Raw genomic sequence first — 142,469 nt, 5'->3', positions numbered from 1 at the left:
GATGGGGAAACAGTAGAAACAGTATCAGACTTTATTTTTTGGGCTCCAAAACCACTGCAGATAGTGATTGCAGCCATGTAATGAAAAGACGCTTACTCCTTGGAAGGAAAGTTATGACCAACCTAGACAGCATATTCAAAACAGAGACATTACTTTGCCATCAAAGGTCCGCCTAGTCAAGGCTATGGTTTTTCCAGTGGTCATGTATGGACGTGAGAGTTGGACTGTGAAGAAGGCTGAGCAACGAAGAATTGATGCTTTTGAACTGTGGTGTTGGAGAAGACTCTTGAGAGTCCCTTGGACTGCAAGGAGATCCAACCAGTCCACCCTAAAGGAGATCAGTCCTGGGTGTTCATTGGAAGGACTGATGCTAAAGCTGAAACTCCAATACTTTGGTCTCCTCATGAGAAGAGTTGACTCATTGGAAAAGACTCTGATGCTGGGAGGGATTGGGGGCAGGAGGAGAAGGGGACGACAGAGGATGAGATGGCTGGATGGCATCACCGACTCGATGGACATGAGTTTGAGTAAACTCTGGGAGTTGGTGATGGACAGGGAGGCCTGGAGTGCTGTGATTCATGGGGTCTCAAAGAGTCAGACACGACTGAGCGACTGAACTGACTGACTGACTGAAGTCTTTGTTGAAAGCAATTTATGTCAAAGGTGTACAGTTTTCTTTGGAAAATAAATATGGATATGTATCAGTGGTCTCTTTTCCTTTCATTGGCCTGTTATTTATATATTTGGAAAAACATAGAAGAGAAAGACCTCTTAATCTGGAGCTAAGGGAGTTACCATCGATAATTGTGAGTGAATTTTAGAGACTTAATGATTCTGTCTTAATAAAGTAACAACTCTAATTCTCTTATTTTATCCCTACAAACTTGTGGAGTTTTCTCCAACTATCAATTGTTCATATTGGATAGCCAGAACTGAAAAAATGTAGATTGATTTCAGGGTGTATTCACAATTATATAGTGAAGCTGAATGTGACACACACATTACCAAGTTTCTTATCAAATATGAAAGAGTCACTTTATCAAATATAAATCACTGTATCAAATATATTTTCAAATATAAAAGAATCATGCTTATTATTCATGCCTCTGTTCTGCAAGTATTTCCTATAAATACAGCGGCCAATACATTAAAAAGATTTCTCACTTTGGCCTTTTTTTATTAATAATTTTTTTTTTAGAAAGGCTAAAGTGAGAAAATTTTTTCTTTTATTTGTTGAATTTGCTCCAGGACTCCAGAAAAAAGGGTGTTACTGATAAACTTTAAAGTGACTCACCACTGACTACCCTTTCAGATTTCTTCTTGACTGAAGAGCTTAGTTGACGAGCTTGACTTAAAACCTACATCCATTTTACTTGGTCAGTACTTATCAATCTCTTAAAATGTGTTTCAAATGCTCTTCTCTTCATAAAAATGTCCTAATAAGATGGCCAAGATGCTCTTGTTCTTCTCTTCTAGTCATCCGTTAACACACAAAACATATCAGTGTTTCCCAAGCCAGCCGATTGCTTGAGATATTAGTAGGTGTTCCAGGTGAAATACATTTAATAAACACTGTATATTATATCCCTTACTTGGAGATGATTCATGTTATGAATAATTATGAATGAATATTAAAGTCTCTGAGAACATCTTCAGTAAAAGAAATCTGCTTAATTTTGTTTAGCCCATTGTACTCTGTAAATACTTTATGACTTGCAAGTTGTAATTCAAATGTTACTTTTCACATAAAGGCTTTCATGACTCCCACAGGCAGCAGCCAGTGTATCTACCACTGAATTCACATAGCTTGAAGTTATACTATAAAAGTGCTGTAAAAATTTAGTTTCTGTTAATACTATGATGTAATCTTTGGATTGTTAGCTTAAAGCTCATTCAAACTTAATTAAGGGAATTTACTAGTTATCAACCAATAAACCAAAGTTTGGTTCTCAGTGTTGAGGCTCAGTGATGTTACTAAAGACCTAGTTTTTTTCTATTTCTTCTTCTAAAATATTTGATTTTCCAAAGTTTCCTCTTTCATAATCTCAGTATGGATGTAGCAGTTTCTAAGAGGGCTGCATGTGCTTCCTTCATCTCTAGTGGGAAGAGGACATCTCTTACAGAAGCTCCTTCAGAATAACAAGGAAGCATCTTTCCCAGAAGTCCCAGCAAAGGTTTTTCATATCTCATTGGCCTGAATCGAGATCACTTGCCCATCACTGAACTGATCAATGTCCATGGAGATAGGATGTGCTATGCTTAAGCCAAATAGTGTCTATCCTGGTTTTGAGTGTGAAGCTTCCTTTAGTGATTATACATAAGAGAATATGGGCACTCTTTCTAAGGAGAAGGAGGAGTAAGTGCTGGGCAGTCAAAGCCAGTAAAAATCCATTAAATGATGCTTAACACATTCCATTACTTCTCTATTAAGTTATACCTAATTAGTATAATCATTCTGTATTAACTTTGTTCACACAAAAACTTGTACAGAAATGTTCATAGTATCAATATTCAAATAGCCAAAAAATAGAAAAAACCCAAGTGTCTGTTAGCTAATGAATGGATCAACAAATGTGGTATATCCATACAGTGGGATGATATTCAGAAATAAAAAAGAATGAAGTACCAGTACTTGCTATAACATGGATAAAACTTGAAAACATTATGCTAAGTTTAAGAAGCCAATCACAAAAGGCAACATAATGTATGGTTCCATTTATATGAAATGTCTAGAATTAGCAGAACCATAGGAACAGAAAGTAGATTAATGGCCACCAGAGACTAGAGGAAGGGGAAAAAGGGAAATGGTTGTTAATAGGTGCAAGATTTCCTTTGGGGATGATGACAATGTTCTGGAATTGGTGACTGCAGCCATGAAATTAAAAGACGCTGACTCCTTGAAAGGAAAGTTATGACCAACCTAGATAGCATATTCAAAAGCAGAGACATTACTTTGCCAACAAAGGTTTGTCTAGTCAAAGCTATGGTTTTTCCTATGGTCATGTATGGATGTGAGAGTTGGACTGTGAAGAAGGCTGAGTGCTGAAGAACTGATGCTTTTGAACTGTGGTGTTGGAGAAGACTCTTGAGAGTCCCTTGGACTGCAAGGAGATCCAACCAGTCCATTCTGAAGGAGATCAGCCCTGGGATTTCTTTGAAAGGAATGATGCTAAAGCTGAAACTCCAGTACTTTGGCCACCTCATGCGAATAGTTGACTCATTGGAAAAGACTCTGATGCTGGGAGGGATTGGGGGCAGGAAGGGAAGGGGACGACAGAGGATGAGATGGCTGAATGGCATCACTGACTCAATGGACGTGAGTCTGAGTGAACTCCGGGAGTTGGTGATGGACAGGGAGGCCTGGTGTGCTGCGATTCATGGGGTCGCAAAGAGTCGGACACGACTGGGCGACTGAACTGAACTGAACTGAATTGAATGCTTGAACAACTTTGTGAATATATTCAAAAGCACCAAATTACACAGTTTACATTTAAACTGTCAAGTTTTATGGTATGTGAATTATATACATTAAAAATATGTTTTCATATATACCTTAAATTTAGGAGCTCATTTTCCTATTTGTATTTTCAATGACCACCCACTACCAATCCCAGTGTCTTACACATAGCAGGTACTCAAAAAATATTTGAATCGTGATTCAATCGCTTAGTTGCTCTGACTCCTTGTGACCCCATAGACTGTAGCACACCAGATTTCCCTGTCCTTCACCATCTCCCGGAGCTTGTTCAAACTCGTGTCCATTGAATTGGTGATGTCATCCAACCATTTTATCCTCTGTCATCCCCTTCTCCTACCTTCAATCTTTCCCAGCATTAGGGTCATTTGCAATGAGTTGGCTCTTCGCATCAGGTGGCCACAGTATTGGAGGTTCAGCTTTAGCATCAGTTCTTCCAATGAATATTCAAGGTTGATTTCCTTTAGGGATTGGCTGGTTTGGTCTCTGGGGTCCAAGGGACCCTCAAGAGTCTTCTCCAACACCACAGTTTGAAAGCATCAATTCTTCGGTACTCAGCCTTCTTTATGGTCCAACTCTCACATCCATACATAACTACTAGAAAAACCATAGCTTTGACTATACAGACCTTTGTCAGCAAAGTGATGTCTCTGCTTTTTAATATGCTGTCTAGGTGTGTCATAGTTTTTCTTCCAAGGAGCAAGTGTCTTTTAATCACCATCCACAGTGATTTTGGAGCCCAAGAAAATAAAGTCGGTCACTGTTTCTGTTGTTTCCCCATCTATATGCCATGAAGTGATGGGACTGGATGCCATGATTCTAGTTTTTAGAATGTTGAGTTTTAAGCCAGCTTTTTCATTCTCCTCTTTCACCTTCATCAAGATGCTCTTTAGCTCCTCTTCACTTTCTGCCATAAGAGTGGTGTTATTTGCATATCTGAGATTATTGCTATTTCTCCTGGCAATCTAGATTCTGGCTTGTGATTCATCCAGCCTGGCATTTCATATGATGTACTCTGCATATAAGTTAAATAAGTGGGGTGACAATATACAGCCTTGACATTCTCCTTTCCCAATTTGGAACCAGTCAGTTGTTCCATGTCCGGTTCTAACTGTTGCTTCTTGACCTGCATACAGGTTTCTCAGGAGACAGGTAAGGTGGTCTGGTATTCCCATCTCTTTAAGAATTTTCCAGTTTGTTGTGATCCACACAGTAAAAGGCTTTAGGGTAGTCAATAAGGCAGAAGTAGATGTTTTTGTGGAATTTTTTGCTTTTCTATGATCCAGTGGATGTTGGTGATTTGATCTCTGGTTCCTCTGCCTTTTCTAAATTCAGCTTGTACATCTGGAAGTTCTCAGTTCATGTACTGTTGAAGCCTAGCTTGGAGGATTTTGAGCATTACCTTGCTAGCATGTGAAATGAGTGCAATTGTGCAGTAGGTTGAACATTCTTTGGCATTTCCCTTCTTTGGGATTGGAATGAAAACTGACCCTGAATGAGTGGAAAACTAAATTGAAATAACTGATTTTATTTTTGTCTTTAGGCTCCAGAAAGTTGCTTAGTTCTCTCCTTAAGTTAGCAATGCAGTTAGCATGAGTGCAGATCAATAACCTTACAATGAACAAGTATATTGTATTCAAAGATTTTTCTTCACTTTTGTTGCTTTACTTTGTGATTTGTCACCTTTAACAGATACTTTTTGGTTAAATACCATTACAGAATTGAGCTGCTTAGTCCATGTTCTCTTCACTTCCACAGTATTTATTTTCCTGATTTACTTGTAAAAATTGCTTTCATTAACTTTCAGCTTTGAGAGCAAAGAGTTTAACTGGGTCACTGAATTTGTTTTGTCTGAATATGGCTTATAATATTTATATTATTTTTAAAAATTATTGCCTTGAGTTTGTTTCCTCCTCAGAGAGCTTTACTCATATTAGCACCATTCAAGTTAATCGTCTTTGTACTTGACTCCATAAAGGTGGAATGTGGAGGAACCCATATGTACAGGTGGAATTATTTCTTCAGATCATGAATCTGAAGACAGGGAATATCACAAACAAATTTATTTCCAAGGTTCTTTCTGGTTTTACTTAAACTGGCTGCTCTACCTTTTCTGTCTCATCCCCGTTTATGTGATATATGGAGCCTGTTTATCTCTGCCATTTAGAAGCATTAGTTTTCATAGCTCTTTCATCTTGAGGGTTCAGTGGGGGATATCAGCCAGCAGATTTTGCTGGTTTTGAAGTAAGATTTCCAAGAAGCATTCTGAAATAACTGTCCTTCTACCCGTGAATACTGCTTTGCTTTTAAACACTGACAGACCCATGGCCAGTAAATGTCTTTTTTTTTTTTTTTTTTTCTTATTTAGCTAGAGAAGTACACTTTTATCATTTTCTCCAAATTTCTTTTTTTTTTTTTTTTACAAATTTCAATTCTATATAAAAATGGAAAAAATAGTACAACATCCATGCCATCATTTAAATTTATGAATTGATAACATTAATATTTTGTCTTATTTGCTAAGATGTGTATATATGTATATATCTTAAAAATATATACATCCATACCTTAAAAAATATGATTTTATGATCCTTTCAGAAGTAAGTTGCACACTGTAGACATCATGGCATTTTCTTAGTTTTATTTTATTTCTTAAGTTCATTTATTTGGCTGTGTCACATCCTAGCTGCGGCTCACAGCTCGCAGGCTCAGTAGCTGCGGCGCACGGGTTTAGTTGCCCCACAACATGTGGGATCTTAGTTTCTAGACTAAGGGGCACACCTGCAATCCCCTGCATCGGAAGGCAGATTTTTAACCACTGAACCACCAGGAAACTCGAGCATTTTTCGTTTCTTTAGTTCCCTTTATTCTAGAACAATTCCCCACCTTTTTTTTTTTTTTTTTTTTTACTTTATGACATTGCCATTTTTGGAGAGGTAAGGTCTCAATTGGATTAATCAGATTATTTCTTTATGATTAAAGTTAAACATTTTCGGCAAGAGTATTACATAAGTAGCCAGTGTTCTTTAAGAATCAGTGTGCTCAAGACGTGATCAGCACTTGCCCCAAGCCTGTTTTCCTTCCTAACTCTTCTTCCGTAGCCATTAGTTCATTCACAAGCATTTACTGAAACAGCCTGGTCTACTCTGTCTTTTCTTTAGTCCTTCCCCAACTTAATTTTTTTTTCCTTCTGTATACAGAAATAAAATTATTGGAGTGGAGAAGGTTAGATTCTTGAACATAATAGACTGAAAATTCCCATGCAGACCTTAGGAAATTATATTAAAGCCATCATTTCACTAATGATTCTGAGGCCTGGAAGCCACAACTATTGAAATGAAGGCTTTCAAAAGATCAAAGAAGTGGCTCAAGTTATCAGTACCTATGGAATACCAGAAGTTTCACACTGTTATTAAATAAGCATATTTTAGGGGAAAAAAAAACTAGTTAATCTACTTGATGATTCATTTTTTGGGTAAAATTTTATTATTTTTATTTTGTTTCATCTTTGGTCTTGGGCTACAGATACTTTTCTAAACACAGTAGATGTCTTCTCATTAGAGTTGAAGCAACTTTTAATGATATTTTTTTCTTTCCTCCTTCCTGCTTTGTATAATTGGTCATACTTCAACCTCTCTTTTTATTCCTCCTCAAAGAGCTACTATTAGTGTTCTGTGTGTTTTCTTCCTACTCTCTTCTTCTTGGGGAATATGGTTGAATGATGAAGATGGTTTCTTGATGAAGATGAAGGTGATTGGTGCTTGATAGCCTGTTTGGCCTCCCTGTCCTCCTTATCTTTCTTAAAAATATCTGCCAAAGATTGGTCCTTAGTTCTCAAAACATTTTGCCATTTCTCCCTTGGAGTGAAATTGGTTGCATTGATTGATACGGGAATCCCTGAGGAATGCTCTGAATTTGTAGTAATTGCTTAGATTCCTCATTCTTTAATTTTCATAGAAGACATAGAATCCAAAGACACATAAGTGAAAAAATAATTCCTACCTTGAAGGATAGAATAATTGCTCTGAAAAGGTTCTGCACGTTACAAAGAGCATACCGATGAAGGAATGTCTGTCTTTGCACTTTTGTTTATTTTTTTTTCTTGTTTTTGAGATGAGGCAACAATCTGTTGTTCAGTCACTAAGACTCTGCAATCCCATGAATTATAGCACACCAGGCTTCCTTGTCCTTCACTATCTCCCTCAGTTTTCTCAAACTCATGTCCTTTGAGTCCGTAATGCCATTTAACCATCTCATCCTCTGTTGCCCCCTTCTCCTCCTGCCCTCAATCTTTCCCAGCATCAGGGTCTTTTCCAATGAGTCAGTTCTTCGCATCAGGTGGCCAAAGTGTTGGAGCTTCAGTTTCAGCATATTCCAATGAATATTCATGGTTGATTTCCTTCAGGATTGACTGGTTGATCTCCTTGCTGTCCAAGGGACTGTTGAGATACTTGAAAAGAAATGGTAGTTTGTTTACTAGAATAGGAGGGGATGAAATCCTGACTAAGGGATAGCATATGAAAAAGCACAGGAATGTAACATAAGAGCAATATTTAGAGAACAGTAAATAATCCTCTTTGGAGGAAAATATCATCATTTTTTGGGGGGGTTGCTGCATAGCATGTGGAGTCTTAATTCCCCTGTGCTACACTGCTGTGCTTAGTTGATCAGTCATGTCCAACTCTTTGTGATTCCCATAGACTGTACCCCGCCAGGCTCTCCTGTCCATGGAGATTCTCCATGCAAGAGTACTGGAATGGGTTGCCATGCCCTCCTCCAGGGGATCTTCTCAACCCCAGGATTGAACTTAGGTATCCCAAATTGCAGGTGGATTCTCTACCATCTGAGCCGCCAGTTCAGTTCAGTTCAGTTCAGTCACCCAGTCATGTCCGACTCTTTGCGACCCCATGAATCGCAGTACGCCAGGCCTCTCTGTCCATCACCAACTCCTGGAGTTCACTCAGACTCACGTCCATCGAGTCAGTGATGCCATCCAACCATCTCATCCTCTGTTGTCCCCTTCTCCTCCTGCCCCCAATCCCTCCCAGCATGAGTCTTTTCCAATGAGTCAACTCTTCGCATGAGGTGGCCAAAGTACTGGAGTTTCAGCTTTAGCCTCATTCCTTCCAAAGAAATCCCAGGACTGATCTCCTTTAGGATGGACTGGTTGGATCTCCTTGCAGTCCAAGGGACTCTCAAGAGTCTTATCCAACACCACAGTTCAAAAGCATCAATTCTTGGGCGCTCAGCTTTCTTCACAGTCCAACTCTCACATCCATACATGACAACTGGAAAAACCATAGCCTCGACTAGACGGACCTTTGTTGGCAAAGTAATATCTCTGCTTTTGAATATGCTATCTAGGTTGGACATAACTTTTCTTCCAAGGAGTAAGCGTCTTTTAATTTCATGGCTGCAGTCACCATCTGCAGTGATTTTGGAGCCCCAAAAAATAAAGTCTGACACTGTTTCCACTGTTTCCCCATCTATTTCCCATGAAGTGATGGGACCAGATGCCATGATCTTCGTTTTCTGAATGTTGAGTTTTAAGCCAACTTTTTCACTCTCTTCTTTCACCTTCATCAAGAGGTTTTTTAGTTCCTCTTCACTTTCTGCCATAAGGGTGGTGTCATCTGCATATCTGAGGTTATTGATATTTCTCCCAGCAATCCTGATTCCAGCTTGTGCTTCTTCCAACCCAGCGTTTCTCATGATGTACTCTGCATAGAAGTTAAATAAGCAGGGTGACAGTATACAGCCTTGACGTACTCCTTTTCCTATTTGGAACCAGTCTGTTGTTCCATGTCCAGTTCTAACTGTTACTTCCTGACCTGCATACAAATTTCTCAAGAGGCAGGTCAGGTGGTGTGGTATTCCCATCTCTTTCATAATTTTCCACAGTTTATTGTGATCCACATAGTCAAAGGCTTTGGCATAGTCAATAAAGCAGAAATAGATGTTTTTCTGGAACTCTCTTGCTTTTTCCATGATCCAGCGGATGTTGGCAATTTGATCTCTGGTTCCTCTGCCTTTTCTAAAACCAGCTTGAACATCTGGAAGTTCATGGTTCACATATTGCTGAAGCCTGGCTTGGACAATTTTGAGCATTACTTTACTAGCATGTGCTGCTGCTGCTAAGTTGCTTCAGTCGTGTCCGACTCTGTGCGACCCCATAGACGGCAGCCCACTAGGCCCCGCCGTCCCTGGGATTCTCCAGGCAAGAACACTGGAGTGGGTTGCCATTTCCTTCTCCAATGCATGAAAGTGAAAAGTGAAAGTGAAGTTGCTCAGTCATGTCCGACTCTTAGCGACCCCATGGACTGCAGCCTACCAGGCTCTGCTGTCCGTGGGATTTTCCAGGCAAGAGTACTGGAGTGGGGTGTGAGATGAGTGCAATTGTGCGGTAGTTTGAGCATTCTTTGGCATTGCCTTTCTTTGGGATTGGAATGAAAACTGACCTTTTCCAGTCTTGTGGCCACTGCTGAGTTTTCCAAATTTGCTGGCATGTTGAGTGCAGCACTTTCACAGCATCATCGTTCAGGATTTGAAATAGCTCAACTGGAATTCCATCACCTCCACTAGCTTTGTTCAGGGAAGCCCCTTAATTCCCCTGAAGTGAAGTGAAAGTCACTCAGTCATGTCTGCCTCTTTGTGACCCTGTGGACTATACAGTCCATGGAATTCTCTAAGCCAGAATACTGGAGTGGGTTGCCATTTCCTTCTCCAGGGGATCTTCCCAACTGAGGGATCGAACCTAAGTCTCTCACATTGCAGGCAGATTCTTTACCAGCTGAGCCACAAGAGAAGCCCCTTAATTCCTCTATCAGGGATTAAATCTGTGCCCCTGGCCAATGCCCCCTACAGTAGAAGCATGGCATAGAGTCCTAACCATTGAATCACCAGGGAATTCCCAATTTTTTTTTTTTTTTTCAAATACAGTGGCCAGCACAAAGATAACCAGGCACATGAGGAGAATAGATACTATGAGGAAGGAGAGAAATGATAGATAATAGAAACAGACCCAAAGGAACTCTGATGTTACAATCAGTGGGCAGACACTATAAAACAACTCTGTTTACTATGTTCTAGGAGATAACAAGTTATACTTGAACAATTTGGCAGAGAACTAGAAACTATAAAAAGTGACATTAGCAGATTTGTAAATGAACAAAGTAGAAACTCTAGACTAAGACATGGTGAGCACTTAAATTTGTAGGATCAGAGAGATTCAAGTCTGGTGACCTTGATGGTCCTGTAAGTCCAAGAAGACATACAGAGAGAAAGAGAGAAGAGAAAGCATATGACCCCAGGGAAACAAAGATGCATGGAGAGAAAGCTACCTGACTATTTTCCAATTTGACCTCTTCCCACTACAACTGATGCCACAATAAGTATCTTTGTACACATAGGTACTGGCATTTTTATGTACTGGCATTTTTATTTCTATAAAAAAGATCCCATATACTGTGTTAAAAGGATATATTACATTTTAAAAGATCCTGCCACATTACTTTCCCAACTTGTTATTTCCCCCAGCAATGTATGAGAGTTCTCATCTCCCCATATTCTTTCCAGTACTGAATGCTATCAATGTTTTGATATATTACCAATCTGAAGAGTTAAAAATAGTATATTAAAAGTCTATTTTTTTTGTTTTTATAGTTGTTGTTTTTTTTTTGCTTCGCCATGCAGCATGTGAGATCTTAGTTTTATGGACTTCCAGGAAAGTCAATAAAAGTCTATTTTCCATAAAGAAAAACATGACCAATGGAATAGAATAGAGTCCAGAAATAAATCTTTGCATAGATGTTCAAACGGTTTTCAATAAGGATGTCAAGATCTTTCAATGGAGAAAATGGTCTTTTCAACAAAGAGTTTTGGGGAAACTGGATACCCTTGTGCAACAGACTCTTACCTAATAACATATACAAAAATTAACTTAAAATGGATCAAAGACCTAAATGAAAGAACTAAAACTATAAAACTCTCAGGAGAAAAAAGTAGAGGAAAAATTTCATGTCACTGGATTTGGCAACAATATTTTGGATATGACAAGAAAGGGGAGAAAAGGGAACTCTCTTACGCTGTTAATGGGAATGTAAATTGATACAGCCACTATGGAGAATGGTATGGAGATTTCTTTAAAAACTAAGAATAAAGCTGCTATATGACCCAGCAATCCCACTACTGGGCATATACCCTGAGAAAACCACAATTCTAGAAGACACATGTACCACAATGTTCATTGTAGCACTATTTACAAGAGCCAGAACATGGAAGCAACCTAGATGTCCATAGACAGATGAATGGATAAAGAAGTTGTGGTACATATATACAGTGGAATATTGCTCAGCCATTAAAAGGAATGAATTTGAGTCTGTTCAAGTGAGGTGGATGAACCTAGACCCTGTTATACAGAGTGAATTAAGTCATAAAGAGAGAAACAAATATTGTATATTAATACACATATATATGACTATGCCAAAGCCTTTGACTGTGTGGATCACAATAAACTGTGGAAAATTCTGAAAGAGATGGGAATACCAGACCACCTGACTGGCCTCTTGAGAAACCTATATGCAGGTCAGGAAGCAACAGTTAAAACTGGACATGGAACAACAGACTGGTTCCAAATAGGAAAAGGAGTAAGTACATCAAGGCTGTATATTGTCACCCTGCTTATTCAACTTACATGCAGAGTACATCATGAGAAACGACGGGCTGGAAGAAGCACAAGCTGGAATCAAGATTGCCGGGAGAAATATCAATAACCTCAGATATGCAGATGACACCACCCTTATGGCAGAAAGTGAAGAGGAACTAAAAAGTCTCTTGATGAAAGTGAAAGAGGAGAGTGAAAAAGTTGGCTTAAAGCTCAACATTCAGAAAACGAAGATCATGGTGTCTGGTCCCATCACTTCATGGGAAATAGATAGGGAAACAGTGGAAACAGTGTCAGACTTTATTTTTTGGGGCTCCAAAATCACTGCAGATGGTGATTGCAGCCATGAAATGAAAAGACGCTTACTCCTTGAAAGGAAAGTTATGACCAACCTAGATAGCATATTTAAAACAGAGACATTACTTTGCCAACAAAGGTCCGTCTAGTCAAGGCTATGGTTTTTCCAGTGGTCATGTATGGATGTGAGAGTTGGACTGTGAAGAAAGCTGAGCGCCCAAGAATTGATGCTTTTGAACTGTGGTGTTGGAGAAGACTCTTGAGAGTCCCTTGGACTGCAAGGAGATCGAACTAGTCCATCCTAAAGGAGATCAGTCCTGGGTGTTCATTGGAAGGACTGATGCTGAAGCTGAAATTCCAATACATTGGCCACCTGATGCAAAGAGTTGACTCATTGGAAAAGACTCTGATGCTGGGAGGGATTGGGGGCAGGAGGAGAAGGGGACGACAGAGGATGAGATGGCTGGATGGCATCACCGACTCAATGGACATGAGTTTGAACTCCAGGAGTTGGTGATGGACAGGGAGGCCTGGCGTGCTGTGATTCATGGGGTTGCAAAGAGTCGGACATGGCTGAGCGACTAAACTGAACTGACATATATATATGGAATCTAGAAAGAGTACTGATGAGCCTATTTTTAGGGCAGCAGTAGAGTCATAGACAGATAGAACAGACTTGACACAGCAGGGGAGGGAAAGGACAGGACAAATTGAGAAAGCACATGACCAAATATAAAATAGATAGCCAGTGGGAATTTGCTGTATGACACAGGGAGCTGCTCAGTGTGGTCAAAATAATAATCATAATACTTTTAAAAAATAAATCTATTTTGTTTTTCTCTGACTATAAGTTGACCATCTTCTGTTTTTTGTTGCTTTGTTTTTTTAACATTTGCATTTTATCTTTAATAAACCGCCTGTTCTTATTTTTTGCCCCGTTTTTTCCTGTTTATCACTTTGTTATTAATTCATAGGAGTTATTTTTACATTAATAATATTAACCTTCTGTCCAAGGGGATTTTCCTTACATTTTATTTAGTTTGTGGTGTCTTTGGTATTCAAAAATCTCACAAAATGGTACTGTGGCCCCACTACCATCATACGGTGAATTTAGTATGGTGGGGCTTCCCTCATAGCTCAGTTGGTAAAGAATCTGCCTGCAATGCAAGAGACCCAGGTTTGATTCCTAGGTCGGGAAGATCCCCTGGAGAAGGAAATGGCAACCCACTCCAGTATTCTTGCCTAGAGAATCCCCATAGACAGAGGAGCCTGGCGAGCTACAGTCCATGGGATCGCAAGAGTCAGACACGACTTAGCAACTAACCCACCACCACCACAGTGTGGTGGGAGGTGGGGAAAGCAGTTCACAGAAAATGTAATGCTGGCTGGAAAACTTAATGGGTGTCTACTGTATGAAACGTTATAAAGATATGGCCTTTCTAGCAAACAACTGCAAGGAAATGACAGAAGGCACTGGATATGGGTGCTGTTATTTACCTCAGTCATGGTTTACTTGTTACCATTCACCATAATTTCCCCTAATTGTTTATTTATTCAACAAACGTTTATTAAACAGCTATAATGTACCAAGCTCTGTATTTTATAACAGAATACAAAAATAACTAAGATGTGGGTCCTACTTTTGAGAGGCTCATGCTGTATTTGGGGAGGTAGAAATGTTAAATTATCAGTAGTTGCAAAAAAATGTTAAATTACCATGAGCATCACACTAGAAAGATGATCATGCCTCAGGCTAAGAAGCTGTAGACAGAAGAAGTGAATGGGAGACTTCGCTGGTGGTCCAGTGGTTAAGAATCTGCCTTGTAATGCAGGCACCGTGGGTTCAGTCCCTGGTCTGGGAAGATCCCACATGCTGTGGGGTAAAGCCTGTGCACCTCAGCTAGACAGTTCACGTGGCCAACAAAAGATCCCACGTGACTCAAAGGAGATTCCTTGTGACGAAAAGTGAGCGAGTGGATCTGTGTTACATTTTCAAGGTAAAACTGAAAGAACTTACTGATCATTGGATATAGGTGTCAGGAAAAGAGGGATCAGAGATGATCCTAGGTTTTGGGCCTGAATAATTGTGAATAATATCCAGAAGAGTCTTCATATGTGTGTGTGTGTGTATATATATATATATTTATTATGTTTGGCTGCGCTGGGGTCTTTGTTGCTGTGTGCAGGCTTTCTCCACTTGTCGAGAGTGGGGGCCGCTCTCTAGTTGGGGTGCTTGGACTTTTGTTGCAGTGGCTTCTTTTGTTTTGGAGCATAGGCTGTATGGCACATGGGCTTAGTTGCCCCATGGCATGTGGAAGCATCCCAGACCTGGGATCGAACCAGTGTCCCCTGCATTGCAAGGCAGATTCTTAACCACTGGGCCACCAGGGAAGCCCCAAGAAGAGTCTTTTACTGAGTTGGAGGAGACTGAAGTAGATAGAGGTTTTAGGGAGAAGTCAAGAGTTCTTTTTTTTGGCCACGCCAGGAACTTGAAGATGGAACCTGGCCCAGCAGTGAAAGCACCAACTCTGACCACTGGACCAGCAGGGAAGTCCCAAGAGTTCTATTTTAGATATGTTAAATCTGAGATGTCTGCTAGACATCCAGTGAATTTTCAAGTGTATATTTACTATATGAACTGGAAGGTTGGGGAGACAGGCAAGACTGGATTATAAATCAAGTGGTGAATGGTAGTATTTTAAGCTATCAGACTGATAGCTATCAGACTGATAGGGCAGAGTGTGGGTAGAGTAGAAAAGAGCCAAAGAGAGAGCCAATCTTTAGAAATTACACGGAGGATCCAACCAAGATGATTGAGGCGTGGCCATGGAGGCAAGAAGAAAACTAGGAGAATGAAGTGTCCTAGAAGTCAACAAAAGAAATTACTTCAAGCAGGGAGTAATCAACAGTGTTGAACAGTGTTGAGAGGCTAAGATGAAGGTAGAGAATGCAGGTTATAATGACCTGAACAAGGCAGCTTCAGTAGAATGGTGGGGATAAAACCTAGGTTTGAATGGATTGGAGAGAAAATAAAGATGAGAAAGTAAAGATAGCAAATAGACAAACCCTTTGAGTGGTTCTGTAAAGAATTAGGATAGCTGGGAGGGGAGGTAGGTCAGGGAAAACTTTGGAAAAAACTTAAAAAAAAAAAAGAAACAACTTTTGAATAGGTTGCACTAGGTACAAAATTATAAAGACACAAAAGGGTGAACAGTGAAAAGTCTCACTCCCACACCTTGTCCCCAGCACAGCCTTTCCCTTCCTCATTCCAATGTTTCCATTCTCTTTGGAATCCTTCTGGAGATATTCTGTGTTTGTACAAGCAAATATACATATCTTCTTCCACTTTCCCTCCTTTTAAACAAGTTCACAAATGGTAGCTCATTCTACACACAGTTTCTGTCTCTTGCTTTTCTATTTCTCAGCATATCTTGGAGATCGTTCCATTTAGGTGTACAAAAAGGTCTTCCACTTACTTTGCTTGTGGTTGCATTGTGTTGTTATACCATAATTTATTTATTCAACCCCCTAGTGATTCCTGTTGATGAATATTTAGATTACTTTTAATCTTTTGCTATTACAAAACTGCAATGAATAATTTTATATATAAGTCTTTTCACATGTGTGGCAATATATCTAAAATTATTTAGAGGAATTGTTGAGTCAAAGGATAAGTACATTTGTGAGTTTGATAGATATGGTTCCAAAAGACTTCAATATAATTTGTATCAGTATCTCTACCACCAGCAATGATAAGAGTATTTGTTTCCCTATATCATGTTATTAATTTTTTTTATGTTTGCCAATCTAGTTAATGAAACATGGTTTCTTAGTGTATTTTAAATTTTCATTTATTTCTTTTAAGTGAGGTTGAATATATTCTCAAAAATTTTAAAGCTATTTGTATTTCTTTTTCCTTGAATTGTCTCTTCTTATCCTTTTTATCTTTTTTTAATCCTTCTAAAGGATTACTGGTCTTATTAATTTGTTGGAGCTCTGAATATATTAGGCACATTAGCCTTCTCTTTGTGATATGAACTGCAAATATGTCTTTTCAATTTATGTTGATTTTTCTCTGAAGAAATTTTTTTTACACAGCTGAATTTTTCTGAGTTTTGTGTCATACTTTGAAAACCATCCCCACCCCCAGAGTTTTTGTTTGTTTTGTTTTAATTTCCCAGGAGAGTTTTTTAAGTATGGGGAAGGAAATTCTAGAGCGTGTTCACATGATTTCAATAGAAAGGTAGAAATTGATAATGCAGGAGAGATTAAGGAAAATTTCAGGAGCAAAGTCTATAACTAGGCTAAAGGAAATGTGAAACAAAGCCTAAATGGGACAGTTGGTCTTTAATAAGAACAGGACGCTCCTGAGAATATGGGTGCTAACGCAGATATAGGTTGGTGGATTTGGTGGTGAGAGGATGAGAAAGTTCTTATCTGGTTGCCATATTTTCCCAGTGGCATAAAGGCAAATTTATTAGGTAGGCGCAGAGCAGAAAAGGATGTTAGGGCTTGAGGGCAGTTGAATATTTAGAAGGTTCAGAGGCCTTACTGGATTAGATGTTCTAGTTCATGTTCATTTTCCCCACCTTGGAACAAAAAGATAATTTATTTAAAAATTTTGTTGGTATAATGATTCAATCTGATGGAATGACTTTGTTTCTCTTTGTAACCTTTACATTTGGAGAATGCTTCATATAATTACATTAGTATAATTAACTTGGCACCAATGTGTTACACGTGGGTTCCTAGCGGTGTGGGCTTGTCTTCAAGAGGTGTTTGGGCTCATTCTTTGGACAACAACTGAAAACTCTTCACAAATAATTCATTTTCTATACTTACCACACAGCTGCTAAAAGCTTAACAACTTGGGCTTGAGTTATTCACCTTGTTTTGTTCACTTGGCATATGTCCCTAAAGAGATCATTTGATTGGGTTGATTTGCCATTACTCAGTACTGAGTTGTGCGTTTTTGTTTTTTGTTTTTAGTTCTACCTCTGTTTATTGGAGAAGGAAATGGCAACACACTCCAGTATTCTTGCCTGGAGAATCCCAGGGTTGGAGGAGCCTGGTGGGCTGCCATCTATGGGGTCGCACAGAGTTGGACACGACTGAAGTGACTTAGCAGCAGCAGCAGCACCTCTATTTATTGCTATCAACCCATCTCCCTCCTCCCAGCTCACACTTGCATGCTCAGTCGTGTGACCCCATAGACTGCAGCCCACTAGGCTCTTCTGTCCATGGGATTTCCCAAGCAAGAATACTGGAGAGGGTTGCCGCTCCCTTCTCCAGTGAATTCTGCTTTTGAACGCTAAGCTACTGCTACTGCCTCAGTGGCAGTTGACTAGCCTGTATATAGCTGCCTTGGACTTGTGTCTTGGCCTCTGGTTAATCAGTTGTGATAGCAGAGTATATTTCATTCAAAACAGATTGTATGAGTCATATCATTTGAGCAGGAAAGAACAGTTTGGATCATTTTGCTTAGAAAGGGTCCAAGGACCTGGCAAGCCCAAATGGCTGCATGGACTCCTTCAGCCCTCCCAATAAATTGTTCAGATCCTTTGTTTCAGTAATTAATTCTACAAGGAATCTAACTTAAGAAAATAATCCTTAGCAGGCAGTATAGCAAAATGGTTAAGAGTCAGATAAACTTAGAATTGGATCCCGAACAGTGATGAGTAAGTATCTCCTAGAGTTTTATTTCTGTGGCTCTCATCACCACTGTGCAATTAAAAAACGAAAGAACCTGGGACTTCCCTGGTAGCCCAGTGAGTAAGAGTCTGCCTGCCAATGCAGAGGACATGGGTTCGGTCCCTGGACTGGGAAGATTCCACATCTCGCAGAAGGACTAAGCCCATGTGCTACCACTATTGAACCCGAGCTCTAGAGTCAGCAAATCACCACTGCTGAAACTATGCTCCGCAGCTACTGAAGCCTACACGCTCTAGGGCCTGTGCTCCACGACGAGAGAAGCCACCACAATGAGAAGCCTGAGCACTGCAGCTAGAGAGTCGTCTCTGCACCCTGCAACTAGAGGAAAGCCTGTGCGCAGCAACGAAGACCTAGCACAGTCAAAAACAAATAAATAAGTAATTTAAAAAACAAACAGAAAACCCAAAAAACCCTACCACATCTCCATGGGGATGTAATTCACATACCGTAAAATTCACTCATTTAAAGTGTAAAATTTAATGATTTTAAGATATTCACAGACTTGAGCAACAAGAAGCACTTTCTCATCTTCCACAAAACAACCCCTAGTCCATTAATCACTCCCATCCAATAAAACCCTATACAATCACTAATCTTTTTGTCTTTATGGACTTGTCTATTCTGGACGTTTCATATAGAGGAATTATGCTACGTGATCTTTTTTGACTGGATTCTCTCATTTAACACAATGTTTTGAAGTTCATCCAGGTTGTAGCATACACCAGTACTTGAGTCCTTTGAATTGTTCAATTATAATTCCATTGCTTGAATATACCACTTTCATTGATCCACTTATCAGTTGATGAACATTTTCAAATTGTTTCCACTTTTTGGCTATTATGAATAATCCTGCTGTGAACATCCATGTACATCTCTTATGATATAAGTATTTGTGTGGATATATACTTTTGTTTCTCTTGGATATATCTTTGGAAGTGAAATTGCTAAGCCATAGGGTAATCCTATGTTTGGCTTTTTGAAGAATTGCCAAACTGTTTTCCAAAATTCTGAACCATTTTGTATTCCCGCCCGCAATATATGAGGGTTCCAATTTCTTAAACCCTCACTAACACTTGTAAATATTTGTCTTTTATATTATAGGCATGTTAGTGGGTGCGAAGTGGTATCTCATTGTGGTTTTGATTTGCATTTCTCTAATGGCTAACGATTCTTGAGTACCTTTTTATGTTTTTTTAAAGAAATTTTATATATTTTTAAAATTAATTTATTTTTTAATCGAAGGATAATTGCTTTACAGAATTTTTCTGTTTTCTGTCAAACCTCAACATGAATCAGCCATAGGTAATTTTATTTTGTTTTATTTTATACATTTACTTATTTACTGGCTGCATGGCACAGCATGTAGGATCCCCAACCAGGGATCAAACCAACGTCCCCTGCATTGAAAGTGCAGAGCTTTAACCACTGAGCCATCAGAGAAGTCCCACCTTTTTACATTCTTACTGACCATTTACATATCTTCCTGGGAGAAATGACTATTCAAGTCCTTTGTCCATTTGGAAAAAATGGGCTTTTTTTTTTTTACTATTGAGTTATAAAGCTTTTAAAAATAGATATTCTGGATACAAGTCTCTTATCAGATTTATAAAAAATTTTCTCCCATATGGTAGGTTGTCTTTTTGTTTTCTTGATGGTATCATTTGCAGCTAAAGGTTTTTAATTGTGATACAGTCCAATTTATCTGTTTTTTTTTTTTTTTTTGCTGTTTGTCTTCTCAATATTTTGAATCCTCTCCTCTCAGTCTCTCTTGCTGCTGCTGCTGCTAAGTCGCTTCAGTCGTGTCCGACTCTGTGCAACCCCATAGACGGCAGCCCACCAGGCTCCCCTGTCCCTGGGATTCTCCAGGCAAGAACACTGGAGTGGGTTGCCATCTCTTTCTCCATGCATGAAAGTGAAAAGTGAAAGGGAAGTCGCTCAGTTGTGTTTGACTCTTAGTGACCCATGGACTGCAGCCCACCAGGCTCCTCCATCCATGGGATTCTCCAGGCAAGAGTACTGGAGTGGGGTGCCATTGCCTTCTCCGCAGTCTCTCTTGAACCTACTCCAAAACCAGGCTTTTGCCCTTACCACTCCACCAAAATTGCTCTTGGTCAGGCCACCTGTGACCTCCATGTTGTTAATCCAACAGTCAAAACTCAGCCTTCATTCTTGATGACAAAGCTCTTGCCTCCTCCTTCTTGAAATATCTATGTTTTATCCACTAGACTTCCAGGTCACTACACTGTCTTGGTTTTCTCCTACCGCACTCACTGACTGCTCCTTTCAGTCTAGGATTCAGACCTTGGCTTCTGTATTTTTAGTCTATTGGTGATTTCATCCAGGCTGATGGCTTCAAATATCATCTATATGCTGACAACTCCTTGACTGGTATCTTTGTCCCAAACTCTCTGCCTAAAACATTCTTCCCCCAGGGGGCTCAGTTCGGTGCTCTGTGATGATCTAGAGGGGTCATCTGATGGGGGAGAAGGTGGCAGGGAGGCTCAAGAGGGAAGGGATACATGTACGCATATAGATGATTCACTCTGGTGCACAGCAGAAATTAACACAACATTGTGAAGCAATTATGTGCTATGCTGTGCTTAGTCGCTTCAGTCCGGCTCTTTGCAATCCTACAAACTGTAGCCCACCAGGCTCCTCTGTCCATGGAATTCTCCAGGCAAGAATACTGGAGTGGGTTGCCATGCCCTCCTTCAGGAGATCTTCCCAACCCAGGGATCGAACTCAGTCTCCCCCATTGCAGGCAGATTCTTTACTGTCTGAGCCACCAGGGAGGTCCAAGAATACTCAAGTGGGTAGCTATCCCTTCTCCAGGAGATTTTGCTGACCCAGGAATTGAACCTGCATTGCAGGTGGACTCTTTACCAGCTGAGCTACCAGGGAAGCCCGAAGCAATTATACTCCTATTTAAAAACAAAACATCCTTCCCCCAGATATACACATTACTGATAACCTGCAATGGACTGAATTGTGTTGTCCCCCCGACCCGTATTTATATGTTGAAGCCCCAGCCCCCAGTATACTATTTGGAGATAGGGCCTTAATGAAGGTAATTAAGGTTGAATGAGGTCATAAAGGTGGACCCCGATATAACAGTTAATGTCCACATGAGAAGAGATACCTGAGCACAGCCTCCCTCCCTCTCTCTCTCCTCCCCTCTCTGTCTCCGTGTGCACACAGAACAAGAAGGCTACCTTCCACAGGCCAGGAAGAGCTCTCCTCAGAACTGAACCATGCTAACTCCCTGATCTCTGATTTCCAGCCTCCAGAACTCGAAAAAAATGAATGTCTATTGTTTAAGCCACCCAACCTATGGTGTTTTTTTATGGCAGCCTGAATTGATTAACACACACCACTTTCTCCAGGTTTTTGCTCAGATGTTGCTTTCTCAGTGAGGCGTTTCCTCACCATTCTGTTTAAAGTTACAATCCCATCTAACCCCAGCTATCTTTCCCTCTTTCCTGCTTTATTTTTCTCCAATGAATCATTTGGCATATTATACCTATACTTTAATTATTTTTTATTGTCTAGCTCCCATCACTAAAATGTCAGTTTTTAACAGTAGAGACTTTTGTCCATTTTGTTCACACCTATTTCCTTAATACTGAAACTAGGGCTAGGCAAATCATAGGCTTTTAAAAAATAAATGAATGTTAAAAAAAGATACAAGTCAAGACACTTAAAAAAATGAAATAAAATCTTTTCTATCACCAAAATTAATGTGTAGTAAAATAAATACCTGATGAATGACCAAAGAGGGGAAATATGGATGAATGATTGCCATCATAGTTTGAGAATATATAATGAAATTCAGTATATTAAATAGGGATAACATCAAATTGGCTACTTCTGTGAAAATTAGCATTCAGGCCTTCATGGTTATGTCTTCGGAACTGTTAATTAACAGCTTCATCAGTTAACAAAAGTCCTTCCCTCATGACCCTTGCAAGCCAGAGTTGGAGCTGAGATGGTGTTTACACCAACACTGTATAAACATAGCCGTCTCCTAGAACATTGCACTTTTATATTTCATTAAACACCAAGTGTACATTGGTGGCTTTGTTGGGAGATCCTCTTCAAAGCTGTGTGATCCATTGCTGGCATTACTGTGCCCTCCTGTTTTTTTTACTAAATATCCAAATGAAAGTGTTTGAATATGGGAGTACCAGCTTAAATGTTATCTTTGTTTTGTTTTGTTTTGTTTTCCTTTAGTGTTTCATGTCGGTCATTATACTTTGGCAATATAAGATAGATTTGTTTTTGCTATTGCTTTATGGCAATTCTTTGTATATGGGATGAGAAGGTCATCAACAGTTAGAAAGATCACCAGTGAAAGACATGACCTCATTTTGATGATGGAACTCTGCATGGATGCCTTAGTATGAATACATTATACTAGTAGTCATTGCAGTAGGAACTGTAAGTAACAGAAAAAAAGTAACTGATTCAACTCTCAGTCATTCCTAAATCAATGGATACCCTGGCTAACTTCATTAGAGTGTATACTTATTACATAATTTGTACAAGCAGCTTTGGTTGCAGTCAGATAGATCGTGTTTGATACCTTCTAGTATAACATGGTACTTTATTTACATTTTTAAATTAACTTTTATTGGAACTCAGTTGTTTTACAATGTTGCATTAGTTTCTGTTGTACAGCAAAGTGAATCAGCAATAGGTATCTCCTTCTTTTGGATTATATAACATATATCTCCTCTTTTTTGGATTTCCTTCCCATTTAGGTCATTATAGAGCATCAGTTAGAGTTCCCTGTGCTATACAGTAAATTCTCATTAGTTATCTATTTTATACATAATAGTGTACACATGTCAACTCCATTCTCCCAAATCATGGTGGCCCCTCCCCCACTCTATATCTTTACGTTCATTCTCTACATCTGTGTCTCTACTTCTGCTTTGCAAAAAAGTTAATCTATATCATTTTTCTAGATTCCACATATAAGTGACATTATACAGTATTTAACATGATACTTTAGATGTATTGTTTTCACTGAGAATGACTTTAACAGTTCTATTATAAATTTCCACAGTGCTGCTACTGCTAAGTTGCTTCAGTCGTGTCCGACTCTGTGTGACCCCATAGACGGCAGCCCACCAGGCTCCCCTGTTCCTGGGATTCTCCAGGCAAGGACACTGGAATGGGTTGCCTTTTCCTTCTCCAATGCATGAAAGTGAAAATTCAAAGTGAAGTCGTTCAGTCGTGTCTGACTCCTAGCAACCCCATGGACAGGAGCCCACCAGGCTCCTCCATCCATGGGATTTTCCAGGCAAGAATACTGGAGTGGGTTGCCATTGCCTTCTCTGAAATTTCCACAGTAAGATAAAATAAAAATTTGTTCAAAAAGAATCTGCTGACTTGTTGACATCATAATAATGGTATTTGTACCCATAGCCCTCTGAGTATTAAATAAATACTATACAGTTTCAGGTATTTTGCTCTGGGTTTTACTATTCTATGTATCATGTATCACCCAACTCCTCTGTTATCACTTGGACTTTCTAATGTTTTGAATGACAGTCTCTCTCAAGGGGGCCCTTAAGTATTTATTTACTTATGGCTGCACTGGGTCTCGTTGCTGTGCACGGGTTTTCTCTAGTTGCAGTGAGTGAGGGCTACTCTTTGTTGTGTCGTGTGGGCCTGTCATTGCAGTGGCTTCTCCTGTTGCAGAGCACAAACTTTAGAGCTCCCAGGCTTTGGTAGTTGTAAATGGAGTCTTCCCGGACCAGGGACCGAACTGGTGTCCTCTGCTTTGGCAGGTGGATTCTGAACCACTGGACCACCAGGCAAGACCCAAGGGAGCCCTTCTAATTATAGAATCTGTGCCTTGCATTCTTGGGTTTGCTGGTTCAGTATGAACATGAAGTGACTAGTCTATGGATCTACTTGTCTCATGGAATGTATATTTCCTGTGTTCTCCATCTGCCAAATTGGACCAGAAGATGCTACTATCCTTCCTCTTGTTTATTGTCTTTCTGAGTAGAACCTCTTGTTTAAATTTGGTTTGATCAATGGGCATTATTAGAAGGGTTTTTTTAGAAGGGTTTTTTTTTTAATTCAGTATAACTGATGATTCCATAGCAAAGAAAAGAATCCTCCAAACTGCAGAGAATGAGATAGCATACCTTCAAGTCTTGAATAATAAGTATCATGAGAAGTCCATCTTTAGTCATTCCGCAGATTGATTACTTCTCTTAATCTGTCACTCACTAGCATTTACTGATGCCACCCCACTCCAGTACTCTTGCCTGGAAAATCCCATGGACGGAGGAGCCTGGTAGGCTGCAGTCCATGGGGTCGCTAAGAGTCAGACACGACTGAGCAACTTCACTTTCATGCATTGGAGAAGGAAATGGCAACCCACTCCAGTGTTCTTGCCTGGAGAATCCCAGGGACGGGGGAGCCTGGTGGGCTTCTGTTTATGGGGTCCCACAGAGTCAGACACGACTGAAGCGACTTAGCAGCAGCAGCAGCAGCATTTACTGAACACCTTTGTGGTGGCTACTTGCAAATGCTGGAATGCCGAGTCAATAAGCTAAGATCCTTGCCCTCATGGAGCTCACAGAGTGCCAACTATTACTGTGTGTGATAATGCTATAATAGAGGCACACATATGTTTTAATATTATGTGAAAAATGATTTAGGGAATGACATCACTATAATATTTTTAGAGATATAAAATGTTGGGAAGAAATCATTCTTGGGTTTAGGATTCTTCATTTTGTTTGTTATTAGATATTTACTAAAACAGAGGAGCCTGGTAGGCTGCAGTCCATGGGGTCGCTAGGAATCAGACACGACTGAGTGACTTCACTTTCACTTTTCACTTTCATGCATTGGAGAAGGAAATGGCAACCCACTCCAGTGTTCTCGCCTGGAGAATCCCAGGGACAGGGGAGCCTGGTGGGCTGCCGTCTATGGGGTCGCACAGAGTCGGACACGACTGAAGCGACTTAGCAGCAGCAGCAGCAAAACATATTTTAATGCCTTTTTAATGCTAGGAGTTGTCCTTGAAGAAAAATTAGATGTGGTTTCTGCCTCCACTGAAGGAGATAGACAGACATTAAACAAATAGAGAATTCAAAACTAAGAAGAGAAGTTCAAGGTGTCTTGCAAAACTATAGGGAATTTAGATAGAAGGAAAGCCACTGAGTCTATTGTATGTTATCTATTGCTATATAACAAATAATTTCCAAAATTAGAAACTTCAGACAAAAATTAACATTTATTATTCCATAGAATTTATATGGATGAGGAGTTCAGGAGTGTCTGAGTAGTGTGGCTCTGAGACTGTCATGAGTTTATAGGCAACATGTCAGAACTGCAGTCATCTGAGACTTAACTGAGGCAAAAAGAGCCAATTCTAAGATGGCTCGTTCAGCTGGTTGTTGGCAGGAGGCCTCAGTTCTTTGCCTCATGGATTACTTTATAGAGTTGCTCGTCTCCAAGACATAGCCATTAGTATTTTTTTCTGGGAAGAGTGATCCAAGAGAGAGTAACGCAGAAGCCACAAGTCTCTTCTGACTTGCCTCAGAAATCCTGTACCTTTATTTCCACACTATCCTACTGGTTCCAGAGGTCATCTCTGTCAGCATGGGAGGGGGCATGGCTATCAGGAGGTAAGACTATTAAAGAGCATCATGGAGGCTGACTGCCACCTGTATGAATCTCCAAATGCAAGCTTGCTGAAATCAGACTTTCAGAAGAACCCCATGCAACCATTTCATAAACAGCCTCTGTTTGTTTTACTCGAGTAAGGTCTTATTCAACTGCATATCAGTAGAGGACTCGCATGACCCTGCTCCCTACCTTCCCTGGTGGGTAAAGATTCTGCCTGCAATGCGGGAGACCCGGGTTTGATCCCTGAGTGAGGAAGATCCCCTGGAGAAGGAAATGGCAACCCACTCCAGTATTCTTGCCTAGGAAATCCCATGGACAGAGGACCCTGGTGGGCTACAGTCCATGGGTTCGCAAAGAGTTGAACACGACTAAGCAACTAACACACACCTCTTCCTGCCTTTCTGCCCCACTATCTTCCAGAAATGTTTATAGAGTACCTACAATCACTAGAAGCTGTTTTGCACAGTTCAGAAAGATGTAAAGACAGAATATTTACTCTCAAGATACTCATGTTCTAGTGGAAATAAACTCACAGTACAAATGTGATAATGGAAGCATGAACAATTAGGTTGAAAAATAAATATCTGAGTCAGGACTTCCCTAGTGGTCCAGTGGTTAGGACACCATGCTCTCCCAGTGCAGGGGACCCGGGTTCAATCCCTGGTCAAGAAACTATATCCATCATGTCACAACTAAGACCTGATGCAGCCAAATAAAAAATAAATGTTAAAAGAAAATGTATCTGAGTAGAATAGAGGTCAACAAACCATGGGCTTAATTTAGTCTATTGGCTTTTTCTGTAAGTAAAATTTTGTTGCAATACAACCCTTCCCATTTGTCTATTGTTTATGGTTGCTTTTGCACTGCAATAGTAGGATTGTTTCATTGGGACAGAGACCTTATATAGCTCTCTCTTTTCCCTTGGCCTGTAAAACCTAAAATATTTACTATCTGATTCTTTATAGAAAATATTTGCCAACCCTAAGTTAGAGAAATTAGAGGCTGCTTTCTAAGGAGGTGATATTTGAGATGAGGCTTGGAGCCACAGGAGTCCTTCTGCTGAAGGGAGCAGCATGAAATAAGTTATGAAAGGATATTTCCTAATACATTGGAGAGGAGTCTTTATTAGAGCAAGACCACACTAGCTTAACCCCCGTCTCAATCACTGCAGCTTCCGACCATAGGAACGGAAGGAACGAGACACTGACAGGGAAACACGAGGCCCAGCACCAAGGTGGCACCATAGCTCACAGCCTCACATGTCCTTCGTCCTCCTCATGTACAGGTGTGAAGCAAAGCTTCTAACAGTGAATCGTAGGCCTCTCTTTACTTTCAGTTAAACTGAGTTTTGATCACACTGAGTTTTGGCCCCAACTTAGATGGAATAGAGGGGTCTGAAGAAAGGAGAACTCCTAGAATCCAAATCCTGTTGACCACAATGAAGATGAGATGTTTCACATCTCCTAGGTAGAAAGACAGTAGGTATACAGAAGGCAAAGAAGTGAAGAAGTGAAGTTGCTCAGTCGTGTCCGACTCTTTTCGACCCCATGGACTGTAGCCTACCGGGCTCCTCTGTCCATGGGATTTTCCAGGCAAGAATACTGGAGTGGGTTGCCATTTCCTTCTCCAGGGGATCTTCCTGAACCAGGGATCAAATCCGGGTCTCCCGCATTGTAGTCAGAAGCTTTACTGTCTGAGCCACAAAGGAAGCCTCTGTAGAAGGCAAAGTAACAGACAAAACTATACATCTGAAAATCTTAAGGCAAAAAAAAAAGTCATGGGACTTCCCTGGTGGTCCCATAGTTAAGAATCCTCCTGCCAGTGAGGAAACATGAGTTTGATCCCTGGTCAGTTTGATCCCTAAGATCCCACATGGCACAGGGCAACTAAGCCCATGAGCTACAATTAGGCCTCTGCACGCCCTAGAGTCTGTGCTCTGCCAAAGAGAGTCACCACCGTGAGAAACCCTCACACCGCAACTAGAGTATCCCCGATTGCCACAACTAGAGAAAACGTGACATAGATATAAATATATCTAGATATAAATATATAGACAACTAATTAAAGCAGAAACAGAAAGTGGAAGAAAGACCAAGAATTGAGACACACTAGAATTGGTGTTTATCACAATTAGAGGGAAAAAAGGAAGAAAAGATAAAGAATTAAACACTTTAAAAGTTGCTGTAAATATTAAATAAGAACTCAGAAAACACAGTTCTCACCGTCATTCATTCATTAGAGGGCTACGCCACTGTCTGAACAAAGCTTGTAAGTGGCACTTATGATTCAAATCATCCCAGGCCATCGCAGAAGACCTTGTCTCTTTTAAGGAAGGGTAACCCCTCTGTATATCTTTCAATAACAGGTGTTTTAGAAAATTGCCTAAGATTTCCTCTTACTGAACTATGCCTGTGCTCGTTCGCACCAGTCTCAATGCTATACTATCTTAATTCAACTTTGCCTTTGCACTCTGGATGGGGTGTTCACACCCCTTGTTGCTGCTCAGTTGCTCAGTCATGTCCGACTCCTTGAGACCCCATGGACTGCAGCATGCTAGGCTTCCCTGTCCTTCTCCATCTCCCAGAGTTTGCTCAAATTCATGTCCACTGAGTCAGGATGTTCATATCCCTGATTGCCTAGTGTTTGGCCATTTAGCTTTCATCAGATGGCTTTAGATTTGCTCTTCTGGAACCCAATCCTAGCCTTTAAGCCAGTTGGCCTTTGGCCCTAGCTGGGCTAAGTCCAAGGCACTCCTGACCCCTCCCTCAGAGGGAGAGTCTAGCAACTGGGAAGAACCACTTCTACTTTATCTTCTAATGATAACTGCCAATTACAAACACAGGTTTGTTACATTTATTACCAATAGGTCCATGGGCAAGTTGGTCTCAATTATACTGCTGAAAACATGCTGAACATTCTTTTATTACCTCTCAGCAATAGTAGAAGGAAGACAACTTGACTTAATAGAAAGCATGCAGACTTTGAGAGTAGCTTTCTAGGTCTGGGTACCAGAGACAGGGAGATGGGCAACCCCAGTATTTAAGACTCCTCATTTATCCAGGGGCACCCAGACTCCCTCACCCTCTTCTCCCTCAACATACAGGACTTGAAGGGTCCCTTACCCATTCCAGTCTGACCTCCACCATTCCAGAGCAAGCTGGACCAGATGTGCCTGTGAGTGAGTTCTGACCAGGCAACTGAGGTGATATCCTTAAGAGAGGGCAAAGCAACAATAGGAAAGGAACCCATCTCTGACTGACCAGGGACAGCAAAGCTGCCTGCTGTTCAGCATCTTCCAGACTGCTATTTGAGAAATAAACTCTGTTTTCTGTTTTTTAAAAAGAAAAAAGAATGTAGACTCTTGATTTAGGGTGGAATTTGAATATTAGCTCTTACATTTAATACTCCTGTGAACTGATTAAATCCCTTTAATGTCTATTAGCTTCATAAGTGTAAAGTAAGATTGTTATATACTTCACAGCACTGTTCCAAGTAAAGAAACTAGGTATACCTGGCATATAGTGGACAATCAGTTTTAAATAATAGCCATTACATTTCTAAAATTGAATACATTGGTTTTAAATTAAAATTACAACTTGGGTCTTTTTCCTGTCTCTCTCTCTCTCTCTCACACACACACATACAAATCCAAAACCAAAACTGTGTTTAGAGCATTCCCTGTGATCTATAAGAAGATCAGGTTTCTAAGTTACTGAGGTTTTCTGTATGCCCATATTGGAGGGACTAACAGTTTGAAATCAGAAGAACTGAAAAGAAACGAAATAAAGAAGAACTTTTGATGGGAAAAAGCATATCTGGCTGAATTGTGTTAACAGAAAAGTACTAAGGTAATTCAGTTTTCAACGAAGGTAATTTATCCAACAATTTAGGGCATCTGTAGGGAAACTGAGGATACAGGAGCTAGTGAAAAGGAACATTGAACTGCCTTTAAAAAGCCAATACAACTCACTTCCAGGAAAAACTCTCAGATTAACCTATTTGCTCCTACTTTACACACAATGCTAATAAACATAGTTATCTGGTTTCCTAGGACACAGATTAGGAAAAGGACTGCCAAAGCCAGGCGCCTAGGAAGTAGCAAGAGGTACTATCTAACAATTTAACAAAGGAAGGCGGAGAAGCCAGAAAGAAAATTATTAGAAGTACATCAAAGAACACAAAGACACACCAGCCTTGGGTCACTTGGGGTAGAGCAAAGAGCCTGGCGTTTTTTAATATTTCCCAAGACGGCTCAGTGGTAAAGAATCCACCTGCCAATACAGAAGAAGCAAGAGATGCGGGTTTGATCAGTGGGGGAGGAGGAAATGGCAACCCTCTCCAGTATTCTTGCCTGGAGAATTCCACCCAGAGGAGCCTGGTGGGCTGCTTTCCATGGGGCTACAAAGAGTCGGACCCAACTGAGCACAGTAGCACAAGATGCTTTACTTCGAACTCTACTTCTTAATGCTAATGTTGACCATGAGAAGAGCTTGGAGTGTATTTGCTGTGTGTTTCAAGAAGGCAAGCATCTATTTTATTTAAAATAATGTTTTATTAAAGGCAGATTTTTTAACATCTTGTACTGAAAAGGATTCATTTAGTTAATTAAGTTATTTAGAAAACTAATTCAGAATTTTCACATTCTCTAAAGGTGTTAGATAAATGAAGCTTTTCTAAATTGTAACAGCAGGGCTCCCTATTGGCTTGGTGGTAAAGAATCTGCCTGCCAATGCAGGAGACACAGCTTTGATCCCTCATCTGGAAAGATTCCACATGCCTTGGAGTGACTAAGTCCATACACCACAACTACTGAACCTGTTCTCTTTGGAGCCCGAGAGCCACAACTACGGAGCCCACGAGCCGCAACTACTGAAGCCCGTGCGCCCTAGAGCCCATGCTCTGCAACAAGAGACGCCACCACGATGAGAAGCCCACTCATCACACTAGACAGTGGTGCCCACCACAGCTAGAGAAAAGCCTGCACAGCAATGAAGACCCAGCCAAATATAAATAAATTAAAAAAAAATTTTAACTGTTAAAAAAAATACATTGTAATAGCAAAGTCAGAGTAAATACACATCTGTTTACATTGACAGGTCTTCTAAATGTGTCTTTAGATCTGGTTGGTTGCTTTGACCTCCCCCCCACCCGCCACCCCAAGCACGAGAGAATAAATAATGCATTCCTTTACAAGCTGACTAACAGTAAAAGTGTAACAAGTTCCCATTGGTATGCCCAGCCCTGTAGAAGAGAAAAAGAGTAGAAAATAGGAAAGTTATGAGACACCAAGTTCTGAGTTCCCGAGGATTAAAGGATGATCATACAAACAAACCCACAATGTAAATTATTTGTACTGCTAAATAACATGAATCTATACAAATTAGCAAAGATTATATACAAGAACAATTTCTGAGCCTAATGTGGTTTAGTTGCTAATTTGTGTCCGACTCTTGCGACCCCAGGGACTGTAGCCCACCAGACTCTTTTGTTCATGGGATTTTCCAGACAAGAATACTGGAGTGGAATACTGGAATGGTTGCCATTTCCTCCAGAGGATCTTCCCAATCCAGGGATCAAACCTGAGTGTCCTGCATTGCAGGCAATTTCTTTACCAACTGAGCCACCAGGGAAGCCCTCTAAACCTAATAAGCTATTGCTTAAGAACGCAGTAATATTATGAAGTCCATTACTGCTCTTGTTCTCACCCTCTGAGATACCTCTGTGGCTCTTAGGGTTGTTATTCAAGGCTCAAAAGGAGGTTGAAAGCAGAAGGTTCTGCAAGGCTACCAGCCAGGAACTCATGAATATATCTGCTTTTCTTCCTTGCTGTCCAAGACCTCAGGGTCTTTCTTTCCTGCTTCACTCAGGAAGAGCAGGACTCTTCAAGACACAGTGAGGGAATCACCCAAGCACATGGCAGGTGGGTCAGGGCTGCAGTCTGTTACCTGTCCTCCCTTCCCACCCACTCCAGGGCAAAACCCAATGAGAGCTGGTACCTTGTGTGCCTTGCGTACAGCACTGGGCTGGCATGTAGTACTATCCAAGCATTTCCTGAATGAACATGATAGAGTGGCAAAGAGACCTTGAGGTACCTGAAGCCTTCTTTTGGAAAGCTTTTCCCAGGAATAAGGGCATGACCTGGGGATGTATAGGCTATTCAGGGAGTACTAAGCAATATACAACAATCTGTAATGGAACTGTACACCCCCAAATGAACTCAGACAAGTTTCCAAACCCAGGAAAAGGCAGCTAGGGAAAATGCTTTTGTTATCATGCTAGTTTTTCTTTGGGACTGATCATTTACGTTTCATAACAAAAATTTGGCTTTGGGCAGCTTCATTCATTAAAGAAGAACATCTTGATTTTGGAGAACAGAAAACCGTTTCCTTGTTTTGCTGTTCAGTAGGGCAGAATGTTTAGACTGGCTGTCTTTTTTATAGAAGTAACTTAGCATACCCAAATGTCTATGTACACAACTGTTATGCTGCTGGAAGTGACAAGAGAAAACAATCCAGGTAGAAATGAACAGGAAAAGATGTTTAGGTTCCCTATTCTGTGGAGAGTAACGTAGGGAAATGAAAGTGAATTGAGGAGAGGAAGAGAAATGGGAGCTGAAGAAACAGCCAAGAATCAGGAAGAGAGATTGCAAAACATGCCCCCTTTAGCCTGAAGTGCATCTGCATTTGCTTCTTTCTCTGGCTTTTGGCTGTTTGGAGGTGCCAGGCATGCATGGCCACACAGCACACCCTCGACCTCTCCTGGTCACACTCTGTCATGAGTCACACCCTTGAGTGCTGAGCAAAAAGCAAAGAGCTGGGCTCTCGGGGAGGAAGACAGTGCCTGCCCCAGTGTCCACTACTTCAAGGAATGGGCATAAGGTGGCAGCACTGGTAGTGCCTGCAGGTGCTGTGGAGAGAAACTTGGCCTAGGGCCAGCTGTACTTGAGCTGCTTAGTCCCAGCGAAAAGATGGAAAAGGAGAACTCTGCAAAAGGCCTCCTTAGTAGGGTAGTTAGCGATGGAAGGAAAAAGCCTTCTTTTAGAGGAGCGGTGGCACCCAGGAACTCCCCTGGAAGGAATGGGGGAGAAGGTCACATTGCTTGACACCCACACATCTGTTAAAAGAACAACTGCCACTTCAGAGGAAGGAGCAAGACGGATTGATGAACAACATGGACGGACCTTGCAAACATGGGAAGAGAAACAAGCCAATCACGAAAGACCTATATTGTACAATTTCACCTATATGAAATGTCCAACATAGACAAATCTACAGAGACAGAAGGTAGATTAGTGGTTACCTAGGACCTGAGGCTGGGGGCAAAGAGAATGGTGCTGGTGATTTAGTCACTAAGTTGTGTCTGACTCTTGTGACCCCATGGACTATAGCCTGCCAGGCTCCTCTGTTTCAGGCAAGAATACTGGAGTAGGTTGTCGTTTCCTTCTCCAGGGGATCTTTCCAACCCAGGGGTCTACCCTGGGTCTCCTGCATTGCAGGTGGTCTCTGGTATTGCAGGCGGACAAAGAGGGGGTGACCGCTAAAGGGTATGGGATTTCTTAGGGTGATGAAATGTTCTAAAGTTGATTGTGGTGATGGTTGTGCAACTTTGAATAAGCTAAAAGCCATTGAATCGTGCGCTTCAATGGATGAACTGTAATGAAACCTCAATAACGCTGTTACTAAAAAAAAAAAGAAGAAGACTATTTAGTTAAAAACCAGAGAGGAAATCTGAGTGCATTTTTAACCATTCTCTCCCTCCCTGGTCTTTGAATACAGAAGACTTCAGTAGGGATGAGAGAAATTCCTTTACCTGGAATACCCCATCTCTAAGCCAGTGCCTCTTTAATTTGCATACAAATCACGTGGGGATCTTGTCAAATTGCAGATTCTGTTTCAGAAGGTCTGAAGTGGAGCCCAAGACTGTGTATTTCTAAGAAGCTCCTAGGTATCCAAAAGCTGCTGACTTGGAATTATACTTTAAATTCTTGTTGTTGTTTAGTCACTAAGTCCTTCATAAGTCACCATTTCCTTTTCCAGGGCATCTTCCCAATCCAGGGATCAACCCCCATCTCCTGCTGGCAGGTGGATTCTTTACCACTGAGCCACCAGGGAAGCCCCACACTTTGAATAGAGAGACTCTAAGAGACTTAATGAAATTATATTTACTCTTTGATTGGGATCAGTGGTATGTCTGCTCTGTATGAAGTTAAAATGCCAGGTAAATTTTTTATTTTGACCTTATTTTTACTTGTTAGAGGCAAAATATATATATGATGCTTCTAACAACAGTTAATACAGGTATGTTGAATAAAGTACATTACCAACATTATGGGGTTTATTATCTTTTTCTTTATGGGCTTCCCTGGTGGCTCAGTGGTAAAGAACCCACTTGCCAATGCAGGAGACACAGGGGAGACCCAGGTTTGATCCCTGGATCAGGAAGATCCCCTGGAGAAGGAAATGGCAACCCACTCCAATATTCTTGCCTGGGAAATCCCATGGACAAAGGATCCTGGCGGGCTACAGTCCATGAGTTGCAAAGAGTTGGACACAACTTAGCAAGTGACCACAAGCATGATCTGTTTTTCATTGATAAGTTCAGGATTTGGAATTTGTAAGAGAGCTGGGTTTGAATCCTGGCTCTATCATTTACCAATGTCATGGCCTTGGACTATCTGTGTTTCAGTTTCTTTGTTTATAGAATGGAAATACTAATACCTATCTCAGCGGATTTTTGTGAGTCACTCTTGAGATAACCATTATTATTGTCATCAAAGCTGTGTGAGGCGAGATCTACCCCACTTTCCTTTTCACATCTGCATACTCTGTATTTTCTTTTAAATCTCCTAAATCTTGAAATTTTAGTTGTGTGGGAGATGCTTATCTAGGATTATTTTTCTTTATCTGCTTGAAGAAGGTGTTGTTTAGAACTCTAGTAAAATCCATATGGAAAATAATTTTTAATACATAGATGTGTGCTTTCTTTTTTGTATGGGGGAGATTATTGGTTCTGATATTAAGAGATTCAAAGTAAAAGTTCAGGATATTTAATTTAATAAGGAATTTTGGTCTCCCCATTTCTCAAGTGCAAAGCTGAAATAATTCAACCACAATGGCTTTTGTTTTTGGTGAAAGGAATTTTCAAGCTGTTACTCAATTTCACTTTAGGGGTTCTATTGTTTTCCTTTTCCTTTACAGGTACAGCAGGCAAGTTCTTCTAATGTCTGGTCCTCAGGGAAGCCTATAGAGAGAGGCAATTCGGAAAACCCTGTTTTAGAGCAGAGCTGCTCCTTAGTAGCTCCCTATGGAAGAGGGATTCCTGCAAATGACATGACATCACAACTTGGGCTAGAATGAGGACTGCTTCTCCCTCTTGCAGTACTCTGATCTGGGAGGTCCATGGACTACACTATTAGGTGAGCGCCCGGGTGCCTTGTTCTCCCACGTTATACTTGGGCTACTATCTGAATGTTGGTAGTAGGAGGCTGCCTAGTGAATTTGCTTCCTTTTGTTTTTATATTCTTTTGACTTTTAGGCTGACTTTATCTCCTTGATTTTCCTGGTTTTTGGAAGAATATGTAGCAGATACTAATTGTCACTGGGAAGTTCCTGGTATGCAGCATTAGTGAATTCATTTCTTAGTGATAAATCATTCTTTTTTTTTTTTTTTTGGTAAATTTAGCCTCTTGCCGACACCTACTATCACTGTGTACTCAGCATTACCTATATGAAGACCTAAGCAGTATGGAGACTTAAAAATATGTTTCCTTCTCTGTTTTTTCAATTATAGAAGACTCTAATGGTGTCAGCTGGTAAATGTTTAGAGTTTAAGATAAACAGCACTCTAACTTTTGTAAATACTGTAATATAAAACTGGTTTTGGAGATGTCAAAAACAAATTAAAAATTTTGTTTTATGGAGAATTATGTTGAAAACATAGTTTCAAATTTGGAGAAGGAAACAAGGGGTTCTGCCTCTTCAGTGCAGCTTTGAATATTTAGGATTTCTTCTGTTAACTGTTCTGCTTTATGTCACTGTTGCATGAGGGGCTCAGAAAGGCTGAACTAGAAACACCAGCCCCCTGGAAGGGACAGTCACGTGTTCATGGAGTGAGGAAGTGCTAGCTGCTGGCTGGGGATTTCCCAGGTCACTAATTTTGAAAAACCCCCTAAACATTGATCTTAATGACCAAATTCTTCTCTTCAATAGCAAGGATCAAAAGGTTGGAAGTCTGCATCCTGTTTCCTCATCTAGCACCAGGGTTCTGGTGAAGAGTTACCCTGGGGTGGACTCTAAGTCGACCTGTTCTTTCCTTTCTCATCTGGCCAATTAAGGACATTATTTGGTTTGGTGCGTCTTAGCCATTCATTTTGGTGGACAGTTGTTTCTCTTGTTAAAGGCCAAAGACCAGTCTAAACCCAGAGTCAGCCAAATTGGTAAAACAAAAATATCTCATAAGTCCACATACCTGCCTTAGGAGGACTGGACTCCAATCTATACAGGAATCACAGGCATAAGTGCTGTGACGTCCAGGAGCCTGAGCGCTGAGTGTAGCCAGTATGGCATAGACTGCGCCTTGTGGACATTTCTGTGCCATTTAGTCCAAGTACAATTACCCATTGTGAGAGCCTATGCGACACTGAAACAAAATGACAGGAGAGGAGGCGCAGGAGAGAAATTATCTCAATTCTCTTCTCCTCTGGGAGAAAAATGACTAAAATATAACCTGAGTGTAAGAGCATTAGTAATATTAATATCTTTGATAATTAGGCCAGTGATCTCAAAGTACTTTTAAAATCCACTATTTTCTTTGTATTCATCAAAGTCTCTTTAAGGTCCCACAGAATGGGAATTGCCATGTCTTAAGTTTTTCCCTGTTTGTCTTGATTCATCAACGTTCTTGCAAAATGAGGGATTTTGCTCTGAGTGTTAGAAACTCATAAATTTTGAAGGAAAAAGGTATATACTGTTTTGGAGGTATATAGTATCTTTCCTGTTAGAGATCATCCTACACTGTATTTATGGGATGTACAAAAGTAGTGTATATTACAGTGTTGTATATCACAGCAGGGTAACTGTCAGAGAACCTTCCACTTACTGTAAACTGAATGAGAGGATTGGCATCCAAAATCAAAAAGTGGAAACTTCCAGACTGGTTTCAAAGCATCACAGTGAAAAGACAGTCATTTGACTCATGGAAAACCTGTGCTCTGATGCTTCAGAGTGTACATAGTCCACATGATTAGATTTTGTGAGTCTGAAATCTTGATCATTGCTGTCTATAAATGGATACAGCCTTTTGGAAATCTGACTTAGAATGAAAGTCTGGACCTTTATCTCCAATGATGAGATACTTTCAAACTGTAGGTAGGCTCTTTGCCTTGAATATTAGGTGGTTTGTTCTCCTTTAACTTCTTGTCTTCCCTTTCCACCCTCAATCACTCCTAAGAACTACACTTCTAAGAGAGTTTTTGTTGTCTTTGTAGTACCTCATTCCTGTAAATTCCTTCTTATCCATGTTTTTGTTCTATTTCAAGAAGTTTGGGAAATGGCAGTGTAGAATGTGTTTGATATAACTCTAGTCCTGATCAGAATTTGTGTATATATATGTTTATACAGGGAAAGACTAGGTTAGATAGTACAGTGTATACAATAGTGAAGCATTTACTAAATTAATATCCAATTAGCAGATCACTCACAGGCCATTAAAAAGTGATGTCAGTGAACAGTTATGGCTCAACATGATTGCTTCTGTTTGCTATTGCATTTAGTCCTGGCACCATTGCTACGGCAGGGCTCTCCTCTGAATTTTATTGTCGGACTTTAGAAATGTCTACTGCCAACAATAGCATAAGTAAGTATTCTAGGAGACAGTTAAAGCAAGGAACAAGTTACTTAGTGTGGTTTTATATTGATATTATTAGCAATAATAATAGTCATAATTTCTAGTTGAAAAAATAAAATGCTTACAGGAATTTGGAGCCTAAATAGAAGACCCATTTGGGTGGAAATTGGGTCAGAACAGCACATGCAACTCAAGGATTGCTGAAGAAGGGCAAGCACGTAGAGTGAAGTTGCTTCATCATGAAAGGTGAATATTCATTGCATAGACTGTGTGTCCTTGGTGAAGTTTATACAATGGTTTCTACCTAAACTCTCTGTAATAGTTACCACTTGTGCTCATAATGGATTACTAAAAATTTCAGTAGCCAATTAGGTTGTGACCTCCTTAGCTCTAAGCTTCTTCCTAGAAAATATCTTTCTTTAAAAAATAATTGTATTTATTTACTTATTTATTTTTGGTTGCGCTGGGTCTTCATTGCTGCCCATGGACTTTCTCTAGTTGTGACAAGCAGGGGCTACCCTTTGTTGCGGTGCGCGAGCTTCTCATCTCGGTGGCTTTTCTTGTGGCCGAGCACAGGCTCCAGGCCCAGAGGCTTTAGTGGTTGCAGAACATGGGCTCAGTCATTGCGGTACATGGGCTTAGTCGCTCTGCGGCTTGTGGAATATTCACGGACTTGCATTGGCAGGTGGATTCTTATCCACTGTACCACTAGGGAAGTCCTAGAGAATATCTTAGGAAGGTTATGTAGTATCTCAGTTCTCCTATGTTTTTATCTTGAAAACACTGGCTGCTAGTCGTAAAAAACCAGAGTACATGCGAGTTGACTAGAATCCTTTTCTAAGAAGTTACGTTGGGCTTCCAACTTTAGCTGGGCTAAAGCAGAACAACATCAGTCATGAACTCCCAAGTTTTGTAGAACGGACTGCCATATTTTCAGGTAACTGTGATCGCCTGGGGAAAAAAATACTTAAATGAGCTCTTGGACTTTGTTCTGAGGTCAAAAGTGACCTCACATTAAAAAATGGGTATTTTATACCATGATCTTGGTGTTTGGAGCAAAAATCGTACCTAATGTTGTGTGATATAATGTATTCTTTTGCTTGAACATAGTTTGTGGATGGATTCTATTAAACAAAATACATTGTGGTGGATAGGAACGTGCGTGAGTGTGTGACGTGCTTGAGTGTGTGTGTGTGTGTATGTCTGTGTTTCAGTTTTTAAATGGCCTTTTGGGTAGGCTTGATGCAGTGTGTTAGGTTGTTTTACTTTTGTCTCCTGTTCTGTCTACAGCAAGACTGGAAGAACAACACACTTATACCCCAGCCAATTGGAACCAACCTACTCGTCTCCACCCCCAGCCCCTCTGTAGATTCCTTTCAATGTTGTTAAATTTCAGGGCAGAAAGTGATAATTTGGAAAAGTGCCAAAACTGACTGTAATTTTTCCTGGCAGCTTTCCCCTGGTGTCACTGGTAAGTTCTGCATTTCACTGGAGTACCACACCACTGCTACTACAATATCCCACAGCAGACTTTCTCAATTGGTCCACATTCATCTTCAGAAGAAGCCATTTTTTCAGTAGGGATAGATGGATTTACACTCTCTTAAAGCTAGTCGGAATGCTTTCCCTTAAGGCCCATTCACTTCCTGCCTTTTGCCTTGTAAGTTTCTTTGGCTTTTCCTTGATGCTTACATAAAAAGCCTGGGATGATCATGCTGGAGTATTCTCTTGAGGTGGCTGAGTTGCACACTTGCTGCTTTAGCCTCCCTTCATGTTTCAAAGGACTGTATGCCATGCCTCCTTCCATTTTGTCCGTGCTCATTGGGGTTTTCCTTTACTTTCCACCTCTCTTCTACAGATTTGTGTTGGAGCAAAAGACTCCATTCCAGATCCATTCCAGAGTTGCTATGAAAAACTTCCCCACTGACTTTTTTTTCTCCTATCTCAGTAAAATGGCAGTGTAAGAAAGCTCTGTGCAATCAGGGTTGAAATAAATACCCACCTAGAATATTTGATTTTCTTTCTGATATTCTTCTCCATTCTCAACTTTCAAAAATGTCCCTTACAATCATTTTACATGTGTGAAATGTTCTAGACTGGTTTTTAAACAATAAAGCAGAACAAAAGCAGCCTGTATTGGTTTAATATGGGAAGTCAAAGAAAACAGACTTTTCCTGTTCCTGAGCAATACCTTCAGTATTAAAACTGGTGACCTTATCTTTCTTTGGTAGTGTTGTGAGTGTGTTGTTAGTGTTTAGTTCTCCAAATCTAAAAACAGCTTTGTGTAATAAGTGCTAAATACAAAATTGTCCTGTGTCTTCTGATGAACTATAATGTGGCTTTCAAACTTCTTTGTAAGTAGATTTTTCATATATGCACTGTTTCTGTGTCATTTGGTGAATACAAACCTTCAAGGAGGCTCAGTAGAAATTCCCAAATTCTTGATATGCTCAGTGGTTTTATAAAACTCCAGTCTGCAATGGTTTGTCTTAAAATAGTATTAATACTTTTATACTATCTTCTGCAAAAGAATCATCAGCAAGCTCACCAATGAGACAGGTAGATAAGGAGAATGCATATATTAGTGTGGGATAATTGATGCCTTTCTCCTCTTGTTAGATTGACTCTGAGTCCTTGCTTTGTTTGAAATCTACCACAATCCAGATCAGCCTGGAACTTTATCTTATTTTACATTTCAGTTTTGGGGTAGGTGATGGTGAGGCTAATTCTTTTTTATAGTGGTACAAAAAAAGTAAGTTGACTTATACCTAAGGTTTTTTTTTTGTTTTTGTTTTTTTTGCAGGGCTCCTGGTGAAAAAAAAACTCATTCAGAAATTAACATTTCTCCAAATGTGTTCTTTCTCTTTGTGAAAGATAAATTCCTTCAAGTTGTTTATTTTAAAACTTTACAATGAATGGCAAAAGGATCGAGACAAGCAGTTGTTGAGCCACCACCATGCTTGATACCTCTGGACTTGCTCCTTTGGAATTCTAGGTGCTGGGCAAGCGCAATTTTACCAGGGTCTGTTGAGAGCGCCACTCGGACTCCGTTCCATTTTTCTTGGTGGCGATCCAGTTCGTATCTTACAGCTCCCGCCTGGAAGCCGGCAATATAATGAATTGCCTTGACTCTTGCTTCAATCCACTTTCCTCGCTTAATATGCAGCCCAAAGTTTTGCAGCTCGCTGTCAGATGGTAGTGCTAGACTTTCACACTGCTCCCAAAGCCTCCGCTGGGGCTGTTTCAGAACACGGAGTTACAAACTTTAAGAAACAGACAGCTCCAGACGGAAATCCACGCCAGGCTTTGAGCTCTGCTTCTGGCTTCCGTCAACTGACATAGTTGCCCTTTTGCTCAAACTCGCAGCTCCAGTTCTCACTCAGGAGAGCTCTGTTGGGTGTCTGCTTGCTTCGCCGCGGCGGAGACGCGTGCAGGGCCACCACCCGGCGCTCCATCCGATTTCCCCGCGTCTTAGTTCAGAACCTAGACAAACCCTCACTTGGGTCCCTGGACTTAAACGTTTTCCTTCAAAAAAAAAAAAAAAAGTGTAGAAAAGAGGGAGCCGGGCCCGATCTTTTGTTTATTGAATTTTGTATTTCGGACACTTAGGGGAAGCAAATAGCCAGAAAGAAAAGGCGGTCCACCTTGCAAACGCTTCCATCTCTTAGCAAACCCTCCAGGCCTGGGTTCCACATTTTGCAGTTGACTGCGTGGATTTTAATAGGTTGCTCCCTTACTCTCAGGCCCAATCCATGCACACCGTGCAGCCAGATTAAATGAGAGCACATCCTCTGCCATTTTCAGTCGGTTTGTCCTGGCAGCCCTGCCCCCCTTCCTTGGCTGCAGCAGCCGCGGGAGTTAATGCTGCGCGCAGAAAACTCCGCCTGATTCTCCGGGCGGGAGATCCAGTCCATGTTTGCCAAGTGCCGTGCGGTCGGGGACGGCGATAAGAACTCTCTCGTGAGGGAGCCAGCGAGACTTTAGTCCGGTTTCCATGTCAACGATTCAGTCCATATTTGCCATCAGGCTGTTGGTGGCACTGGAGCTTTCGTGCGGGGAGCGCTGTCCTAGTCCTAGTTCTCCAGTCTGCGCCGGGATTCCTGAGCTGCCAGGGTGTGGGGTTAAAAGGCAGGGACCGTGGGGGAGAAAACTTCACCAACGGGAGGACCCGCAGTCCCAAACCCGGGTCTTGGAGCTCGGGCCAGCCACGTGCCCAGCTCCTCCCCTCCCCCCCTTTCCCGCTGCCATTGCCCCTAGGGAAAGCTAATGGGCCAGTTTCTAAGAAAGTTCCCGTCCACTCGGCTGTCCCTGGGACAGTGATGTGGGCTCTAGAGGTAGCCGTGGAAGAGGATCCTAAAGGATTTGAAATTAAAAAAAAAAAAAAAAAGGTGGGAAAGGAGAAATCCTACATTACCTCCTTCAACCCAAGTGGATAGATTTTTGTGCACTTTATTGCTAGATAAAGATGGTGGCTGTTTTCAAAACAGCATGCCCACGTGTCAGAAAGGGATTTTGGCATTTTCCAAATTTCACAACCATTGAAGAAGGGGGATGAGGGCTTTCTCTGGAGACAAATTCATTCTGGCTTCCAGATTTTCACTGGGCTCCAGGTTTCTCCTTACACTCCAGCTCTGAGGGAAATGGCAGGGTAATTGCATGTAAAAAATTCTTCATTTGTGTGCAGGACTCAGGACTGTTTGCCAGCTCAGAGGCAGTTGATTAAATAGCCAAGCTCCATTTCTGAGGCAGCCTATAATTTGGTTTCTAGGACCTGATGCACCAGGAGAGTTGTTGCCCCTGAGGACTGTGAATGAAAGGAGGGCACTGGTCCATTCCAGTCAGTCAGATCCTGGTAGGCTGGTTTGGTTCTTGGCTTGAGGGGAAGAAAACACCACTCTTAATAGTCATAAGAAGTTTGTGCCTTTTTAGTGTAAGATATTAGGTTTTCTGGGGGGTTAAGAATGAGTTCAGGTTTGGGGAATTATTCAGTGACCAGTGAGTGGTACAGCCAAAAAACTCCAGGGGCCTGCAGAATCTGGAAATTCTAAGGTAATAGTTCTGTGGCCTGAAGTGTCTATTTACAGCATTTAAGGGGGGATGAAGCCTTGGTGTCTAATGCCTAGCTGACCTAGCATCTCTCAAGGCAGCCCTGGGCTTGGTGAGGAGCTGGTATCCCCTCTGGCCTGTGTAGCCTGTCATGTCAGAGCATTCTAAGTCAGTCAGAGGACAAGGCTGCTGCTGAGATGTGGTGGAGCCTGTGAATCTAGAATTTTCTGTGTATACCTCCAGTTCACTCAGCATCTCTTAGAATGTAACAGTAAACTTTAATGATTCTTTACAATGAAGGACAGAAAAACAAATTTAGGTTGCATCTGTTTTCTGAGTGAGGTGTTAGACTGCACCTTTTCTCTCTTTTTAAGGAGAAAATGGTTCCCTCTATTTGGTCATCCCTCTTAGGCAGTGGTTCCTTTGAACACTCAGGTTCCACCAGTCCCTGGAGTCTCTTCTGTGGTCTGTTACAGTCTTACAGGTACTGTCTTTGGAGACTGGGACCCTTGGTCATTGTGGGCAAAGGTGGGGCTTGTGTCTTCCTGCGAGAAGGCTGTCATATGTCCCCAAAATATCTTCAGGGGTGACCATTTTATATCAGTTGAGATGACCAGCTTTGATCTCAAACCCATTCTGATGTTCTGATCCCACTGTTGTATGTAGCACCACTTTTCTTTTTATTACTATTATTTCTAATGCCAAGTAGGTAGACAGGGGCAGCACTGGGGACTCTACTACTTTTTAAAGTCACCCTCCACTGCCCTCGTCTTTGTGATAGGCTAAGCGATAGGACAGTACCCTACGCTGTCTTATAACTGTAAAATGGGGATAATGGACTTCATACTCCTTATAAATAATAGGCCGGTCCCCTACGCTGTCTTATGACTCTGTAAAATGGGGATCAGGGACTTCATGCCCCCCAGGGCCTGTGAGGACCAGCTAATGAGGGCAGAGAGTGGGAAAACGGAAAGTCTGAAACAATGATCTGTCATTCCATGCAGCTTGCAAAGAGGATACAACGTAAAGCTCAGCTGGGTCTTTGGAGCAGGTCTGCAAAAAGCTTTGAAGAAGGAAAAGTGCCGCGGAGATGCTAAGTAGCGGCCAAGAGACCAGGCCCGCTGCCAGGGGGGGTCAGGCCTGGGCCGAGGCGGCCGCGGTCTCGGGCTCAGGCCAATTTTGCAGCCGCGAGTAAAGTTCACGCTGCCCGCGGCGCGGAGGGGACCGACCTGGATAGGGAGGCCAGGAGGGAGGCGGCGCGCAGGCTCCGGAGAGGCGCGAGCTCCGGGCCGGGTTTTCCCCGAAGCCTTCGGCGGCGGCGCTGCCGAGCGAGAGCGGCAGAGCGCCTGCCGCCGCCGCCGCCGCCGCCGCGGCTGGTTCTCTCCCCTCCTCCTTTGTGAGGGGAAGGGAGCGAGTCCATTCCACGGCCTGCGCCCCGCTCCGCGCTCCGTTCCGGGTTTGCCAGGCGGCCGCGACGGCTCTGGGTAAAATGGCAGTGCTGAGCCTCGTGTCGGAGTGAGGGGGACTCGGAGGAGAGTGGGGCGCTCTAGCCGCTCAGTCCGGCCGCCCGCCCGCTCGCCCGCCCGCCGCCGCGCAGTAGCCTCGGCCCGGCGCCGCGGCCGGGGAGGGGAGGCAGGGCGCCCGGCCCGGCCCACGCTCCGACTCTGCCTGCCGGCGCCCGGGCTGCTGCCGCGCGCCCTCCAGCCCGCCCGTCCCGGGTCCCCCTCCCCCCGCTCCCTCCCTCCCCGCCCCCTCCCCCTCGCCTCCCTCCCTCCCCTCCCTCCCTCCCTCCCTCCTTTCTCCGGCAGCAGAAAGCGGAGAGTCACAGCGGGGCCAGGCCCTGGGGAGCGGAGCCTCCACCGCCCCCCTCATTCCCAGGCAAGGGCTTGGGGGGGAATGAGCCGGGAGAGCCGGGTCCCGAGCTTACAGAGCCGGGAGCAGCTGAGCCGCCGGCGCCTCGGCCGCCGCCGCCGCCTCCTCCTCCTCCGCCGCCGCCGCCAGCCCGGAGCCTGAGCCGGCGGGGCGGGGGGGAGAGGAGCGAGCGAGCGAGCGAGCGCAGCGCAAAAGCCGCGGAGCCCCGCGAGGCCCGCCCGGGCGGGTGGGGAGGGAAGCCCGAGGGGACTCGGCCCCGGGGCGGGGTGGGGTGGGAGGGGGGTGAGAGAAGACGAAGACAGGGCCGGGTCTCTCCGCGGACGAGACAGCGGGGATCATGGCCGCGCAGGTCGCCCCCGCCGCCGCCAGCAGCCTGGGCAACCCGCCGCCGCCGCCGCCCTCGGAGCTGAAGAAAGCGGAGCAGCAGCAGCAGCAGCAGCGGGAGGAGGCGGGGGGCGAGGCGGCGGCGGCGGTCGCGGCGGAGCGCGGGGAAATGAAGGCAGCCGCCGGGCAGGAAAGCGAGGGCCCCGCCGTGGGGCCGCCGCAGCCACTGGGAAAGGAGCTGCAGGACGGGGCCGAGAGCAATGGGGGTGGCGGCGGCGGCGGAGCCGGCGGGCCCGGCGCGGAGCCGGACCTGAAGAACTCGAACGGGAACGCGGGCCCTAGGCCCGCCCTGAACAATAACCTCACGGAGCCGCCCGGCGGCGGTGGCGGCGGCAGCAGCGACGGGGTGGGGGCGCCTCCTCACTCAGCCGCGGCCGCCTTGCCGCCCCCAGCCTACGGCTTCGGGCAACCCTACGGCCGGAGCCCGTCTGCCGTCGCCGCCGCCGCGGCCGCCGTCTTCCACCAACAACATGGCGGACAACAAAGCCCTGGCCTGGCAGCGCTGCAGAGCGGCGGCGGCGGCGGGGGCCTGGAGCCCTACGCGGGGCCCCAGCAGAACTCGCACGACCACGGCTTCCCCAACCACCAGTACAACTCCTACTACCCCAACCGCAGCGCCTACCCCCCGCCCCCCCAGGCCTACGCGCTGAGCTCCCCGAGAGGTGGCACTCCGGGCTCCGGCGCGGCGGCGGCGGCCGCCGGCTCCAAGCCGCCTCCCTCTTCCAGCGCCTCCGCCTCCTCGTCGTCTTCGTCCTTCGCTCAGCAGCGCTTCGGGGCCATGGGGGGAGGCGGCCCCTCAGCGGCCGCAGGGGGAACCCCCCAGCCCACCGCCACCCCCACCCTCAACCAACTGCTCACGTCGCCCAGCTCGGCCCGTGGCTACCAGGGCTACCCCGGGGGCGACTACGGCGGCGGGCCCCAGGACGGGGGCGCCGGCAAGGGCCCGGCGGACATGGCCTCGCAGTGCTGGGGGGCTGCTGCTGCTGCGGCGGCGGCGGCCGCGGCCGCCTCGGGAGGGGCCCAACAAAGGAGCCACCACGCGCCCATGAGCCCTGGGAGCAGCGGCGGCGGGGGGCAGCCGCTCGTCCGGACCCCGCAGGTAACACGGCTGAGTGGGGTGGGGGGCCTGTGGCGACTGGGGTGGGGGGTCCTGGGAGTGGGTGGTGGCGGCGGCGGGGAGCGGGCCACGGCCGTGGGCTACCCCCAGTCTGGGGCCCCCACTGCTGGGGAGCTGCCATTGTCTCGCTCTTTCTCTCTTAAAATGGCTGCCCGTCTGCCTTCCTCTCTTTCCCTCCTTCAGCCTTTGTGTGGGGCTTTCCTTGAGGTGTCTGCTCCCCTCCTCCTCCCCCCCGGGTCCCTTCCAGCTCCGGGGGGTCTTCAGAGGGGTGCGGAGCCGGGTGTGCGGGAAAAGGGCCCGGCCCGGGGTGAGGGGGTGTTGGGGGCTCAGGTTAGGGGTGTAGGCAGCCCTCGGAGGTCGGGAGTTGAGTGAACAGTTCTCTGCTCACCTGCCGCTCCTCTCTGCCCTCCCTACCTTCCTCTAGGCCGGTCCCCATCTGTGCTTTCAAGGAGGGGGCCCCTCGGGCTCGGGGGGACCTCGAGGGAGGGCAGGGGCCTGCTTGGGAGCAGCTAGAGGCCGGCTTCGGTTCACCCTGGGCAGCCCGGGTCGTCTCCTGTCTTAGTCTCCGTCGGCCCAGTGGCCTGGGCTTCTCCCTGGAAGTGCTGGTAAACAGCTGAGTGATTGGAGTAGTAAGTGCAGATTGCTTTGGTTTGGGATTTGAATTATGGAGGTAAAATCCTTCTGTCAAAGCCAGGAGACAGTTGGTCTTAGGTTGACATCCTATCTGTGATCTGATTGGCTCCCCATCTCCTGCTCTTGGCCATTTATAATTGCCTCTGATGTAATGGTACAACAATCCTGATGAGCTCATAAACTTTTACACTCTGCTTTTCTGCCAGTGATAACCCAAACCATCGCTGCCACTATCTGCCTTTTATTCCAGAGCTGAAATTGGCTGTGACCTTGAGGAGGGAGGTTTAAGCAGCAATACTGTATCAGCAGGAACAGAGCCCCAGACAGGCTGCCCTTGTTACATTGTGCCCGGAACAAAAGAGGAGGCAGTGGCATTTTGCTTGTACCTTGGATTTATTTTGCTTGTTATGTTTTATGCAGCCTGAAATAGATTCTGTGTTGTCCGAACAGTAGCTGAGTTTTTCTCTACAATGGGTTTGCTGTTTGTTTTGGTTTTGTGACTTTCCTGATGGTATAAATGACTTCTTTGATGGCTCTGAAGATGCGTTTGTCTTGAGTAATTTTGACCCTGTTCGCTTTGCAGAATTGAAATTATTTTACTGAGCTTTTTATTGAGTGGCAAATGTGGGATCTTTATCAGAGGGGGTAAGAGAAAACTGAGAACTGGAGGCTTTCTGAGAGAGAATTTCACATTTAAGTGTTCTAAGGAAGGCTGGCGTCATTCTTTGTTTACATGTTGAATCTTGTTAACACTTTTCTTTTGTTAATTAAACTTTGGGAGAGCAACTCAATTTAAAGGGAAGGACATCTTTCATGATCTTGAGAGGTACCGTTTCTTAAAGGCTTGGTTTGGTGAAATTTATCATTTGTTCCTGGAATATAAAAAAACCAAGTTTTCTATTTTGTCATCGTTTTACAGCTTTGAAATACAGGTCAGTTTTTTTCTCTGCATTTTAAGTTCCATTTATTTCTGTCTTCCAAGATAATAAAAATATGACCTACAATGATACTTAAGATTTGCTTAGAAATTACAACTTTTAGGTATGTTTCTGTGCATTCTGCTTTGTTTTGCTCTTCCTTCTTCATCGTGTTCTGTCTTCAATGCTTTGGTCAGGAATATTGGGTGTTCTATGGAGTCATCTTTTCAAAGCAGGGGAAAAGGCTTGATCCTTTTTCATGTCTGTCCCTCTCTCAGCAGTACCCAGTTGCACCTTTGTCCTGTGAGATTTTATTCACATTTTGTTCACTTAGGTGGCCTAATTATATATATATACCTTCCCCATTCTAGAGCTGCTTTTCCACTGTTACTTGGAGCTGGGATTTTTTTAAAGTAGTTGTGTCAGATAGCAGGTTTAGAGGTCTGTGCCTTGACTCCATGTTTTCCATGATGTCCTATATCTGGGCAAGAAATAGGGAAATTTTAAATTGGATTCCTAGTGTCTGGAGGATAAATTTTGTTTAGAACATCCTCTTGTCTCTGGGTAATTCTATAGTTTATATCTCTTTCCTCTCATTTCCCCCTTTATTTGTGGAGGAGGGGGAAAGAGGGCTGAGAAATTTACCTTAAATCATTGGAGAAAAAATTTGGGGTAAGTCAAGGCTCATTTAAAAACAAAAATTAATTTGAATTTTTTAAGTTTGGGGATATTCAGGCAAATTTTTTTTTTTTTTAAATAACGTTTACCGTATAGCATTTTCTGCTTTAAATATTAAATATTTGAGCATTCTGTATGTACTTGGTATTATGTTCTATGCGGGGTAAAAGGTGGGAAAATAGATACAATCCTTGTCTGTGCTGCCTTTGGGCAACTTTTCTGACTCCCTTTTAACATTACCAGGCTTAGCACCTCACACAACATAGATTCCTGTTGGATTTCAGTTCATTTGCCTATTCTCCTGAGACCCACAGCCATGGGCTGGAGAGCATTCACTCTTAGGAGAGACAGTGCAACTTCCAGTTTTGTAGGTTGCTTCAGATATGTCATCTAGATGAAGGTTGTAGGTGGATAGATTTCATACTGAATTCCTTTTTGCTACTTAAGGATAAATTTCTTGTCAGACCATGATGGCCTATTCTTAACATTCTTAAATAATAAGATATTGCTCTGTTCTTTTCTTTTCCTCAGTCTTGAATTAACAGTTTTTTGTAGATACTTGATTAACACATCTAAGATAGTAATGCTCTCCTTTGACTCTGCCTTTTTGAAAGAAAGATTAGATAAGTGTGTGTATTGTGGCTATGTCTTTTCACAGGAGCTGGAAAGATCCCAGCAAACAGACATTTCCTTTAAGCCTTTCCATAAGTAAAATTGTATCTCAAAGAGTTGTATCCTGCTAGTAATGAAATACTTTTCAGTCACCAATGTGACTGAACCTCACTTAAAGCTTTTTACTTGGGATGCTTTTAGCTATAGTACCTTGAGAGTAGTACCAGCTCATCAAAGTAAAAAAAATCCAATAGAATATGTAGTCCAGGATCAAAGTGAATTTGATTGTAGAAGCTTGGTTGTTAGTTCCTGCTATGGAAATATCAAACGGTACTTCCGACTCCTGGGAAACAAACACAGGAATCCTAGGCTTATTATGGGAATGCCTACTGGCAGAAACTCTGGGCTGGCTGAAACACAGGACTCTTTGGAGTTCTCTCAAGTAGGAGGGATCAGGGTAACCACATTGAGACAGCACTTAGTTGTAAGGGCTTCATGTGTCTCTGCTCTCCACGAGAGAACTGGGGGTAATGGAGTGGGGTTGATGGTGAGAGAAGAGAGAAAGCCGTCAGGACCAAAGCTGGCTTCTTTGTAATGGGCCCTGTGGGGACTTTTTAAGGTTCCTTCCTTTGTGTGTGACACAGAGTTACCATGACAAGTGGCACCTGCTGTAACAAGATGTCCTGGATTGCATTAAACATTCATATGTTAGATTGACTCCTGTAGTGTGTGACGTCTCTAGCAAGCCTTTTACAAAGTTAGTGAACCTTTTTTGAAATGTGGAAATCAGCTAACAAAGTAGTGGTCAGGGGCTTTTCCCATCCCCGTCCCTCAAAAGGTGGTATTGATTGGCTACAAATCCCAAAATTCTAGAAGGATCTGAAGCATGCAAATATGGTATTCAGAATAAATTGGCACTGAACAGTTCTTTTCTGCCTGTGAGCTGGAGTGATACCTTGATCTCTGATATGGATTCCTAGATTCCGTTTGCTTTTTTCTTGAGTTTTTTCCTGGTTAGATTGGTCATTATCGTTACTGTTGTGCATTGAGTTGCGTGTGGTGCAGTAGTGAGGGGTGACGAGCACAGGACTTGGGAAGAGAAGCTTTGGCTCCATATGTAGCCCTGGATTAAGCTGTGTGACTTTGGACAGGGCATTTGCCTTCTCTGGTTCATTTTCTCTTCATCGGACTGCATGACCTTCTTCTCTGATGCTGTGTATCTGTCTGTGCTTCCATACCTGGCTTGTTAGGAGGGCAGCCTCTTCCTGTACCTTTTTCGATAGGGATCCAGAGACCATCTTTCTTCCCCTGGGCTCATGGAACTCGAGGCTGTTTTCTCTTGAGGATTTACAGAATCAGGCTCTAAATAGTTGGGTACCACTGTGTCTGTGGCCCTTCGCAGAACCCTACCAGACTCCTTTGCTTTGAGACTGTTAATCTGTTTGTCATTAGTCATTCCACCTGGCTTGTGGTATTAAAACACTAAGTAGTAATTGAAAAAATTAGGCAGACTTCATTAAAGCAAGACTTGAAAAATAGTTCCTTCAAAATCTCCACAAGACGATTTTGGAGGTAGATTAGGAATGGAGTGAGGAGTGGATGTTCATAAATTGAATGTTAACACCGTATCTTTTCTGGGGCAGGATAGGAAGGTGGGGAGAGGCAGCATTAAGCTCTCCAGCTTCTTTAGGTGTTTGGGCAGGTCTAGGTCTGGTTTGGGCAGTTGGTTGTAATCTGAGTGCCTGAACTTGCCCTGTAAGTTTTGCTGAGAGAGGAGTAAAAGTTCCTGAGACTGGAACAGGAACAGGAAAAGCTTAAGTGTTTCAGGGTCAGCTTTGTAGGTGTACTGCTTTCTCATAGCCCTGGTTTTGCTGTTGTCGTTGTTGTTTTTAAACCAGGTGGTGTGGTTTGCAATTGGTCCTGGAAATGCTGTTCTCTCAGGTGTTCTCCAGTGCCCCTGAATTTCCGGTCTTTCTCCTCTTGGTTTAGCAGTTAAAAAGTGTAATTTAGGCATCTTAGAGGGGTGCTAGAAGGAAGCTTCCCTTTATGAATGAGGGAAAGGTGTTTGATAATTCTCTGCTTGACACAGCAGCTTCTTCTCTCGGAAGGAACCAAATGTTTCAGAGCTTTGTGTAAATACTTGCTGAGCTGTCAATATGTACCCAGGAGGTTTCTGTAGTAAGATGTAAACGGCTCTATAGAATGTTTGACAGGCAAATTAATAAACAGTTTTCAAGCAAAGATAATGCTAGTTTCTTTTCACGTGGTGGAATAAAATAACATTGAAGAAAAAGACCTGGGGATAGAGAAGAGAGAGTGATGTGGGGCGTGGGGGTGGAGGTGAGGGCAGGGAGCATGGAGATAAGAGATGATCTAAAAGAGTTTGAAGTGAAAAGATGATGCCATGGAAGAGAAGCCTCCTGGCTCCGTGCTAAGTTCAGGACACGTGGAGCCCTGTTTAAAATCGATTGCAGTTCAGAGTGAAAATAAACAGAAGTTTGGAAAGAAGGACCTAAGTTTCAGTCAGTGAATTAAGTGTGCTTCTTAAACTTTGTTTATGAGACTGTGAGTTTTAAATTTAAAGCCTTGTTCTTTCAGAAAGGTTTTGTAGTTTGGTGAGATGTTTTTAGGGCTGGGGTTTGCATTTTTAGAATACTATAAAGAGAAAAAAAGATAGTACAACTGGGGTGTTGTCTGTCCCAAGCCTCTGTTGTGCTTTGGCTCTCAGGATTATAAGCCCACTCCAAGGGCTGTGTTTATTTATGTAGTTTTTACTGGACTCCTATGCATCACTTATTTATATATGAAAATTAATGCCCCAGGTTTCAGTACAGTGTTTGGGGACTCAACAAATCTTGCCTGAAGGGTTATGTGGGTAGATTCAATTTTTGTTTTTAAAATTGCCATTTTAGGATTAAACACATTTCTGGGTTGTTTTAGTGAAACATCCTTTTTATGGAGGAGGAAGTATTTTAGAATTGTTTGAACTGTCTTCTGATCGTAATCTCCCTTGGTGGTCTTGTGAGATGACTGGATTTACTTTCTCAAAGTCCCTTTTCAAACGTAATCCACTAGCTCTGACACCAGTTTTCTTCTCAAGAAGTGTTTTTTAGACCAGATTCCTGGAAGTGCCTTTTTGACCCAACATAGTATCGATAGTAGGGAGTATGAATGTAATTATGGCTCTGACCATAATTTTTAGTTAGGTTCAGCTCACTTACCAAAGACTATCAGCTTGTTTTAAAACAAGATACAAAAACTTGGGTTGACACTCACATTGGTTATCCAGGCCTTTCCCAGTATGGTGGTAGGGAGGGTCTTAGAACTTCAGGTTTGTTGCTAAGAGCCTGATTTCTAGCTCAGGGAGGTCTGGAGTTTCAGATGAGAGTGGGAAGTAGCTCTGTCTGAACATATCTACTAGATACTAGGGAGGGACCTGAGAGATAGAGGCAATATCTGCTTCAGAGGAATTTAGTTTTCTTGGGAAGCATGCTTATGTGCACACATTTGGAAAACTTGCAGAGCAAGGTTTTATAAATGGATATAGACCAAACTAAGTGTATGGCCTGAAGGAATCTGGGAATAAGGAGCAATGAGATTTGGGCAGGGTAAACCTGGGACAGCTTTTCAGAGGCAGTGATTTATGAAGTTAAATGTCCAAAAAAGGGAAAGTTAAATTACTAATTTGCTTTTTCATAGTGCTACTCTGAGTTTCACGGGCTTTACAGAATCCAAATTACACATCCATCCCCAGACCTGTAGTTGTCTCATTCTGGTGACTTTGGGGATTTGGACTGTAACCAATTCCATGAAAGAGAGTGGTTTCAGGGTCTTAGTGGTTCCTGTGGTTACATGGGGCCTTTAGTACAGCCTGCCAAGTTCTTGGCCAGTTCAGGGCCTCTTTTGTAGTAATTTTGGGTTTGGAAGGTTGTGTCACCTTCAGAGTTGTGTGCCCTGGATGCTTCAGTGTCCGTGGTTCAACTTTGGTTAGAGAACCTGAGTTTTTTCTTTTTTGGCAGAGGTAATTGACCTTTCTTAAAACAGGAGCCATGAGGTACCTGTCCAGATCTTAGACTGCTGCTGTTTTTGAAGATTTGGGAGCCATGCTCAAGCTGAGTTGCTTGGATCAGACCTTATATTGAGGGTTGTTGGACGGGTAAACCTGCATATACGCAGTTTGCCCATCTGTTCACAGAAATGGCCTTCAATATTGTTTTTGACTAGGTTGGCTGTGGCCAAGAAGCTCCTAAATGCTGCAAACACATGCTTATTCCTTATAGGAGCCTCTTTAATGTAGTAATTTTGGTTTCTCTTTACCTGCTGGTCCATGTGTGATTGGATCACAAGCAATTTTTGGCACTTCTCAAAGGGCTCTAAGTAGATGCTTAACAGCTAAAGGTGCATGGAGGATCCAGTGCCAGGTTACTACAGGGCTTCCACCTGGAGGAGGAGGGTGGGTTATGCTGTTCCCATGTAAAGTTGTATGGAGTCTTGAATACAGATTCTAGTTTGGAAATATCTCTTTCACCACCTTTTCCTGGCCCTTCTGGCATTTTGCAAAAATGAGTTTCCAGCAACTTGGAAATGGGCACAGTGGTTCAGCAGCAAGTTTGTAGGTGCTGAGATGAACTTCTCAGTCAATCTAGGTTTTAGAAGAATCCAAGTTAGGGTGAATATTGGCTTAACTGTCCTGAGTATTCTTCCTTGAACTCACTCTTCCCCCTGTTTAAATGGATGGCATTAGTGAATTTGAAGGGACATCTGAGTGAACTTTTGTTTATTTTTGTTAGTCATTTGTGCATACTAGAAGATGGTCTTGGGACAGGTTGAATCTTTATTTCCCAGTGGCGTCTGCATTTTCTAAGGGTGGACTGCAGTGGGAGGAAGTCTGATGCCAAGAATGCATTCCAACATGCAGCCAACTAGGAAATTTGATCCCTGAAATGTTGACTTAGTGTTGGTTATGGTACATATTAGAAATCACTCAGTAATCCAGGACAGATTTTTGTCGCCCTCCAGGAAGTTAATGTTGATATGAAACACTAAGGGGCTTTTGGGCACTGGGCTATGTGCTCTTCAGGCCCAGAGTTGCTGCTTGAATATGAAGAGGAAATGTGCCATGTGCTTCCCCCTCGCCTTTTTTGCATTTGGGCTTCCTTATGGCTTCATTGCTTCTGGGTTCCCAAGTCTGCAGTGTTAGATATTAGACTTCCTCTTCCCTTGGCACTGGCGCATTCATGATTTTTTTGTGGCTCTTCACCAGCAGCCAAGAATTTTGTATGCGTTTCCCTCTTAAACTTGTTAGCTTTCAGCTTGCTTGTTTATAGACATCTCTGTTAAAAGGAACTCCCCCTTCAAGATCTAGCAGCAGCATGACAGCAGCAGGGGAGATGAGGGACTGGTGTGATGTCAGTCGTTTGAAAACCCATTTGCTGTGTGCTTAGTGTTTTTTATTTTGCCTCCTGTTTTCCTTGAGGTCACAACTTGCATGAGTGCATCTGGATCCAGCTGTTTATTCTCAACTGACTGGTGCCTGGTGTACTTTGACTTTAAGAAGAGTGTGAGTTCAGCCACGTGGTAGAGGATTAAAGGCTACCTCGTGCTGGGTGCTTCCTTTTAGAGGAAACAGATATGTCTTTGGGCTCTTCTTGCCCAGTGATTTCCCCTGTCTCTTGGGTAGACCTTATTACTGCTTTCTGCTGTTCTTAAAGAAGTCACCTGAGCAGAAATGCTGGAAATAGGTTACTGTTTGTTACTGCATCTTCTCTGGTGAATACAGATGGCATTCTCTCTTGCATTTTGGACAGGATTCTGTTCTGGCCACAAAGTGATGGAGTTTCGTGAGCATTAGCCTGCCTTTTGTTTCTAGACTTCTAACTTTTTTACTTGTTTAGGAGTCTGGGCTGCCAAAGTTATAAAAGATTTGGGGATCACTTCAGTAGTTAATGTGTCCACAATTTTGTCCTGGGCCAGGGATAGACCAGGGACCTCACTGAGTTCCGTGTTTTCTACTGATGGCATGTCAGAGGTGACTATTACTGACAACTGCCATGTCTTTGAGTACTTACTGTGTGCCAAGCACTATGCTTGTGTGTCTCCATGAATTTCTTCATTTAATCTTCAAAACCCTGAAAGGCGGGTTCTACTGTTACTCCTCCCACTTTACAGACGAGAAAGTAGAGTAAGAATGAGAAATTTGCCCTAGGGCAAAAAAAACTAGTAAAAGGTAGAGTTCAGATTTGAATCTAGGTTTGTCTGATTCTCCAGAACTATGTAACATTATAAAATACTAAGTTTGCTTATCCAAAATAAATTATTCAAGCACTGGAGCTTTTTGGGACATTATTTTTGCAATAGTCTAGAACTCTTACATGGGGTGAAAGACTGAAAAGCCTTTAGTTACAGTTGACATTATGCCAAGATTTCTGTCCCATCCATCTCTTCCATTTAGATTTTTATTTAGGTTTCTGATGAATGGCTGTATGATACCAGTGGTAAGAATTGGCAGCATTTGGTCCTGAGGCCCTGTTCTCTTTGACAGTGGGGGTGGAGGTAGGATTCAGACTCAAAGATAGAAACCTTCACTTTGATCTAAGTGAATATAACTTGCATTATGAAAATGTTTGCCGAGTGATTTTACTTTCTAGAACTTGGGGCACTCACTGGAGAGATGAGGATTTTTGTCTTAATTTTCCACTTCAAGAGAGTGAACACATAAAGGTTAAGTGCCTCGCGGTTTCATGTTAGAGTCAGTTCTGAAATTGAGGTTTAAAGTTCCCTTAGGCTGTGTGACTTTATGCAGGTCACTTAACTTCTCTGAATCTGTATCCTCAACTGTGTAAGGAGGAAAACTACCTGCCTTGCAACTGTAGTCAATGTTAAATAACATATATGAAAGTATTATTTTTTTTTTTTGAAAGTATTATTTTTTATCAACTGAAATTTGAACACAACTCCTAGTTGGTAGAGGCCTCTGCTTGAGAAGGGGATAGAATTGAGTGCTTAAACACAGCATTGGTCTTTGCTAAATTAAAAGCTGCCCTGTAGTATTTAGCTACATCTGAGTTGTATTAATGCTAAAACAACAAAACCCCAACAAGTTTTGTTAAGCATCTGTTCTAGTTTGATAGGTACATTAGTACAGTGGTTCTCAGTGTCATCCCTAACCGTCCGTCATCACCCAGCACTACCTGGGTCCTGTTTCGAAGTGCAAAGACTCATCCAGACCTGCTGAATCTGAAGCTGTGACAGTGTGTTTCAGTGAGACCTCCAGGCCACTGTAGTGCATACTCAAGCTTGAGAACTGGATTTATGCTCATCTAGGCTACAGAGTATATCTGAATTACCTGAGGGGCTTCTTCCAAATTGTACCAAAGGCTAAAATGTTTCAGATGTATCTGCCCCTCACATTGTGTTCAAAGTGTGTTATTAGTTAGAGAAAAGTTTAAAAGTGCTTGGAGTTGGGGGAGAAAAAAGGAAATACTTTTTTTTTTTTTTTTAAGAAAATACTTTTGATATACATAGTATATTTTCTACTATGCAGTAACGACAAACTCTGTTTATAGGACCTAGGGACTCCCTGCCTTCCATTTCTTTCTCTTCTAGCTCTTTGGTGGCATAGCATGAGGATAATCTGAACCTGTGGTCTGGTTGGTTGATGAAGGTGGAAAAGCTCATTTTAGGATGGTGACCTATGGTGGTCTCCAAGTATGACCAGTTAAGAAAACTGATTCTTGAAAACGCTGCTCAGAGGCTAGTATGGGAGCCTTAATTAAATGCTACGATAACCTTTCAGCTTGTTGATGGCCAGCCGATCTGAGAATCTGGTGGTCCCTGAGTAGATCATTCTTAATAACTTCCCTCTATCTCTCATTCCGGCCCCTTGTCCCAGTGGCCATCTTGAGTTTTGTTGTTTTTTCCTTTCCTTGTGTCACTTGTTGTCAAGTCCTAGTAAATAAACCCTCTAAGAAGACTCCTGACAAGTTACCAAGTGGATGAGGTCTCTTTGAGTAATGGACATTTGAGCCACGACCTGTCCCTCGTTGTATGTCTTAAGGATTGTGCTTGGCACAGAAATGGTCAGATAATAAACATTAATAATGGAAAGACCAAGGGGAGAACCAGTGTTTAGTTCATGTGGGCTTTCTGAAAACCCTATGTGGTTTCTGAATCCTTCCCATTAAAAATAAGTTTCCTGTACCAGACCACTTTTCCCTCCTGCCTGAGTAGGGAAACTGTGATCGCTGTGACCCGGCTGCGATGAAGGCAGAGGCTTCCAGGAGGCAGTATGTTGACAGTTTGATCTGTGAGTTGGTATTTGTATGTACAGATGAATACTCTGGCAGGGAGTCATGTGCTCCGTGTGTGTTTCTGTGTTCTAGACTCACTGTATCATCCCTCTGCCATTTAGCTTTATTTTCTCTCTGTTCTTGCTTTCTTGCTTTTTCATTCTCTCCTTTGGTGTCTAACTCTGTTAGTAGAATGCAGAGCACATTGGGAGACATCAGTAACTTTAACACATCAGAGCTGGTAAAACGTCTTACAAGAACTGGAGAGGCAATTTGTACCACTTTCAGGTCAACATTGTTTCAGTGAAGATTCCTGGTGTCTGCTCACCTCTGTTGGAATGGCCTGGCTAACTGGAGGCAGGACGTGCCTTTGTCTAATTAACTAATAAACCAGAGTTCCCTAGGTGATCTCTGCCTGTTCTCCTTTCCCACTTTATTTCCTTTGGTCTAGGGATTGTTTCTCAGCCCTCAGTCTGTTTTGGGGGTTCTGTTGGTCTAGGACAGATTTGTAACATTCTTGTTTTTCTTTCTAGTCTGTGATTTCCATCTTCTGCTTTCCCAGTGCAGCTTTGAATTGGCTTCTTTAAAACCCCTACATAAAACCTCAAGTGACCAATATGTGGTCTCATTATGGTATTTTGGGTTAAAATAAAATGAGATTGAGATAGCTGTGTTCACCCACCCAGACATATTTACCAAAGGGAAATTCTGTGTGCCTTGAATAAGACAGTCTCAAAAGAGTCTGTGAGCCAAAACAGACTTGGGGGTGGGGGTATGGATAAATATTAGCTAGATTTCCATAGCTTAGCATGCCAAGTAGCCATCCCAATTTGATTATACTGGCCAGAGATAGCAAGAAAGACAGCTGGTATCTTTGGTCTGTTCTCATGTATTTCTGGTATAAATGATGAAGCTAGGCTCTTTACACATTTGTGTGGACAGTGGTATAGAGGAGGTTGGTACCCAGGTACTTTGGGAGCTCTGAAGAGAGAATTGGAGAATCTATAGGAAGGACTCTGGTTTTTCATTTGGGGAACTAATGACCTTTAAAAAGCCTGATTTGGAAGCATCTCAGAGTATTCTTGCCTGGCGAATCCCAGGGACGGGGGAGCCTCGTGGGCTGCAGTCCAAGGGGTCGGTGAGAGTCGGACATGACCAAGTGACTTCCTACTTTCACTTTCCACTTTTCATGCATTGGAGAAGGAAATGGCAACCCACTCCAGCGTTCTTGCCTGGAGAATCCCAGGGACGGGGGAGCCTGGTGGGCTGCCGTCTATGGGGTCGCACAGAGTCGGACACGACTGAAGCGACTTAGCAGCAGCAGCAGCAGCAGGGAATGAAATGGCTGGATGGCATCACCGATGTAATGGACATGAACTTGGGCAAACTTCGGGAGATGGTGAGGGACAGGGAGGCCTGGCGTGCTGCAGTCCATGGGGTCGCAAAGAATCAGACACGACTGGGTGACTGAACAACAGCATAATCTTAGTAAGGTTGGCTGTTCCCTCAGCCAGTCTTTAATTTATTTTATTGTACCTGTTATAGTCCCAGTGGACGTAGGGGGACCAAGGGAAAGGCTGGCATTTTTGGAGAGTGGTCCAAGGCAGCCCTAGGAATTAATGAAATAGTGATATGGCTGCCTTTTCTCAGTATCTTTATCAAAAACATAGTACTTGGTTGGATTGATGACAAAGCATGATGACATACAGAATCCCCTGCTGCATGTAAGTCATGTTCCTACAGCTAAGTGATGTATCACAGATATCTTTTTTAGTAAAGAAGAAAAAACTGGCAGAATGTAGAACTGTGTACTCAGAGAAGTTTAGGATCTTTTTATATAACCCATGCCAGATCAGTCCAACTTTGGAGATAAAAGGAATAGAGGGTAGGGAGGGGGCAAGAGAGCTTTTTAAAAGAGAAGCAAGAAGGCCTTAATGTTTTTTGGTTAAGAACAGTTTTTGCCTTTTTTTCTTTGTTTCTGAGTAGTTACCCGCAGAGCAATTTAATACATGGAAGAAAGAGTAGTATTTTAGAAACCAGGTCAAAAGAACTAGGTGTGATTTAGAAGTGTTGTCCTTACTGAAAAGTTGATAGGTACTCTCCTGGGTAAAGCTCCGTTTGTAAGGTTATGTGACCCTTGTCTCTCCAGGTATCCCTTAAGTGTACCGTATCAATTCATGATGAATGACAAATAGGTAGGGAAGAAAATGTCTTAAAAAACTGCCCCTCTTGTTTGGGCTTGTGGTCCATCCACACTAAGGTCCTTTCCTGAGTAGAAGTACCAAATGATGGCTTGCAGGAGGAAATATATTTTTTCTGATGTCAACTCATAACACTTAGTGTGGGTAGCAAAATCTGTACATTAAGTTTTTAATTATTAAGCATGTACTGGGGATACAGTATACCACTCTGTCTTCCTTGTATATCATCAAGATTTCTTAGGCTTTGATCATGCTTCATTTCTCAAGAATTTTCAGGATAAGAACTTTTTTTTTAGCTGATTTAATTGTCCAGTCCTGTTACTGAAATTGTCTCATTTAAAGCATACAATAGTTGGGACTTGCCAGTGTAAGAAGTCTTGTGGCAAAACTTTTTTTGAAAAACCTGTATCTACCTGCCATTCAGCACTTGCTTACAGTAATGCAGCAAATATTTAATGAGCTTCTACAGTGCATCAGGCACCAGGATTCTAATGCCATGGAGTACTTTCTAGTAGGGAAAGATGTATATATATAAATAACCACAAATAACTGTATAATTGTGATTAACACACTGGGAAAGTACTACCTTCAATAAATTATCTTCCAACTATTTTATAAAGTAAATATTTAATTTATGATTATCTTGGCTAGTGGGTGACTTTGTACTTGGGATGAGTACCAGTCAGTTCTGATTCCCTTTCCCTCCATTGCTCCCGAGTCAAGCGTTACAGGAAATTCTCCGTCTCAGGTTCGGCTTGTAATGGGCCGGAGTCCATTGTTTCTGAGGCTCTTCTTTGTGTGGCAGTGCATTGCAGGACAGTTGGCATCTTGCTCCCCAGGTAACAAACGCCAGTAATGCCACAGAACTGCTGTGATAACCAAAGAGGCACTTTCATACATTTGTTTCCAAACGCTGCTCAGGGGCTCGTGTTGTCCTGGTTGAAAACTGTTGGACTTTACTGTCAGGATTCTTGGAAGGAGCTATTGAGAAATTCCTTTGGAAGAACACACTGAAAGTAGGTGGAGCTTGAGAATTGGACTGGTCAACGCTTTTGGTGTCTGGCTTGTGTGCTTTTGTTTTTTAAGTAGGTATTTTGAAACCACTTTCAGCTCCATTCTGCTTTTTCTCCTGTTGAGGGTGTAGAGAAGGAAGTAATTTGTTAACTTCTAGTTGACCACTTTGGGTTTCTGGTCTTGAGTGTGTGGGACTGGACCTTAACTATTCTGGTTTCTAAGCTTTATTGCTAGAAATTTGGGATTTGTGTAGATGATAATAGCTAAAGTTAAGTTTTGGAGGATACAGCTATCATTTAAACACAGATACATGCTTTATATTCTAGCCTTGTAGCTTATATATTCTAGTCTAGGGTATAGACATTAAACAAGATAAATAAGTAAACTTTAGCATATAGTATGCTTAGTGATATGTGCTCAGAAGCAAAGTTAATCAGGGGTCAGCTGCGAGAAGTGTGCTGGATTGAAATTTTAAATAGGTGCACCAGGGGAGGTCAGTTTGAAGTGATATTTTACGTGAGTGAGCTGTGCTAATACCTGGAAGGAGAAAGAGTATTCCAAGTGGAGAGACGAGTGAGTACAAAGACTCTGAGGCTGGAGCATGTCCAGCTGGTTTAAAGAACAGTGTCTTGTGTTGTTTTGTTTTAATAACTTATTTCATTCAACCCTGAGGGTGCTATTACTGTCATCTCTATTCTGTTGATATAGAAACTGAAGGACAGAGACGTTGGAGGCAGAGCTCTTAGGATTGACCTAATGTTTAGCCAAAGCATTTCCTCTCAACATGAATGCTGGTAGGAATTGCCAGACCTACAGAATCCCACTTTCTCTTTCACAGTCTCCTTTCTTTTCCTCTTAAAGTGGGTAAGTGTGTTTTACATACAGGTGTCTTATGTTCCTTCCCAGAGCTTATGTTCTACTCTAGGGTATAGACCGTGAACAAGATAAATAAGTAAAGCTTGTAGTAATTGTTAGTAATAGGTGCTTAGGTGGACAAGACAGTCAGGGATTGAGTATTAACAATTTGGGAAAATCTTAGCTTTGAGAGTGCTGCTTACTTGGGAATCTGAGTTCCATTCCTGGTTTTGCTCGATTGGCCGGGCACTGCCCTCTTCAGACCATTGTTTGGCTAAGGAAAACCGAACGTGCATCTGAGTTCTCGAGGTGCTCTGTGCTGGAGATGGAGGCAATTTGGAAGGAGGCCATGGAGCCCAAATGCTTCCAGACTGGACCTGAGAATCGCCTGAAGAGATTCCTGGCCCCATCCCAGAGCTGCTGATTCAGAATCTGGAGGGCAGGATTCTAGTATGCAGCTGAGGAGGTTAAGGTGCGACCTGGCTAGCACCTGCCCCTCTCTCCCCAGCTGGTCAGAGAGCTGGGATGGAAACCCAGTCGTTCTCTCAGTCTGGTGTACTCTTTTCACCACGTTGTACTGCTGCCTCACTCTTCAGATTAAAAAGTTGTAAAGAAGGGGATGTTTAATTTTATCAAATGGCATTTCATTCTTGTTTAGTTACTGTCTTGGGGCCTTGTGTGCCTACATGCTCAGTCGTGTCTGACTCTTTGTGACTCTATGGATTGTAGCCCACCAGGCTGTTCTCTCCATGGGATTTTCCAGGCGACGACACTGGAGGGGGTTGCTATTCCTCCCGGGGATCTTCCCAACCCAACCCAGGGATCAGACGTGTAACTCCTGTGTCTCTTGCATTGGAGGTGGATTCTTTACCACTGAGCCGTCAGGGAAGTCTTGTCTTGGGGCCTCACTGTTTTATATATTTTATCCCTGTTTTAATAGTACCTTTCTCAAGAGGGTGTGTGTCTTTCTTAGAGGTTTTTGTAATTCATTGGAAATTGGGAGAATTTGGTTTGCTAAGTTTGGTGTTTCAAAAAAGTGATCATTTTTGGAAGACCACTTTACTTTCTCTGTGAAAGGTGGCTAATGAAAGTGCTCTGAATGAGAAGAACTTTGTCATTTGTTGGGGAATTTATTACTTTGATGCTCTAGCTGCTTTATTTGAAGACCCTTTCAGGAACCAACGAAGAAATAAAGATTTATCAGCCACCTGGTTGTGGTTTTTCTGTCATATGCCTCTTTTGGATGGACAGCTGTGAGGTGGTTATTACAGTTGGCTCTCATGATCTGAAGATTCAATGACTTTCCCGCTCTGGTCTCTCTTTTCTGCCTTGAGTGAGGTTGTTTCTTTTAATCCCCTGATCTTCTGGTTTGGAAGGATGGAGCACAACAGCCTAAATACCTCTGAGCCTGGACAAGCCAAGCCTCGTGTCACTTTCGAGACAGTGTGGGTTGGAAGGTCTCTGAGTCTGTCGTCTGGTTGCAGCCCCTCCTAGGGGTTCCGTGAGGTTGATGCTTCAGGTGATGTCTTTGAAATGCGCTCTTACTTAAGGCTGCAAAGAGGAATGTGCCCTCATCTTCAGGAATCACTTCCGGTAAACAGAATGGGGGTAGGTATAACTTTTCATTGACTTTGGATTTTTTATTTATATTGTGAACATGTACAGAACTTTGAAAGAATTTTTTTTTTTAAACTGTCTCTTTGGAGTGGTAGTTGTAAACTAGTGGTTGGTAATTCCTCTCACACCACAGGCGTATGACCAGTTTGTTGAGCACTTGAATGAACTAGAACTAAACTGAAAGAATTTTCACTCTCTTGTGAAGTAGAAAAATGGGGTGTGATTCTCAGGTTATGAATGATAAGACATATAGGCTAAGTGGGTTGATTTCCTGGGTTAGGTATGGGTAGATTTGATGAGAGATTTTTATTATCAATTTAGATTCAGGAAATCATCAGTGAATGCTGCTGGTGAGACCAGATAGGAAGTAAAGAATCTCTTACTGCCCTGGGTCACATTATCGGTGGGGAAATGACTACTTAACTGCAAGACAAAACGAAAAGGAAGGAATCTCATTGTTGGAGGCAGGATCTGGGATAGAACTAAATAAGCAGGTTTCTGGGCAGTTTCTCCGTGATTGGGGTTGGGCTCCTAGACCAGTCTTCAAAGCCTTGAAGTGTGCTGGAGGAGTGAGAAAAGACTGAATGTGAGGATACAGATGTCTGTATGGCTGGGGAGGGGAGCACAACGAGAATGATTTATGCTGGTCAACACGTGTATCTCGGGGTGCAAAGGGTGGTTCTGTTTATGGAAGTCTGCTCAGTCCTTCCTAAGATCTGAGTGGGGCCATGTGGAGCTTGTGGGGAAGCTGAGAGACCTTAACTTTTTCTACTTGTCCCTGCCTGGAATGCTGCTCAGTAGGGGAGGGTCCCACCCGGGAACTGGATCAACAGCTGCGGCCCGTCCCTATAATCACAGGAAGCTGAGGCCGGGTGCCTTTGTATGGGAGCTCCGCAGCCAGACAATAGTTTGTGCTGGCGGGGCCATGTGGCGCGTCACGTGACCTGGGGCTGTTTTCTGCCGGGGTCCTTACCCATCTGTTCTCTCGGCTCTTTCTGGGTTATCAGGCGCCAGTCCAAGTCCTCCCAGGCAGCCAGCTTCATGGCCAGAGATTACGAGCACTAACCTTCCTGGCAGGGGCGGTATGGCTTCGCGTTTATGCAGATTAGCCATGTGTTTCTCACTTCAAGGCGTTCCACAGGAAAAGCCTTTTCCTGTGTTTGGCTCTCAGTGGGCGGTTCCCAGCTTACTGTACTGGGACTCAGCAAGCAGCAGGCGTGCACGAGAGGGATCACAGTACACTGGCCCCCTCCCATTCCACCTCCAGTGCTACGTCACCACAACACAACCACTCGCGCTCTCATACTGTTGGTGTCATTCATTCGGTGCCAAGATTGCTTTAAAAAATTCCCTTGGCCCCAGTTCAAACAGGAGTACAGCTGGGATGTGTTAGATTTTAGGCAGTCTGCCCTCAATTTGAGATGAGTTATAAATAGCAGTGCCGACTTCCTTAACTACCGCTCTCTGAGGTAAAATGCAGGTTAATTACTGTGGGAATCAATTAGGGGGTTCTTTCGGTTAAAGAGCCAGGGATGCTTTTTTTTATTGTTATTATTAAAAGTCATACAACAGATCTGGCCAGGAATAAATTTGAAAGCACAAGGAGTAAGAAATGATATTCTAGGTTTCTGCTGGCCCCAACTAGTTGGCATTTAGGGTGACAGGTCGAGTGGCAGTCAAGACTTCTGCTTGCTGATGGACGCATTTTGTGGCAGCCCCCGGCCCATCCCTCTCTGATCACGTTCTTGCTGGTCCTTGGGTACTAAATCTGGCTCCTTTGGTTTGCTGCCTGGTCACTTCCTTTCTGCATCTTCGGATTGGGACTGAAACCTGGAGCTTTTCTGAGTGGAGCTTTTATTTCAAGAAAATTAAGAAGTTTCTCTTTCCTTTTGCCCCTGCCATGTGGTACGGTGTGTTTTGATGAATTGTATATCGCTTGGTAGTTGGGTCCTTGGTCATGCCCTCTCTACTCCCTTCTGAATCAGACGTGATCACAAGAGAATTGGGAAGTCAAGTGTGTTATATCTCAGCAACCCCTTAGGTTGTTATGGCTTCCCTTGGTGCAATAAGAAGTTGTAAGGTATTCCGTTAGCCCTCTGATCTGGTGGGGCTTTTAATTCCATTTGCTTAGAGCAGGGGGACTCTATGCAAGTGGTGAGTCTGTAAGTGGTTTGTTCTGAATATATTCAAAGGGTCTAGCCTGCCAGGCATGCCTTTCCTTTTGATGCCCCTAAACAGCATCTTTTGATGCACTTCATTTGGCAGGCAGTTTGTAACACGTCCAGTGATCTGGAAAGAGATAAATGGTGAATGGAGATGGGGGTTTTCTTATGGCTCTTTTCCTCTGTTTTATTTTTATTTTTATGAATGCAGGAGAGTATATAGCAGGGGGCCCCGACTTCCCTGATCAAGGGGGCAGTATTTTCCTCTCAATTATGTGTCTTTGTGGCAGAGCCTTTGCTTTTGAAGTGTAATCACAGTAATCTACCCCCGTGGTTTCCCATTGAAAGGATTTCCTCTCCGTCTCTCCCAGAGTGGAACCTCTGGCTCTTTGGTATTTCCCATCCTCTGCCTCTTCCTGGGTGCCTGCAGACTGCTGATACTGGTTTTTCTGTCTTGCATGTAGTAGGGATTTTTTCTGGTCTGCAATTGCTACTTTCCAATAAAACTGATTAGTGAAGATTTAAGGCCCCCTTCTCTGTTACAAAAGATTGGAAGATGACATTTCATCTATAACTGCAAGTCACAAATCTTTAACAATGGTTTTAAATGTCAGAGGTGTGAGTTCAGTCTCTGCCCACCTCCCCTCCTCATGTGAGCAGATATTTAACTTTCACATGAGACCAGAGTAATCTGATTGAACTGAATACATTTTAGTTTGCTAAGCTGCATATTCTGTTGAAGGGAGGGGGTCAGAAATCTCATGTCCAGGAAAGGGAAATGTCTTCATTTCATTTTTTTTTAAGAGTAAGAATTTCTTTAACTTGCATTTATTTTTAGTCTGCAAGGAATTTCTTAATGGAAGAATCCTTGAACCCTTTATTAACTAGCCCCTACATTAGTAGCTGTCCTTAATTGGGAGCGCAGTCCCCCTGATGTGAGAGAGAGAGGAAAAAGTAAGTTGCCTTTAGCCTTTTTGTTTGTGGACGCCTGTGTAGTTTGATGGCCTCTCTGGTTATAGGGTGGCACCCAAGATTTCCCTCAGAAATGTGCTCATTCTCTTTGACTGCTTGTTCTCCCCCCCCCCTGCTTTTTCAGTGCCATCCCCATTTTCTTCTGCCCTCAGAGTTGTAACCTGGTTTAGGGTTCAGCAGTGCCCCTGGTCCTTTGACTCGATGGTTAAATCTAGGCGTTCCACCCATGGCATCCTCTACCACTTCCTAAAGACAGCCTGGCACATCGAAGTTCCTGAACCCTAGTTCTGCAGATGGGGTCTTGGGGGGACTTTGAAGATAAAATACCTGGTCTCTGACTTCCAAGAACTTAGTCTTGAGAGGTGCCGCCGGTTAGCTGGACAACTAAGTGCTGCAGCCTGTGCTTCTGACTGATTTTACAGCAGAACCTTTAGAAATGTGAAAGAGCAGGAGGTGCTAAAGAATTGGGAAGTGGCTTCATGTTTAAGGGTTGAGTTTCTGCTGGTGGAAGCCATTGTGGGCAGGAGGGCGGGGCAGGGTACAGTTTCGTGGAGCTGAACAGTGGAAAGTTTGGCATGAGGAGCCTGAAAAATGCAAAGAAGTGGAGCACACTGTGGCGGACTTTAGAGCCAGGCAGAAGCACTATTTATCATTACTGATAATAGCTACTATTCATCAGGTGTTTTAAGTACCAGGCACTGTGTGAAGTGTGTTATGTGCGTTTTAGATAAAGAACTGATGTATTCAGGGTCAGACAGTGATAGAGTTAGGATTTGAACGTAAGTCTATCGATTTACTATGTTCTTTGCTCTTTCCATTTGATACTGTACATGATGTAGTAGGTAGGAAGATTGGAGCTGTTGTTGAGCAGGGAGAGGTGCAAATGATTTGTGAGTGTTGTTCTAGAACTGTGCAGTCCGATATGATAGCCACCAGCTACATGTGGTTATTTGAATTTAATTAAAAGTAAATAAAAATAATTCAGTTCCTCAGTCACTCTAGGCATATTTGAAGTACTTAATAGTTATATAACACAGAAAATTTTATTGGGCATGCTTCTCTAGATCACTGGTTCTCAGCTAGTAATATACATTAGAACTGGGGAATTTCCTGACGGTCCAGTGATGAGGACTTGGCACTTTCACTGCTGTGGCCTGGGTCCAATCCCTGGCTAAGGAACTAAAACTAAGGTCACTCGAGCTGTGCATCTCAGCGTGCGTGTGCAGTCCAGTGTGCACACACTGGAATCATCCAGGGATCTTGGGGTTTGAGGGGAGGGAGCCCAAGGCTTTCTGGACCCACTAAGTTGAAATCTTTAGGGAGAGGCCCAGGCATTTGTGAAGCTTCCCGGAAAACTCCAATCTGTAGCCCTGGTTAATAGCTGCTGCTCTAGAAGCTCCATAGTAACCATGGTAGTGACTGCCCCTTGTGTGCTGGGGAGACCTAGACTGACAGAGCTGCCCAGAGTGGGCTGGTCTCTGTTCAGCACATGTAGTCTCTTCACCTGGGGGCCGCATGGAAAGCAGCTGCAGTCTAGGATAAATGAGAATCTCCTTGTCATCTGCAGCGTGTTGTGGCTATTAAGCCCCTGAGCTCCTTGTAAGAGAGAACGGTGATATTTTGGCTCCATTGCCAGGTGTGTCTGGGGAAGATCACATGATATTTATTACTCACTGGTGCAGTTGTTGAATTTGAACTTCCCAAAAGAATTCATGGAGCTCCAAAATTATGATCGGAAATGTTGTTGGAGCTTCTGATACCAAGGCTGGACTGGGCAAAATTGTTCAGTTATGGTTGTTGGAAAGAGCATTTTAATAATACTGATAATGTAATAGTGATTTGGGGCATGGTTTACTATGATTCTTATAATAGTTTAGAAACTTGGAGAGTATTCTCATGATCCGTGTTACCTTTAAGGCTGAGATTTGAGAGAGCTTTGCTTCCACTTTTTCTGTTGATATTTAGAGGAATAGTCTCTGTGGCTTTTTAATCTTAGCCATTTTCTTCAAGACAGCTCAACTTCCTCTAACATAAAACACTTAGATGTAGTATGCCACCAAAAAAAAAAGGGATATGTACAGAGAACCAATTACTTGAGTGCCCCCCTCCCCTTATTTTGGAGGGTTTTTGTTTTTGTTTTTAAGGCTAAAGTAATATATGAATTAGAGAGTAATAGAACCAGAAGGGACCCTTGGTGTAATCTCGGTCAGTGGTTCTAAAGTGTGGTAGTCCCTGGACCAGCAACATCAGCGTCACCTGAGCGCTCTCATAAATGCATATCCTAGGCCCAGCCCCAAACTCCAAATCAGACTCAGGGAGTAGGTTCCAGCAGCGTGCGTTTTAACCAGTCCTCCAGGTGATTCTGAAGTATTCTAAAGTTTGAGAGCCTCTGAATTCCTTAATTTGAAGTTACTGATATTCAGGTCATGGTATTAATATCTGCTCCCCACCCCCAATTTAAGATTCAGCTTTCAAGTTTTATGTCACGTCCAGGCCTGCTCTGCAGCCAGGGTGTACCTAGTTAAGTGCTTGGAGACACTCCCTCCTCACTTTCTCACCACCAGTAGATATGGGTGAGTGTCTTGGGGAGGGGAAAATGTGCCGGGGCTCTGTTCTATGCAGCTCCAGTAAGATAAAAGTTAGGTCAGAAAATGAATGAGTTGATTGATCATATTGTACCGTAAAGAGCTGAAAGTTATGTCTGTAGCCAAATACCTATGAATTGGACTCTCGTTATCGGTACCTCTGTGTCTTGCTCTTTAAAGAGACGTAAGTTTTACCCACCTTGCCACTCTCAAGGAGGTGAACTTTTCAGTTGAGTTGTACAAGGCTCTTAAGTAAATTCATGGTCACAATTCCCTCAACAACGGTAACTTAGCTGTGTTACCCATTTGGAAGAAAGCATAAATTTAAGTGCTTGTGCCATAGTACAAATGGGCTACTGATATGCAAGGAAATAAGATTTCACTATTTAAAGAATAAAAATATCTAGATGCTTGTATATTTAAATTCCCAACCACAGTGTTGAAGCATCAGTTTTGGTATTACTGAACAAGATCATGGGAGAGTATAGTGACACCAACCCCTCCCAACTACAGGGCCTATGTTCTTGTTTTCTGTACCATAGAGTCCGTGTGTTCATTGCTCCACACCTGGCCTGTTCCTTGGGTCTCAAGTAGTACCACAGTTATAAAGTAGAATATAGCTTATAAGATGCTTTCATAAACTGGTGGTGTTTCTCTTTTACATATGACAAAATCCAGTTCTGAAGAAGGTTAAATGACTTGTCCAAGGGTTACTGGGTATATACCATTACTTTTTCATAGTAACTGTTTTCCTCTGTGGCACACAGACTTGTATGCCTAGGTTGTGTTCATACTGGCAAGAGGCCATCAAAGCTTCAGGTTAATGAAATGCTCTTTATTTTGTAGCCATCCAGTCCAATGGATCAGATGGGCAAGATGAGACCTCAGCCATATGGCGGGACTAACCCATACTCGCAACAACAGGGACCTCCATCAGGACCGCAGCAAGGACATGGGTACCCAGGGCAGCCATATGGGTCCCAGACCCCACAGCGGTACCCGATGACCATGCAGGGCCGAGCGCAGAGTACCATGGGCGGCCTCTCTTATGCACAGCAGGTAGATGGTGACTCCAATGACCTTAATCCTTCTTGTTGTCCAAGATCTGGTCTTGAGCTGTAGGATCAGAAGGTGTCTTTGGCTTCTAAACCCCTTGAAAGGAGCATAGGCCAGCCGACTCAATTTCAGTGTGCTTACGTACAAGGCCGAGGTTGCGGTCATCATAGCATGTATACTTGAAGGAAAACTGCTCCCTGGCCACTGGCTATACATAACTGTCTTCTTTGACCTGGCTGGCCTGCTTGTATCCACTGAGTGGTTATCTCTGAAGGAGGTTTAAAGAAAGAAAAAGGCAGTAGCTGAACACCAATCCACTGCTACCAAGGAAAACCACTCATACCATGTGTCCTGGGGAGGGAAGTGTTAGTTGCTCAGTTGTGTCCAACTCTTTGCAACCCCATGGACTGTGGCCCACCAGGCTCCTCTGTCCATGGAATTCTCCACGCGAGAATACAGAGTGGGTTGCTGTTTCCTCTCCAGGGGCTCTTCCTGACCCAGGGAGCTCAGGTCTCCGGCATTGCAGGCAGATTCTTTACCATCTGAGCCATCAGGGAAGCCCGAGGAGAGAAGAGGCCTTTTGTATTTCTCAAGGCCTTCAACATATATAGCTGTCTGGTTTACAGTGAATACGTAGAAGGGACTGGGAGTAGCGGGCAAAGGGAAGATTGAACAGTAAAGGTGCCAATGGTGCCATTACAGACGCTAAGATTTTACTCGTCTCCTTTTGTCTGAGCATCCGCACCATCATCTTTTTATCGCCATTCTCTTTTGTTTGTTTTGATAGCATTTTCTATCATTTATATATGAGTGATACTCATATTGAAAATGGTGTGAGGAATAGAATATTGAACCTAACTTTACTTCTAAGACTGTGAAGCAAAGTATGCCCTTAAATATAATTGCCTTTCCTCCCCAACCCGCACTGAGAAAATAGAGGATATTTGGGGTGAATTTTATTGGTCTTTTTTCTTTCCTAGTTGGCCAAATGTATCCCTTGTGCCTAGAATAGTGCCTGGTACAAGTAAACAAGTAGGCTCTCAGATACTTTATGAATAAAGACAAAGTGAAAAAAGAACCAGAGTAGTTTAGTCATTGGCATACCATCTAGACTACGAAACCCTAGGTTTTCAGTTGACTGAGCCAGTGACTTTTCATTGTGGCTAGGATATAGATTCCTAGCGCTTATAAAAAGTCTAGGCCATGATAAAAAAGAGTAGTCTCATTGGTGAAGACAGCTGTTCTTGAACTCTTGTAAGTTGCCCAAATTTTTATTAAACAGTGTAAATTTTCCATGGATGAATGTCGTCCATCTGTAAACAAACCAACCTAGTAACCCAGCTTGGCTGACCCTCCTGGCTCAGTTTAACAGGGTTGGTAGAAAAACCCTGGGCCTTCCAAGTGTGAGGCTTGGCTTGCCTGCTTTCAGTACCCATTTTCAGGGCATAGCTTCTAACAGAATACCTCACGTTTCTTCATTCAGAAGTGTCAGTGCTAAAAGTGTCCTTTCCTTTTACAGATTCCTCCTTATGGACAGCAAGGCCCCAGCGGGTATGGTCAGCAGGGCCAGACTCCATATTACAACCAGCAAAGTCCTCACCCCCAGCAACAGCAGCCACCCTACTCCCAGCAGCCACCATCCCAGACCCCCCATGCCCAACCTTCGTATCAGCAGCAGCCTCAGTCTCAGCCACCGCAGCTCCAGTCCTCTCAACCTCCGTACTCCCAGCAGCCGTCCCAGCCTCCCCATCAGCCGTCCCCGACTCCATACCCCTCCCAACAGTCCAGCACCCAGCAGCACCCCCAGAGCCAGCCCCCCTACTCACAGCCGCAGGCACAGTCTCCTTACCAGCAGCAGCAACCTCAGCAGCCAGCATCCTCGACGCTTTCCCAGCAGGCTGCGTACCCTCAGCCCCAGTCTCAGCAGTCACAGCAAACTGCCTACTCCCAGCAGCGCTTCCCTCCACCGCAGGTAAGATGCGCCCTCCCTCCACGTGACCGCAGACTTTGGGGGTTGGTGTCATGAGAACTTTGCCACATGAATTGGTTCTCTAACTGAACTAGCTGCATAAAAATTTGTAGCTCTCTTTATTAATAGGGCAGTGGAAAGTTGCATAGACAGACAAGAAAAAAAGATAATGGACTAGTTTTTATTTTTTTTTTAAACTGAGCATTGAGAACTTGAGCATCCAAGTGAGTTTGGTCTTTTTTAAAACAGTCACTTTGGGAGACTGTACTGTACTGCCATGCAATTGCCATTCTGTTCTGCTATTGCTCAAAATATTTTGGACCCCTTCATTTGAAATTGCTATCAGGGCTGATATAACATTCTTTAGAATATTCTTAGTGGTGAAAGTGAAGGTAAGCTCAGTAATGTCCAAGTCTTTGCTATCCCATGGACTGTAGCCTGCCAGGCTCCTCTGTCCATGGAATTCTCCAGGCAAGAAAACTGGAGTGGGTAGCCATTCCCTTCTCCAGGAGATCTTCCCAACCCAGGGATTGAATCTAGGTCTCCTGGCACATTGCAGGCAGATTCTTTACCAGGGAAGCCCGTTTTCAGTTGTAGCAAATACTTTTATTTGAGAGTGGATTTTGGGAAATAGCTAAAATTCATTTGTAGCCATGTCTCTGAACAAGTTAGGTGATAAAGTCTGAAAATAACAATTTGGGCTTTATTCTCTAAAGAACAAAAAGAGGAGAAATGCCTGAATGATGACAAGTCCACTAGAGATTTTGTGCATTGGAGGCATTGTTGGAGTCTCATCCCAGGCCAGTGCCTTTAAAGGAAGCAGTACTCATTTTAATACAGAGGTTCTATTATGAGTTTTTTGTTGGTGTTTTGAAATCGGTTGGTCTCTTTCCTTGATAGATAAAATTTGTAGTTAGCTAGATTTGAACCTTTGTTCCAAAGAACAGTTTTCTTCTGTTGGTGATGATAAATGGTCAGCAGTGCCATCTGAGAGTCTTATGTCCACTGTTGACATTCTTAAGAGCCACAGTTTGTATTTTTCTGCCTTTGAATAGTATTGTGTGCGAGTGGTCAGTCTCTCAAACGCAGTTTCCCCCTGTGTGATAGAGTCCCATAGCCCTTTTCACCATGAAGCACGGTGGCCTGGTTTATCAATAACCAGGCTCTCACAGCTTTTGTTTCTCTTGTTTTAGGAGTTATCTCAAGATTCATTTGGGTCTCAGGCATCCTCAGCCCCCTCAATGACCTCCAGTAAGGGAGGGCAAGAAGATATGAACCTGAGTCTTCAGTCAAGACCTTCAAGCTTGCCTGTGAGTATTTCTGCCACCCTCTAAAAGCTGATGGGGGCAGAGAGAAAAGCAAGGAAGACCAGTTTCTGATTGGATGTTTTGGTAGTATTGAGCTAAATGAATGATGAACTATTCCTTAAATTCAAGCTCAGAATTCTGAATAGGCATTTGTGGACTGACTTTATAGAATGTCCTTTTTGGTTGCCTGCCCAGGGAAGAATATATTTGTGATCTCTGTTCAGAGATCTAAACATTGTTTAAATGGGTTTTTTTGTTGTTGTTGTTTGTTTTAAATCTTGGGCTCTTAGGCATAGACGCAACTGAGGGACAGAGAAGATGGAAATGATAGAAGCACTGTCTGCTTTCCATCAAAGCTGAGAAAAAGTTCAGTGTTTTTTGCTTTTTTCTATATCTTACTTTTGAAAGCTAAATTTTTAGGTATTTGTCTTAACTTTTAGCTAGGAGGTAGAATCTGGAGTGCGTTCAGCATGGATTGTCACGTTTGAGCATGGAGGAGTAAAAGCAGATTTTCTAGTTGTTTTATGTGAATAGATGCTTTTGTCTAGTAGAGTTTTTGGTGCCAGATGCTTGATGCAGTGTTTATAGAATGGACAGACAGTATCCTGAAAAAGACAGTATGGTCTGCTGATGAAGAGCTTGGGCTCTAGAGCCCTGGATCTGCATTTTGACTCTGCCACTAACTGTAACCTTGAGCAAGTCACTTAATCTGTCCATGCCTTAGCTTTTGCATCTGTAAAATGAAACTAAAAGTACCCACTTCATAGAGGTTAATATTAGTATAAAGAGAGCATTGGTGCTTGTTAGGCCTTCATAAACATTGGCTGTAATGACCATCATCTTCAAGGAACTATACTCAATACTCAAAGGCAGGTAACACCAACTATTTAATAGTAGGCTGGTCCTGGGAGCATTTTCCCTTGGTCTTAGCTCTGTTACTACATGTCGGCAAGTCCCTCAGGCTGGGCACAGGAATAAAATGGACTGTCCTGAGAAGACTGTAGGTAGCAAACCTTTCCTTAACAAATCTGGCTTCAGTTAGGAGATGGAAATTCAGCCGCAGGTAAGAATAAGATTCTTGTGAAATTTTTATTCTACTTGGATTTGAAGCTTGTCTCTTCCATTATTCTGACTTGTAAGAAAATGGTTTTCTGGATCTTTAAGGTAGGAGATGGGAACTCACTTTATCATGAAGGCCCCATGGCTTCCCCTGAAGATCTCTAAGCCGTAACCTTAGTAGGACAAGGTCTGTGGAGTCCCTCAGCACCTGTAATTCCGGCATTCCAGGCCAGGATGAATCGCTATTGTCAGCTAGGCCTTCGGAGACTGTTGACTATTTCAGCTGAGGGGTTGAGGGAGGAAGTGTCTGAATAAGGCAATCACTCTTGTTCCCTTCTCATTAACGTCTGTTGCAATCCTGTTTTGCATCCTAAACTTCACTGGAATGTGCTTTTTAACCTGATTCAGTCAGAACTGTGTAACCACTCCCTCATCACCTATCCGGGTGAGGTACTACTGTAGCAAGAACCCAAATCGGTAGATTTCTGCCCATGCTGTAAGTTGTGCCTCATCAGAAAGTTTCTGCTTGTTTCTGGTGACATTTTGGTTGAACTGCATTTGGTAGTTTTAGTCCTGAGAAACCTAGCATACAAACACATTGTCTGTTAAAGCTTGAGAGCCTTATGCTGTTGAATACAAGAGCTTGATATGACCTACTGAAGTGAAGACACCAGTAGCCTGTAGCCTCTTGGACCCAGGAGAGAGCTGTTCCTGGGTAGCCCATCCCAAGGAGCGTTCCCAGGTTCAGGCTTCTGCCCTGGGTTCATCCAAACAGGTCATTTGTTCTGTAGTAGTAGAAGCTCCATGTGGGAGGCAAACTGGCCGGGTTATTGGCATCTTGTTTGTTGAATTGCTTTTTATCCCTCTGCTACTTAGACAAAGAAACAAACGGTGGTTTATTCTTCGAAATTTTTTCTGGTTTGATGCCAGATTTGCCTAGCCAGGCTGGGGAAATAGTCACATCTGAAGAAAGGAGAAGGCAGGATTCCCTGCAAGGAGCCCGCTCCTTTCTTAAGCAGCTGTGTTAAGGGGGCCCTAGGTTCACCAGTGTATCCCTCCACTCAGCACGTGTTTGTGTTTGGCTACAGAGCAGATGCTCTGCTGACTGGAGGGCAGCCCCTTCAGTTTTTCATATCCCTCTTCCCACTCAGGCACCCTTTCAGCTTAGCCCTAAAGGCATTATGATTGTGACCCTTGATTTAAAGACTCAGTATGGTTTCTGATCCTGATTATTACAAAAATTAGATTTTGAGGGGTTTTTGCTGAGCTATTAACGCCAGACCATTTAGTTACTGTTATCCTGATTATGTTATTCCTCTATTTAAAACCTCTCAATTATTTTTGATTAAGAATAAAATCCAAAATCCACCCCGCCTCCCCACCTCTTTCTGATTTAGTAAGTCTGGAGTGAGACCTGAGAATTTGCATTTCTAACAAATTTTTGATGCTGCTAGACCAAGAATGGCACTCTCAGAACCTTTGTGTGTGTACTTAGTCACTCAGTGGTGTCTGACACTTTGCAACCCCCGTGGACTGTAGCCCACCAGGCTCCTCTGTCTATGGGGGTTCTCCAAGCAAGAATACTGGAGTGGGTTGCCTTGCCCTCCTCCAAGGGATCTTCCCAACCCAGGGATCGAACCCAGGTCTCCTGCATTGCAGGTGGATTCTTTACTGTCTGAGCCATGAGGGAAGCCCCTGAGAACCTCTGCTTCATCCTTTTTTTTGCTTTCTGCCTTCTCTCAGTTTCTGTGGGGCCCCATGCCTTTTCCACTTCCAGCTCTTGCGTACAGTCTTCCCTTTGCCTAAGGTACTTTTCCTTCTGACTTTTTCTGTTTATATTTCAGACTACATCTTCAGAATCATTTCCTCAGAAAACCCCTTAAGCTTCAAAATTCAGCTTAAATAATTTCCATGTTGCCTTCACTGACTAAAGGCATTTTTTATTTTTACTTTTTTAAAAGCCTGCAATATTTAAGATGTATGAAAAGGTATAAAGAATAATTAGGTGCCTGAGCCAAACCTTGCTGCCACAGGTAAAAGCACCTTATATAATCCATTGTGATCACTTCCCCATCCTGTGCCCAGAGAAGCATCATGCTGGATCTGAGGGTTTTTTGCTCCGTGTTGCTAGAGCATTTTGCTAATACCTCTGGGTTGTTGGGTCTTTCCCACTAGATAGAAAGCCCCTGGAGGGCAGGCATTGTCTTAGTGACCTCTGTACCCCAAACCGTGTCTCACCATACCCAAGACCAGTAGTTCTCTACCTTGCCTGCATGTTAGAATTACCTGGGGGAACAAATGATTTTTAAAACCCATGGCCAGGGTTCACAGAATTCTGGTTTGTTTGGCGCGGGGTACGGCTTGGGCGTTGGCCTGCGAGAAGCTGTGCGGGTGCTTCTGGTTGGTAGCCCTGGTAGACATCTTCTCAAGTCCACACTGTGTCGGGTTCCTCGACTACAGCAGACCGGCTCAGCACCATGCTTCTCGTCAGTGCTCATCTCAAGGGTAATTTCTGTTACTTAGTTCAAGCTCACTGAGGGTCAGACTTGCTCTGTCTTGCTCATTGCTGTTATAGAGCTTGTCATATAATAGTTCCAACTCATCGAATAGGTACACCTGAGCAGATTCATTGCTCATCCAAAAAGTGTATGACTGACAGGGTACAACTTGACCATATTACCAAATTGTTGTTTTCCCTGCTAGTGCAAGACAGTCATCACAAACTGTTATGGGACCACCCAAACTTCATTTTAGAGGATGAATTAATTTATTTGTGCTTCCTGACAGTGGCCTTAGGAAGAAGTGGGGTTAGAATTTGTCATTATGTTGTGAAATAGTCTCACTTCACCCCATGTTAAGAAGGTTCCTGGGACTTCCCTGCTGTAGTCCAGGGTCTAGAATCCACACTTCCATTGCAGGGGGCACAGGTTCAGTCGCTGGTCAGGAAAACATAAGATCCCACATGCCACACAGTGCGGCTCCCGGCCCGCCCAAAAAAAAAAATGTTCTTGTAAGGGGTAGGTGAGCAAATCTCATGGTGTTTCATTAAGTCTTTAGTTTTCTTTATTTAGGGGTGAAATCTGTAAGGGACTCATCTGAAAATTGGTTTCTGACTTTTGATTATAGTCATTTCTGAGAATGACTTGGAATAGTTGCGTCTTGAAAAGCTTCTGTTTAAGTGATTCATTCAAGTGTATGTGGTTTCCTTAAGAGTAATGATGGCTTCCCGAGTTTTTCTTACTGAGGCACATTTGTAAATTTACATGTTAGTCTTGCAAGTGTACCTGGAATAGAGTTTCCATTTAGTGGTGCAAAATGGATATAGGATTAAAAGCTTTGATCTGGGGAAGTTAGCTATATCACTGCTTCTCAAACTTAGGCATGCATTAGGAATCATCTGGAGATTAATTAAAACACAGATTACTGACATCCAGCCAGAGATTCTGATTCAGTAGTTGTGGGGTAGAACCCAAGAATTTGCGTTTCTAGCAAACTCTCAAGTGGTGCTGTAGATCTTAAGACCATACTTGAATGAATAGCAGTGAGCTTTGGTGGTCCTTTAAAAAGGGAAGAAAAAACTACTGGGCTGGGAAGCCACAATGGCAACGTGAGTAATAGTGGTGACTTACGCTGTAGTTTGACTCTTGATCTGGAGGGAAGACTGGGTTGAAAATGGGTGAAGGAAGAGAGACCTGGGAGAGACCCGACTGACCCGACTGCCTGCAGCTGGGACCCCTGCAGTTTATTCCTGTGTTAGGGCACCTCTTGTGTTGCCAGCTCCACCCTGGGGACTCTTTGCTCTCTGGCACTCATCACTGGATCCCTTGTCCTTCCTCATTGCCTTTCTGTTGGGCTCCCATTATCTCTTACCTGGCGTTTGTTTGTTGCAGAGTCCTGAGCTGTTTCTTTTCTTTCCAAGTCCATCTTCAACATAATCACCAGGGTGGTCATCTTAAAAAAATCAAACTTCACAAGTTACACTACCTCTGACTACTTGATTCCTATAGGTCTAAGCCCAAGTGTGACATACAGATTCCTTTGTGATCTGGAGGATTGAGGATATTTCAGAAAGAAAAGTAGGTAAGCTGCCTGTCTCTGGAGTAAATTCTGGTGCCCCATTTGCTCTGGTGGTTGTATAGAAGGCCTAGACGCATCAGGGAAGGGTTGAACTCCTATGACTTACGAGGTAACCTGAACTCTTAAGTGGGTGATTCTGACTACGATATGGTTGTAACCCTCAGGGATCCTCCTCTGTTTCATTGGTAAAATAGAAGACTGTGTGCCTGAATGTTACAGTGAGTGCTATCAGGGTTTGGTGAAATCAGTGATCCATTTATGTCTAAAGAGTAGAGTGGGAGGGAGATTTACGAGGGAGGGAACGTGTGTACACCTGCGGTTAATTCATGCTGATGTATGAAAGAAACCAATATTGTAAAGTAATCATCAATCAATTAAAAATAAGCATAAAATAAAGTTGTAGAGGGGACATCACGGCAGAAATTCAATTAGAATGAACTAGATACGGGTGTCTTGGGTGGGGTGGAAAGGAAAAGTGCTGGGCTGAGGCTCGGTGGGGGTGGGGTGCAGTGTGGATGACTTCTGGGGGGCTGGTCAGGATCAGGCTTCCTGAGGTGGGCAGGAACAGGAAGGAAAGCGAGATCACAGGGGCTGGAGCCCTGGTACGATAAGTAAGCCACTTGGATCTGATCTCATAGGCCTGCAGATACGTAATTAGGGCAATAACATGATGAAGCTAATGTTTTAACAAAAATGATCCACTGGTGTGTAGTATGGTTTGGAAAAGTGGTAGTCTGCAAGCAAGGGGATGAGTTAAACTATTGAAATAATTCTAGCGTTCAGTGGAGTTCTGCTCTTCAGCCTCATTTACGTAGCTACCTAGTCTTAGTTGTGAGGCGCTCAGGAAAGAATCTATAGAACTGGGAACAAGTGGATTCTACTGGCTGGAAAATATAACAATCTTGATATACCAGGTTTGGGGAGGGTGGGGCTCTCATTGACAAAAATAGAAGGTTAATGGGGAAACTCACCTTTGAGGAGAAGTTAAGTTCCATACAATGAGATGTCTAAAAATGGATGCTTCATTACTAGTTGGAATTTAGGAGGCTGAAACTCGGGTAAGAGCTGAGTCTGGATAGAGTTTGAGAGTTGTCTGCATAGTGGTTAATAGTTAACCTCCCCGGCCATGCAGCATGGAGCGAGGAGTCAGATGGCGTGCTGGACTGTGCTTGGGTCACTGAGTAGAAGTGCCCAGCACATAACTGGAAAGGTTGGAGGGGGCCCAGGGTTGTGTCATGTTTCTGGAAGCCAAGGAAAGGGACAAAGATGGTCTGCATCTAATGTATTATCAAGGAATGTAAAGTTGAATTTGTCATGAAGCAGTTTATTGGGATCCTTCTAAGTTAGGGAGAGGCCCTGATTTCTGAAGCTGGAGGGAAGGAAATGAGTAAGGGAAGGGTGTAAAGGTGAAGAGGACTCTTGAAAGGCATGTTAGGAGGAGTCAGCTGAATCGGCCCAAATTCCTCAGCTTCATCTCAAGATTCTTATGTGTATAAAGCAGATAGGGTACAAAATAGTGTGCAGTTCAGTCACTCAGTCATGTCTGACTCTGCGACCCCATGGACTGCAGCACGCCAGGCTTCCCTGTCCATCACCGACTCCTGGAGCTTGCTCAAACTCATATCCATCGGGTCGGTGATGCCATCCAACCGTCTCATCCTCTGTCATCCCCTTCTCCTCTTGCCTTTAGTATTTCCCAGTATCAGGGTCTTTTCCAGTGAGTCATTTCTTCGCATCAGGTGGCCAAAGGATTGGAGCTTCAGCTACAGCATCTGTCTTTCCAATGAATATTCAGGACTGATTTCCTTTAGGATTGACTAGTTTGATCTCCTCGCAGTCCAGGGGACTCTCAAGAGTCTTCTCCGACACCACATCAAGAGCCTCTTGATGAAAGTGAAAGAGAGTGAAATTGCTGGCTTAAAACTCAACATTCAGAAAACGAAGATCATGCCATCCGGTCCCATCACTTCATGGCAAATAGATGGGGAAACAATGGAAACAGTGAGAGATTTTATTTCTTGGGCTCCAAAACCACTGCAGATGGTGACTGCAGCCATGAAATTAAAAGACACTTGCTCCTTGGAAGAAAAGCTATGACAAACTTAGCATAATAAAAAGCAGAGATACTACTTTATTGACAAAGGTCCATATAGTCAAAGCTATGGTTTTTCCAGTAGTCATGTGTGGATATGAGAGTTGGACCATAAAGAAAGCTGAGTGCTGAAGAATTGATGCTTTTGAGCTGTGGTGTTAGAGAAGATTCTTGAGAGTCCCTTGGACAGCCAGAGTGTTAGGAAGATATAAACAGGCACATCCTCCAGGAATTAACAAGAGAAGGGAATCAAGGGCACTGGGTTAGCTTAAAAGGGACACTATATCCTTGACTGAAAAAGTCTTAGAGGCTGCTATTGAAGATCTAGACCATACTTGCTTGCACTGGTTGGACAGGAGTGAAAGTTGTTGATACCAGGAGTGAAGTAAGTAGAAATAGGATTTTTAATGTCTGTTAAATTATCGAAAGGTGTTCTTTTATAGCTTGAGTTTCCAAGCCCTCCTTTATATTTCTACTTAACAACAGGGTACCTATTCACACTCAAGCTTTACTACTGTGATGTTCTCGTATCATGAGAGCTTGGGTTATAGTGATCTGGAATGAGAAAATGGAAAGGAACTCTTATAGAATCTGAATCTTAAAGGACAGGTGTGAGGCCAGGAAAGGATCTTCAGCCATAGTGAATCCTCCTGGAAGAGCAGGAATTGAAATGTACTAAGTTTAATAATCACTTCTATTTTACATAGGAAACTAAGGGTTGGAGTTAGAATTTGAATTCAGTTTTCTCTGATAATTCAGATGAAATATTTCCTTTAGCATCCAGCCCAGCAAAGGAAAGGCATGGACAATCTATTCTCTTTTAATATTTAGCCAAAAGTCTCAACCCTTTGTCATTTATCATTTACTAGATTTTTTTTTTTCCATTTACTAGATTTGTCGTAAAAGGAGGAGTGTAAATGGACATCCATTTCCCTTTCTTCCCCCAAACCCTCCCTGTGATGGAAGCATAGATGAGTTGTGAACTGAAGGGGCAGGGAGGAAGTGGAAGAGGGAAGGTGGTTAAATCTATAGGTCAGGCCTGCTGAGGGAGTTCACCAAGCAGGGCATCAGCTCCAACAATGAAAAGTTGACAAGAATGGTTCTTTGGTTCCCTAGTATTGTATGGGAGCAAGCTCTGTTCTGTGCCTTTTTTCTTAAACAGTGTTCTGATTAATGGTGAAACTTTAATCAGTCAGATCCTTGTCGCTGAGGAAAATGTGGTCCATTATCAAGCAGCACAGACATTACCTGGGGGCTTGTGAGAAATGCAGATTCTTGGGCCCTACACCAGCTTTATTGGTTCATGTGTCTTATGGTTCTGGAGCAAGGAAGAGTTAGACCCTGAAAGCTGAGTAAAATTTGCAAGTGAAATACCTTGCCAGAAGCTGTGTGTGTGTGTGTGTGTGTGCGCGCGCATGCCCCCACATGCGTGTGCACACATGCAAGCATGCTCAATCTTGTCCAGCTTTTTGTGACCCCATGGACTGTAGCCCACCGGTCTCCTCTAATAAATGTTACCACGTCTAGTAAACTAGTTGTTTTGTGTGTGCTCTGGGAGCCCTGGCTCCCTGTACCTACAGCCCAGAACCTATTATGGGGCCATCCGCCACTCCCAGCATGCCTCACAGCCTCATCTCTGGCCACTCGGGGGCGCCTTGAAGCTCCTCACAGCTCCCGGTCCTCACAGAGCTGTTGTCCTTTGGCTTAAGGTGTGTGTCATCTCTATTACTCTTCCCCCACCCCCCCTTTTTTTTTTTTTTTTTTAATGTCCAACAAAGTTCTACTTTGGCTTCAAAACCTAGCTGTGAAATACCTTCTCTGGGACTTCTTCCCATTTTCTTCATGTTGGTGTAGCATTATGCTGGTGCTTCTGCTTGAGCATTCAGACCTGTGTCTAATACCTGTGTTAGGCAAATCTTAGTAAACCTTTGTTGACCTGCCTGAGCTTGGGGACCTGCTTTTCATTGTCTAGGTTTATTGGTGAGGGGTAGGAGAGGTGACAGAAATTCTCTAAAAGCTTAATAAACTGGAATGTTTGAAGGATTTAAGTTTTACACTATGTTCCCTTTTGTTACATTTCATGGTAAGAGGAGGCAGGACCAACAGTCTTTGCCTAGGTTTTTGATGGCTTATTTTTTTTAAGGGATAACTGAAATGTCACTAGCAATTTTGGTACCCAGAGAAGCTGAGCCATTCTGAGGTCAGTGACCTGTTTTCTTTATATCTGACTGTGTATCTGTGCTCGGTCCCCTTGAATTGTAACCCAGGTGCTCTTACAAAGTCTCAAAAAGGAAATCCCCACCCGCTCTGTCACATCTGCCCAGAGTGCTCAGAGCAGCATGTACCCTGTGCAGGTAGCCATCCCTTCTCTAGAGTGCCTGTGCTCTGGCAGACCAGCCAATCTGCTTCTCCATCTTAGTCACGCTGCTCCGACCCTGACACTGCCTGGTGCCTGCCGGAGCCGGTGCTGCTTGCAGCAGATTACTGTATGCTTGTTCCTGGGCCCGTTTCCTGTTTCTATTCTAGTTGCTGGTGGCTCAGCTCTGCTTCCTGCCTGTGTGTCTCACACAGATTCCTCTTGCTGGAACCTTTTGTTTTCTTCAGAAAACTTCATTCTGAAAACTAACCGAGCCTCACCTCTAGTGTGATGGCTCCTGGGCTTAGTTAACATTGCTGACGACTGGTGGGAAATACCCCGTCCCACCAAGCGTGCCACTTGAATTTGACCTTGTTTTTTCAGTTTGTCCCCACTCCTGCTACAGGAAGCTGGTGGTTTGTTACTTCAACCAGAAATTGGTATAAGAAGATAAACTAGGATCTTGTATGGGCCAAACATGTCTTGGGTCATTAGCTGTGCAGGGCTGTGCCCTGGTTCTTTACCCCCTGGATTATGTAAACATATTTCCTGCTTCTGAGGAAGACAGTTGGTGCCCTCTCTAGCCCAAGCCCAGAGAATACTTATTTGGGGTTGGGCAGGTAATGCTACCCTCAGCAGAGTAAAAGCTTGCAGAGAATATAGGGATGGAAAGGAAAGCATGTGCTGACTCAGCCTTCCATCTTCTGTGAGCCATTCAGCTCCCCCCCCCAGAGCTTAGAGTGGGAGGGAGAAAGTATAGGAAGATGGTAAAAAGGGAAGAAGTGAAGGAAGTTGTCCTGGACAAATGTATTTTAAAGTTCTAGGCTTCCCCATCTTGCCCATTTGTCCTCAGAAGATTCTGACTTAGGGAATATGCTTTGTGAATAATTTCTTTCACCTTCACAACTACTCTTCGTGTCGTCTGACAAAATTATGTCAGAGACGGTGGTTTCTACACTGAACCTAGGCCATACTAAACCCTAGGTAGTTTAATAGAGAAGGGTTTAATATAGCAAATAGGGCTTGAAGATTGGTCGAAGGATTGAGGGAGCGTGCCTCTGGGCTTGTCCTCTGGGAATCGGGATCTAGACCTAGATTTGACCCACCAAGGGAACTTCCTCTTGGGAGCCACTATCAGCTTGCGTGCTCTTCGTCTGCTATCTAGGGATTGGTAAGCTGGAATCAAGCAGCAGCAGCTGCAGCCACCAGAACTAGCGCCCAGTTAACTGGAAGATGAAACCAAAATGCTCCTGTAGAAACAAGGAAAGGAGACAGAAGTATGGCCACTGCCATACTTTGATCTAATCTTGAGTCTGATTCTAATTAGCAGAACCTAAATTGTAGCCAAAAGCATCTGCAGGGGGATTCTGGGAAATGTAGTTTTTAGCTTTTTAACCTCTGCAGTTAGGAAAAGAGCAGAGTGGAGGCAGCATGAGCTACTCCACAGAATATTCACCACACTAACACAAACACCATCATCCCCTTTCACCCCACACTTTACATATACGAGAACCTAAGGCCCAGAAAGGGTATAGGAGTTGCCCAAGGTCATTCAGTAACTGAGAACATGGGGTTCCCTGACTTCTAGCCCATTGCTTTTACTATTAGGACCAACTCCTATAAAGGATCTGCAAAAAGCTCCTTTAAGAGAAGGAAGAATGCCATATTAAAAAGACAGACTTTGTCTTCCATATATTCTTCTCTTTGGAGAAAGGAAAGGAGGTGGGATGGAGAGGTGTGAGATTGAAACTTCTAGGCAAAGGTAATGATACTATAGCTTCTGGGTTTGGGTCTGCTCCCCAGGAAGATGTAGGAAGCATTTATTCTGGAAGGAAGAAACCTCAAAAGCTCGAATTTCTTGAATTTCCCGAGTCAACATATGGATGAACTCAGTTGCCTTGGTGATAGTGGCTTTCCTCCATCTTTATCTCCTCTTCCCCTTCTCTCCTGTTGGTGCTTTTACAACCTTCTGCAAAGCCGTTTGGGAGACGACCTCAGTGAGGTACCTACCCTGGTTCTGCCATTGTCCTCCTTCAAGAAGACCAACCAAAATCCAAAAGCTAGCCCCTAGGTGTGGGACTGCCAAGCTGTGTCTTGTCTTTCTGGGGAAGAGGGTGAGAAGCAGCAGAGGGTGAGGGGTATCTTGGGGTTTTTGAACAAAGTTTGCCTAGCAATGCTGTCTTTACAGAAACCAGTAGGGCCCCCTGCAGCAGAGTGAGAATCTGGGCCCAGAGGGGAGGGCCCATAGGTGTGGAGCTATGTTAACATACCTGATAAATCAAGCACAGAATCAGCTCTGTTGTCTTTTTCTCATATTTCTAAGATATTTGGTGTTCTACCTGAAAGCTGTGATGAAACTGGTATGTGATCTAGGGCTGTCCCTCTGGGGGCCACTGCTTGATCTCTTGTTCTGTCTACCTCGGTAGCCAGAACCTATTCCTCCTCCACACCTGCTGTCAGCATGGAATTGTCTGGTATTGTGATGTAATCTCTGATTGCCCTGAGGTGGAGCTCACCTCCACGCTGTTAGCTTGCTTCCCATTTGACTTTTCCCAAGGGGGCTAAGAAACCTCGCCTTGTTGCAGGTGGGAACTGGGCATTGGAGGCGTAAGCTGACAGCTTATCTGTCCCTTCCTGAAGGCCAGCTTTGATGTGGGAAGAACACTGAATGTTGTTTACCGAGATGCGAGAAGGTGATCTGATGGTTGGGGGAAAGGTAGGAGAGAAGTGGAGTTCCAGTAGTCCGAGGACCTGTGCGCAGAGGCACTGCTGTCACGAGTGCGCGTCGTTCCTCTTCCCCCTGCTTCGTCTTCTACCTTTAGGAATTGACCGTGTCTTTCCCTATATATAGAGTTGGTGTTTTTGGTTTTAAAGGCCTTCAGGGTTGATGGCTGTCTTTTCTGGTTTAAGAGTCTATCCATTTCCCACTCAGATTTGTTTGTTCCACTTCTTCCTTCTAAATTTTTGGATTTTATCTAGACCTGTAGGTCATGGTAAGGAAGACCACTGGAGATACACATTTAGAGCTTTAAATATCAAACCAAGGAGGCCATCCAGCCCCCCAGACCTCGGTCTGCACTGTGTTCAGCGCAGTGCCAAGCTCACCTTCCCCGCCGGTGCACATCGCATCCTCCTTGTTTTCTGGTTGCTATATTTCTGAGGAGCAGCCAAAGGAGGTGGAAGCTTAAGGCAGTACCCCTCCCCCTTACACTTCTCAGACCCAGAATTCTACTGTGTTTTCTGTGTTATTTTCCTGCCCCCCTTTTCCTAGTCTGCTTGCTCAAGTTCAAGGATCCAAGCTGATGACCATGAAGGAACATGGTCTGTGTGGTTGGCCTTCCTGATGGAATGCAGGACTTGGAGAAAGTAGGGAGTTCTTCACTTCTTTGCCTTCTCTAGCTTTACAGTGCTCTTTTCCTGCTGGGATTAGAATAGCCCTTTTCCATAAATATGCACCGGTCTTGACTGCTCTAACTCAGACCCAGCTCTGCCCTAGTTTCTTTTTTTTTTTTTTTTTTTCAAATTTGAGTCTTAGCTAGTGACCCTTAGAACACGCTGTACATTTTTGGCCAGGAGGTGGTTTTTGACTAGAGAAGACATTCTCTGTCTTGGCCTAAGTGAGAAACCCTGGTAGGGGGAGGGGTGTGTGTCAGAAGACTGCTCAGGTAGTAACATGGGTATCATACGGACCTGGTGGGGTCTGTGACAAACCAGAAAGCAGGGTTTCAATCCATCAGCGCTCTCTGGGAGTTCTAGCATCTGTTGTTTTCACAAGTTGGGAACCTGGATTTTTTTCTGTAGAACGTCTGCATCTTTAGAAAGATCTCTGTGGGGATGTTGGGCAGTGGATTAAAAGGCTCTCTGGGGTCTGTGGGTTGGCCCAGGCAGCGTCTTGTGGGTTGCCCATGTAGCTTTGGTTCCCTTGAACTGGTGTTTATGATTTTTCTGGGGGTGGGGATGTGTGTGGGGAGCACCATCTCTCTGTTGCCAGCTAACATTGTGTTTGGTGTTTGTTTGACTGGTTTGGGGAGGGGCCAGTGCAGGGAGATGAGCAGAAGCGCTCAATGTGATTCAGCCTCCAGCTGAGCAGATCTGTGGGAGCAGAGTATCAACCCCTGGAAAATCAATGGCAGCTGCAGTGGCTGAGCTGCTGTCTGAAGGGGTACCCACTGTAGGAATGCCAGCAGCCCAGCACTCTTTCTTCTCCCCTCTTTTCACCTCAGCGGCGCCGTCAACCTTCACTCAAAGGGTCAGACCTACCTCAAGAGATTCTGCTGAGGTGGATTAGGACAGTGGGTTCTTGTATTTTTGTAATTAGATGGAAATTTCTCCAGGGACACAGAGACCTGCCTCCCAACAGCCTCCTCTCCAGACATTCCTCCCTTTAGTGCAATTCTGTCAAGAGTTCTTACCAGGCGGCCGAAGTCCTTTCAGCATCACACTTCTCAGTTTTAGTCGGGAAAGTCAGTTCCCTTGATGACAACACCCGAGTCCCTCCTTCAACTGTGGAGGTCTAGAGTGAAGGTACAGTGTTGGGGTGAGGGAAGGACTGTTAAAGAAGAGAGAGAGACTAATAGAGATTGGATCTAAAGAGGATGCTTTTGAGTAATATTTATCAAGCATTTTATCTTTTGTGGGCCTGGCATTAGTAGTAACATTGGAGGCTCTCACCCCACGGGCTAGTGAGGAGAGGGGCAGATTGAGCATAGTGCCACCAGTCCTGAACTTTGGCTCTGGGGGATCTTGAAGGGACTCGGCTTTGTCTGTGGAGGGAGGGGGGATCAGGGAAGTTATACTGTGGTTGTGGAGGCTTTGCCCCCACGAAGCTGTTCTTGTCTTTGAAGTTCCCAAGGCAGAAAACAACTCTAGTCTGTAGTCGCTGCACTGGTGGTGCAACTTCACACAACTGGTCTTCCCACCCGATTCTCACTGATGGCTGGGAAATGGGCTGCCTGGTGCTGTTAAGGCGCGTTCTGTTGCCCCATTGTTGGGCACGGCTGTGGGCAGGAGGTTGGACCTTGCTTGGCTCATGCCCCTGGAAAGGAGCTTTCCCGTGTTGTAGTTTGGGGCTGCTCAGCAAGACCCAATTGTCCTGCAGTTTGGAAGGGTGGTCACAGGGCCGGGTGAGGAAAAAAGTGTGGGGGTTTGAAGTTATCTGAGATGAGGCCACCTGGAGGCCAGGAATGTGTTGACTTCTCTCTCTGAGCCCCACCTTTGTGCCTGATAGTAGGGTTAGGGCACAGGAGCACAGGCTGAGATCACATAGCTACTTTCATGGGACTTCTGCTTATCTCCCCGGATTCTGAGTCATTCTCTTCCCCGCTCCATCCATTAAGTACCCTTCTGAGGACCCAGAGGTGAGGAAAAGTACTATACCCTTTAGTTTAGAAAAAGTAGGCTTAAATCAAGAAAGTTACAGGTGAAAGGGCTGACTTGAAATAACCATGAAAGAAAGTTTAGTAAGGAAGAGTGGCTAGGAAAGAGAGGGACACACAGCATGGTAGACTTGGGGAGCTGAATTGTCTGGTTTTGCTCTTTTCTTCTGCAAAGAACTAAGTGATGCCGAGTGAGGTTAGCCTCTTAGAGTCATGTAGCTAACCACCCAGCATGTCTGGAGACAAGCTGTTGCCTCATGTTGTGTGGAGCATGGAGCCCAGCCATTGATGTTGGCAAGCTCCCACCTTATGGTGGGAAGAGTGCAGGCTTTGGAGTCAGAAATATGGGTTTAAACCCAGTTCTCCTGTTTAACAGTTTTCTGTCCTTGGGCAAGTCATTTAACTTCTGAGCTTCTTGCTTCTTTGCTAAAATGGGCACGATCCCTACCCCAGAAAATGATGCGAGAATGAAGTGTGAGACAGCCATGTACCCTTGGGTTGAACACCTGAGAGTTATGTATTCATGTCAGTTCTAAGTCCCTTCAAGAGGAAGACATGAAGGATCTTGCTTTACTCTTTCTAACATTCTTTGAATTTGGAGATTTGGTCTCCCAGATCTTTCTTTATGAAATTCAACATGTACATGTATGGGATCTCTTCTTGGAGGTGGGTGGGCCCTGAAAAGCGTCCTGGAGACAAGAAGAGTCTGACCTTTTCTCTACTGTGCATTCCCCACCAGGCAGTCAGAAGGTACCAGAAAGAAATTATTCATTGTCCACAGAGTAATAACCTGTAGAAAAAGGGAAGAGGGAGTTTGGTGAGGGTTTTTTTTTTTTTTTTTTTTTGGAAACTTGGGGTAGGGGGTAAGAAATAAGAGTTCTCTGAGCCTTTCCCAGAGCGGCTTCTGCTTTTCCACAGTGAATGTAGTCCAGGCAGGATGATGGTCCCAAACTGTAGGATAGTGCCAGTCTCCTTGTCTTTTCTTTCTTCTTCCTTGAAGTGTGAAAGTCACTCAGTTGTGCCCGACTCTTTGTGACCCCATGGGTTATACAGTCCATGGAATTCTCCAGGCCAGAATACTGGAGTGGGTAGCCCTTCCCTTCTCCAGGGGATCTTCCCAACCCAGGGATCGAACCCTGGTCTCCTGCATTGCAGGCGATTCTTTACCCGTTGAGCCACACGGGAAGCCCGTTTCTTCCTTAGTGCCTGCTTAAACCCTGACTGGGGAGTAAGAGGCAGCCTCTTCTGTGTGTTGATTCGTTCCTGGCATTTCAGCCAGCACTGCTCTCTAGGGAGGGTTGGCATTTAATCTCTTGGACGAAGACCCCTCATTGGAACAAGTCTGGGTGGGTCAGATCACCCATCTTTCTATTTAGCAAAGACTGAAGGAAAGAAAGAGAATTATTGTACTGAATATTCGGGGCGGGGGAGGTGTTTGATAGAGGTAGTCTCTTCTTCCTCTGATCCTTGACATATAAATGTTGCTTTAAAGAAGGCTTTATGAAAAATCAGGCCTCCCCAAAACTTATTTGTCTTAAGTCATTCCTAAAGTTTGTCTTTTCCTTGAAGTTTGTCAAAACTGTTGCCTCCTTTCCTACCACCTGCCTTTCATCAAAGGTTAGGTTTCCCAGCCTCTTCTGTGTTCTTCAGGGTTTCCTCCCATTCTCCAGCCTGGGAGCAGCCTCCCTCCGTGGCCGTGGGCCCGTTAGGCTAGGCTAACAGAGTGCTAGTGCAGATTTGGTCTCTTCCGTCTGTGCATTTGGACTTTTTTCATCCGGGACTTGTCATTTAAGTGAGTATGGCTGAGTTGTGAAGTTCCTACCACATTCACATGCACCCCATGCTTGCACACATACACATTTACTACAAGTGTGTGTGTAGTATTTACCTGGGGTGGATGGTTTCCCTGCCAGTAGTCAGCACAGCTTGGCAAAAGCTCTTCACAAGTGAAGAATATGAGAACTCCATCTGGGGGGTTAACAAAAGCTCCATTTCTCAAGGATTCAGCCAAATTTCTGAGAAAACCCTGAACTGAACATTGCCATGAAACTTCCTTATTGATGTTGTTTAATCTGCTCAGCAAAATGAACTGATGTCATCCTTGTGAGTCTCTGTTGGGAGATTGTTTAACCCCCTTCTGTAACCCTGATCTGGTATCTTTCTGCTTGAAAATGTACTCAGTCAGGCAGCCGATTCATGTTAGAACTCGCAGCTCTTCCTGCGAGAGCACTAGCAAACCCCCGCCCCACACCCCCAATGAGGTATGGCCTGTGTGATTTTCGGGCATGGTTTTGTTGTGGTGTGAAAAGAAGGTGTTAGCTGCTGAGTTCTGTTTGTCAGCAGAGCCTGACAAACCCATGCTGGCACTCGCTGGGGCTGGGCAACCAATCACAGCTGGAACGCTTATCGTCATGGAATCCCTATGGGCTTCCTCTATCAGGTCATATCCCAAAATAACATTGGGCAGTATTTCAAGTGAAGAAACGAAGGCTTTCGGGGCTGTAGCCAGCCTGGAGTGTGAGATTCTGTGTGAAATAGTTGGACCTGCTCCAGCGCTTTTGATCTGCATGGTAGATGAGCAATGAAATGCATGAAACACGTTGGAAACACGTGAGGAAATTCTCCCTGGCCCTGCTGCTTCCTTGGAACTGGCAGGGCACTGAGTGGGCTGATCCTCACCTCCTGTCTCTCAGCAGGATTGTGCTTGGAGGAAAGCAGAGCTGGGAAAAGAGATCTTTCCACTTACAGGGCATTGCTGTAGTTCTTTTCAGCAGTCCTCCTGGAAGGCACCTGTTGGGTGGACTTGGGAGAACTGAGACCCAGAGTCCTGAAATGCTAAAAGGTGGCCCAGCAGAAGGAGCGAACAGGGGCTTGGATTGTTTGGACTTTGTGTGCTAAGTGTTGTAGAAAGTCGAACTCGTTAGGCACATTGAGGTCTGACTCAACAACCAGACATCCAGCTCTTTGTGGAACAAAAGACCTGAAAAACTGGCTTTTTGTAGGGTAGAAAGCAGAGGTGTGTCCTGTGCAATAAAAGGACATGGAGTTTAGAGCAGTGTCCATGTAGATGGAGCGGGGAGCCCTCTTTTGGAGTCTTCCGCCTTTACCTCTCCCTCTCATTTCCCAATAAAAACTTTTCCTGTGATTAGCTGCTGGAGCTGATGGGTGTGTCTTACGTCTTATACTGCCGCGTGTTGTTGTGTTGTGTCTCTTATTCCAGGGTACTGCTGCTGGTATTGCATTTTCCATATGGCCCTGACCATGTGGTGCCAGTAGAGTTTCTTGCAAATGCCCCAGGGGCATCACAGACTCAGATTTGTCCAGTCATCTTGTCGTTTTAAGTGATAGAACTGAAGCCTAGCTTGTTGCTAGCTTGCCCGAGGTCACAACTGATAAGTACCAAGAGCTTTAGTCTCCTAACTCAAGCTTGTGATGCTTTTTCCTCAGTCTTTATGGTATCACAGCATAATGGAGAGAGAACACAGGCTTTGGGGTTCAGCAGATCTGGGTTCAAAGTCTTAATTTCTGTCATTTACTTGGTGGGTGGCTTGGGCAGGTCTCCCGGAGAATCAACTTACTCCTTTTTAACGTATTAGTGGTACTAGTATCTACAGCTGAGAATTGTGGATAATTAAGGAACTCCATAGCGTGGCTCAGGTGGTAAAGAATCTGCCTGCAATGCAGGAGAGACCCGAGTTTGATCCCTGGATGGGGAAGATCCCCTGGAGAAGGGAATGGCCGCCCACTCCAGTATTCTTGCCTGGAGAATTCCATGGACAGAGGAGCCTGGTGGGCTACGGTCCATGGCGTCACAAAGAGTCAGAGTCAGACATGACTGAGTGACTAACACTTCCACTTCCATAAAATGTCTGAAGCATCATAGATGCTCAAATGATCATTAATATTCATATAAATGCTCAGTTCTTTCCTGTGCTAACATTCTAGGTTTGTTTTTTTTTTTTTTTTCAATTTATTTATCTTGGTTGCACTGGGTCTTTGTTACTATGCGGGGGCTTTCTCTAGTTGCGGTATGCAGGCTTCTCATTGCAGTGACTTCTCTTGCTGCAGAGCACGGGCTCTAGCGTGTGGGCTCAGTAGCTGTGGTGCTGGGGCTTAGTTGCTCTGCAGCATGTGCAATCTTCCTGGACCAGGGATTGAACCCGTGTCCCCTGCATCGGCAGGTGGATTCTTATCCCTATGCCACCAGGGGAGTCCAACATTCTGATTCTTAAAAATTTCTTTTTTTAATCAACCTCTCCCCTGACCACTTGCCATCTGATGACAACGGTAGTTTTGAGGGACTGGCCTCATACCAATCAAATGAGAGAGATAAGAAGATTAATGCTGATTCTTTCCCTACTATTATTCTCTGCCCAGGCATTCCAGTCCACGTGGGCTGCTGTTGACAAGTGGTTTATTTAGTACTTTTTCTCCAGAGGAGCCTCAGGGCACTTTACCAAAACTGACAGCTCTCCTCAGAGTGCCTCTGTGAAGGAAGCCGCCACGTTGCCACCACAGGCCTCCAGGCCCCTGGGATCCCTCAGCTGCACTAGGACACTCACCTGTGTGTCTCTGGAGAGCCTGATTTATAACACACTCTAACTGAAGGAGCATTTGCAGGCTTTACTCTGACCTTGTAGCAGTGGTCAGTGAGCTGGTAGGGTTTTTTCCTTTTATTTTTGTTTATTGAGATACAATTGACTTACAACATAATACTCGTTTCAGGTGTATAATGTAATGATTCAGTATATGCATGTGTTGCAAAATGAGTACTGCAAGTCTAGTTAACGTCATCCCTGAAGTTTACAGGGCTTCCTGGTGGCTCAGACGGTGAAGAGTCTGCCTGTAGCGCAGGAGACCCAGGTTCGATCCATGGGTTGGGAAGATCCTCTGGAGAAGGGAATGGCTACTCATTCCTGTATTCTTGCCTGGAAAAGCCATGGACCGAAGAGCCTGAAGAGCTGTAGTCCATGGGATCGCAAAGAGTCGGACACCACTGAGTGACTAACATATAGTTGCAGAATTTTTTTCTTGTGATGAGAACTTTTGAAAGATGTCAGATATACAGTTTTATTAACTCTAGTCACCGTGCTGTACATCACACCCCCTTGGCTTATTTATTTTATAACTGGAAGTTTGTACTGTTGACTCCCTTCTCATTTCTCCTTCCCCCTCTGACAGCCAACCAACGTGAGCTGGCTTTGTTTGTTTTAGATTCCACATGTAAGTAATATCGTATGGTACTTACTTTCTCTGACTTGCTTCACTCAGCATAATGCCCCTCAGGTCCGTCCGTGTTGTCACAGATGGCAAGGTTTCGTTCTTCTTTATGACTGAGTATTCTTGTGTGTGTACACACCACATTTCCTTTATTTATTCATCTGTCATTGGGGTTAGGTTGCTTTCCTGCTTTGGCTATTGGAAATAATTTTTCCATGTTGCAGTGAACATGGTAGTATGTGTATCTTTTCAAGTGATTGCTTTGGTTTACTTAGGATAAATATCCAGAAGTGAAATAGCTGGATCACTTGGTAGTCCTTTTTTTTTCCCCCTCGTTTTTTGAGGAACCTTCATACTGTTTTCCGTAGTGGCTGTACCAGTTTATATTCCCACCAACAGTGCCTAAGGGTTCCCTTTTTTCCACATCCTTGCCAAAATGGGTTTCTTTATTTTTGTCAATAGCCATCCTAATAGACATGAGGCTCGTTATGGTTTGAATTCCTTTTCCCTGATAATTAGTGTTGTTGAACATCCTTTATTTTTTTCCCCCTCCTCAGTTCCTCAGAAGGTGTCCAAGGATATATACCAAATGGAATAGGGTGCCTCTATTGAAAGCAGCCAAACGAGAACAGAGGGGGACTTTGAGTTTACGTGTACTATCTGAGCTATTTTTACCATGAAACTGTTCATGTTTTACTTGTTTAATTAAAGACAGAAATGTTTAAAATAATTTTTCAAGGCCACTGGAAGAGTTCTTGTCTTATGGCTGGACCGTTGATTCTTGTTCTGTTCCAAAATATGTTGATTTCTTTTTCCTCTAAGCAAGTAGCTCTTATTACTAGAAGCTGGTGTTTTGGTAAAGAATGGAGACAGTAGGAAGGAATGCGAGGGAAGCTCATGGTCCCTAAAACAGAGCATTGGGCTGTGGTTTCTGTTATAGACCAGGGCTTAACAAGTGGCTTTCGAGGCCTTTTCTGGCCGACACAGTTGGCTCCTCTTGTCATCTTGCTGCCACTTTGGGTTTACCCTTCTTGGTTCAGAAGCCAGGTGTCCTGGGACAGCTTAGCCCTCAACGTGGAAGGAATCCTCTGTTGGGATGAACCCAAGGCTCTTTAGAACTCCAGGTGCTTTAGTCCTTTGAAAAGAAAGAGGCCCTTTGGTGTTACCTAGAGGAGGGCTTCTTAAGTTCTCGTCCATGCTGGGACTAATTCTAATTGCATTTTTAAAGCATGCTATGGTGTACTGGGTCTGCTTCTTATAGAAAAGCTAGCATTTTCTGAAATCTCAGCTCACCCTGAGAGCTGAACACAGACAAATGTACACCTACCTGCCTGCCTTGCCTTCAAGGCAAGCTTTGTTCCCACAAAACTCAGCAGAAATACTCCCAACCTAGTAAAGTAACCAACTGGTTTGCAAAAGGTCCAGCCAACCTGGACACTTGGGGAGAGCGTAAGAGGTACTCTTGATCTCCAGTGTTATTGTCTGACTCTAGGGTCAGAATCTCCTCCAACTCAACTTTCCAAGGTGAGCTTGTTGTGGGAATAGGAATAGACTCAAATCAGGCCATTTTGGATTTTTTTCCTCTTCAGATGTGTCTCTTTAAGAGAACTCTTTTCTTAACCATTTGAGCCTTAGGGTTTTCCCAGACCTGAGCCTGTTCCCAAAGCTTTCATCCTTTCTTCAAAGTGTAGTTAGTTCCCAGCTTGAAGTTAATGTATGATGTTGAGCCTGTGGTGTTGCCAGAGAGTGAAATTGGGGCTGGGGTGGGGTGGGGATGCATTTTCTGGGGTGAATATCTTCCTTTTTTTTCCTTTCTTTTTTGGCTGGGCCACATGGCATGCAGGATCTTGGTTCCCTGACCAGGGATCAAACCCATGCCCCCTTCTGTGGAAGTGTGGAATCTTAACCACTGAACTGCTGGGGAAGTCCCTCTTTTTTTTTCTTTTTCAGAGTATTTTTTCATATTGAGGTCCTAAGTGCTAACCTTGGGGTTTACTGATGGAGCGTGAACTTTTTTTTAAGAGTGAAAAGTGAACTCTTTACAGTTTAATTCAAGACACAATCCCTAAGCACAACCCCCAAATAAACACCAAGTTCTCATTGAAACATAAAACTAAAAAAAAAAAAACAAAAAAAACTTGGTTTGTTCAGTTGGCAAACATTTGTTCATCCCTGTTATTGGCCAGGTGTTAGGAATGTAGTCCCAGGCCTTCTTGGCAGTTAAGGAATTGTCTGTGTAATATATCCCTTTCTTACCTCCTACCCCTTATGTTTTAAAGTATGGCAACTTGGAGTGAGTTCTTGGTAAATGTAGGTTATAATAATCTGATGCAGAGGGGATCTGTGAATGTTGCCCAAACTTGTTAACATTTTCTTATAGCTCCTGGTGCCATGCTGGCAGTGTTGTAAGTTTCCCCGTTGGAAGAGAACTAAAGGCTCACTGACAGAGCTGCTCTCTTTTGACTATAGAAGTTGGGGCTGGGAAAGAAGATGAAAGTACTCAATCTGCTTCTGGTAGATAGACCAGGGGTCAGCAAACAATAGCTTGTGGGCTAGCTACTTGTTTTTATAAATAATATTTTGTTAGGGCACAATCACATCCATTTGTTTACGAATTGTCTGTGACTACTTTTGTACTCTGATGGCCTGAGTTGAACAGTTGTGACACAGACTGTATGGGCTGCAGAGTCTAAACTATTCTGTATCTAGCCCTTAATAGAGTGTTTGCTGTATACTGTAAGCTCTAGTATCACGAGTACATAAATGTGTGCCCTGTATTTACTTTGGGCTGTTTAAGGAAAATGTTAATCCTGTAGTAGGATTGTTGAACAAAGAATCTTTCTACCTCAAAATTGCTAATCCATATCCTTGTGTATATGTTCCAGGATCTGTCTGGTTCAATAGATGATCTCCCCATGGGGACAGAAGGAGCTCTGAGCCCTGGAGTGAGCACATCAGGGATTTCCAGCAGCCAAGGGGAGCAGAGTAATCCAGCTCAGTCTCCCTTCTCTCCCCATACCTCCCCTCACCTGCCTGGCATCCGAGGCCCCTCCCCGTCCCCGGTTGGCTCTCCTGCCAGTGTTGCTCAGTCTCGCTCAGGACCACTCTCGCCTGCTGCAGTGCCAGGTACTATCAAGTACTGACCTCTGGGGAAAGGGAAAGAGGACTGCTGTGACCCCCGCACACCCCCACCTCCTCCCCCGCATGATATTAGGGAGTCCCGGCCTTCCACTGGCTGAGAGATTCCCTTCAGCATTTGAAGAAAGGAGATGGGAGCCCCTTTACTGGATCCTCCAGTGTATGTGATCCTGGGAGGTTCTTGGCCTTCCCAGAAGCCATTTCTACTTCGAACTTAACCTGCTGACTAGGTTTTCCAGGTGTAGCCATGACTGGCTTACTTCTTTCTCTCTCTGGAGCAGGCAACCAGATGCCACCTCGGCCACCCAGTGGCCAGTCGGACAGCATCATGCATCCTTCTATGAACCAATCAAGCATTGCCCAAGATCGAGGTGAGAGCCTGGGCTTCAAGGGAGAGGGGTGGAGGGCAGAGGCAGACCTTTGGTTCATTATCTCTGCAACAGCTTTTGGAGAACTATATGACCATGAAGCTTAGGACAATCTCAGCAGCAGATTGTGAAATTAGGATGGGCTTGGCCATCTTGGTGGCTCCAGAATTACATCTCCCCACAGCCATTTTTATTGGTCATGTGTTTTGATGGATTACCCCTCCATTGTGCCTAATTTGGTCAGCAAATACTAAATACTCAGCATCAAATCTTTACCCTGTAAATCCTACAGCATTTATCAGGGATTTGGGGCAGGGGTCTTTGCTTTTTTTTTTTTCCTCAAACCTCCATTTAGTAGAAACAGTTGGTATGCCCTGGGTTAATGACTGTGTCACTTTTGAGGGTGCCTAAAAGAGCACATAATTATACAACAAATAAGAGACTTCATGTAAGTATTTGCTAAAGAAAATGTAGATGGTGAAGTCCTAGGATAAGGGAGAGTATTCGTTCCCATGGTACTGAGATAATAACTATGTGGACACTACCCACAAATAGGTTACATGCAGAGGAACCCCCAGATGCCCCAGTACAGTTCCCCCCAGCCCGGGTCAGCCTTATCTCCACGTCAGCCTTCCGGAGGACAGATGCACACAGGCATGGGCTCCTACCAGCAGAACTCCATGGGGAGCTATGGTCCCCAGGGGAGTCAGTACGGCCCACAGGGTGAGTATACTACCCAGGCAGGAGTACATGGGGGTGAGGCTAGAAAAGAGTTCCTTGTTTGATAGGTTGCTATCTGGGTTATAAGAGTAGAACTATGTTTGCCTTAAATCCACCCAGGCCAGGTCTTAAAGTAGAGCAGGACTGCCATCATGGGAAAGTCCTTGAATCTCTCTGAGCCTCTGTTTCATCTGTAAAATGAGGATAAGGTAATTTAGCCCAAGACAGAGCACAAACACTTAGTAAGTGGTAATTATTGGTTATTAATTTTTATTTTTTAGTAAATTAGTCCCAATAGAATAGATATTTGCTCAAAATCAGCCCTAGATGGATCTCAAGCTGAATTTCTTAGAGCATGGAAGATGAGTGTGTAGAAAGGGAAGAATCTGGGAGGTGAAGGACCTGGCTTAGCAGCACAGCCAGCCTTGCCTGCCAGCCAGCCTTGCCCTGTGCTGTGCTGTCTTTAAGATGAGGGGCAACTGAGGCCTGGCTTTATACATTCCTGCCACACCCTCCTTAAACTTTTTTTTTTTAATGGACTATGAGGTTTTGTTGTTTTTTTAAAGAGACCATGAAATTGGTCTCTTTCCAGACCAAATATTGAATGATTCCCATTGTTTATGTCTTTAGAGTTTAAGAGTTGAGCATTATTAATGAGTTGCCAGTGAGTCACTAACCAAGTCTCTGTATCTTCTCTCCTTCCCCTCTCAGGAGGCTACCCCAGGCAGCCAAACTATAATGCCTTGCCCAATGCTAACTACCCCAGTGCAGGCATGGCTGGAAGCATGAACCCTATGGGTGCTGGAGGTCAGATGCATGGGCAACCTGGCATCCCACCTTATGGCACACTCCCTCCCGGGAGGATGAGTCACGCCTCCATGGGCAACCGGCCTTATGGCCCTAACATGGCCAATATGCCACCTCAGGTTGGGTCAGGGATGTGTCCCCCTCCCGGGGGCATGAACCGGAAAACTCAAGAAACTGCTGTTGCCATGCATGTTGCTGCCAACTCTATCCAAAACAGGTAAGGCCTGGGAAGTGAAGGGGGACAGTAGCAGTGCAAGGAGAGCATTTCATCTAATTGGGAAGCGAGCATTTAATCTAATTGCAGAGTCGTTTAGGTCGTTGAGATACTTCTGGACCTAAACCGTGTTATCTTGGTAAATAGGCATTTTATTGAGAGCTCTTTAGAAAACCATGTTTCTTTACAGTGAAAAAGACAGCAGAAGTGCTGACTTGTAAGCATCTCAGATTGGTATCAGACATCATATGTAAAGAAATTTATAAAGTATACGTTACTTTGATTAGTAAAATAGGTTTTCAGAGTTTATTTCTTCTGCCAATCCAGCTTCTTGGTTTCCAAAAATACTTTTGAACGATGCACATGATTTGCGCCTGCGGTGTGGGAAATGGAGGATGGTGAGGTTGTGGTCTGCCGTCTTGCTTACTCTTCTGTGTGCTCCTTTGTATTTGACTCTGGTGCGAAAGTGCAGAAGGCTTGTGTGATTTGGTTTATGACTTCAACATTCATCTCTTCCTTGGCCACTGGCTTCAGTGACTATGATTCTGCTGTTTCTGAAGACTGTCTGTGTACCCCATTGTTGATGCTGACAGTTCTTACAGTGATTCTTAACTGGGATGCTGGTGAACAAAGGTAGAATAGGGTAACTGAATAAAGAGAGGTGGATTTGATAGTACTTTAGGATGATAGAAACACAAAGTTTGCAGTAGGCCCATCAAGGAAGAATACAAAGGGGTGTTCCTGGCGGCCTAGTGGTTGGGATTCTGGCTTTCACTGCTGTGGCTCAAGTTTAATACCTGGTCAGGGAACTGCGATCCCACAAGTTGTGCAGTGTGGCCAAAAAATAAATAAAACTAAGATTTTTTTTTTTTTGAGGTGTAGTTTAAAATACACAGACCCTCCAGGTGCTATGCTGTGAGTTTGGTTGGGGTGACATGACAGAGTAGTAAAACTGAGTATTTAATCTAGGCCTTTTGCCATAGTGAGGGCCCCTAAATGGAAACACAGCTTGACTTTGGAGATGCCTTAAAGGGAAGTAGTATTTAAGAGACACAGTAAGACTCCATTCTTCAAGGAGTGCATCCTTTAAAACTGAGCGATGATTTCCTTTTGGGAGCTTAAACCCTCTTAGAACTTTTGTGGGTGGTAGAAAATAAGAATATCTGTGTGCATGGTTGTAGTTTGTGGGGCCCATAAGACTTTCCCTTGTAAGCCTAACTAGATGATCTCGTCTCACACAGCCCTGTTTATCCCTAATTTGAAAGCTTAGCGTCTCTAACTCTTGTCTCTCATACTCTGCATCTTCTTCCTTAGACCACCCGGCTACCCCAATATGAATCAAGGGGGCATAATGGGAACTGGACCTCCCTATGGACAGGGGATTAATAGTATGGCTGGCATGATCAACCCTCAGGGACCCCCATATCCCATGGGTGGAACCATGGCCAACAATTCAGCAGGTAAGTCATAGGCATCACCCCAGGGATTTCTTCCAGAACGGTCTTTATGTCACAAACCCATCGGACTTTTCTCTTCTTTTGTAGGAATGGCAGCCAGTCCAGAGATGATGGGTCTTGGGGATGTCAAGTTAACTCCAGCCTCCAAAATGAACAACAAGGCAGATGGGACACCCAAGACGGAATCTAAATCCAAGGTAATGGCTTATATCTTGACTCCTCAACTTTCTGTCCCATCCTTTCAGTGATAGGAAGGAAAAAGAAGAAAGGGTGATTAGACTCCAGCCTTTTATATGACACCGACTAGATAATCTTGGCAAAGGGTGTTGTTACCTCTTCTTAACCATGAAGAGTCCCAGGATAATCGTTCATTGAATTAGGTATGAGTTAGCCCAAGGGGTCCTAATGTAAATAACATAGTGTTCTCATGTCTGTCTGATACGGAGGAAATGCCAGACTGGCAGAGTAGAATTCTCTACGCTGTACTCTCTGAAACTGTGACCCCTGTCCTTATGCACTGATAGATGACGTATGTCATGGGTGACTGGTTGTTGTCTTCCTGGACCTTCCTGGACTCAGAACAGCAGGAATGGTTGGTACCCTATGTTCCATAAAGGGGGAGAAGAGGCAGGTGGGCTTTGGGTCCTTGACCTCTCTCAGGTTGGTCCTGGGTCTGCTCTCTGTTGGGCTGTGTGGCATTCTGGGGACCTGCTCAGTATCTGAGTCATTTAAAATATTTCTGCCCTTCGTCATACCTCATTTTCCCTACCTTATAAAGTAGGGGAAATAACAATCCTAGCTGCCACCTCTTGTGGACGTTCACCTCTGGCTTCCAGACCCTTTTAGTCATCCTCATGTCTTGGATAGTCATCCAAAGCCATTCAAGCAGAACCCTTCCTTTCTTAAGAGGAGGAAAAGTTCCTTTTCATTTTAGTCTATCGTCTCAAGGTCATATTTTTGAGTTTCTTGATTTCTCTGAAACGTCTGTAAAAGCGTGTCCAGGCTCCTGGGTAGTGGTGTGGGTGTATTAGTGACATTGATGTCAGGTGGACAAGGGTTTGACTCTCAGTCCTGCTACTGAAACACTAGGAGATCTTAGGCATGGCCTCCTTGGTGCCTGCTGCCTTACCTTTTAAGAGAAGGATAATTGTAATACCTGTTGCATAAAGGCCTCTGGCACAGCACTCAATACCTAATGTATAGGCAGGGTTAGCTTGCTTTCTTTACAGGAAGGTCTAGCTCCCTTTTGGTTTTTGTGAAGGCAGGGCAGATGTTAGTGACCACCCCAGAGTGAGAAGCTTTACTACTGCCCTAATCAAGGGGCTTCTGAGACCCCTAGCATAGGCTTTGAATCTGACCAGTTCCTATGAATCTTGACCTGCCCCTTCCAGAAATCCAGTTCTTCTACTACAACCAATGAGAAGATCACCAAGTTGTATGAGCTGGGTGGTGAGCCTGAGAGGAAGATGTGGGTGGACCGTTATCTGGCCTTCACGGAGGAGAAGGCCATGGGCATGACAAATCTGCCTGCTGTGGGTAGGAAACCTCTGGACCTGTACCGCCTCTATGTGTCTGTGAAGGAAATTGGTGGATTGACTCAGGTGAGTGCCTGGCACTTGGCTCCCCCTGTGGTTTCAACAAGCCTTTCTGTAGGTACTCAGTGGCCTCACTGGTGCCATGCCTCCCACAGGCACATCACCCTCCCCTGCTCTCTGAGTCACATACTGACAGGCCAGGGAGCCCAGGCCTTCCAGAAGACAAGGCCACGGGAGGAGGCTGAGATCTCCATGGGTAGCGTGAAGTATTAGCATTAATTTACATGTGCCCAGAGTCCCCCTGAGTTGCAAAACAGGGCAAGTCTATGAGCATTCTGATTCCATGGCAGGCAGTTTGGAGTATGAGACAAGGGCAAGATTCAGAGAGGGGTCTGGTTTTGAATTCTTTCTTAGCCACTTACAACCTAAGTGACCTTAATCAAGAGGTGTAACCACTCTGAGCCTTCGTTTTTCTTATTTGTAATGTAGGGACAGTGTGTATCCTGCTAGACTGTTGAAAGCTAGGGATAATCAAACAAAACTTGGAGCAAGATTTCTGCCACATAAATTGGTTTACAGGATGGTACAAGGGAAGCCAGAATAGTTGCTGATCCTTTCATTCTAGAAAGCTTCCCAGTGGAGATGGGACTTCAGGAGCTATTAAGTAGAAATAGTTTATGAAGGAAGAAGTAGGTGGGAAATTGTGTTTAGTTACTCTGTATGCGAGACTTAAATGAATGGATTAATCTCCACTGGAAACCCAAACTGAACACCACCCTGAGCCTTGCGCCTGCCCTGATAGCTTAAATCTTTATTTTATACTCAGCCCAGGAGTCAAACAGGTGAGGCAATCGTGGCAGACAGTTCATCGTGCCTTGCAAACTTTCTTCCTATGTATGTTCTGTAGTCATCATACCAGGAGCTTGCTATTGGATCTGAATGTGCAGCTGAGCTCAGGGGGATGCATGGTGGGAAGGGGTGGACTCCAAATCTTCTAAATCAGAAGAGGAAAACAGCTGTCACCAGCAGAAGAGAAAATGATTGGAATGAAGCCAACCAACAGTCAGTTATGAATTCCTTCTCCCTCAGGCTTTATTCCCCTCCCTCACAAAAGGAAAACAAAATAAAACAAGACACGTGCACACTGCCACATAACCAGCGTGGGAAGCAGAGCCCAGCAGGCTTCTGCGGTGACCTGGGTTCACTGCTGCCATTCTCCCTGGTGTTGAGTTCTCATAGTCAGGGCACTCCTACCTGTAGAGAAAAGGGGCATTGGGTTAGGTTTGGCATACTTTTTAATTGCATGGGCTTCTGGATTCACCGGGCCTAAAATGAGGTATAGGGAGAATCCCAAAGCCCAGGGGTCTGTCTTCCAGTTTCCAAAAGGTTGCCAGCCTTTTAGATGCTGTGATGTGATTGAATTCTAAAGACAGTTCAGAGAAGATAGAGTGCTGTTATGAGTTAGTTTGTGAAGGCTCCAAGAAGGCAAAAGATGAGTCTTGAGCTCTCTGAAGGATTAACAGGGTTTGGGTCAAGTGAGGAGCTGTTCCAGTTGACTGGCCCTGATGGCATGAAGATGGGAAAGGGTCTGGAATATACCCTACCAATGCCACCTCCAGCCTTCCAAGTCTCAGCTCAGACATTGCCTGCTCTAGGAAGTGTTCCTGGTCATTTCCCCTCCATCTAAACTATTCCTTTCTTTGCTTCCTTATCACTCTTGTCTCTGGTGTCACAGGTACCAGATCAGCAGGTGTCAAAACATTTTGAATTCCCTGTGGATTGGGACTGGAAAGTTGGTGTTTGTAGCCCTTGAGAGACAGGCTTATCACGTGGTGGACGAATAAACATAAGAATACCTCAAGGGGAATTCCCTGGTGGTCCAGTGGTTAGACGCTGCCACTGCAGGGACACGGGATCATGCCCTGGTCGGGGAGCTAAGATCCTGCATGTTGTGCAGCGCAGTCAAAAAACAATTACGTGAAGAAGGAATCCTGCCTGGCTAAAGCAGACAGACTAATTGTAGGGATGGGAGACAGTGTATTCTGAAGCTGAGGAAAGGAAGCAGAGCTCTAGACTGATCCCTGGGAAGGTAAAAATGAAGTCATGGGGCCTGAAGCATCTCCTGGGTAGTCAGGACAGTGACTGCTGAGGGCGAGGGGCTTGCAGTCATACGTCACTGAGATGCGGGAGCAGGGACACAGAATGTCAAATTTGTAAGAAGCCCCACACTGAGAAGAAAAAAAAAATCCGATATGAAAACCCCCAGTTTGACAAAGTAAGTCAGGCAGGGTGGTTGTTGATATTGCCACACATCTCCATTTTATAAAATGTTAGTTTTTATCAGTGCATGTAAAATATGATTTGGATCTGATGGTGCTTTGCACATCGTTTTTCAACAGTACACTTGTGTAACGCAAAGCACATACCTTCTGAATTCTGATCTCTCTGACTAATAGTGATGTAAAATTCGCCCTATTTTGAATAAGCGCTGTCTGACAGTTGCAGTGATCTGTGGATAAAACCTGCTGAGGGTAGAGGGAAGCCATGGATTTAATGTTGGCTGTGTACTATCCACCAAGCAAGGATAACTTCTGTGGTTAACTGAGAATTGTGGTTTCACAAGATGAGTACCTGGTCGGTTGCCTGATGGGGTTTGGGGTATGTGGGCAGGAAGGCCAGATGGAAGATGCACCCCGACTCTTCTGGTTGGTTGTACAGGTCAACAAGAACAAGAAGTGGCGGGAACTTGCGACCAACCTCAATGTCGGCACCTCAAGCAGTGCTGCCAGCTCCTTGAAAAAGCAGTACATCCAGTGTCTCTATGCCTTTGAGTGCAAGATCGAACGGGGAGAAGACCCTCCCCCAGACATCTTTGCAGCTGCTGATTCCAAGAAGTCCCAGCCCAAGATCCAGCCTCCCTCGCCTGGTAAGGATGGGGTGAGCAGCCTCACCAAGGCTCACCCTGCAGGGGTAGCAGTCCAGGGCCTAGGCTCCTCATTCACCAGTGGCTGCCACCAGGGATGTGTACTCTGTCCTGTCCTACCACTGAGCATAACAGGTTGGCAGACTGAAGAGCGGGCGGTGGCGACTCCCTTGGGAGGTAGTTTGCAGCAACCCTTAAGTTTAAATTTTCATTGTGCACCTGGCACCTTGCCAAATGTTTGTAAACTAGTGAGTGGGAGGGACACTGAACAAGTCGGGAAATCTGACAAATAGCAGTGAGGCAGGCCATCTGGGAGCCTTGGCCCACTGATGTCAGCGCCTTAAGAATGCTGCTCAGACTAGAGCCCTGAATTCCCCAGGGAGCTGAGATGGCAGTGAATGGGAAGGAGGGCGTGGGGCGGGAATATGAATGGAGTACTCCGCAGGGAGCGCCTCTGCCCACCCTCCTTTCTGAGAGGAGGATGGGGCCTGGACAGGCATGTCGAGGGAGGAAGGCCAGGGCTCCTAGAAGGTGGGTGTGAACACATGTGCCCTGGGGTTGACCTCCGAGGGTGTAAGCAGTGCCTGAGATGACTCATCAGCTGGGGAGGCCAAAGCCGCAGGGTATCTGCTGCTGAGAATGGTAACTAATGGAAGCGTTAATTACTGGTACTGTGCTCATCGGCTTCGGGGAACATTCGAACTGCTGGTGACACTGGGTTAGATGCTTGAGAATAGGAGTTCCTAGGTTCCTACAGTGCTCTGCAGGTTTGGGGTAAGAGGGGACCTCACCACCCAGCTTTCCAGGGCCCCTTACTGGGAGCTTGTGTACCAGCATTACAAGGTATAATAGGTTAGACAGGGTCCTTGGGGAAGTAAAGAAAAAGAGTTGGGAATCTTGACAGAGACTCACGTCATCACCAGCATGCTAATGGTCTCCAAACGTGAACAGCAGCGAGAAGCGATGGAGCCCTCAAATTCCCTTCTTTATTACTGGCCTTGCAGATCTGCTGAGAAGGGTGATTTAGGTTTTAAAGAACCCTAGTTCTAGCCTTTTTAGTGTTCCTCTTCAAAGAGATCCTAGGGCGTGTGTGTGTTTCTGTGAGAGTTTTCCTGCTCATCCTGTATCACTGTCCACAGCGGGATCAGGGTCAATGCAGGGGCCACAGACACCTCAGTCAACCAGCAGCTCCATGGCAGAAGGAGGAGACCTGAAGCCACCAACTCCAGCATCCACGCCGCACAGCCAGATCCCCCCCTTGCCAGGCATGAGGTAAGGCCAGGAGCAGGGTCAGGCTGTGTAACCCAGGGTATGTCCCTGCTCTGTCCAACCAGTGACTCCCATGTGCCTTGTGTTATTGGAGGAATTGCTTTATTTAGGGTCTAATTGGCTCCCTTCACTCTTGAGTAGGAGCAATTCAGTTGGGATCCAGGATGCCTTTCCTGATGGAAGTGACCCCACATTCCAGAAGCGGAATTCCATGACTCCAAACCCTGGGTACCAGCCCAGTATGAATACCTCCGACATGATGGGGCGCATGTCCTATGAGCCAAATAAGGATCCTTACGGCAGCATGAGGAAAGGTGACTGACTGCTGTTGGCCTTCTGTCGTTGAGGGCAGGGCCAGAGTATGGGGGCGTTGGAGTGGCTTAAGGTTCTTGTTGCTCGTCACACCATCCCCTTCATCCTCCTTTCTTGTCGTCTTCTCCCTGGGCTCACGCATCATCCTTTACAAGTACGTGTTCTTTGCTAGTTGGGGCCTTTCTAGATCTCTGTTTCAAACCGGTCAGGAAAACGGAACAAACCTGAGCTCTGAAGAGGGTCTGGGTTTTGGGGGCAGGCGAGGCAGAGGTTACTCGGCCCGCTGACCCACCAGTTTACTCACTGCCTTCCCTTTTGCTCTCAGCTCCGGGGAGCGATCCCTTCATGTCCTCAGGTCAGGGCCCCAATGGCGGGATGGGGGACCCCTACAGTCGAGCTGCCGGCCCTGGGCTGGGAAATGTGGCAATGGGACCGCGACAGCACTATCCCTATGGAGGTCCTTATGACAGAGTGAGGTAAGCATGTCCCCCCACCCCCACCCCGTCCCACCCCAACACCCCACAACTATCATGGACTCAACCTGCTCTTCTGATTTTGTTTAGGACGGAGCCTGGCATAGGACCCGAGGGAAACATGGGCACTGGGGCCCCACAGCCGAATCTCATGCCTTCCAACCCAGACTCGGGGATGTATTCTCCCAGCCGTTACCCGCCACAGCAGCAGCAGCAGCAGCAACGGTGAGTAAAGCCTGGTCGCCGCGCTGCTGTGACTCAGGCTTCCCCACTCCCACCCTGACCGTCCGCTTCTCTCCTGCCCGCAGACATGATTCCTATGGCAATCAGTTCTCCGCTCAAGGCACCCCTTCCGGCAGCCCCTTCCCCAGCCAGCAGACCACAATGTATCAGCAGCAGCAGCAGGTGAGGAGGGCAGTGGATGGGCTGGCCTACAGGTTCCCCCCAAGAGCCTTGTCAGCAGGCAGAGTTGAGAAGTCCCTTTAGATTCCTTGGCGTTCTTCTCCCACCCCAACAGCCAGTTTTGTGTGAAGAGCCAAGCTTTCAGTCTCTTCTTCCCTGTTTGGGGTCCAGGCCCATCTCCAGTGCTCCATGAGGGTTAGGGTATTTTGTATTTTGATTTTTGAACCTTTCTACATTTTTCTGCTTAGAGCAAGGGAGAGCCAGAGGGAATAGAGAATGATTCTTGCTTTCAGAAGGAGCTTCAAAAGATAACTCGTAAAGGTGACTCCTTTGTTCCCGTGGAGTCTGTGTCCCCTCTCCTAGAGGGGCAGAAGTAAGCCCAGCACGTGTCTGGTGTTGCATCTTGGCAGCTGTGGTCTTGCGTCCCCGGATGCAGAGTGTTAACTTTCTCTCTGCTTCTGTCCCCGTCTTAGAATTACAAGCGGCCGATGGATGGCACCTATGGCCCTCCTGCCAAGCGGCACGAAGGGGAGATGTACAGCGTGCCGTACAGTGCGGGGCAGGGGCAGCCCCAGCAGCAGCAGCTGCCCCCCGCCCAGCCCCCACCTGCCAACCAGCAGCAAGCTGCTCAGCCTCCCCCTCAGCAGGACGTGTACAACCAGTACGGCAACGCCTATCCTGCCACTGCCGCCGCTGCTACTGAGCGCCGACCAGCAGGCGGCCCCCAGAACCAGTTTCCATTCCAGTTTGGCCGGGACCGTGTCTCAGCACCCCCTGGCTCCAATGCCCAGCAGAACATGCCACCACAGATGATGGGCGGCCCCATACAGGCATCGGCTGAGGTTGCCCAGCAAGGCACCATGTGGCAGGGGCGCAATGACATGACCTACAACTACGCCAACAGGCAGAGCACGGGCTCGGCCCCGCAAGGCCCCACCTATCATGGCGTGAACCGAACAGATGAAATGCTGCACACGGATCAGAGGGCCAACCATGAAGGCCCGTGGCCTTCCCATGGCACACGCCAGCCCCCCTATGGTCCTTCTGCCCCCGTGCCCCCCATGACAAGGCCCCCTCCAGCCAACTACCAGCCCCCACCAAGCATGCAGAATCACATTCCTCAGGTATCCAGCCCTGCTCCCCTGCCCCGGCCAATGGAGAACCGCACCTCTCCGAGCAAGTCTCCATTCCTGCACTCTGGGATGAAGATGCAGAAGGCAGGGCCCCCAGTACCCGCCTCGCACATAGCGCCTGCTCCTGTGCAGCCCCCTCTGATTCGGCGGGACATCACCTTCCCACCTGGCTCTGTTGAAGCCACACAGCCTGTGTTGAAGCAGCGGAGGCGGCTCACAATGAAAGACATTGGTAAGGAGACCTCCTTGATTGGGTTGCTTAATCTGCCTCTTTACATCTGGTTCAGTGTTCTCTCTCCATCCTGATGTTCTGGATGAGTTAAAATCTGGTCCAGTGTTGACTAAAATAGAGCCAAAGAACTTTGAGTAAGGAAGAAATCAGCCGATGTCAGGCTTTACTAAAGGAATTGCCACGCAGTGATGTCCTAAGCGAGCCTAGAAGCCATGAGGGGCAGATGGGAAGTGCCTCTCACCATGTGTTCTCCTCAGAGTAGCCTGACTAATGAGCCAGCTCTGGGGTGGGGGGCCTCCTGCCAACCTGGGCGTGGTGGATGGACGACGTGGAGGTTTATTTCAGGAACCCCGGAGGCATGGCGGGTAATGATGTCCCTCAAGTCTGGGCTGCTGGCAGAGAGCACGTGGGCATTAGACACCATTAACATCCTGCTGTACGATGACAACAGCATCATGACTTTCAACCTCAGTCAGGTGAGTCTAGGTGCTGGGGGAACACCGGGAGGGCCTGGGATCTTCTTAAAGTAGATGGTACTAAGTGACCAGGGAATTCTACCCTCCCTGGCCAACATGGTCTCCTTTATTTCACTTGTTGTCTTGATACCTTCTATGCCAATACTTTGCCCCTTGTCATAGGCCTGATAATTTGTGTTAGTTGATCAGGACTGACTTTAAAGGGAATTTGGGAGAAACTTCTTGGTATTGGTAAGAAGGGCGGATTCTGCTGATGCCAATGAGGACACCATATTTTCTAGACCGAAAAGAACCTGGGGTCTCTATCCATGAACCTGTGGTCTCTGTCCCTGAGCAGAGCAGTTTCTTTATTTTCCCTTTCTTTCTTCACCTTTGCTGAATAGATGAAGTCTTTATTGACAACCATTTTTCCTAAGATGTAGAATGGAAAGTGTGAAGAAGTGTACATTGTGGGGCAGTGGGGGAGGTTAACACAGAGGTGGCTTTCCAAATTCCAAAACTTCTCTGCAGAGACATGTAGCTGGGAGTTTTCTCAGCTAGGAAGAGGTTCTTCTGCACCACCCTACTCTTGTCTTTTGATCATCCTCAGTACCTCCTAGCTCATCTGTCAAGGAACTGACTAGCGGGGCAATGCTATTAATAGTTCCATTTACTGTGCCCTCACTTCGTGCTAGGTCCTTTGTGTTTTCTTTTGTGTCGTCCTCACTGTAGCCATCTGAGCAGATGTGGCCGCTTAGAGATGAGTAAATAGGCTGAGAGTCTTATTTTTGCCCAGGTTCACACAGCTGTTAGCAGTCTTTCTGAATCCAAAGCCTGCTTCCCATGAGAAAGAAAGGAACAAATATTGATTGAGCAATTTCCATAAGCCAGGCACTTGACATATTCCGTTTAAACCTCAGAACAACGCTATGAAATTTAGGAATTTGCCTCATTTTCAGTGGAAAGATAGGAAAGCTGCAGCTCAGAATTTTCAGTTACACAGATAGTTCCTGGACAAGCCAGAATTCAAACCTGGATCCTTTTTTAAGTCTAAAGCCCTATTTTTTCCTTTCAGTTATACTCTTCAGCCAGAGATTAATCTTACTGGATTAATGTTTTCTGCTAAGGGTAGGAAATAGCCTGCACAGGATCTAAGCTGGAAAGTTGTACCAGCTTGGAGCAGTGTTCAGAGAGCACAAGCCTCATCCCATTTACTGTGTTAGGTGATGCATAGAGGCCCAGCCTCCTGGGAAGTTGGGGAGGTTGGGGAAGAGTAGACGAACATCTGTCCAGCCTGCCTTGTATTGGAAGGCATCATCCCAGCATGCCTAGCCTTGGGCTCCACTGGCACTGGAATGTAGAGTGTCCTCCTAGAGGGACAATGGCAGTGACCCAATAGGTAGGAAACTGGGCCTGGTGAAGAAAAGCAGAAGTTGGTTGAGAAAGGTGAGGTGGAGAGGTGGGTGGCCCTGGTAGGTAAGGTACAGAGTTGCTGGTCAGCATGTCCATCTGCAGACGCAGGCTTCTGTGAAGACTGGGCTGAAGGAAGAACTTTGTGCTGTGCAGAGGAGAATTTAATGACTTGCTTTGTGAACAGCCTTTGGGAAAGAAGAACCCTGACTCTCCCAGTGATACAGATGTGTGATCTGGAAGGGAAGAGGGGAGGTTAAATAGAAGACTTTGGCAGGCCTCTCAAGTCAAGGATTCTCTTCTTAGCCACTTTTCTCCCTTAATTTAGTTCCTGTTCTTTCTCTTTTAGCTCCCAGGGTTGCTCGAACTCCTTGTGGAATATTTCCGACGTTGCCTGATTGAGATCTTTGGCATTTTAAAGGAGTATGAGGTGGGTGACCCAGGACAGAGAACACTATTGGACCCTGGGAGATTCAGCAAAGCGTCTAGTCCAGCCCCTGTGGAAGGGGAGGAGGAGGAAGACCTTCTAGGTCCCAAACTAGAGGAGGAAGAAGAGGAGGAAGTAATTGAAAATGATGAGGAGATGGCCTTTTCGGGCAAGGACAAAGCAGCCTCAGAGAATAGTGAGGAGAAACTGATTAGTAAGTTTGACAAGCTTCCAGTAAAGATCGTGCAGAAGAATGACCCGTTTGTGGTGGACTGCTCAGATAAGCTTGGGCGCGTGCAGGAGTTTGACAGCGGCCTGCTGCACTGGCGGATTGGTGGGGGCGACACCACTGAGCATATCCAGACCCACTTTGAGAGCAAGACAGAGCTGCTGCCTTCCCGGCCTCATGTGCCCTGCCCCCCAGTCCCTCGGAAGTATGTCACAGCAGTAGAGGGCACACCAGGGACAGCAGAGCAGGAGGGCCCCCCGCCTGATGGCCCTCCAGAAAAACGGATCACGGCCACTATGGACGACATGTTGTCCACGAGGTCTAGCACACTGACCGAGGAGGGCGCTAAGAGTGTAGAGGCCACCAAGGAAAGCAGCAAGTTCCCATTCGGCATCAGCCCAGCGCAGAGCCATCGGAACATCAAGATCCTAGAGGATGAACCCCACAGTAAAGATGAGACCCCACTGTGTACCCTTCTGGACTGGCAGGATTCCCTTGCCAAACGCTGCATCTGTGTCTCCAACACCATCCGAAGCCTGTCATTTGTGCCAGGCAACGACTTTGAGATGTCCAAACACCCGGGGCTGCTGCTGATCCTGGGCAAGCTGATCCTTCTGCACCACAAGCACCCAGAACGGAAGCAGGCACCACTAACTTACGAGAAGGAGGAGGAGCAGGACCAAGGGGTGAGCTGCAACAAAGTGGAGTGGTGGTGGGACTGCTTGGAGATGCTTCGGGAAAACACCTTGGTCACGCTCGCCAACATCTCGGGGCAGCTGGACCTCTCCCCGTACCCCGAGAGCATTTGCCTGCCTGTCCTGGACGGACTCCTACACTGGGCAGTCTGCCCTTCAGCTGAGGCCCAGGACCCCTTCTCCACCCTGGGCCCCAACGCCGTCCTCTCCCCACAGAGACTGGTCTTGGAAACCCTCAGCAAACTCAGCATCCAGGACAACAATGTGGACCTGATCCTGGCCACGCCCCCCTTCAGCCGCCTGGAGAAGTTGTATAGCACCATGGTGCGCTTCCTCAGTGACCGAAAGAACCCAGTGTGCCGGGAGATGGCTGTAGTACTGCTGGCCAACCTGGCACAGGGCGACAGCCTGGCAGCCCGTGCCATCGCAGTACAGAAGGGCAGCATCGGCAACCTCCTGGGCTTCCTGGAGGACAGCCTTGCTGCCACACAGTTCCAGCAGAGCCAGGCCAGCCTGCTCCACATGCAGAACCCGCCCTTTGAGCCAACCAGTGTGGACATGATGCGACGGGCTGCCCGTGCGCTGCTGGCCCTGGCCAAGGTGGACGAGAACCACTCAGAGTTCACGCTGTATGAGTCACGGCTGTTGGACATCTCGGTATCACCGCTGATGAACTCACTGGTTTCACAAGTCATTTGTGATGTACTGTTTTTGATTGGCCAGTCATGACAGCCGTGGGACACCTCCCTCCCCGTGTGTGTGTGCGTGTGTGGAGAACTTAGAAACTGACTGTTGCCCTTTATTTATGCAAAACCACCTCAGAATCCAGTTTACCCTGTGCTGTCCAGCTTCTCCCCGGGAAAAGAAGTCTCCCCTATTTCCTCTTTCCTCCCCCTTCTCACCCCTTCTTCACCTTCACCCTCACCTTTCTAGTCCCTGTCCTCACTTTACTCCCCTCAGGACCCTGCCCTATTTGAAAAGACAAAGCTCTGCCTACATAGAAGACTTTTTTTATTTTAACCAAAGTTACTGTCGTTTACAGTGAGTTTGGGGAAAAAAAATAAAATAAAAATGGCTTTCCCGGTCCTTGCATCAAGGGGATGCCACATTTCATAACTGTTTTTAATGGTTAAAAAAAAAAAAAAAAAAGGAAAAAAAAGTACAAAAAAAATCCTGAAGGACAAAAAAGGTGACTGCTGAACTGTGTGTGGTTTATTGTTGTACATTCACAATCTTGCAGGAACCGAGAAGTTCGCAGTTGTGGACAGACCCTGTTCACTGGAGAGGCCTGTGCAGTAGAGTGTAGACCCTTTCATGTACTGTACTGTACACCTGATACTGTAAACATACTGTAATAATAATGTCTCACATGGAAACAAGAGAAAACGCTGGGTCAGCAGCAAGCTGTAGTTTTTAAAAATGTTTTTAGTTAAACGTTGAGGAGAAAAAAAAAAAAAGGCTTTTCCCCCAAAGTATCATGTGTGAACCTACAACACCCTGACCTCTTTCTCTCCTCCTTGATTGTATGAATAACCCTGAGATCACCTCTTAGAACTGGTTTTAACCTTTAGCTGCAGCGGCTGCGCTGCCACGTGTGTATATATATGACGTTGTACATTGCACATACCCTTGGATCCCCACAGTTTGGTCCCCCTCCCAGGTACCCCTTTATAGTATGACGAGTTAACGAGTTGGTGACCTGCACAAAGCGAGACACAGCTATTTAATCTCTTGCCAGACATCGCCCCTCTTGGTGCGATGCTGTACAGGTCTCTGTAAAAAGTCCTTGCTGTCTCAGCAGCCAATCAACTTATAGTTTATTTTTTTCTGGGTTTTTGTTTTTGTTTTTGTTTTCTTTCTAATCGAGGTGTGAAAAAGTTCTAGGTTCAGTTGAAGTTCCTGATGAAGAAACACAATTGAGATTTTTTCAGTGATAAAATCTGCATATTTGTATTTCAAACAATGTAGCTAAAACTTGATGTAAATTCCTCCTTTTTTCCTTTTTTGGCTTAATGAATATCATTTATTCAGTATGAAATCTTTATACTATATGTTCCACGTGTTAAGAATAAATGTACATTAAATCTTGGTAAGACGTTTGTGAGGCTTTTTATTTTCAAACTGTTTAAAATCTTGACCTTTTGGGGGCTTGGGGGAATTCGTCTTGTTCTTGCAAATCTCCCTTGGTATGTATGCTCTCTCCCTAAATGGTGACATCCTGGCCCCTGTCATTTCTGTACCATATTCCACTTGACCTTCCACAGTGTAAGTCTGAATTTAAGAAAGCTCTGTAGCCTACTAGGCTGCTCTGTCCACAGGATTTCCCAGGCAAGAATACTGGAGTGGGTTGCCATTTCCTTTTCCAGTGGATCTTCCCGACCTGGGAAATCAAACCTGCGTCTCCTGCATTGGCAGGTGGATTCTTTACCACTGAACCACCAGAGAAACTCAAAAATCTTATTAGCCTCTTGAAATAAAGTGGGTTTAAGTAGCCAAAGAAAGTAATGATACCCCAGAAAAAGAAACCTTTTGAAAATAGTTGGCAAAGAGAGTATCTCTGTGTTTTTTCTTTAGAAATATTTCCCCAGACCAGCTCTATCCCCTGATTCCAGATTAGAGCATTCACCTGTCCTCTTGACATCTCTGCTTGGAAGTTCAGTCTGAACATGCCTAAAAAGCCCTCTAGAAGCCTCTTCCTCTAGAAGCCTCAGGAAATGGCAACTCCATCGCTTGGCCAAAGACATCCTTGACTCCTTTCATGTCCACGTCCAGTCTGTTGGTACTCTTCAAAAAATAATCCTCCGTCCAGCTACCATCTCTGTAGTTCAAGTAACCATCGTGTCTTTCTTAAACTTTTAAAATATCCTCCAAACTGGCCTCCCTGCTTCTGCTTTGCCTGGTGTTTGAACCTATTCTCAACATAGCAACCAGAATGCTCCCATTAAAATCTGAGATCAAAATCTTCCAGTGCTTCAGCCTTACTCTGAATAAAAGTCCAGATCTTTATAATGATCTACCTGGCCCTCAGTTATCTAGCTTGCTGTTACCTTTTTGGTTTTCTCTTCTCTCTTCCCCATTGCACATTCCACCATAGAGAGCTGTTTCCACCTTGAGACCTGTGCACTTACTGTTCCCTCTGTCTAGAATACTGTTTTGCCAGATAACTGCATAGCTAAAGTCCTCATCTCTTTCGGGTCTTTGCTCAAATATCATCTCAGTGAGTCTTTCCCTGGGTACCTTTTTTTTTTTTTTTGGCTACCTTATTTAAAATAGTGATTTGGGACATCCTTGGTGTTCCAGTTGTTAAGACTCTGCTTACACTGCAAGGGGTATGGGTTTCCGTCCCTGGTTGGAGAAGTTCCACATGCCATGTGATACGACCAAAAAAAAAGGAAAAAAAAGCAACCTGTTCCCCTGCCTCATTTCCCTTCTCTGCTGAATTTTTCTTTATGGCACTTGTTACCATCAGACTTTTTGTATATTGTACTTACCTACTGCCTTCCACTGTAATTAATGTAAGTTCTCTGAGGACAGGGAGTTTATTTGGTTCATTTCTATATTCCTGTCCTACAGAACAGCCTGGCAATTGCAGCCACTTACTAAGTAGTTGTTGAATGAAATGGTAGATGTTGGCCAGACACAGTTACTTTTATAAGGTTAATGTTGCAATATATAGTTTCTCTCATCTATTTCCTTAGGGACACAATGGAGAAACCAAAAGCAGTAACAGAAAATGCTATTATCATGGACGTTTAAAGTGAAACTGGAAACAACAGCTTTCTATTGAGTATCTACTTGTGTACGAAACAGAGTACTGCAAATAATTCCCCAACAGTTCTGTGCCTGTGAGGTAAGTATTCTGGCTCCCATTTTACAGTTGAGAAAAGGAGCTTCTTTGAGCTCACACACAAAGGCCCATGACTCCAAGGCCCATGTTCTTAATACACACTCCACCTCCTTTCTGGGTTGGAGGACAACCAGGAGTAACTGGATCTAGTTGCGGAGCACAGCAGGCAAGATTTGGTTTTTGTTGTGTTCAGCATGAGGTAAAAATTGTTCCATTGATTTCAATCAAGTGTTTGTCAAACGAAGTGTGGTTGTTAATATTTGGGTCAGGGACAGGAATGAATAGTTTGTATATTTCTCCATTGAGAGGGGGGGAAACAGAGACAACTGGCTAATGTTTGTCAACTAAGCTGCCTTCCTAGAACTCTCGGGGGAAAAAACTAAATGGCAAACTTTTCATATCTATATTTTGGCAAGTAATACTGCTAATGGGTATTTTTGCTCTGGGCCTCTGAAACTCCAGTTTCTAGTCAAGAAAGTGCATTTCTGGGCTGTGTGTGGAACATTACCTAGGAGTTTGGTTTCCTGGGTTCCTTTCATCTGCTCTCCTGCAATGCAGGATGAGCCTAGCCTGGACTCCAGTTTCTGACTGGAGTTACCACATGCAGAAAGAACTGCTGGCCACTGAGCTGTGAGTAATTTGCTTTGGAGAAGTAAATAGAACCTAGCCAGTGGAGAACCCAGGGGTGTGGCCAGCAGTTCTTTTCCCAGGCTCCTCCCTCCCCACCCCCCAAATGACCTTAACCTTCTTTCATAACTGGAGAGCTGCCAAGTCCAGCCTAAACAATACTCTCAACCTCATTGGCTCTTTTGCCCTGCAGCCACTACCACCCCCAAGTGGCTAAGTCCCTTCCCACTAGGCCTCTCGGTGGGGTCAAGGCTTTCTAATTACTGAAAGGCAAACACCAAAGAAAGGGTGGAAAATATATAGTATCCATGGCCTTTAAAGGATCAGCATTTGACTGCTGAAACTGACAGGAGGGTGGGGTCTCTGTTGCAGGGTGGATGGGCATCCTCAAGTGATACATATGGCAAGGCCAAAAAGGATGCTTCTGGTGGTGCCACCCCTAGTTTCAAGATGGATTTTAGCGTCATCCAGCATCCTTGAAAACTGCCAATGAATGCCCACAAAAAGAATCCACATAAAAGAAGGAGCATAAAGTTCTGGTAAGGCTCATGTGCCTGTCATCACAGGCATTAGCACTGCCTGCTAACTGTTGGCAGATCAGAGGCCAGTGTGGTCACTTTTGTCCCATAATGGCATGCCCTCAAAACCAAGATCAGCATCAGCTACTCTATCCTTCCCGTAGGATTGTGTTCTCAGTCACTCTGTCTTGTCCGACTCTGTGAAGGAAGTTTAGTAGTTCTCATGGAGCACACGCTTCCTTGGAGCAACCTGACAACTTACTTCTCTCTAGCTACCTTGCTTTGCTCTGCCATCACATTTGGAGATGGCCTTGGCCGTCTCTTATAATTTTGTCTCTAGACACTCCATGGTCCTAATCCTATGGAAACTACCAAACTTCCTTCACATCGTCAATGGGAAAATCACTTGCTCCCCTTTTTGTTCAGGGAGTTGTAACAGCCCAAGTTTATCAAGCAATTTGTGCCAAGCGCTATAAAATCCTTGTAACAAACGATACCATCATGGATTATGATGTCTAGCTTCTTTGTGAATTGTACCTTTTATCATTAAAAATAATTCACCTTTGTTTCATTTAAAGATTAATTTAAAAAGGATACCATCATCTCCCATGAGGACAAGGGCTGTGTCTGTCTTGTTCAGTGTTTTGTTCTCATCCTCATTACATAGTAGTCTATTTTGTTGAGTAAATCAAAAGGTAAAATTGGAATTTAATGAAGGAAACAGTAGGTAGGAGCTGTTAAGACTTGGTGTGCCCTATGTAGAATTTTCAATATAGCCCATAAAGACCCATAGTTGAGTGAAAAAAGGAAGAGAAGGAAAGAGGTAAACCTGAGAAAGATTTAAAATAGTGTGGGGTGGTAAAAAAAAAAAAAACAAAACAGCCAGGAAGGTTTTTCATTCAAATCCCACCTCTGCCACTAGCTGTGTAACTTCAGAACTGGTCATTTTCACCTGAGCCTCAGTTTCCTCATCCATAAAGTGCAGGTTAAACGAACAGATGTATTCACTAGATCCTTACTGAGTACACACAATATACAAGGTGCTAAGTGCTGGAAACACCTTGGTGAACAAGGCCCCCTCCCCGCCATAGCACTTAGATTCCATGAGGAAAACAAGACAATGAAACAAATACTTGATTCATGGACAGGACAACCAGGTGATCATAAATGCCATAAAGAGAGCAGAATTAGGGTGGTGGGAAGTACAGGGTGGTGACTGCCGTGGGGTAGACAGAGAAAGCTTCTCCAAGGAGGTGGCATTTCAGCTGAGACCTGAAGTGGGTTGGCCAAAGGGTAATCGGCAGTGAAGCATTTCAAGCAGAGGAAACAGCAAGAGCATAGCTAGGCAAGTTCAAGAAAGAGAAATGTTCTAACTCTCTTACATTCTAGGATTCTAGAAACAGTGGTACACTGCTTACATTGGTTAATTTAGTCAGAGATCTGTATTATGAAACCGTGTCTTGGTGGTGTGGCGTATTTACTTCTTTAGGGAAGTGGCTGAGTGGTGTAGAATCTTTTGGGAGCCCTGGGTAAGTCTCTGCCTCCCTGGCTCTCCCACAGCGCTGGCCGCTCAGCTGGCTCCCTGTGTGGCTGCAGGCTCCATTTTAGCAGCAGACTCTAAAAGCAGACTAGAGAGCTGCCTCCTCCACTACTTACTCACAGTCCTGGAGGCCCAGAACCCCTCCCATCCCACCTAAGTCTTCCTCCATTCTGACAAGCCAGAGCTTTGTGAGCACAAGATTCAGCCTCCTTGTTTTCCAGTCGGAGCAGGAGCCAGAAAATGAAACAGGAAACAGAGCGGAAGAGGAGGGGGGTGGGTAGTAGAGAAGGAAAGGAAGGAGAAATTGCAAGAAAGTAGAGCTGAAGATCTGGACAAAGTTCTACCTCTGAAGGGTGACAGTTGAGCTTTAAAAAAAACATTCTGAATTGTCACAATAGACGCCTGTCCTTTTCACCAGTAGATTTTTGAGAGAATTTGGTGTGTGAACAGAGGGAATCTTAAGAATGCATGTCTTTTTCCCTTGTGAATTCACAAAGGAAGGATGGTTCATTTCTCGGTTTTGTCCTTGCAGACACTACTGCTTGGAGCCTCAAAGACGTCTAGAGATTCAAGCCACAACCTTAGGCCCCAGTCACGAGTGTAACCCACAGCTTTGCCGACTCACTCACATGCCTCTGGAGCCGAGAAGAAGGGTGTGTCACTGAGAAACCTAGGGTTCTAAGCTCCATTTTCCCCCCGTCTCCAGCACTCCACGACTAAAACGTGATAGATCCACCTTACACACAACAAATATCTGAGGGCAATTTAGGTCTCAGAGCCTGAAATGAGCTATGAAGAATCCAAAGATACAGTCCCTGGCCCCCACAGAACTGCTGTGAGCTGCCTGTCTTTGCCTGGAGAGATAGCAACCACCTCTTTTGTTCCCACCCACAGGAGTAGCTGTGGCGGAAGATAAACCCCTCCCTCAGCCAGGGCTGTGGCCAGAGGCTAACCCAGACCCTAGCTTCGTTTGGAGGGCAGATAACTGAAACCACAAAGGGCTCTGGAATCCTGAGAAACGAGAAATCCACCAACGGAGAAGGATTTATTATCTGTTTCCTCTAAGGAGGGTGCAAAGTTGTTCTAACAGTTTCCGTTACAGGGGTACCAACTGGCCGCTCCTCCCTAACAGACGGTTTTGTTGAGTTAGCTTCTTTTTTCTTCTTTTTTGGCCCCACTTCCTACGAGAGAAACGGCTTCAGTGAAGGAGAAAGGAGTCGTGGGGGGCGTTCTCTTAAGTTTCCTTCACCACCCTCATTAGCCACCTGACTTTGGGCTGAGGACTGAAGCAGGACAGAAGGTCCCTAGTAGCCGGAGGAGGGGAAAGTCCGGGGGAACCCCCACTTTCTTCACACCCAAGATGCGGGGTGCCGCTGCTGGCCACAGAAACCCCAAGAAGGCTTTTCTTTCTACTCAAACTACAGCTATTGTGTGCCAGAACCTGTCCTGAGCTGTTCTTGCCTGATAGGAGGGAAAATGCGGCTCTGGCTTCAGTGAAAGGGCCGCAGGGCAGCCCCCAACTCCGAGGGCCTCGGCCCTCAAGGGAACTTATGGATGTTTGAGGGGTGGTTCGAACTGGGCCAAGAGCACCGACGCTAAGACAGCAGCCCTGGAGGACTAACTGAAGGCGGGGGGAAGGGGCTGGCGGAGCGGGGACTCCTCAGGTGTCACCAAGGCTGGCAGGGGCCAAGGCAGAGGGGCGCTGAGTCGAGGGGCTATGCCGTCCCCGCCCCGCTCTCCCGGAATCAACATGGCCGCTGCGGAGGGGGCGGGGCAGCTCCGACTCCCGGCAGGAGCGGGGCGGGGCCGCCATCCGCGGAGCCAGTGCGCAGGCGCGCCCGCTCGGAGCCCCGGATGGAGGAGCTAAGGTTCGGGCCCCGCCTGGGAGGTTGAGACCCGCCGGCGCTGGGGATCCGGCGCCAGCTTCGGAGCCTAGGAGTTTTGAGGGTGGGGGAGGGAAGTCGTCAAACGGAGGCCGAGGGAAATGAGGCGGAGGCCGCCGAGAAGCGAGGAGCCCCGCCCCCTCCGCCATAGCGGCCTCCCAGTGCCGCCCCTTCCTTTACAGCCTCTCGCCCTCCCCTGCCTTCCGGTCGTAGGCCGGGCCAGGCGTCGCCGGCCCCCTCCGGAGTAACCCCTGAGCCGTGGCCCTTTGGAGAGAAGAGATGCCCAATCTCTGCTTGGGACTCTTGTCGAAAAGGAAACGGCTGGAAAGGGCTTCGGACCCGGGTGGGCGGCAGAAGGCGGCCCCTGAAGCCGGCGGCCAGCAAGGCCTCTGGTCCCGAGGACCCTGGGTCCGAACAACACCCCTCGCCCCCGAGGATGTTAGTCTTACCCAAAGGGTCCAGGGCTCCGATTCAACAGGTTTTCCTGTCTGCTCAGATGGGACCCTCCCTGCCCTAAGCATACAAGAGCATGCGCTGTCATCTGACAAGTACTGAGCTTGGAGTTGGGAGATCCTGGCTCTGAAAGAGCGCATCCGCTTTGGCAGGAGTGAGGGCTGGTGGAAAAGACTGATGTTTCAGACAGAAAAAAAAAAAAAAACATTCTCCTTAAATATATCCTTGGGTGTGCCACTTGATCTAGTGAGCCTCAGTTTCCACATCTGTAAAATGGCGATGGTAATTACACAGGGTCTAATGAGCTCTCTGTGTAAAAACTCTGGAGAGTTTTTATTACTGACTTCCCTGGGGCATATTTATCTCAAGGGAAAAGAGTAAAACTAGTTGCTCTGTACGTGTCCTGCCAGTTCAGAGTCTGCTTTCGTAAAGGGGTTGTTGGGAAGTGAGGGCCGCAATTAGCTGAGAGGGAGAGCTCACTGGCTTTATTCTTGTTTTTACTTGGTTTGCCTGCAAACTAAGTGTAGGCTACACGTCTTGTGTGCTCGCTGGGTCTAGAGCTTGAGTCTCGAGAGACGAAAGGAAGAATGGAAGCCTGGTGAAGAGGCAGAGGTGGGTTATGTGCTTTTCTGTTCCCGACTCTTCTGCATGTGGATAGGAAGTGAAGGAAGGGAAAAAGTGAATTCATCCTAGGATAAAGAACCAGCGGCCGTGTAAGTTTGGCTGTTCTTGTTTCTACGATTCCTCTCGATTCAGCGAGTCAGATACTGGCAATGTTAGGTAGATTCACAAACTACCGCTGTTCTCTGGGGATTTCGAAAGCTTGCCTTTGAACTGAATTTTGATGAGCAAACCGGTGTGGCGTTGGTGGCCCCTCCCTTCCTCCAGGCCTCCTGGTGATGGAGTAATCAACAGGCGCCCCCTTGTGCTGAAGAAAGAGAACTGTTGCTTCTGCAAAAATTGTGTTTTCCTGTGGCTTCTATGACTTTGTTTTGCTCTCAACGTGAAATATGGTGGGAGGAGTACTTGGAGCAGAGATTTTGTTTCCAGAGCCAGTGAACTGGTGAAGCCATATCCAGTTCCTGCCACTTCCACTGAATCAGAACACAGGTTTAATGTGCCTGTGTGTAATGCGAGGCCCTGGAAGGGTGGTTGGGAACAAGATAGACAAAACCCCTGCTCTCATAAACAACTTAAATAAGCAATAACTGTAAAGACGACAAGGGAGAGGGTAATGAGAGCATATCACATAGTCTAGTGAGGGTCACAGAATTCCAGAAACAAGTGATACTTAAAGGTTTGGTGTTAGGAAAGTGTTCCAGCCCTCCCTCTTAATTTCTCAGTTTAAGTACAATATTTTTCCTTTAGGGTTAGTTCTTCACCCCAAGTTGATGAGCTGCCTCTGATGCTCCTGCCCTCCCTTCTGATTTCTGACTGGTTCTGTAAGAGCCATTGCTACTTCTGTGAACCCAAGGAATTGTGTTTAAAAAAACAAAAAAAAAAAGCCATTAAGTGCAGTCCTTCCCTCAGAATGGCTTTGCAGTTGTTTATACATTGCTGCCATTCCAATGAAGAGATGGGAAATAACAGTTTCTCCATCTGTAGTAGTCGACTTTGTCGTCCCTCTCAGTTTGTTTTAGCAATATGAGCTGGCTGAAGTCCTGCTGAGTGGTGGTTTTCTTTTCCTTCTCCACTTAATTTAACAGACCAACTGAATACACATCAGAGAGCTTAACTAGAGTGTGTAGTCATTATGGTCTTCCAGTTCAGTTCTATGCCCCACTTTGGGGACTCTGGTTTGGGACCTAGTGTATTACTCTGGGCAAGAGGGAAAGGGCACACACCAAGTAATAGCAACCGCAGTGTAGATTTGGTAGAGTGCTTTTTTCACACTTCAGCCCATTTCACCATCATGACAATTTCATGAAACAGACAAAAAGAGTCCAATCTCACTTACACCTAGAGAACTGAAGCTGAAAAGAACAAAACGAAAACTTATGGATGAGAAAGTCAGGACTTGAACCCAGGCCTTTAGTTCCCGCACGGGGGCTCTCAACAGGCTTTTAAAGGTTTTCTGTGAGCTTAGCTTTCCAGCTTCCTGCCTAGAGGAAATGTGGAACTTTCCTACAAGAATACAGTGCTTCAGAGTGATGGGAGGCAGTCCCATCTGCCTTTAAGATGCTTTTTCTTCATCTAGGAGGTTAGGTGGTTAAGTTTGCCATAATAATGCTGAAGCAGGAGGGTGTTTCTATGAAGAACGCTTTCAAGAATTTACTTTCTGCCCATGTGTGACATTTCCTCCTTGGATTTTGTGTTTAGAAGCCTGAGGGAGCTCAGCCCTGGCAGCAGGCCCCCTGAGTTCCTGGTGGTGAGAGGATGTGGCCCCTGGACCCATCCCGGAAGGAGGTCCTGGGGTTTGCAGTCAGCTGCCGTGTCCTGACTCTGGTGCTGCAGGTCAGTCTCTGATCTTTTGTCCCGAACATGCCGTTGCCACATGACTGAGCTAGATGCTAAGAATAGGCCTCATCTTTCGGTTTCCCAGATGTGCCCCTCCACGTGGTAAGAACTCTAGAGACCTAGACCACATAGCTGAAAAGTGGACAGACTCTTAGAAATGATCTATTAATCTCTTATTATACACATGAAATGGCTGAGGCCCAGAAAGCTTCAATGGCTTCCTTAAAGTCACAAGACAAGTTAGAAAAGGGCCAAGATCATACCCCAGGTTTCCTTACCCCTGGGCTAGTGATCTTTCCACCAGACCGTGATGTTCTGTAACCTGATGCCTTTACCCTGGGTCCCCAACCAGGAGGCTGAGCACAGTATCAGTCCGTTGAGTGAAAGAGAGGGGGCACTGTCCTGCGACCATCTGTGTTTATCTGTTTAGTCATCAGTGTCTTCTGCTCTTTCCCTAGCTGTGTCCCCTTCCTGTCTCACCCACACACAACCTCCAGTGCATTTTGCAACTCCCTTTCCCTTCCATGGCTGCCCTTGATAGATATTTTAATCCGATTTCAGGTATATATGAACTATATATGGTGCCTAGCACAGTACCCACTGCTTGTAGGTCCACAGTATCTATTATTGTTGAATGTACGTCAGCAGCCTAGGGATGTTCTGTCAACATATTCTGTGTGCCTTTCATCACAAGCACATTATCTCAGGCTCATAGCTGGTTCCTTTGTGGAAAACTCCTTTCCGCTCTCCTCCCCAACTATATGTGGCGTAACAGGCTCTGCTAGGTCCCAGGTTTAGTTAAAAGCGTCTTCAGCTTGGAGCCAAGGACTGTTCCCTGTGACTGTCAGTCCTGTCCCACTTGTTTCACTGTTCAAAGTGGCCTAGTAAAGAAATTGACCAAAAAAGGAAAGAGCCTTAAAAATGAGGTTGTACTCCTGTGGCCAGGCTTGGGAAAACTGACTTGATGATGGCTTTGAACCAGCATCAACTGAGTGACTGGCAGAACTAAGGAAGCAGTGCTGTGACTGCATGGCACCTGGGATAGGGTACCAGGAAGCGGGGGTTCTAATTCAGGTGATTTGGAAACAAGCATGTTTCCTCTGTGCTGTTCACTCAGCCACCAAATTTTATTAAGTTCCTGCTCTGTTCAAAGAATTGCTAGGTGGGAGTATAAAAAGTCATGATCTCTTTCCTCTTAAGAGGAAGTCTAATGGGGAAAAACACATTTAATAATAATGCTATTTCGTTGTCCTCCCCTTCCCCACTGGCAGCTTTAAAACTCCTGCCATCAGGTTATATCCCCAGTTACCCCTCATTGTTTCTGTTATCTCTGCTAGTGACAGCTCATTCTTCCTCATTCCTTGAAGGTTTTAGCTCCTGATTCACTCTTGCTCTTTCCAGCATTACTGTATGTTTCTTGGTGGTTTCAATATTAATAAAGCTGATACAGCTAACCACTATACATCTAACCACTATCTCCTGTCTTTGCAGTTTACTCCCTCAGGACTTAGCCATTGATTCTAGCTGTGTTCCCTGTCCCTCACTCACCTCGTGGCTTCAGCTGCCCTTCTTACCCAGCTTAGAGTCCATGGTCTACAATGCATACATGTACAACTCACTTGCTCCCTTCTTCCTGTGTTAATCACAAGACAAAAGCCCAACCTTGATTAAATTCAATTCCATGTGTACTCTGCGCCTGCATCTGCTCAGAGAAAAGCATACAACTCTGTTAACTAGTCTCTCTTTAAATTCAATACCATTAACCCAAGTGAGTCCTTAGTGCTGCCTGGCAATCTTAGTGTATTTCCCTGGTCCAGTCCCTACGTATTCTCTAAATTTTTCTGCCTATCAGAATCACCTGGGAGAGCTAAAAACAACCTAAATGCCCAGGCTGTGCCCCATACTGGTTAAATCAATGTTGTGGAGCAGAGGAGAAACCCAGGCATCTTGTATTTGAAAATCCAGTGCACAGGCTATTTTGAGAACTGGGGTCAGAAATTACTTACTTTACACATTTTTCTTACTTCCTCAAGTCTCTAGCACTTTTTCTCTAGCTTGTTTTCCTGAATGAAAATTCAGAAGAATAGAAGCAATAAGAAGCAACCTTCTGAATACTTCCTCCACAGCCATCCACAAACCTACCTCTGCACCTCTGCACCTTCACTGCTGAAGGCGGGGTGAACTGTCTGTCCTCTCTAAACTAAGGTCAGCTCCTCCACTTCTGTAGCAGATTCCATGCCCTTCTGCTTGCTCCACCAACGCTTCCCTTTCTCACTCGCGTACACAGTGGTTTCCATTCTGCTGGATTATTCCCGTTGGCAAACAAACGCCTCCCACTTAAAAAAAAAGATTTCTCTTGACCCCACAATGTCATTCACCTATTATCCCATCTCTGCTCCCCTTTACAGCAAAAATCCTCCAAATAGTTGTCTGTATCTACTGTTTCCCTTCTCCCTTTCTCTGTTGAACCCAGTCTAGGCAGTCTTCTCTCTCCTCCACTTCAGTGAAATAGCTCTCATCATAGTCACTGGTGACCTTCACTGGATTGCTAAATCCAGTGGTCAGTTTCAGTTCCCATCTTACTTGACCTGTCAACCACATTTAACAGAGCCGATCACTCCTTTGCTTTGCTTGGTTCTATGACACTGTGCTCTTCTGATTCCTCCCTACCTCACTGACCCTTCCTTCTTTACCGTTATTGCTGGAGCCTCGCTCTCTTTGGGCCTCTAAATATGGCATGTCCAGGACCCAATCTTCAGAGCTCTTCTTTTCTGTATCTGCACTTCTTCCCTGGGTGATATCATTCAGTCTACACCTTTTAATACTATCCATCCACTTACGACTTCCGAATTTATATCTCCACCCTTGATGGTTCTCCTCACCCTCAAGATTCATATATATCACTGCCTCATTGACCGCTACACTGGAACGTCTACTTCAAACTGAACTCGTGATTCTTCCCCAACGTGTCTTTTCTTCCTCATTTTATTAAATGGTAGTTCTTCCACTTGCTCAACCAAAGTACTAGTTCTTCTTTATCCCACAGGCTGTCTTCAATGCCATCATCCCAGACCATCGTGCAGAAGCCTTCTCTCCTCCTCGCCTCGCCCCCTCTGGCTCTGCAGACCAACTCGTGGAAGGTCTTCTGGGTGGCCTATCTCACTGGGACGCTGAACACTTCCTGTTCATTGCCGAGCACGGCTACCTGTATGAGCACAACTTTGCCTTCTTCCCTGGTTTCCCCCTGGTCCTGTTGCTTGGGGCTGAATTGCTGAGACCCCTGTGGGGGTTACTGAACCTACGGAGTTGCCTGCTCATCTCAGTAGCACTGCTCAATTCCTTGTTTTCCGCGCTGGCTGCACTTGCACTTCATGACCTGGGCTGTTTGGTTTTGCGCTGTCCCCGCCAGGCCTCTTATGGAGCACTGCTCTTCTGCCTCAGCCCCGCCAATGTCTTCCTGACTGCTGGTTACTCAGAAGCTTTATTTGCTCTCCTGACATTCAGCGCCATGGGGCAGCTGGAAAGGGGCCACAGCTGGACTAGTGGACTCCTTTTTGCCATGGCCACTGGTGTACGCTCCAATGGGCTAGTCAACATTGGCTTCCTCATACATTCTCAGTGCCAGGGCTTTTTCTCATCTCTCATGGTGCACAATGCTCTGAGACAGCTCTTGAAGCTGATGGGCTCTGTGTTCCTGTCAGTGTTCACACTCGGCCTTCCCTTTGCCCTCTTTCAGTATTACGCCTATACCCAGTTCTGTCTGCCAGGCTCAGCCCACCCCATTCCTCAGCCCTTGCTGCAATTAGCTGTAGACCAGGGCTACCGAACTGCAGAGGGAAACAAGCCACCTTGGTGCTCCTGGGGACTTCCCCTAATATACAGCTACATCCAGGATGTCTATTGGAATGTTGGCTTTTTGAGATACTTTGAACTCAAGCAGGTGCCCAATTTTCTACTGGCTGCACCGATGGCTATATTGGTTGCCTGGGCAACTTGGACATACGTGACCACCCACCCTTGGCTCTTCCTTACACTTGGGATGCAAAGGAGCAAGAACAAAAAGACCCTGGAGAAGCCTGAACCTGGATTCCTCAGTCCTCGGGTGTTTGTGTACCTGGTCCATGCTGCAGCGCTGCTGCTGTTTGGCAGTCTGTGCATGCATGTTCAGGTGAGGTGGACTCCTGGCTGGGAAGAGGTGTGAACACAGGCCACACCCGCTGGTCAGGAACAGGCAAGACAGCTGACTTCTTCCGTTTGAGTGACCTGTACCTAATTCATTCATTCAACTACTATTTGGGGGTGTTTTTATTGTGAGTCCCTGGGTCAGACCACTAAGGGTGGAACATGAATAAGATAAGGTTGCTGCCCTAGTGGGTCTTGTGGTCAAAATGGAGAGGCAGACATTTAACAAGTAAAAGGTAAAAGCACAGTATAGCAGAATGGAAGAGGAGATCCTTTTGAGATAAAGCATTGTGGAAGCACAGAGGAAACAGTAGTCAGCTGTCCAAGGAGGCGAGGAGGGTGTCATGTGTAGGCTGGGTCCTGAAGAGTAAGAAGGAATTCCATTTAAGAAGCAGAGGATGAGCACTCTGGCAGATGGAAGGGCATGGGTGAGAGTCCTAAAAGGACCTGATCTGACTGAGTTATAGGGATGAGCACAGAGGATGCCTCTGGGACCTTCCTCTAACATACAGCTGTACCTGGAATGTCTCCTTGAATGCCAGCTTTCTGAGGTACTCTGAGCTCTGGCAGGGGCTTTGTGTTTGGAGGGGACGTCTTGTGCGGTATTCGGTCAGTGGTGAGGATGGAGAGAGATGGGAAGGGTTTGATTGTATGTCCGATTGTTTTTGTTCCTGGTTGTGACCTCAGGTCAGCATGACTCCGGGGAAGTCTTTTGGTCTCCATACTGGTCATTCTTCAGCAGTTTCTGCTTCTTGGAGGTGCACATTGGCTGTCTTTAAAGTTCTCCAAGCTATATGAATAAGAGGCACAGGGGAAATAGAAAGTAGCATTCTGTGTTTGTAGCCAGGTTAGCTACTGGAGTGAATGCCAGCAAAGCTTAGAGTTTCCAGAGATGAGGGAGACCATTTGGAGACCTGGCTTTGGACTCCCCCAGAGGGGCCGTGTTGAACCACAGGATTCCCTGCCCCTTTCCTTCTGCTTTACTATCCCCAGGGCATGAGAGAACCGCTTCAGGTTCCCAAAGCCCCAGGGGCAGCCTAGAGCTTAATATTTATTTGTTTATTTGGCTGCATCAGGTGTGAGTTGCAGCACTCGGGATCTTTAGTTGTGGCATGTGGGATCTAGTTCCCTGACCAGGGATCGAACCCAGGCCCCCTGCATTTGAAGCACTGAGTCTTAACCACTGGACCACCAGGGAGGTCCCCAGCCGAGAGTTTAGAGTCCTGGTCCTGGGCTAAAAGTAGACCCCATGGAGTTTTTAGTATTGATTGGCCCATTATTGTGGTAATTAGTCTGTAGCTTTGTTTACTTGTAACATTTCAGTCACCTGGCTGGTGTTATACACAGCTTTATAAGGCAGATACTAAGCTCTGCTGAATGAATATCTTTTCCAGTACAATACATTCCTAGTCTGGGAGCTATAGTTTACCCAGAAGCAGGGAGGTCCCAGCCTTATCCCATTTGAGACAGTGACATTCCAATAAATGTGTGGATTTTCCCCCTCTTATGATTCCAGGTTCTCACCAGGTTTTTATGCTCCTCCACTCCTATTGTGTACTGGTTTTCAGCTCACTTGCTTCTGGATCAAGAACCGCTGCTGAAATCCCTAGAGGCTGTGCCTGGGAAGCCTCCTGCAGGGGACCCTCCACCAGGACAAAAGGTCCCCAGAAACTCTATCATGGGACTCTTGTACAACTGGAAAACTTGTTCTCTGGTCACACGATGCGTTCTAGGCTACTTCGTGACTTACTGGCTCTTGGGACTACTCCTCCATTGCAACTGGCTGCCTTGGACATAACCTGGAGACCTAGGGGACAGGCCTGAAGCAGACATAACCAGGGTCTGAAAGTACAAATACACTCTGGGGCTGCCTGTGCTCCCTGGAATCCTTACTCCGTCCATTAGAACCTCTCTCTGTAGGTGAACGTTGGTTAGGAATGGAAAAAGTGAAAGCCTCTAGAGAACCCTTTCTGGTCCTTGCTGTGGCAAATTTTAGAGTAGTAACTGTTTTCTCTATAAAGGAAGAAATCTTATTCCAGATCTATGTTGTCAGTCAACCTTAGCAGAGATAGTCTTAAACTTACCACCTGCTGCTGCTGCTGCTAAGTCGTTTCAGTCGTGTCCAACTCTGTGCGACCCCGTAGACGGCAGCCCACCGGGCTCTGCCATCCCTGGGATTCTCCAGGCAAGAACACTGGAGTGGGTTGCCATTTCCTTCTCCAATGCATTAAAGTGAAAAGTGAAAGTGAAGTCGCTCAGTCGTGTCCGACTATTAGCGACCCCATGGACTGCAGCCCACCAGGCTCCTCCGTCCATGGGAGTCTCCAGGCAAGAGTACTGGAGTGGGGTGCCATTGCCTTCTCCGAAACTTACCACCTACCCACATGTAAATTTAAATATCAGTTTCATCAAAGGCTCTAGCTGACAAGCTGGTCATAGTCCACACAGTGATGATGGAGGCCTGAACAGTGTAGCAGCGATAGTAAGTAAAATGGGACCATCTTTTCTAAATGGGATGTTGTTTCTGACGAGTTTTTTCATGATTTGTTCACTTATTTATATGATCTTCCAAAGATATGCATATTAAACTTTTGTTTATATCTGTAATGAATTACCTTTTTATTGTTATTACTTACATTGGCTTGCAGGACCTTAGTTCCCCTAGCAGGGATTAAACCCGGGCTATTGCAGTGAAAGCACTAAACTGGACTGCCAGGGAAATCCCATAAATTATCTTTCAAAAAAAATAATACAGGTCTTCCCTTTGGTGCAATGATTAAGAATTCGCCTGCCAATGTAGGGGGGCACAGGTTCGATTCCTGGTCCAGGAAGATTCCTACATGCCGTGGGTCAGCTGAGCCCGTGAACCACAACTGCTGAGCCCATGTGCAGCAACTACTGAAGGCCGTGTGCAACCTGAGCAGCCACTGCAGTGAGAAGCCTGTGCACCGCCATGAAGAGTAGCCCCTGCTCACTGCAACTAGAGCAAGCCCACAGATAGCACCGAAGACCCAGTGCAGCCAAAAATAATTTTAAAAATAAAGATTTTAAAAATAATAACACAAATTAAGGGCTGAGACCCTGCCACATGCTCTGCATCAAGTTATTTGCGGGGGAAGTCATGATAAGAGCACTGCATGAGGAGGCAGAAGGCCTAGTCCTGGTCCCTCAGGAAACCCCACTCACAAGCTGCATGCCAGGAAGAGTTTCCCGAGCCTCAGTTACCTCTTCTGAAACTAAGGGGAAACTATTAGCTTACTGGAGAAAAATACCCAGTTCTCCTGTTTTCAGCACTTAGAAGAAACTCTCCCTCTTCGCAGGTGCAACTCTGAGGAGTAACTTCAGTGACCTTTCCTTTGAATGAGGAAAAGCACTGACACTGGCAACTAAGGCTCCTGTCGTGTGTTAGTAAACCTGCCCAAGGCAACTAGGTGTTCAGCTCAGTGAGCGGTGACTGGTTTTCCTGCCCTTCACAAGTGCCTGTGCTTGCTTTATTAGTAGACAAGGATCAGAGGAACCATCACAGCAGCAGGAATTGATAAATTGTAGGTAAGTCCAGGGTTGAATGAAATGGTATCTTCTGGCCCCCGTTTGGTTATGGGCCTGTCTGTGTAATTGTAGTAAAATCCTTGATCCCTGCTGAGCTACTTTTTCTCATTCTTTGAGCCAGGTAAGATGTTCTGCATCATCACCACTCGTTCCCCATTTGAACCAAAAATTCCAGCAAGCAGAAACTTCAAAATAGATGGATAAGCAGCTTCTGGAGAGCCCTGTGAGAATTAGAATTATGACACACTCCCTCTGACCATGACTGAAAGCTCAACTTGCCAGCTGAAGGGACGCTCCTGGCTGAGCCCCAGCACCCTCTGTTGGAGTTCCTAGTCAGCCTGGCCAATAAGCATTTCCCATCCATCGCCCCAGCTTTAGCACAGCTGAGAGAATTTGGTCCAGAGTCAAGTGCTTCTGAAAATGTACACACAAATCAGGACAGCCCTTCTGCCAAGACACCCGAGTGCCCTTCTTGGCAAAAATGATCACCCCTGCCCTAGTGTCCCTCCAGTTGGCAGAAACTGCTCCCTCTCTCCTCAGCAACAGCTGCAAGTCTGGGGCCTTCCACCCTGTGTACAGGAAGAGTTGAGGTCCTGAATCAGCTCTTCACAGCAGAGGGAGAAGTACTAGGTGGTTTGCCCTCACGGATGCACCTCGCTGCCGCTTTTGGCGGGTAGTCAGGACCGATTATTCCCCTACTGGAAGAGGTGACTCAGACTCCACAGGTTAGGGGGTGATTTCACTGCTTTGGCAGCCTCAGCTTAACCTTCACACTGGATCTCATCACCCCGGAAACAAATGATTTCAAGGACCAGAAACCCTTATAAACTGGAACCTCTCCTTCTCAACTAATGTCAAGGAATTAAATCACTCTGGTATTTTGCAAAGACCATTCTAGGTACAGTTGATCGTAGAGGAGATAACTGAGAACCCCAGCTAGGTGGACACACCTGGTGTGACCTGGGACGGACACCGTTTTCTCTCTGACCTTGGAGGGATCTAGTTGCTGTTCTCTAAGGAACTAAGGAATGGGCTGATTTTATGGCCAGCAGCTGTCTTTTTACTATCCTATTAACAGTCTTTAATAGTCTGGGAGAGGGACATGAAGGACCCAAGGCAGGAAGCTTCCTGTTTACCCTGAGGTCTAACAATGCTGCAGCTGGGTTGGGCGTCTACAATTTCAGAGAAAAGTCATTTCCTTCTGAGACCCAGCTAAAACAGAAACCAGACCCTTCATGTACCTAGAAGTAGATGCTTTTTTGTTCTTTAATGAAAGTGGGAGGAGAAGGGAGTGTTTGACATGTCTTTACCAGCCTCCCTGGAAAAAAATAATCACTTTTCTTGACCCGACCCTCTCACCTTCATCTAAAACATGGAGTGTGTGCAGGCTTAGGGGATTTGAAACCGATTCTTTGAACAATTGTTTAGTAATGCCTATTTTAGGGGAATAAGACTGGCGTGCCTCTTGTCCTCAAATAGCTATTTGATAGTTTCTAGCAGAAACACAGGACCATTAATCAAGGGAAAGACTGATAAATTCTGGGGAATGGAGAGACACTTAAAAACTTTTTGCTCTATATTTCTCTACTTGAACTTATTTGTGATGAGGATGAATTTTACTTAGGAAAGGGTAAGTGTGGTACAAGAACTGGTGGTGGTGTTTTAATCACTCAGTCGTGTCTGACTGTTGTGATGCCATGGACTGTAGCCCGCCAGGCTCCTCTGTCCATGGGATTCTCCAGGCAAGAATACTGGAGTGGGTAGCCATTCCCTTCTCCAGGGGATCTTTGCAACCCAGGGATCGAACCCACGTCTCCTGCATTGCAGGCAGATTCTTTACTGCTGAGCCACCAGGGAAGACCCCACATTACAGAGTTGCTGCTGCTGCTGCTACTAAGTCGCTTCAGTCATGTCCGACTCTGTGCGACCCCAGAGACGGCAGCCCACCAGGCTCCCCTGTCCTTGGGATTCTCCAGGCAAGAACACTGGAGTGGGTTGCCATTTCCTTCTCCAATGCATGAAAGTGAAAAGTGAAAGTGGAGTCGCTTAGTCGTGTCCGACTCCTAGCGACCCCATGGACTGCAGCCTACCAGGCTCCTCCGTCCATGGGATTTTCCAAGCAAGAGTACTGGAGTGGGGTGCCATCGCCTTCTCTGACATTACAGAGTTAGTACACTGTAAATTCGCACAAGATGGAGGTCCCGCCCAGCTTGAAATACTTGAAAAGACTTCACAAGGGATAGACTGATAGGATTTGAAAGTTAAGGCCAGAGAATGAGTATAAGCAGCAGGAAACAGAACAGAACGAGGAGACCTCAGTTTGAGTGGAACTTGAGGTGTGTCGTTGTTGACATCTAAGCCTTGAAACCCACAAGCTCAGCTCCACTGCGTACTAGCTGTGTAAAGGTGAGCAAGGTACTGAATCTCTAGGCCTCTGTTTACTCATCTGTAAAACGTGGATAACACGATCTACCTCGCAGATATGAATAATAACATTGTCTGTCTCATAGGGTTGTTGTGCAAATTAAATGAAAAGGATTAACAAAGGAATCGCTGCATTTTGGACATGTTGAGTTTACAGTGCCATCAGCACATTCCTAAACCAGGAAAGGTGGAACTGGAGACAAAGGGGGGGTCAGGGAGCTTTCCGCACTGACAGGATAATTACAGCAGCCACGGTATTGGATGGGGCATCTCTAAAATGGGGGTGATACCACTTACCGTACAGAGTAGTTATGAAGATTCAGTGAGAAACCTGATAAAGCACTAGCTTAGCACCTAGCGCGTAGGAAGAACTTCATGAATGGTAGCTATTTTTTATTGTCATTATCATCATTGTCATAGTCATTGTCACTGAAAGACCAGGAACAAATTGTATGAGGTGGAAAAGAGAGTTTCAAGAGAAAGAAATGGGGATTTCCCTGGAGGTCCAGTTAAGACTTGTTTGATCACTGGTCGGGGAACTAAGATCCCACATGCTGTGTTGCATGGCCAGAAAAAGAAGAAGAAAGAAACGGTTACCAGGCTCATATGCTGTTAAGGAAAGGATGAGAAAAGCTATTGAATTTAGGGATTAGGGATATTAATCAGGGTAGGCTAACTGCGGTAACAAACAACTCCCCAAACTCAGTGGTTTAATAATAAAAGATTTTTCTTGCTCACATCATAGTCTAGTAGAGAGTTGGGGAGGGATGCCTGCTCCACCAGGTCATTTGGGACCCAGGCTGCTTCTGTTTCCTGACCCTGCCGTCCTTCAGATAGATGCTCAGAGTCCTCTGCTTGCGGAGAGGTTTTCAGGGGCCAGAGCTGGGAGAGTTGTATGTCACTTTCACTGTCATTCCATTGACTGGAACTCGGTCATATGGCCACATCTAACTCCCAAGGGAGGTTGGGAAGTAGAGTTGCCAGATAAAATACAGGATGCTCAGTTAAATTTAAATTTCAGGTAAGTGACATATATTTTTTCAGTATAATTATGTTCCAAATATTGTAGGAGACATGTAAGAAGTTCATTGTTTATCTGAAATTCAAATTTAATTGGATATACTGTATTTTTATTTGCTAAATTGGCAACCCTAGTGGGAAGTGAAGTCTGGCTATGAGTTTAGGACAAAGAGAACACAGATATTTGTGTGTCACAGTATGCCTCAGTCTGTGTTTCTGAATCAAATGCCTGTTTCTGCCCTTCCCACAGAAAGAACAGTTACCCTTCCCAAGGGAGACTCTCCCAAATCCCATCTAGTTACCCTATTCAGCTCCAGGTGGCTCAGCCATCTTCTAATATGGTTCCTTAAGGTGATGATGAACTAAAAAACCAAGTTATCCATGGGAAAAGATTCTTAAAAAGAGTGAATATATGTATATGTATACCTGATTCGGTTTGCTGTACACCTGAAATTAATACTGTAAGTCAACTATGTTGTTGTTATTTAGTCACTAAGTTTGGTTCAACTCTTTGCGAGCCCATGGGCTGTAGCCCACCAGGCTCCTCTGTCCATGGGATTTCCCAGGCGAGAGTACTGGAGTTGGTTACCAATTCCTTCTCCAGGGGATCTGCCCAACCCAGGGATCAAACCCACATCTGCTTGGCAGGCAGATTCTTTACCACTAAACCATCTGGGAAGCCCAAAATCAGCTTTACTCCAAAAAAAAAAAAAAAGTATACACACCCATAAGAAAAAGTTTGGTGGAATTCTCTTGTGAATCCATCTGCTCCTTTGTTGGGAGTTTTTATCCATACCCGACAAGAAAGTATACAATAATAGAGCAAGAATAGGGTAACCTCAGTGTAAGCTCCTATTCAGAAGAGAAGAGAATGGAAGATGTAAAACTGTCACTTCCAAAGCACTCCTTAATCTCTAATGGTCAGACTTGTCAAAGCTCTCTTCCCTGGGCCTGGGGAGAGTTCCTCGATTAACCCTGACTTGCTCTCGGAAAGACTCCTTTGTCCGTTGTTCTCCACTCTTCTCACAGCTCCTGGCTTGTTTATTGTGCATGACCACACAGGAAATGGGCTTTGGGAAGTATGACCTCCTTGGTGAATGTTCAGCCACTTCTTGCTGGTACAAGCAGGAAGGGCCTAAAAGTTACTTTAAATCTTGGCCAGCCAAAAGCCTATGTATGTGTGTGGGGAGGGGGAAAGACATACATAACATAAAGTTCATCATTTTAACCATCTTTAAGTGTAAATTTCAGTGGCATTAAGTATATTCGCATTGTTGTGCAACCATCACCACTTCAAGGTTCATTCATATAGAAGGTGTGAAAATTTCCTTTTTTATATAGAATGGATAAACAACAAGTTCCTACTGTATAGCACAGGGAACTATATTCATATCCTAGGATAAACCATAATGGAAATGAATATAAAAAAGAATGTATAGGGAGTTCCCCGGTGGTCTAGTGGTTAGGATTCCAGGCTTTCATTGCCCTGATCCAGGTTCAGTCGTTAGTCTGGGAACTGAGATCCTATAAGCTCTGCAGTGCTGCCAAAAAAAGAGAAAAAAAAAGAATGTATATATGTGTATAACTGAGTCACTTTGCTCTGCAGCAGAAATTAACTTTGAAAATCAATTATGCTTCAATAAAAAATAAATTTAAAAATACTTCCATTCTTTTTAAGGCTAAATAACATTCCATTGTAGGTGTGTTGTTATTGTTCAGTTGCTCAGTCATGTCTGACTCTGCAACCCCAGGGACTACAGCACGCCAGGCTTCCCTGTCCTTCACCAACTCCCAGAGTTCTCTCAAACTCATGTCCATTGAGTCAGTGATGCCATCTAACCATCTCATCCTCTGTCGTCCCCTTTTCCTCCTGCCTTCAATCTTTCCCAGCAGCAGGGTCTTTTCCAGTGAGTCAGTTCTTCGGATCAGGTGGCCAAAGTATAGAAGTTTCAGCTTCAGCATCAGTCCTTCCAATGAATATTCAGGACTGATTTCCTTCAGGATGGACTGGTTGGATCTCCTTGCAGGCCAAGGGACTCTCAAGAGTCTTCCCCAACACCACGGTTCAAAAACATCAATTCTTTGGCACTCAGGTTTCTTTATAGTCCAACTCTCAAATCCATACATGACTACTGGAAAAACCATAGCTTTGACTAGATGGACCTTTGTTGGCAAAGTAATGTCTCTGCTTTTTAATATGTTGTCTAGGTTGGTCATAGCTTTTCTTCCAAGGAGCAAGCATCTTAATTTCATGGCTACAATCACCATCTGCAGTGATTTTGGAGCCCAAGAAAATAGTCTGTCACTGCTTCCATTGTTTCCCCCTCTATTTGCCATGAAGTGATGGAAATGGATGCCATGATTTTAGTTTTTTGAATGTTGTTTTAAGCCAACTTTTTCACTCTCCTTTTTCACTTTCCTCAAGAGTTTCTTTAGTTCCTCTTTACTTTCTGCCATAAGGGTGATGTCATCTGCATATCTAAGGTTATTGATATTTCTCCCGGAAATCTTGATTCCAGCTTGTGCCTTATCCAGCCTGGCATTTCACATGATGTGCTCTGCATATAAGTTAAACAAGCAGGGTGACAATATACAGCCTTGATGTACTCCTTTCCCAATTTGGAACCAGTCTATTGTTCCATGTCTGGTTCTAACTTGCTTCTTGACCTGCATACAGATTTCTCAGGAGGCAGGTGAGGTGGTCTGGTATTCCCATCTCTTTAAGAATTTTCCACAGTTTGTTGTGATCCACAGAGTCAAAGGGCTTGGTGTAGTCAAGTAAGCAGAAGTAGATGTTTTTCTGGAACTCTCTTTCTTTTTTGATGATCCAGTGGATGTTGGCAATTTGATCTCTGGTTCCTCTGACTTTTCTAAATCCAGCTTGAACATCTGGAAGTTCACGGTTCAAGTACTGTTGAACCTGGCTTGCAGAATTTGAGCTAGCAGTGAGATGAGCGCCCGTCTTGTCAAAGCTATGGTTTTTCCAGTAGTCATGTATGGATTTGAGAGTTGGACTATAAAGAAAGCTGAGCGCCAAAGAATTGATGTTTTTGAACTGTGGTGTTGGAGAAGACTCTTGAGAGTCCCTTGGACAGCAAGGAGATCAAACCATTCAATCCTAAAGGAAATCAGTCCTCAATACTCTTGGAAGGACTGATGCTGAAGCTGAAACTCCAATACTTTGGCCACCTAATGTGAAGAACTGACTCACTGGAAAAGCCCCTGATGCTGGGCAAGATTGAAGGCAGTAGGAGAAGGGGACGACAGAGGATGAGATGGTTGGATGGTATCACCGACTCAATGGACTTGAGTTTGAGCAAGCTTCAGGAGTTGGTGAAGGACAGGGAATCCTGGCGTGCTGCAGTCCATGGGGTTGCAAAGAGTCGGACATACCTGAACTGAACTGAGATGAGTGCAATTGTGCAGTAGTTTGAACATTATTTGGCATTGCCGTTCTTTGGGATTGGAATGAAAACTGACATTTTCCAGTCCCGTGGCCTCTGCTCAGTTTTCCAAATTTGCTGACATATTGAGTGCAGCACTTTCACAGCATCATCTGTTAGGATTTGAAATAGCTCAACTGGAATTCCATCACCTCCACTAACTTTCTTCGTAGTGATGCTTCCTAAGGCCCACTTGACCTAGAGCCAGGACCTAGAGTATGGCTCTAGGTGAGTGATCACACCATCGTGGTTATCTGGGTCATGTTCCCTTGGTATCTCTAATTTTCTTGAAGAGATCTCTAGTTTTTTCCATTCTATTGTTTTCCTCTATTTCTTTGCATTGTTCACTTAGGAAGGCTTTCTTATCTCTTCTTGCTATTCTTTGGAACTGTGCATTCAGATGGTTGTATCTTTCCTTTTGTCCTCAGAGTATGAAAGGGCAAAAAGATATGACAATGAAACGTTATTGTATGTATACACCACAGTTTGTTTATCTATTTGTCTGTTGATGGATATACTTGGATAGCGCCACCTTTTGGCTATTTAAAATAATACTACTAATGAACATAGAAAAGTAATTAAGTATTAGTCGCTCAGTCGTTGGGACCCCAGTGGACTGCAGCCCACCAGGCTCCACCGTCCGTGAGATTTTCCAGGCAAGGATACTGGAGTGGGTTGCCATTTCCTTCTCCAGGGGATCTTCCCAACAAAGGGTTCGAACGCAGATCTCCTACACTGCAGGCAGATTCTTTACTGACTGAACTACAAGGGAAGCCCATTGAAAAGTGAAAGTCGCTCAGTCCTGTTCAATTCTTTGCAACCCCATGGACTATACAGTCCATGGAATTCTCCAGGCCAGAATATTGGAGTTCGTAGCTATTCCCTTCTCTAGGAGATCTTCCCAATCCAGGGATCGATCCCAAGTCTCCCACGTTGCAGGTGGATTCTTTACCAGCTGAGCCACCAGGGAAGCCCAGGAGTACTGGAGTGGGTAGCCTATCCCTTCTCCAGTGGATCTTCCTGACTCAGGAATTGATCCAGGATCTCCTGCATTGCAGGCAGATTCTTCACCAGCTGAGCTATCAGGGAAGCCATATGAACATTACAGTTGCCTGTTTTCAGTTCTTTGAGGTATATACTGAGAAGCATATAGTGCTGGATCATGTGGTAATTCTACGCTGCTGTTGTTGTTGTTTTAGGAACTGCTATGCTGTTTTTCATAGCAGTTGCACCATTTTGTATTCCCAGTAGCAATGCACAAGGATCCAGATTTCTCCACAGCCTCACCAACACTTACTTTCCTTTTTCGTCCCTTCTTCTTCTATTTTTTTTTTTTTTAATACTTGCCATCCTAATGGGTATGAAGTGGTATCTCACTGTGGTTTTGATTTGCATTTCCCTCATAACTAGTGATGTTGAGCATCTTTTTATGTGCTTTTGACCATTTGCATACTTTTGGGAAAGTGTCTATTCAGATCCTTTGCCCATTTTTTATAATTTTATTTATTTATGTTTGGCTGTCCTAGGTCTTCATTGCTCTACAAGCTTCTCTCAAGCTGCAGTGAGCAGGGCTACTCTCCAGTTGCAGTGATCATACTTCTCACTGTGGTGGCTTGTCTTGTTGCAGAGCACAGGCTCTAGGTGCATGGGCTTCTGTAGTTATGGCTCCTGGGCTCTAGAGCCCAGGCTCAACTTGTGTGGTGCATGGCCTTAGTTGCTCCATGGCATGAGGGTTCTTCCTGGATCAGGGATCGAACCCATGTCTCCTGCATTGGCATGCGGATTCTTTACCACTGAGTCACCAAGGAAGCCCTGCTCATTTTTAAATTGGGTTGTTTCTTTGTTGTTGAATTGTTGAAGTTCTTTATATATTTTGGATTTTAATCAGATATGTGATTAACAGATATTTTTTCCCATTTCATGTGTTGCCTTTTCACTCTATTGATAGTGCCCTTCAATGCACAAAATTTTTAGTTTTGATGAAGTCCAATTCATCTATTTTTCTCTTATTGCCTATGCTTTTGGTATCATATGCAGAAAAATCATCACCAAATTCAGTATCATGAAGATTTTCCCTTGTGTTTTCTTCTAAGAGTTTTATAGTTTTAGCTTTTATGTTTAGGGTTTTATAGTTTTAGCTTTTATCCATTTTGGGTTCAATTTTGTATGTGGAATAAGGTAAAGTTCTTACTTTCTTATACATGTGAATATCCAGTTTTCCCAGCACTATTTATTGAAAAGACTGTGCTTTTCCCATTGAAAGGTCTTGGAATCCTTATTAAATCATTTGACTATATATGCAAGGGTTCCTAAGCTGTCTGTTTTATGCCTCTCTTTATGCTGGTACCATACTGTTTTGATTACTATAGCTTTGTAGTAAGTTCTGAAATCAGGAAGGGTGAGACCTCCAACTCTACTCTTCTTGTTCAAAATTGTTCTGGCTATTCAGGGTCCTTTGAGATTTCCTGTTATATTTAAGTTGTCAACGTTTTTTTCTTTCTTTCTTTCTTTCTTTTTTCAATTTAGGCTCATGGTTTCTTTGACAATACCATTACCTCAAAATATTTTTGATGTGTAAGTCAGAATTCTCCAGAGGAACATAGCCTGTAGGATTGTGTGTGTGTGTATATCTATACCTATCTGTTTATCTGTCTATAGAGAGGTTTTTTTTTTTTTTTTTTTTTTAGAGAGAGGTTTTAATGAATTGGCTCATATGATTGTGGAAGCTGGCAAGTCCACAATCTGCTGGGTAGGCCAGCAGCTGGAGACTCAATAGAACAATTGATGTAATAAAAGTCTGAAGGCAGGTCTACTGGCAGAATTCCTTCTTTCTCAGGGAAAGTCAGTCTTTTTTCTGTTAAGGCCTTCAGCTGATTAGATGAGACCCAGTCAATTTATGGAGGATAATCTACTTTACTCCTTCTGACTTAAATGTTACCCTCACCTGAAAAGTACCTTCACAGAAATGTCCAGAATATTTGACCAAATATATGTACGCTGTGGCCTAGCCAAGTTGACACAAAATTAGCACAATAGATTTCTGCTCTCTTTGCTTCTAGTCAGATCCATGTGACACAACCACACTCCAGTTCTTTTCTAGATAGAATTTTCAAGCTGATATATTTATCTCCTCCTAGTATCCCCTTGCCTCACTTCCAATGTAATGATGGCTACATTGAGGTCATCTGAAATAATAAGTGAGAAGGCCACAGTCTTCACCTGATATTTGCCTTAGAGATGACCACATCTTTCAACTCATGTTGTCTGAGAACTTTTTCAATCTTATACAATTTCTAGTCCAGAAACAGTCACTTTTAGTGACCCTGAGAGGCCCATCGTTTCTGGACTTCCTCTGCCTGAAAAATAAGCTAATCCTCACCTAAATTCACCTTTTTCTCCCAATACTTTATGAAGGTACCTGGGCTAGTTATTAAGTTATTGTTTCAGCTCCAAATCCACCCTTCTACTTTCTACTATGAGATACTGGACCTGGGACTTTGCAAATCACATTGCTATTGACGGCGGGCTCTATGTTTGACTCTGCCAATAAGGGCCACTAGAGGGAGATAGTGAGGTCAGAAGAGGAAGAAAAGACTGCTTTCTTCAGTTTGCTTCCTGTTCCTGTGAGATCATCCTAAACTATGCTCCTTCACCCCAGCAGCAGCAGTGTCATCCTGTAGCAGCAGCTGAATCCACTTGCAGTTTTTTCCAAAAATTGCAGACCCTGCTTCATGGCGTACCAATCAGAGACACCAACACCATCTCTGTAGCACCTCTTTCTCAGAAGTGTTGGTCTCTCCTCCACCAACACTAGACTTAGAGGTCTGAGTTTCAACTCTGTAGGACCCCTCTTCTAAGTTTCCAAGTTTTAGTAATTCCACTCTTCCTTTTGTTCTCCTAGTCCTAGGAGTTTAGATGCTTCTTACTATTGCTGCCTCCATAGAATCTGTTTTCTTTTCACCCTTTCAGATAACTAATAACAATGTTATACCTAGAATGGCTAATCATTCTGTTTATTACATTTTCTCCAGTGACTTGTGTGGTTTCTTTCTCATCGGCAGGACCCTGAGGGATACAGAAATTGGCGCTAGGAGGGGTCCCAGGGAATCGACTGAGAAGACGGGATTAGGGAACTGTTTTGGTTGTGTCATGGGGTTTGAATGTGTTGAGCTTCTTGCCAATGAGAAATGTGATGCTGCTAATTCATGGCATGCTGCGGCAACATGATTAATCAAATTATCACCTGTGGTTATTTGTGATGCGTGATAACTAAAGCAAATGCCTTGGGGGCCCAAGTGGCTGTTGTACTTGACTGTATGGCAGTGAGGATGACTACAGGGACTGCAGTGATGATGACCGCAGAAGGAATTCTGAGAGCATGAGTCCTCGCAGAAAGAAGATGACAAGCTGGGGCCTTTAAACTCTCAGCTCAAAGCATGGTCAGAGAGTCACAGAGCTTCCATGATAGCCCATGAAAGATCTCTTATTTCTTGTAGTCACCAGACTTATTAGCTACAAATAGAACAAAAATATAGTGCATGTTATTGAATGTTATCAGTTGAATTCAGTCTTACTAAGCCTTTACTGTGACTGAGAAGGAATGGGACCTTGAAACTTGGAATGGACACATCTGGTTTGATATTCTCCTAGGTTCTCAGAGTCTCCATTCCACAAGTGGATGGGACGAAGAGCAGTGATCAGCACTTGCGAGTTTTATGAGACAGCCTATCACTTCTGGCTTCCCTGGTGATTCAGTGGTAAAGAATCTGCCTGTCAATGCAGGAGACATGGGTTCGATCCCTGGGTTGGGAAGATCCTCTAGAGAAGGAAATGGCAACCCACTCCAGTGTTCTTATAGGGGAAATCCCATGGACAGAGGAGCCTGGTGAGTTACAGTCCAGGGATCGCAGAAGAGTCGGACATGACTGAACGACTGAACAACTACAACTGCCACTTCCGCTCACATCCCAACAGCCAGGAGCCAGTGTCTCTCTGTAGCAGAGGCTGGGAACTGTGGGCGTTGATGAGAATGGGCAGTTTATACCACACTAAATGGGCCACTAGTGACCCACTGAAGATAGAATTCTTGGGGGAGTAACATAGAAGCCAAGCTGCAAAAAGCTAAGAAATGATTAAGTGACAAGGAAGTAGTAGCTATACTTACTAAAGAAGTAATAGCTACTCTTATTTAATAAGAGTAACTAATGCTTAAAATTT

At 44.6% G+C, this 142,469-nt stretch overlaps 2 protein-coding genes and 1 long non-coding RNA gene across 9 annotated transcripts; 2 read left to right on the top strand and 1 right to left on the bottom strand.

Annotated features, from left to right (window-relative positions):
• Positions 1–44,838: 44,838 nt before the first annotated feature.
• Positions 44,839–113,397, top strand: ARID1A (AT-rich interaction domain 1A). 4 transcript variants are annotated; one of them, XM_027519552.1, is made up of 20 exons: positions 44,839–46,047; positions 69,446–69,658; positions 71,175–71,627; positions 72,818–72,934; positions 95,996–96,236; positions 96,530–96,619; positions 97,172–97,339; positions 98,048–98,360; positions 99,672–99,817; positions 99,902–100,011; positions 101,206–101,415; positions 104,068–104,275; positions 105,412–105,544; positions 105,680–105,855; positions 106,179–106,329; positions 106,417–106,551; positions 106,635–106,731; positions 107,202–108,093; positions 108,439–108,569; positions 110,308–113,397. In XM_027519552.1, exons 1-20 carry the CDS (start codon positions 44,902–44,904, stop codon positions 112,036–112,038), a joined length of 6,861 nt encoding a protein of 2,286 aa, XP_027375353.1. In that variant the 5' UTR covers positions 44,839–44,901; the 3' UTR covers positions 112,039–113,397. The 4 variants fall into 4 exon arrangements, with proteins under 4 accessions (XP_027375353.1, XP_027375367.1, XP_027375360.1 ...); XM_027519559.1 differs by having other exon boundaries at positions 44,840–46,047; positions 105,683–105,855; positions 110,308–112,370; XM_027519573.1 differs by lacking the exon at positions 44,839–46,047 and adding an exon at positions 62,092–62,871 and having other exon boundaries at positions 110,308–112,781.
• Positions 113,398–118,850: 5,453 nt separating this feature from the next.
• LOC113878447 lies at positions 118,851–120,458 on the bottom strand. The gene is made up of 2 exons (XR_003506986.1): positions 120,174–120,458; positions 118,851–119,022 (listed from the first exon to the last, which is right to left on the bottom strand). It is a non-coding gene; the product is annotated as an uncharacterized LOC113878447 (long non-coding RNA).
• PIGV (phosphatidylinositol glycan anchor biosynthesis class V) lies at positions 119,635–129,427 on the top strand. Of its 4 annotated transcripts, none has more exons than XM_027519502.1 (5): positions 119,635–119,709; positions 120,705–120,789; positions 122,497–122,631; positions 125,681–126,802; positions 128,333–129,018. In XM_027519502.1, the coding sequence occupies exons 3-5, from the start codon at positions 122,554–122,556 to the stop codon at positions 128,612–128,614; spliced, it is 1,482 nt and encodes a 493-aa protein (XP_027375303.1). In that variant the 5' UTR covers positions 119,635–119,709; positions 120,705–120,789; positions 122,497–122,553; the 3' UTR covers positions 128,615–129,018. The 4 variants fall into 4 exon arrangements, with proteins under 4 accessions (XP_027375303.1, XP_027375310.1, XP_027375328.1 ...); XM_027519509.1 differs by having other exon boundaries at positions 119,656–119,709; positions 120,700–120,789; positions 128,333–129,427; XM_027519527.1 differs by lacking the exon at positions 119,635–119,709 and adding an exon at positions 119,716–120,162 and having other exon boundaries at positions 128,333–129,427.
• Positions 129,428–142,469: the final 13,042 nt, after the last annotated feature.

Source organism: Bos indicus x Bos taurus, chromosome 2 (genome assembly GCF_003369695.1).
Source record: "Bos indicus x Bos taurus breed Angus x Brahman F1 hybrid chromosome 2, Bos_hybrid_MaternalHap_v2.0, whole genome shotgun sequence".
In the NCBI taxonomy this organism is placed as follows: Eukaryota; Metazoa; Chordata; class Mammalia; order Artiodactyla; family Bovidae; genus Bos; species Bos indicus x Bos taurus.
The sequence above is the reverse complement of the archived record's forward strand: the minus strand, read 5'-3'. Positions and strand labels throughout refer to the sequence as shown.

Coding starts and splice junctions, on each gene's coding strand:
- ARID1A (XM_027519552.1), top strand. CDS start 44,902: ATGGCCGCGCAGGTCGCCCCCGCCGCCGCCAGCAGCCTGGGCAACCCG. Junction 69,659..71,174: donor GCCTCTCTTATGCACAGCAG/GTAGATGGTGAC, acceptor TTCCTTTTACAG/ATTCCTCCTTATGGACAGCA. Junction 108,094..108,438: donor GCTCACAATGAAAGACATTG/GTAAGGAGACCT, acceptor GGTTTATTTCAG/GAACCCCGGAGGCATGGCGG.
- PIGV (XM_027519509.1), top strand. CDS start 122,554: ATGTGGCCCCTGGACCCATCCCGGAAGGAGGTCCTGGGGTTTGCAGTC. Junction 122,632..125,680: donor TCCTGACTCTGGTGCTGCAG/GTCAGTCTCTGA, acceptor TTTATCCCACAG/GCTGTCTTCAATGCCATCAT. Junction 126,803..128,332: donor GTCTGTGCATGCATGTTCAG/GTGAGGTGGACT, acceptor TTATGATTCCAG/GTTCTCACCAGGTTTTTATG.